This window comes from Coregonus clupeaformis, chromosome 7, assembly GCF_020615455.1.
Source record: "Coregonus clupeaformis isolate EN_2021a chromosome 7, ASM2061545v1, whole genome shotgun sequence".
In the NCBI taxonomy this organism is placed as follows: Eukaryota; Metazoa; Chordata; class Actinopteri; order Salmoniformes; family Salmonidae; genus Coregonus; species Coregonus clupeaformis.
The window spans coordinates 12,341,838-12,471,232 of NC_059198.1; the positions used below are offsets into that span (position 1 = coordinate 12,341,838).

General features: G+C 42.4%; 1 protein-coding gene across 1 annotated transcript; it reads right to left on the bottom strand.

Annotated features, from left to right (window-relative positions):
* Positions 1 to 7,398: 7,398 nt before the first annotated feature.
* myo3a (myosin IIIA) lies at positions 7,399 to 101,406 on the bottom strand. Its single transcript, XM_041880303.1, has 37 exons — positions 101,303 to 101,406; positions 96,341 to 96,524; positions 90,396 to 90,530; positions 80,291 to 80,395; positions 80,053 to 80,152; positions 73,804 to 73,880; positions 72,227 to 72,372; positions 65,028 to 65,093; positions 64,537 to 64,692; positions 63,601 to 63,642; positions 58,686 to 58,785; positions 57,283 to 57,399; positions 55,992 to 56,096; positions 55,781 to 55,864; positions 55,415 to 55,617; positions 54,383 to 54,481; positions 54,145 to 54,259; positions 52,743 to 52,869; positions 51,600 to 51,810; positions 51,272 to 51,419; positions 44,855 to 45,008; positions 44,237 to 44,325; positions 43,905 to 44,034; positions 42,766 to 42,860; positions 42,461 to 42,505; positions 38,987 to 39,070; positions 36,960 to 37,165; positions 36,704 to 36,815; positions 36,426 to 36,588; positions 36,180 to 36,269; positions 35,943 to 36,066; positions 34,193 to 35,411; positions 33,940 to 34,084; positions 25,773 to 25,864; positions 18,620 to 18,660; positions 8,354 to 8,728; positions 7,399 to 7,948 (listed from the first exon to the last, which is right to left on the bottom strand). Coding segments are annotated over exons 1-37 (5,604 nt in total). The 5' UTR covers positions 101,305 to 101,406; the 3' UTR covers positions 7,399 to 7,830.
* Between the last annotated feature and the right edge of the window lie 27,989 nt (positions 101,407 to 129,395).

Below are 129,395 nucleotides of genomic sequence, written 5' to 3' on the forward strand. Positions count from 1 at the left end.
TCTGAAACTCGTCAGTCTATTCTTGTTCTGAGAAATGAAGGCTATTCCATGCGAGAAATTGCCAAGAAACTAAAGATCTTGTACAACACTGTGTACTACTCCCTTCACAGAACAGCGCAAACTGGCTCTAACCAGAATAGAAAGAGGCGTGGGAGGCCCCGGTGCACAACTGAGCAAGAGGACAAATACATTAGAATGTCTAGTTTGAGAAACAGACGCCTCACTGGTCCTCAACTGGCAGCTTTATTAAATAGTACCCGCAAAACACCAGTCTCAACGTCAACAGTGAAGAGGCGACTCTGGGATACTGACCTAGGCAGAGTGCTATTTCATAGTTTTGATGTCTTCACTATTATTCTACAATGTAGAATAATAGTGAAAAAAAATCAGAAAAACCCTTGAATGAGTAGGTGTGTCCAAACTTTTGACTGGTACTGTATATATTTGTTTTTTATTAATATTTTTTTGTAATTCAGATTTTTCAGGGGGTGCTGCAGAATCCTCAGCACCCCTACTTCCCGCGGCTATGCACAGGCCTACAACAACAACAACAAAAAATAGCTATGAGTTCTTCTGGGGAAATAGGGCTGTGTTTTGTTTTGGGGCAGACTACATTCTGTTGGATGCTATCATCTATCATTTGTGCTGCTAGTGTGACCGCTGAGAACACATCACAACCCTATGGGCTTTTCTGCTTTAAATGTCACGCTTAAAGGTTATGGGTTCACTCTAAAAAAAAGAAATGCTAAGTCAATGTAAGGGAAATACATAAGAAAGATGAATAACACTGCAGTTCCATGGTTTTCAGTTACATAAGTGGTAATATATGGTAATTTATTTGGACAATTTATTCAACAGCATTCAAATTATTCCCACATTATTCAACGTGAGTATTGAGCATGGAAAGTAGAGTGTGTAAAGTCAAAACAATGTAGGCCTAATTCCCTGTTTTGAGCCCCACCTGAGCCCCACCTGAGCCCAACCTGTTTTGAGCCCCACCGTTTTGCATGTTATTTTGGCATTGATACGTGTCACATATCAGTTTGCAAACAATGTAAAATAAAACCACATAAAAACATGGTCTCTTATTTGCTTTCTTGAGTACGGCATCTTCAAAATGCAGGTGTTTCAGCCTAGCTCAGTGCTTTCGGTGGTGGTGGGTCAGCCTTTAGGGCTTTCTCAGGGACAACAATTCCATAATGGTGAGCAATAGCGAAAATATCTGTTTTCCGAAACCTCACCAAACTATCAACAGAGGGCGCTTCAATGAACTTGGAGATGGCTGAGGCAGCCATCTTGTATACAGCAGCCTCCTGAATACACACAAACTAAACAAGTCACCCAAACTCACAACCTACCATCACACCTCAATCACATTTCAGAGAGCTCAGTGCAGCAGGGTCCGGTGGGTTTAATGAAATCCCGGACGAGCCCCCATTATGTTACACACGCCTCTCGGAAGAGGGAACGTAACACCCTGCTACAACTCAACTCTCTGTGGTGTGAAAGAGGTATGGGACTGTAGGTGTGAGTAAGGATGACAAAAGGCAGAGAATACCGTTAACAGGGAATTTATTCCTTCGCACGGTAAGTTTGGGGAAAAGGGGCTGGACGGAACCAAAGCAAAGAAAGTAAATATCAAAGCCACCTCTCCTACCTTACCTGCCTACCCACTACTTACTTAACTAGCACCACCTGGTGCACTAACCAAAATACAAGGGATGGTCCGCCCAGGTCTTTCCTAGTGTGCATAGACAGTCAACTTCTACGGGTAATGTATGCCCGCAGGCCTCTTGCCTAAGCACTCCCTAGGTGCCTTCCCCTTCCCCCCTTGGGAACAAATGAAACAAAAATAGCACAAACTGGTTCAACAACAAAACCTGAGAAAAAAACTAACTCAGGACATTAAAGAAACTCTGAGCCACAAACTAACACAAAACATTACAATTGGTTCTCAGAGCAACAACAACACAGTACATACCAAACTCTTAGCATACAACCAACATGCTGTAACTCTCAGCAATTCTGGTTCCCCTTTTCGGAGCAACTGGGGCTTATATAGCTTCAGGAGGAGTTGGTAAATTGGAGACAGCTGCGTCCTGACGAGGGCGCGGTGTCAGCTCTCCAATCATCAATGTTTTTCAACTCAATCAGCTGCTTGTTGGGGAATTTCAGGAACCCATTTCCTGAAATACCTACATGAAAATACACAAACCACAACATAGAAACTGGGGAACGTAACAGTAATGTTCTCTAGTTGTGCCGTGATTGGCTCACTGTTCTGTCACTCATGGGGACACTACGTCACCGCAAAATCTACAGGGAGAGCTAGAAAGTTCAAGCCCCTTGGGTGCTGCCATAGATTTACATTAGAAGTGCCCAACCAAGAAGGCTCAAGGTCATTGGCCACAGATAAAATGATGTGAAATCACGTTATATCCACCGTAGCTTTGATTGGACTGATCATGTCAACATCATATTTTCAAAATCTTAGCTATCAAGTTAGACAAGCAGTCATCATCATGAATCAAGTCGACAATCTACTGGCAAACCCTTTTCAATCCTTGTCATATGAAGAGAAATTATAGATAAAACGGAAATCGCAAATTCAACAATGAGTGGTTTGGAAGGAATCAGTGGCTAACTGCAAGCGTTGCAAAGCAATCACTAGCCAGTCGGTGGAGAGGGTTTGTGGTCCAAGTCTGGGTTTAAGGGTCTCTTTTCCAAGCTTAAGAGGATAAACATTCCCATGCAACACCATGGGCCAGAAAAGGTTGAATACATTGGCCATACTGTCAATCCAGCATGACTTCTGCCACGTTCAAAACAACTGGGAACTGGGAACTGGGAAATCTCAGACTTCAGTGAGTTCAAGACAACTGGGAACTCAGAATAAAACAAGCTCCGAATGGGAAAATACGTTTTGAACGGTCATCCAACTCGGAATTCTAAGTCAGAAACTCAGGCCGCTTTCTAGAGCTCCGACCTGAAGATCACTGACGTCATGATTCAATATTGTTTTTTTCTGAGTTCCCAGTTGTCTTGAAAGCACCATACATCCAGAGAACACCAGACTTTGATGACAAAGTTTGATAACACAATTTGCCCACAAGAAGGACCGCCGCGCCACCTTCCTGTTCAAGTGAGCACAGAACAACAAGGTGAGTCCATAAATGTCTTGTATGCTGCTGCATACATTATGTAAAATGCCAGGGAAATATGTATACTGTAGCTAAGAAAGTAATACTAAGTGTATGTTGTGTAGTAAGCTGTTAGTAGCCCATGTGCCTCACCCTAATAATTTGTTCCCCCTCATTACTAGGCCTATTGTTTTGACTTGGTGGTGCACATGTAGCCTATAGCCTGTTTTAGAGAAATGTCATCATCGAATATTGTAAGAGCTTTCATTGTCTGCTTATATGCCCCCTTTATTTATCCTACGGTTCTGACTTGGTGTACAGGGAGAATACTGTATGAACGGCCCATGTTCTAAATTCTGTCGCTGTACATTTCAAAAGTGCTGAACAAATAGTTATAATGACTATGTCCATCTTAGATCGCTCATTAATGTCTTAATCAAAATTACAGATTGCCTCTTGTCCGTTCATGTAGAAACAAGTCAGCCATATCAGCTGTGTTTTTAAAAAAAAGGCAGTAAATGAGGCTGAATGCACTGTTTTGCTGCCAGACAAGGCTCCGCTGATAGCCAGGTGTGGCGGTGGTAAGGATTCACTCCATTGTGCTGAAAAGAAAGCTCTGCTGTTGGGACAGCTTTATGTAGGCCCTAACAGTTTGTGGGCACCGTTTGTCAATGTATTGTTTAGTGTCGTGTAGAGGCTTTGCTGTTAGGAGTTTGCCCCACCAAGACACCTTATGGCGCAACAAACATGCATACACCATGTGTAAAAGAATAATAAAGTCTAAACATTTTGAATTACCCATAATCCTCTAAAAACAGAGCCATGTGGCAAGATAGGATTAAAACCAATGAGTTCAATATCTCATATTTCTCTGTCTTTGGTTATCCTCATAAAATATCTGACATTTTAAGCAACATATTAAGTTGGATTTATTCTTACATTTTTGGGTAAAATGAAATTAACAAATCATTGAAATGACTTGCATTCATTTTTTATTAAGTATATGTTTTGTTTTCTTTGTCAATTTCAATTCACCCCAGAATCTTTTTTTTTTTACAGTGTGGCTGTGTAGTTGAGTGTGTAAAATTTCAATGAAATGTACCATCTTACTGCCCCAGAATTTGGGGGTTCAATTCTTACTTCTGCCTGTCTCACTTTCACTCATTCTCTGTCTCCTCCTGTTTCTAGTCTAAATAAAGCATTGAAAAAAGGTACATTCCACAAAAAATATTCTCCACAGGCCCTTATCATCAATCAATATTTAGGCTATAAATCATTTGCATTTCTTAACTCTTTTGATTGTATGAGAGACAGTTAGCCAAAAATAATTTTGATGCTGCCTTTTACATGCACTGAAACCCCCAAAACTGTTTTCACAACACCCTCTTAAAGACACCAATATTCAGATTAAAGAACCACTTTGGGTGTTTCAGAGTACTTATAGTCTGTTTTAAAACACTTTCTGTGTATCATAACACTTACATTGGGTTCTTAACACTTACATTCAACCCCCCTCCAAACACCAGATCTCAGGTAAGGTGCACTACTTTTTTGAGTCTTTCTATGTCCATGCAGTTAAACTAATTAATTATTGGAATCAAATATAATTTGACCCCAACTTTAACAATTAGTTTGTTTATACCAACTGTCCTGAAGAGCAGGACAAAAACCCAAACCAACATTCTTTCCATGTCAGGGCAAGCTGTCAACATCCCCAAAGGCTCTCTTAATTAATAAACGGTTAGAGCCACATGGAAGGTAAGCTGAATGATGGGGCTTGGCAGATGGACAGTTACTCTTAAAGACAAAAAACTATGGACAGGAAATGCAGAAAGTGACTGATAGTTTATCAGTAACTACAGCAGCCTATCTGCTCTTGTCACACCAAGGAGAGCAATGACATATTTACTTTGATCTCAAATCTGTGATTTAAGAAAACACGGCACACACGATTTGATAAATGATAAATGATGTATTTTAAAAGACCCAAATATATAGACAGCCACTTAATTAAAGTTAAACAAGATAAAGTACTAACCCTGGTTGGTATCAACTGTAATAACACACATTGCAATTGAAAAACAGATCATTGTAACCTTAAACCATGCAGTTATTGCATTGACAACCAATATTACATTACATTTGGTCTGGTGTTACTACATACACTATGGTCTAGTAGTCAATTTGTGTATTCAAATGAGCTTAGACCTTTTACCTGTATTGTTTCTGTATATTTACACTTCACAACAGTAATAAAATGTTGTATTGACAATTCAAGCAGCAAATAAGCATTCATATCAACATACTGTACATCACAAACCATACAGTGGTAGTACCCATGCAGTGAATTGCAGGAAAGTAAGCTGCCTACAGCCAATGATGACCACGAACCCAGTTTGATCACCCACTGTGCATCACCATAAATTACATAGGACCACATTTTGGTTCCAACTTTATATTAATTGACATCAATAGTAACAACCCTATTTTACATTGATCACAATACAATGAAAAATATCCTAGAGTTAGAGCCTTCATGGCTTGCACCATATACCACTCCATTTTTTAAAACATTCAATTCCTTTCATATACATTTTGAATGATAAAGAACACATTATCAGCTCACACTAAGAAGCGAATTACCAGCATTGTTTAAAAGTAGATACAACATACAGTGGGGAAAAAAAGTATTTAGTCAGCCACCAATTGTGCAAGTTCTCCCACTTAAAAAGATGAGAGAGGCCTGTAATTTTCATCATAGGTACACGTCAACTATGACAGACAAAATGAGAAAAAAATTCCAGAAAATCACATTGTAGGATTTTTAATGAATTTATTTGCAAATTATGGTGGAAAATAAGTATTTGGTCACCTACAAACAAGCAAGTTTTCTGGCTCTCACAGACCTGTAACTTCTTCTTTAAGAGGCTCCTCTGTCCTCCACTCGTTACCTGTATTAATGGCACCTGTTTGAACTTGTTATCAGTATAAAAGACACCTGTCCACAACCTCAAACAGTCACACTCCAAACTCCACTATGGCCAAGACCAAAGAGCTGTCAAAGGACACCAGAAACAACATTGTAGACCTGCACCAGGCTGGGAAGACTGAATCTGCAATAGGTAAGCAGCTTGGTTTGAAGAAATCAACTGTGGGAGCAATTATTAGGAAATGGAAGACATACAAAACCACTGATAATCTCCCTCGATCTGGGGCTCCACGCAAGATCTCACCCCGTGGGGTCAAAATGATCACAAGAACGGTGAGGAAAAATCCCAGAACCACACGGGGGGACCTAGTGAATGACCTGCAGAGAGCTGGGACCAAAGTAACAAAGCATACCATCAGTAACACACTACGCCGCCAGGGACTCAAATCCTGCAGTGCTAGACGTGTCCCCCTGCTTAAGCCAGTACATGTCCAGGCCCGTCTGAAGTTTGCTAGAGTGCATTTGGATGATCCAGAAGAGGATTGGGAGAATGTCATATGGTCAGATGAAACCAAAATATAACTTTTTGGTAAAAACTCAACTCGTCGTGTTTGGAGGACAAAGAATGCTGAGTTGCATCCAAATAACACCATGCCTACTGTGAAGCATGGGGGTGGAAACATCATGCTTTGGGGCTGTTTTTTCTGCAAAGGGACCAGGACGACTGATCCGTGTAAAGGAAAGAATGAATGGGGCCATGTATCGTGAGAGTTTGAGTGAAAACCTCCTTCCATCAGCAAGGGCATTGAAGATGAAACGTGGCTGGGTCTTTCAGCATGACAATGATCCCAAACACACTGCCCGGGCAACGAAGGAGTGGCTTCGTAAGAAGCATTTCAAGGTCCTGGAGTGGCCTAGCCAGTCTCCAGATCTCAACCCCATAGAAAATCTTTGGAGGGAGTTGAAAGTCCGTATTGCCCAGCGACAGCCCCAAAACATCACTGCTCTAGAGGAGATCTGCATGGAGGAATGGGCCAAAATACCAGCAACAGTGTGTGAAAACCTTGTGAAGACTTACAGAAAACGTTTGACCTGTGTCATTGCCAACAAAGGGTATATAACAAAGTATTGAGCAACTTTTGTTATTGACCAAATACTTATTTTCCACCATAATTTGCAAATAAATTCATAAAAAATCCTACAATGTGATTTTCTGGATTTCTTTTCTCAATTTGTCTGTCATAGTTGACGTGTACCTATGATGAAAATTACAGGCCTATCTCATCTTTATAAGTGGGAGAACTTGCACAATTGGTGGCTGACTAAATACTTTTTTCCCCCACTGTATCTGCTTCTTAGATACAACATATCTGCTTCTGACAAAATCTATACCAGAAAAAGTATTTACAGACTGACAAAGTTTTCGTGACGCCATCTGCTATGTATAGGCCCCAAACTCAACCTGGTAACTACAGGGAAGTGGCTTGACTAACACCTTCATAACAATGCCATAAGCAAAACATACCAGCTGTCATGACATTTTATGAAAACCAATGTTAGTTTATAACAACTGACACTTTCATAGAACGCAACTCATTAGACATTCAAATAGGGTTTGTCAGATGTTAACAAAAGTCAACAGTCATGAACTATCATGTCGCATTACGACAGATGTTATGGCATGCTTCTGGCAGTGTCACATACAAGGAGGTATTATGCCAATTTGCTTTAAATTGAGTATGCCATTGTGAAGGGCACTGCTCAGTCTCTGTACTGTTTGATGAGCCTTCTTCTCTGGGAGGTCTTCCTCAGGAGTTTTCTGTAGTCATAAGGGTTGTCGTCCTGGCCCTCTGCAGAGGGCAGTCTGGGAATGGAGTGCCTGTCAACACAGCAGCACAGGAGATAAAGTGAGACAGGGCCAGGGAGGAAATGAACAGAGGACAAAACAGAGAAAGAGGGAAAGAGAAAGAGAGATGCAATACAGTGAAAGATGAGTAGAGGGATGAAGATGGAATGATAGATGGTAATAGTTAAGAAAAGACCAAGGTTCATGGTGGAATATTGAGGATTTGTTTATTTTCTCTCTACAGTCACATTTATCAGAGCGTGTCTTAACAGAATAAAGCTTGACTTTTTTATTTTATCATAATGCTTCATCACAGACTTTCATAATATGGACATACAGTATCAGTGTCTTGTGTCTGTGTATTCCCACGTATTCCCACGCGTATTCACAATAGATATGTGAGTGTATGCATTTGTCTGTAGTGAATGGATTACACACCTTTTATCTGCTGGCTCGGAGACTGCCCTCTCTCTAGACTGTCTCCTGTCTGGAATTTGTATTTTGATCTGTGGACTTCTCTCTGCAGCTGCAGTCTGTCTTTGGTCGGTAGACTGCCTCCTGTCGGAGGCTGCAGACTGTCTTGTTGTCTGTGGACTTCTGTCTGCAGCTGTAGACTGCCTCCTGTCAGAAGACTGCCTCCTCGCAGAAGACTGTCTCCTCTCTATAGAGCGCCTCTGTTCGATAGACTGCCTCCTCTCGAGAGATGCTCGTCTGGTGAGGGAGGTGCGTCTGTCTCCGGCTATGGCGCCGGTGGACTTACTGGTGGGGAGGCCCTGGTAGTACTGGTCATCTACGTCCAGCAGCTTCCCAGGACTGGAGCACAGACAGGAGAAGGCAGTTATGGTCAGTCACTTACTATAGGACAATAAGTCAAAGTGGACATTTCCTATGCCATTACTTTTTCAAAACTTCAGTTTGGAATGATAACTTGGCTTTCCGAATATGGCATTGTATCATGGTGAGGAAATATACTGCACCATACTGATTGTCTAGACATAATAACAGAGAGAATGAAGAATACATTTGCTTGGCCATTGATTGGCATTGAGGAAGTACCTCCAGCGAGCCATGCTATTCTCCCGATGGCTACAGTAGCCTAAACAGAGTATATTATTTCATAGCAGGCTGAGCATGAATATGAACTCCATTACTCCATTACCTCATTACACCAGCCTTGTGATGAGCTAGCTGGAGCTGTGCATAACGTGAATTTAGGACCTTTAGTTTTACAGCCGAGGCGGAGGGGCCTTCCTAGTTCCTGATTAATTACTGCCTCCCCTCCTCCTCTATTGACAGACTCAAATGGAAATTTCCCCTCTGTGGGTTTTTATATCCCCCCTCTTCTTCCGGGCTTATTGGCTGAGTTATGTAATAGAAACAGTAATCTATGTCGCAGGCAGAGGCAGGCAGACGGGCAAGCCTCAATGCCTACGGACTCTCTAACTAACAGGATTCTGCCACTATTATATCATTCAGTTAGACCGGCCACACAATGGATGCTATTCAATCAAAACCGCAGAACGGGTTTCCGGGTTAAAACTAAAAAGGTGTTCCTCTAGCACTGAAAGTTGAGTTTTAGTTGGGTTTGCATTTTCATTAACACAGTAAACAAGTTTTATTGTTGAAATCGAATGCTTATTCTCACAGCGCAAGGGGAATCATTTGTGTGTCATTCTCTGGAGACCTGATTACCAGTTTTAATTTAATACAGTGAGGGAAAAAAGTATTTGATCCCCTGCTGATTTTGTATGTTTGCCCACTGACAAAGAAATGATCAGTCTATCATTTTAATGGTAGGTTTATTTGAACAGTGAGAGACAGAATAACAACAACAAAAATCCAGAAAAATGCATGTCAAAAATGTTATAAATTGATTTGCATTTTAATGAGGGAAATAACTATTTGACCCCCTCTCAATCAGAAAGATTTCTGGCTCACAGGTGTCTTTTATACAGGTAACGAGCTGAGATTAGGAGCACACTCTTAAAGGGAGTGCTCCTAATCTCAGTTTGTTACCTGTATAAAAGACACCTGTCCACAGAAGCAATCAATCAATCAGATTCCAAACTCTCCACCATGGCCAAGACCAAAGAGCTCTCCAAGGATGTCAGGGACAAGATTGTAGACCTACACACGGCTGGAATGGGCTACAAGACCATCGCCAAGCAGCTTGGTGAGAAGGTGACAACAGTTGGTGCGATTATTCGCAAATGGAAGAAACACAAAATAACTGTCAATCTCCCCTCGGCCTGGGGCTCCATGCAAGATCTCACCTCGTGGAGTTGCAATGATCATGAGAACGGTGAGGAATCAGCCCAGAACTACACGGGAGGATCTTGTCAATGATCTCAAGGCAGCTGGGACCATAGTCACCAAGAAAACAATTGGTAACACACTACGCCGTGAAGGACTGAAATCCTGCAGCACCCGCAAGGTCCCCCTGCTCAAGAAAGCACATATACAGGCCTGTCTGAAGTTTGCCAATGAACATCTGAATGATTCAGAGGAGAACTGGGTGAAAGTGTTGTGGTCAGATGAGACCAAAATCGAGCTCTTTGGCATCAACTCAACTTGCCGTGTTTGGAGGAGGAGGAATGCTGCCTATGACCCCAAGAACACCATCCCCACCGTCAAACATGGAGGTGGAAACATTATGCTTGGGGGGTGTTTTTCTGCTAAGGGGACAACTTCACCGCATCAAAGGGACGATGGCCGGGGCCATGTACCGTAAAATCTTGGGTGAGAACCTCCTTCCCTCAGCCAGGGCATTGAAAATGGGTCGTGGATGGGTATTCCAGCATGACAATGACCCAAAACACACGGCCAAGGCAACAAAGGAGTGGCTCAAGAAGAAGCACATTAAGGTCCTGGAGTAGCCTAGCCAGTCTCCAGACCTTAATCCCATAGAAAATCTGTGGAGGGAGTTGAAGGTTCGAGTTGTCAAACGTCAGCCTCGAAACCTTAATGACTTGGAGAAGATCTGCAAAGAGGAGTGGGACAAAATCCCTCCTGAGATGTGTGCAAACCTGGTGGCCAACTACAAGAAACGTCTGACCTCTGTGATTGCCAACAAGGGTTTTGCTACCAAGTACTAAGTCATGTTTTGCAGACGGGTCAAATACTTATTTCCCTCATTAAAATGCAAATCAATTTATACAATTTTTGACATGCATTTTTCTTGATTTTTTTGTTGTTATTCTGTCTCTCGCTGTTCAAATAAACCTACCATTAAAATTATAGACTGCTCATGTCTTTGTCAGTGGGCAGTGGGCAAACATACAAAATTAGCAGGGGATCAAATACTTTTTTCCCTCACTGTAGGACCTGTGTCTCAGGAGCCAAATGGGGTTTAGTGAACCTGAATGGGGTTTACTTTGCGGTGGGATAGGGCTTATCTCTCTCACTCTTTCCATATCCCTCCATCATTACCAGCCCAATCATTCTAAATCAGGCTTGGTGTCTCTTTCTCTCTCTCTCTCTCTCACACATTCTTCTGTTCATTGGTTATCCCCTTCTCTGTGAACCTCTCTCCTTTCCTTTCTGCTTTTCTACAGTGCCTTCAGAAAGTATTCACACCCCTTGACTTTTTCCATATTTTGTTGTGTTACAGCCTGAATTACAAATGGATTAAATTGAGATTTTTTTGTCACTGGCCTACACACAATACCCCATAATGTCAAAGTGGAATTATGTTTTTCAATTTTCTTACCAATAAAAAAAAGCTAAAATGTCTTGAGTCAATAAGTATTCAACCCCTTTGATATGGCAAGCCTAAATATGTACTTAGTAAGTTACATAATAAGTTGCATGGACTCACTCTGTGTGCATTAATAGTGTTTAACATGATTTTTGAATGACTACCTGTCACGCCCTGGCTCTGGGGACTCTTGTATGTTGAGCCAGGGTGTTAGTTTCTTTGTGTAGTGTCTATGTTTCGTTTTCTATGTTCTGTTCTAGGTTATGTGTTTCTATGTTGGCCGGGGTGGTTCTCAATCAGAGGCAACGTGAATCAGCTGTTGCTTGTTGTCTCTGATTGGGTACCATACTTAGGCAGCCTGTTGTGCACTTGTGTTTTGTGGGATCTTGTTCCGTGTAGGTTTGTGTATGACCGAGGACTTCACGTTTCGTTTTGTTGTTTTGTTATTTGTATCGTGTTGCTAAGTACACTATTAAAGAGATGTACGCATATCACGCTGCGCCTTGGTCCACTCATTATGACGAACGTGACACTACCTCATCTCTGTACCCCACACACACAATAATCTGTAAGGTCCCTCAGTCGAGCAGTGAATTTTAAACACAGACTCAACCACAAAGACCAGGGAGGTTTTCCAATGCCTCGCAAAGAAGGGCATCTATTGGTAGATTGTTAAAAAAACAAACAAAAAAACGACATCATATATCCCTTTCAGCATGGTGAAGTTATTTATTACACTTTGGATGGTGTATCAATCTACCCAGTCACTAGAAAGATACAGGCGTCGTTCCTAGCTTTGCACTTGGCTAGCTAACAGTAGCTGCTAGGGGTAAGTCATAACCTACACTTTTTTTGTTTTTTACATATTGATAGCCCGAGTCGCTCAAGGAATTCGGGACATGGGTGACTAGTTAACGTTAGTTTGGCTCTCTCTGTGTGTTCGTGCCGTGAAAGGAGGGGTTCTTCTTTGTCTGAAAGCAATGGCTAGCTAGTTTGCTAACTATTCTAGCTAACTAACTGGCTGAATAAGTTGACGACGGACTCGCTCAAGCTGTCGGGACTAACCCACAACGTTAGACACGGACACGAACGATCTGCTTGTGTGTTGATACACTGGTGGTTGTTGTGGCTGAGTATTGGCGCTAAACCCTGCTGCTGGAGACCGGCATGCTAGCTGGCTGTGGCGTCTTATGACGAGGTGCCCGGACGTTTTTCACGGAATAATACTGCACCTAGTTAGCTAGCTGAATAAACTAGGTTAGTCTATTCCTAGAAAACATTGAACCGCTGTAGTTTACAACAATTATAGTTTCTGAGGTGGAAGTTGGGAGAGTTATATTTGGGAGTTGTGGTGAGGGAGGCCCCGCTCTCTCCTTTCCCAGATGTTTAGTTCATTTTATTCCGATCTCCTCTGCATTATTGTAGCCATCTGCTGCAGCCTGTCAACTATGCCTCTGCCTATCCCTGTTCTCTCCTCTCCGCACAGGCTACACAAACGCCTCACACCGCGTGGCTGCTGCCTCTCTAACCTGGTGGTCCCTGCACGCACGACCCACGTGGAGTTCCAGGTCTCAGGCAGCCTCTGGAACTGCCGTTCTGCTGCCAACAAGGCAGACTTCATCCCAGCCTATGCTACCCTCCAGTCCCTCGACTTCTTGGCGCTGACGGAAACATGGATTACCACTGAAAACACTGCTACTCCTGCTGCTCTCTCCTCGTCTGACCATGTGTTCTCGCATACCCCGAGAGCATCTGGTCAGCGGGGTGGTGGCACAGGAATCCTCATCTCTCCCAAGTGGACATTCTCAATTTTCCCCTGACCCATCTGTCTATCTCCTCATTTGAATTCCATGCTGTCACAGTCACTAGCCCATTTAAGCTTAATATCCTTGTCATCTATCGCCCTCCAGGTTCCCTTGGAGAGTTCATCAATGAGCTTGACGCCTTGATAAGTTCCTTTCCTGAGGATGGCTCACCCCTCACAGTTCTGGGGGATTTCAACCTCCCTACGTCTACATTTGACTCATTTCTCTCTGCCTCCTTCTTTCCACTCCTCTCCTCTTTTGACCTCACCCTCTCACCGTCCCCCCTACTCACAAGGCAGGCAATACGCTTGACCTCATCTTTACTAGATGCTGTTCTTCTACTAATCTCACTGCAACTCCCCTCCAAGTCTCCGACCACTACTTTGTATCCTTTTCTCTCTCCCTCTCCTCCAACACTACTCACTCTGCCCCTACACAGATGGTAATGCGCCGTCGCAACCTTCGCTCTCTCTCTCCCGCTACTCTCTCCTCTTCCATCCTATCATCTCTTCCCTCTGCTCAATCCTTCTCCCTCCAATCTCCTGATTTTGCCTCCTCAACCCTCCTCTCCTCCCTTTCTGCATCCTTTGACTCTCTATGTCCCCTATCCTCCCGGCCGGCTCGGTCCTCCCCTCCAGCTCCGTGGCTTGATGACTCATTGCGAGCTCACAGAACAGAGCTCCGGGCAGCTGAGCGGAAATGGAAGAAAACTAGACTCCCTGCAGACCTGGCATCTTTTCACTCCCTCCTCTCTACATTCTCTTTCTCAGTTTCTGCTGCTAAAGCCACTTTCTACCACTCTAAATTGCAAGCCTCTGCCTCTAACCCTAGGAAGCTCTTTGCCACCTTCTCCTCCCTGCTGAATCCTCCTCCTCCTCCCCCCCTCCTCCCTCTCTGTGGATGACTTTGTCAACCATTTTGAAAAGAAGGTTGACGACATCCAATCCTCGTTTGTTAAGTCAAATGACACTGCTGGTCCTGCTCACACTGCCCTACCCTATGCTTTGACTTCTTTCTCCCCTCTCTCTCCAGATAAAATCTTGCGACTTGTGACGGCAGGCCGCCCAACAACCTGCCCGCTTGACCCTATCCCCTCCTCTCTTCTCCAGACCATCTCCGGTGACCTTCTCCCTTACCTCACCTCGCTGATCAACTCCTCCTTGACCGCTGGCTATGTCCCTTCCGTCTTCAAGAGAGCGAGAGTTGCACCCCTTCTCAAAAAACCAACACTCGATCCCTCCGATTTCAACAACTACAGACCAGTATCCCTTCTTTCTTTTCTCTCCAAAACTATTGAGCGTGCCGTCTTTAGCCAACTCTCTTGCTATCTCTCTCAGAATGACCTTCTTGATCCAAACCAGTCAGGTTTCAAGACTGGTCATTCAACTGAGACTGCTCTTCTCTGTGTCACAGAGGCTCTCCGCACTGCTAAAGCTAACTCTCTCTCCTCTGCTCTTGTCCTTCTAGACCTGTCTGCTGCCTTTGATACTGTGAACCATCAGATCCTCCTCTCCACCCTCTCCGAGCTGGGCATCTCCGGCGCGGCTCACTCTTGGATTGCGTCCTACCTGACCGGTCGCTCCTAACAAGTGGCGTGGCGAGAAGCTGTCTCCGCACCACGTGCTCTCACCACTGGTGTCCCCCAGGGCTCAGTTCTAGGCCCGCTCCTATTCTCGCTATACACCAAGTCACTTGGCTCTGTCATATCCTCACATGGCCTCTCCTATCATTGCTACGCTGACGACACACAACTAATCTTCTCCTTTCCCCCTTCTGATAACCAGGTGGCGAATCGCATCTCTGCATGTCTGGCAGACATATCAGTATGGATGACGGATCACCACCTCAAGCTGAACCTCGGCAAGATGGAGCTGCTCTTCCTCCCGGGGAAGGACTGCCCGTTCCATGATCTCGCCATCACGGTTGACAACTCCGTTGTGTCCTCCTCCCAGAGTGCGAAGAGCCTTGGCGTGACCCTGGACAACACCCTGTCGTTCTCCGCTAACATCAAGGCGGTGACCCGATCCTGTAGGTTCATGCTCTACAACATTCGGAGAGTACGACCCTGCCTTACACAGGAAGGGGCACAGGTCCTAATCCAGGCACTTGTCATCTCCCGTCTGGATTACTGCAACTCGCTGTTGGCTGGGCTCCCTGCCTGTGCCATTAAACCCTTACAACTCATCCAGAATGCCGCAGCCCGTCTGGTGTTCAACCTTCCCAAGTTCTCTCACGTCACCCCGCTCCTCCGCACACTCCACTGGCTTCCAGTTGAAGCTCGCATCTGCTACAAGACCATGGTGCTTGCCTACGGAGCTGTGAGGGGAACGGCACCTCCGTACCTTCAGGCTCTGATCAGTCCCTACACCCAAACGAGGGCACTGCGTTCATCCACCTCTGGCCTGCTGGCTCCCCTACCTCTGCGGAAGCATAGTTCCCGCTCAGCCCAGTCAAAACTGTTCGCTGCTCTGGCACCCCAATGGTGGAACAAGCTCCCTCACGACGCCAGGACAGCGGAGTCACTCACCACCTTCCGGAGACATTTGAAACCCCACCTCTTTAAGGAATACCTGGGATAGGATAAAGTAATCCTTCTACTTTTTCCACATTTTGTTACGCTACAGCCTTATTCTAAAATAGATTAAATAAAACATGGTCCTCATCAATCTACACACAATGCCCTGTAATGACAAAGCAAAACCAGTTTTTTTATTTTATTTTGGCACATTTATTTAAAAACAAAACCTGAAATATCTCATTTACATAAGTATTCAGACCCTTTACTCAGTACTTTGTTGAAGCACCTTTGGCAGTGTTTACTGCCTCAAGTCTTTTTGGGTATGATGCTAGTCCGCTCCACCGGGGTCCAGTCCAGCTCCGGTCAGCAGCTCCACTCCGGAGCCAGAGCAGTCCGCTCCACCGGTGCCCAGTCCAGCTCCGGTCAGCGGCTCCAGTCCAGACCCAGACGTCAGCCCCTCTCCAGGTTCGGGGTCTCCCACACCAGGGTCCAGACAGGGCTTGGTACATCGTGGGAGGAAGGAGAGGGGAAGCAGCACACGAGGTCCAGACCAGACCAGGGGTGCAACGGGGAGGCTGAGAGAATGTGGTCGTCACACCTGGACCCTACCCTGTTATGTCAGGTTTGTGCGGTCGGAGTCCGCACCTTTGGGGGGGGTACTGTCACGCCCTGACTTATGGGACTCTAGTATGTTGAGTCAGGGTGTGGAATTCTATGTTGTATTTTCTATGTTCTCATTCTAGGTTGTGTATTTCTATGTTGGCCGGGTGTGATTCCCAATCAGAGGCAGATGTCGCTCGTTGTCTCTGATTGGGGATCATACTTAGGCAGCCTGTTTGCTATCATTAGTTGTGGGATCTTGTTCCGTGTAGAGGCTTTTATTGTGTTTAGCCTGAGGACTTCACGTTACGTTGTTTTGTTCGTGTGTTTATCGTTATAATAAACATGTATGCATTTCACGCTGCGCCTTGGTCTGACCCGTCCTTCAACGTACGTGACAACAATGGTGGAGGCCACTGTGTTCTTGGTGACCTTCAATGCTGCAGACACTTTTTGGTACCCTTCCCCAGATCTGTGCCTCGACACAATCCTGTCTTGGAGCTCTCCGGACAATTCCTTCCACCTCATGGCTTGGTTTTTGCTCTGACACGCACTGTCAACTGTGGGACCTTATATAGACAGGTGTGTGCCTTTCCAGATCATGTCCAATCCATTGAGTTTACCACAGGTGGACTCCTGTCAAGTTGTAGAAATATCTCAAGGATGATCACTGGAAACAGGATGCACCTGAGCTCAATTTCGAGTCTCATAGCAAAGGGTCTGAATACTTACGTAAATAATGTATTTCTATTTTAAATTTTTTATAAATGTGCAAACATTTTTGTCATTATGGGATATTGTGTGTAGATTGAGGAGGAAGAAAATTAATTGAATCAATTTTAGAATAAGGCTGTAACGTAGCAAAATGTGGAAAAAGTCAAGGGGTCTAAATACTTTCCGAATGCACTGTACCTGAAAATCTATGGCAAGACCTGAAAATGGTTGTCTAACAATGATCAACAACCAATTTGACGGAGCTTGGAAGAATTTTGAAAATAATAATGGGCAAATGTTGCACATTGCACAGTCTTAGAGACGTATCCAGAAAGACTCACAGCTGTAATCACTGCCAAAGGGGCTTCTACAAAGTATTGACTCATGGATTTAATCAATTTTGAACTCAGGCTGTAACACAACAAAATGTGGAATAAGTCAAGGGGCATGAATACTTACTGAAGGCACTGTATCTATTTCATTTCATTTTTCACTGTGCTGTTTCACCACTGCTTTTCCTCATTGACACAAACCACCTCTCTCTATCCCTCTCTCCCCTCCTTTTTTACTCCCTCTCTCCACTTTGTCCCTCTCCCTCTCCCCCTCTCTTTCTCAGCTGTCAGCCACAGTTGGAGGTGCTATCTTTCCTCCTGACCTTCTCGTTCTTAATGATGCATGTAAACTGCTCCTGTCCATCGCTGGCTTTATTTATCTGCTAACAAATGATTACCCTTGATGTGTAGAGTCTCGTCGTCGTACAGCCCAGTGTGTGTGTGTGTGTGTGTGTGTGTGTGTGTCCAGATTCCTGTGATAAAGTACCATGCCCCTTCCTTGTTCATCCAGACCTATCTGTCTATCTGCCAGCCTAGGGGAACCTCTATCAGCACCTATCTGGGTGCTACACTCACCACACACAGATTCACATCAAACAAAAAACTGAAATGAAGCAAACAAGGCTCAAATGGTCTGTCTATCATATATTTGGCAAAATATTAGGTTTATTGTAGATCCTAAATAATTTATCACTGCATCTTTCACAAAATACTCAACAAACACACAATAGAAATACTGATGTTACTATGAGTGCATTATATTGGACTTTGTCCACATGGCACTTGTCATATAGTTAGATTTCATTAAGTAAAACCACTGTATAAGGAGGATGAAGGATGAGGCCAATTAAGTCCATTGTAAATGTGTAAGGCTACAGGCCGTTAAGTTTGGACCCACACCCTGGCCTTACAGTTGGCACTGTCCCATATTCATTACTCACAAGCAGAGTGCCAAGCTGCAGATCTAACCTCTTAAAGGCCTGCCAGTAGCTGCCAGTGGCTCGTTAAAACTGGGTGAATGATGAGCTGTTGACTTACCCTTGTTTCCGTGGCCTGCGTTTGTCATCCTGGACAGACCTCTGAATGGGAAAGACACAGGAAGTAGTGTTACATGGAAATAAACTAGGATTCAAATCTGCGAATACGTTTAGCTTTATAGCCTACTTATAAGGCGTCTATCCTTCTATATGGCCTTCAAGACTATGTAAAAACCTATAACTTAAAGCCTACAGTGATTGGTTCTCAAAGTCGAATGTTGGTAAGTGATTAGTGTGACGACCCTCCCACTCTGTCTGCCGTATTCTCTCTTTGCTCTTGTTTCCTTATTAGGATGCCGGTGGGCGGAGTTGGGGGGGTCGTCAGCTACATGGGAAACACCTGGGCCGGGTGTGTCCCAGGATAAATGGACCTCTTCCACATTCATTGGGAAGACTCTCTCCAGGCAGATACTTTGATCTTGGTTGTGATATTTTGAGGCTTTTTTGGGTTGTTTGCTTTGGCACTTTTCAACACTTTTCCATATTACATTTATGCATGCAAACACTCACGTACACTACTGATTACTGATTACACACACCATTGTTATTTGATTTAGTTTACTTTAATTAATAAATATATACTTTGAGTACTCCTTGTCTCCACGTGTCTCCCTTTTGTTACTGAACTTGAGCCGGTTCGTGACAAGTGGGGGCTCGTCCGGGATTTTGAACTGGTTGTGTTTGGGAGAACGTGGAGTTAATGTCCAATTCTGTAGGGTTTTTCTTTGTAAATTTTGTTAGTTTGTTTGAGTTTGATAGGCCAGTATTGGTTGCCTTTGGGTTTTGTACTGCGTTGGAGAGAGTACATTGGTTAGTTTCCAGTCCCTGCCCAGCCTGGAAACTCTTGCTCTACTCGCTGTTGGGACATCGGTCTGAGGTGAGTACAATCGGCTGTGTACCTCAGTGGGAGATTGGGTAGGGTAGTGACATTTGCTACCCGGAGCTATAGCTTTTTCCCCTGATAGGCTTAGTGACGTGTTTTGTTTTGGGATACGTTGGGCATGGTTAAATGTTTGTTATTTTTGTGTGGTGTCAGTGGACTGAGCAGTTGTCTCGGGGGCACATCCGTGGCTTGGGGAAATCTACCAGCGTGCTGGGGGGTTTAATTCCTTGCCAGCGGGCTACAGTGCGTAATTACCCACCGCAAATCTGCACGAAGACTAGGGTTGAGTTATTGTAGGTTTTGGGGAAGCTCCATGTCCCAGCTCTTTTCTGTGGTGCTCGGTGTGATTGTATTTCTCTTGTGTCTGGTGTGCTCAGCAGAGGGGTTGAGCAAGATTATTATGATCTATATATATTTAAAAAAATTTTCCCTGATTATGGCGTCTAATGTAGACGAGTTCATTCGCTTTCCATCAGAAGAACTGTTAGAATTATGTACTAAAGAACAGCTGTTGAAGGTTGCTGAACACTACAAGGTTGAAATTAGTGATAAACGTCTAAAAAATTCTATTAGGTTAATATTGAAGGCCAATTTGATGGAGAGTGGTATTCTGGATGTTACCACTGGGGCAGCCTCTGCTGAGGACACGTTGTCTCCCCGATATGTTACAATGACCGTTCCATCGGTTAGTCATAGTAGTCTTCTTTTTGAACAGCAGAAAGAACTGCTTCTGTTACAGCTAGGGCATGATCGTGTAAAATATGAAAGGGAATTGGAATTTAAACAGGATATGGAGCGTGCTAAAATCAAGCTGCAACAAGAGCGACTAGAGTTGGTTAGGGAAGGAAAGCTCTCAGGGGGAGAGTTTGCTCTGGGAAGGTGACCCAGAGTTACCTAGGGGTCGTTCCTCTTTTGGTCGTAATCCAGAGACATTTGATGTTGTAGGGAATTTACGGTTGTTGCCCCAGTTTAATGAAAAGGACCCGGAGACATTCTTTTCGTTGTTTGAGCGTGTTGCTGACGCTAGGAGTTGGCCTGATTCTGATCGCACTTTGATGTTGCAGTGTGTGCTGACTGGTAAAGCGCAAGAAGCATATTCAGCTCTTAGCGTAGCAGACAGTGTTAGTTATGAGAAGGTTAAAACGGCTGTGTTACAGAGTTACGAATTGGTCCCTGAGGCTTACCGCCAACGATTTAGAACTTTAAAAAGGGATGATCAGCAGACTCATGTTGAGTTTGCGCGAATATTATCTTCACAGTTCAATCGCTGGTGTTCTGCCTCTGCAGTTATGACTTTCCAAGGGCTGTGTGATCTGATTATGTTAGAACAATTTAAGGACACAATCCCTGATCAATAGCGACGTACATTAACGAACGAAAAATAAAGACTGTTGCTGAAGCTGCGGTTTTGGCAGATGAATATGTGTTGACTCACAAAAATGTTTTTGCAGAACCCCGTATTCGGAGTGAGTGGGGGCGTTCGCAGAGATTTGGGCCTCGCTCGCCGAGATACTTCGGTTCCCGGGCAGAGTTTCATTCAAATAGGGTTGAGCCTGATACCCGTGGTAAAACTGACGTTGGTCAAGAGTGTCACTACTGTCAAGAATTAGGTCATTGGAAAAATGAATGTCCGATTCTTAGATCTAGGGGTAAATTCAGTACAGGTGCTTATGGTAAATCGAGGCCTGCAGCGTTAGCCGCGCCTGTTCCACATCAGTTCACTCATGACGCATTGTCTCCTGCCCGGAGCCAGGTGAAGGGTTATATTGATCCCGACTATTTACCTTTCGTTACGGAGGGTTTTGTGTCTATGGTAGGAAGTAAGAACCTAGTGCCAGTAAAGATCCTAAGAGACACAGGTGCCTCTGAATCATTTGTGTTGGAGTCTGTGTTACCCTTCTCTGCGGAGACTGATTCGGGGAATAGTGTTCTAATCAGGGGAATAGGTTTGAACACTCTGTCAGTTCCATTGCATAAACTGATGTTGGATTGTGGACTGGTGAAAGGTGAGGTTGTTGTGGGGGTGCGTCCTTCATTGCCTATTGAGGGTATTGACGTGATCCTTGGAAATAACTTGGCTGGGGAGCGTGTGTGGCCTATCGTGTCTCCATCTTTAGTGGTTTCCACTAAGCCGTCAATTGTAGGGATTCCTGATGAGAGTGCGCAAGATTTCCCAGAGGTGTTTTCTGCGTGTGCAGTGACGCGTTCTATGATCCATGACGACCTGGTCACGGAGCTGGCTAACGAGAATACCATAAAGAAGTCTGTTACTGTTTTCCCTGTTATCCCGTTATCTGTATCCCGCTCCGATTTAATCGAGGCGCAACGGACTGACCCTACATTAGAAGAGTTGCGGGACCAAATTGTGTCTGTGGAACAGTTGGGAGATGTCGCACAGGGCTATTTTCTCCAAGAGGAGGTCCTGATGAGAAAGTGGATGTCTCATGGTAGTTGTTTTCTGGGGGAGGCGATTAGTCAGGTTGTGGTACCAGTTAAGCTTCGTGAGTTGGTGCTGACAACTTCTCACAATGACGTTGCTGGGCATATGGGTGTGAGAAAAACCTACAATCGCATATTACGAATTTTTTTGGCCAAGATTAAAGAGGGATGTTTCTGATTTCATCAAAACTTGTCACACCTGTCAATTAACTGGTAAACCTAATCAAGCTATTAAGCCGGTACCACTGTTCCCTATTCCTGTACTCAGTAACCCTTTTGAGTATCTGATTATTGACTGTGTTGGTCCTCTGCCTCGTTCCAGAAAGGGTAGTAATTATTTGTTGACTGTGATGTGTCAGACCACTAGGTTTCCTGCTGCCTATCCTCTCAGGTCTATCACGACTAAGTCTGTGTTAAAAGCTTTGACTCAGTTTTTCTCACTGTTTGGAATCCCTAAGGTCATTCAAAGTGATCAAGGATCTAATTTCACCTCTAATCTCTTTGGACAGGTTCTCCAACAACTCCATATTAAACACAACTTGGCTAGCGCTTATCATGCCCAAAGTCAAGGAGCACTGGAACGTTTCCATCAAACGCTTAAGTCTTTGTTGAGATCTTATTGTACTGAGATGGATAAGGATTGGGAGGAGGGGGTTGCCTTGGTTACTGTTAGCTGCTAGGGAGGTTTCACAGGAGAGCACAGGTTTTAGCCCAAATGACCTAGTGTTTGGACATAAGGTGCGTGGGCTTTTATCTGTTCTCCAGGATGACTGGAAGTCTCCCGAGCCTCCTCAGTCCCTGTTATCATATGTGTGTGATTTTCGGCGACGCTTGTATGCCGCTGGTGAAATGGCTAAAGAGAAGCTATCATCTTCACAGGACAGGATGAAGAGCATATATGATCGGCGAGCTGAGCCTCGTCACTTTAGTCCAGGTGATCAGGTTCTGGCTCTGCTGCCAATTGTTGGTTCTCCTTTTCAAGCCAAGTTTCAAGGTCCATATACAGTGGTGCGCCAGGACACTGAGCAAAATTATCTAGTTGCCACTCCAGAACGGAGGAAAGCACATCAACTGTGCCATATAAATTTGTTAAAACCCTATTATGCACGTTCCTCTGAGACTGAACAGGGGGAGTCTACAGAGGACGGTAAGGCTGTTCTTTTGGCTGATACTGTTTATTCCCTGGATTCTGGTCATGCTAGGTCTGTGCAGGAGCAGGAAGATGTTTCTGGTCCCGACGATTGCATACTGCAGGGTAGATTGAAGAATTCAGAGACACTGGAGATTTTAGATAGTCTTCTTACTCATCTACCTGTTGATGGGCGGAAAGAGATGGTGGGTCTGATTCGGAGATTTCCAGGGTTGTTTTCTGATACACCAACACGTACAAACTTAATAGAACATGATATTGACATTGGAGATGCTGACCCCATTCGTCAACGGTTCTATAGAGTTTCTTCAGAGAAACTGCGTTGTCTGGATGCTGAGGTCAGGTACATGCTGGAGAGTAAAATAGCAGAGCCTTCTTTCTCCAGTTGGGCTTCTCCCTGTATCTTGGTCAGTAAATCGGATGGAACAAACAGATTTTGTACGGACTACCGTAAGGTAAACGATGTCACTAAGCCGGATTCATTTCCTCTTCCTCGGATGGAGGACTGCGTTGATCAAGTCGGCGCAGCTAAGTTTGTGAGCAAATTTGACCTGTTAAAGGGCTATTGGCAGGTGCCACTGACGAGTAGGGCACGTGAAATCTCTGCCTTTATTACACCATTTGGTCTGTACTCGTATTCGGTTATGAGTTTCGGGCTGCGTAATGCGCCTGCAACTTTTCAGCGACTTATGAACAGGGTTGTCTCTGGTCTGGCCGGGTGCGCTGTTTATCTGGACGATGTAGTGATATATGCAGATACTTGGGAGGAACATCTGTCCCGTATTCAAGCCTTGTTCGAACGTCTGGCTGCGGGTCGTCTCACGATAAATTTGGCTAAATGTGAGTTTGCTCAGGCGACTGTGACATACCTTGGAAAGGTGGTTGGGCAGGGTGAAGTGCGTCCTGTTCGGGCTAAAGTGGTAGCTATTGATGCTTTTCCACTACCAACTACTAAAAAGGAACTGATGCGTTTCTTGGGAATGATTGGGTATTATCGTGGTTTTTGTAGGAACTTCTCTACTGTGGTCGCTCCCTTGACAGATTTGCTGAAAGCTAAGGCTGTGTACGTATGGTCTTCTCATTGTCAACAGGCTTTCGAAGATGCAAAGAGGTTGCTTACTTCAACTCCGGTACTGGCTGCTCCTCGTGTGGATTTGTCATTTACCTTGCAGGTGGATGCTAGTCATGTGGGGGGCGGGTGCAGTGTTGCTGCAAGCAGATGTGGCTGGGGTTGAGAGGCCTGTTAGTTTCTTTTCCAAAAAAGTTTAACCATTATCAGTTGAACTATTCTGTCATTGAAAAAGAAGCATTAGCACTTATATGGGCGCTACAACACTTTGAAGTGTATGTTGGGTCGGGTGTAGTACCTATTGTGGTTTACACCGACCATAACCCTCTCACATTTTTGAGGTCCATGAGGTGTCCTAATCAGAGGATAATGAGATGGTGTTTATTTTTACAATCTTTCCATCTAGATGTGCGGCACATCCGGGGGACTGATAACGTGATTGCTGATGCGCTCTCTCGTGCGCCCTGTTCATGAATATTGATGTGACCGACCAGTGTTTGATTTTGTCATGTTCTATCTTTCCTGTTTGTCCCCTCCTAGTCTTGTGTTTTTCTTTCCTCTTAAAGGTTGCTTCCTGGGTAAAGGTTGCTGAGGTCTGGAGAGGAGGATGATGGGTGGGGCAAGTGGAGGGGTGAACATGTACAACTTGTCGGTTTGGGACGCAGGGGCTGGTACGTTGGGCCGGGGGTCCTTGTTGGTCCCCGGTCTTATGGGGGGGGGTGTGACGACCCTCCCACTCTGTCTGCCGTATTCTCTCTTTGCTCTTGTTTCCTTATTAGGATGCCGGTGGGCGGAGTTGGGGGGGTCGTCAGCTACATGGGAAACACCTGGGCCGGGTGTGTCCCAGGATAAATGGACCTCTTCCACATTCATTGGGAAGACTCTCTCCAGGCAGATACTTTGATCTTGGTTGTGATATTTTTGAGGCTTTTTTGGGTTGTTTGCTTTGGCACTTTTCAACACTTTTCCATATTACATTTATGCATGCAAACACTCACGTACACTACTGATTACTGATTACACACACCATTGTTATTTGATTTAGTTTACTTTAATTAATAAATATATACTTTGAGTACTCCTTGTCTCCACGTGTCTCCCTTTTGTTACGAACTTGAGCCGGTTCGTGACATTAGTCCCGTAATCAATCGATCTGTTGGTTGACTAACAATTAAGATCAGCTAGCTTGAGATCAGCTGAAGCTGAAGGAACGAGGTTGGAAACAAACCTGCAGGGACTCTCCAGCACCTACTTTGCGCCTTTCTAGTGCATACTGAAATGATTAGACAGAAATATTTCAACAATATAACACATGCTGGAGTGCATCAAGGCTTCATAGCACACCCAATACGATTCAAGTTGAATCTATACCAGTTGAGAGACTTTCCTGCCTTCTATCGGAGCACTTGAAGTTGTCATGGACAGACCTTTGCAAAACTACATTAATTAAAAACTTAAATGTTGGAAAACTTCTAACAACTTAACAAGGATCGTTACATTCCCTTTGAAATGGCCACATCAATAATGTAGTGCGAATGCCAATATATAAAAATGCAATTACTACAGTGCTGTAAAGGTGACAGAGAATGGCTCACTGACAGAGTCAGACTCACATGGATGAGGTTGTAGTATGTAGAGTCCTCAGGGGTGTTGAGCGTCTTTGGCTGTTGGGTTCTGCGAGGCGTCCGACACACTTTCAGATCGACTGAAACATCACAACAACAAAAAGACCCACATCAGCTATAATGCTTTGATGGTCAAGTAGCTAGAGAAAGTAGACATAGGTGTATTGTTATGCAGGTTTTTCATTTATATCTACAGTATTTATCAAATGTGTACTCAACAAATCCCTGGTTAATCATTTTTAAAAGAGTGCTATGTAATAAACAGAGACATTTTGGGTGTTTATGTTTTTTTACACAGGAACGGAGTGAAAACTGCTTTTCCATATTATGCTTGAGAAAATGGCTGCCAAAAGACTACCATGAGGAGGCGATTGACCCCCTGAGGGCAGCGAGAGCGCACAATGACTCCCCTGCTGGATAACTCTAATCCACTTCACACTATTCTGCACAACAGGGTTTCTCTAATGTTCAACCACTGCCTTTAAACATAGCTTCCAAGAGGACAATAAGTGCATCGATGATGTCGTCCCCACAGTGACCGTACGTACATACCCCAACCAGAAGCCATGGATTACAGGCAACATCTGCACTGAGCTAAAGGGTAGAGCTGCCGCTTTCAAGGAGCGGGACTCTAACCCGGACGCTTATAAGAAATCCCGCTATGCCCTCCGACGAACCATCAAACAGGCAAAGAGTCAATACAGGACTAAGATTGAATCGTACTACACCGGCTCTGACGCTCATCGGATGTGGCTGGGCTTGAAAACTATTACAGACTACAAAGGGAAGCACAGCCGCAAACTGCCCAGTGACACAAGCCTACCAGACAAGCTAAACCACTTTTATGCTCGCTTCGAGGCAAGCAACACTGAAGCATGCATGAGAGCACCAGCTGTTTCCGGATGACTATGTGATCACGCTCTCCGTAGCCGATGTGAGTAAGACTTTTAAGCAGGTCAACATTCACAAGGCCGCAGGGCCAAACGGATTACCAGAACGTGTACTCTGAGCATGTGCTGACCAACTGGCAAGTGTCTTCACCGACATTTTCAACATGTCCCTGACTGAGTCTGTAATATTTTTTAATTTTTAATTTATTTTATTTTTTCACCTTTATTTAACCAGGTAAGCCAGTTGAGAACAAGTTCTGGCCAAGATAAAGCAAAGCAGTGCGATAAAAACAACAACCCAGAGTTACATATGGGGTAAAACAAAACATAAAGTCAAAAATACTGTCACGATCGTCTTGAGAAGAAGCGGGCCAAGGCGCAGCGTGATATGCGTACATATTTATTTCACACAACGAACAAAACAACAAACGATACGAAACGTGAAGTCCTACGGTTACACAAACCAAACGGAACAAGATACTACATTAAACAAATGCCAAACGGCTACCTAAGTATGGCTCCCAATCAGAGACAACGAGCTACAGCCGTCTCTGATTGGGAACCACCCTGGCCAACATAGAAATACCAAACTAGAAGCAACACAACCTAGAACACAAAAACATAAAAACTAACACCCTGGCTCAACATATGAGACTCCCCAGAGCCAGGGCGTGACAGTACCCCCCCCCAAAGGCGCGGACTCCAACCGCGCCAACCAAACACAACAGGGGAGGGACCGGGTGGGCACTCCGCCTCGGCGGCGGATCCGGTTCCGGGCATGACCCCCACTCCCTCTCTAACCCCCCAAAGCGCCCCTGGTCCGGTCTGGCCCTGCTGGCCGGAGCTGGACTGAATACTGGTGGAGCGGATTGCTCTAGCTCCGGAGTGGAGCAGCTGACCGGTGCCGGACCAGGCACCGGTGGAACAGGCACGGGCTGTGCCGGACAGACGACGCGCACCACTGGCTTGGTGCGAGGGGCAGGAACAGGCCGAACCAGGCTGGCGACGCGCACCACTGGTTTGGTGCGAGGGGCAGGAACAGGCCGGACCGGGCTGGCGACGCGCACCACAGGCTTGGTGCGAGGGACAGGAACAGGCCGGACCGGGCTGGCGACGCGCACCACAGGCTCGGTGCGAGAGACAGGAACAGGCCGGACCGTACTGGGGACACACGCCACTGGCCCTACGCGGGGATCATGAACGGGCCGGACCGGACTGGCAACACACCCCAGTACCTCTCGCCGTGCCTCTACATTCTCCTTCCCCCTGGTGTCCAGTAACTCCCGTAACCTGGCGGCCTCCTCTGCCAACCCTCTGAACCACTCTATCCCGTACTCCTGCTGCCCCGTCGTCCACGGCGTGAGCCCCCCCCTAAAAATTTTCTGGGCTTGTCTCTCCCCCGTGGACCAGGCCTCCATGGTTCTCGCCCAACTCTCACTCCACTGCTCCCAATTCCAACCTCTCTCCTCATCACGCTGCTTGACCCAGTCGTGGTGGTATCTTCTGTCAGGAGCTGATGTAGATGTGGTGTAGGAGTCAGGCGCAGGACACAGAGGCTTAGTCCAACAGACTTTACTTGTCATAACGTGACAAAATACAAAATACGGGCCTCGAACAAACAGAGGCGAGCGATTTCGCAAACTGTGCGTAAAAACACCAAAACAAATAAACAGAGCAGAAACTCGCAGCACCTACGGACAATAACACACAACACAAGACTAACCAAACGAGAAACTTATAGGAGACATAATCAACCAAACAGGAAACAGGTGTACACAATCAGACAAAACCAAACAGAAATCGAAAACATCAAACGGTGATAGCTAGTACTCCGGGGACGACGACCGCCGAAGCCTGCCCGAACAAGGAGGAGGAGCAGCCTCGGCCGAAACCGTGACAAATACAACACAAAATATATATACAGTGTGTGCAAATGTAGCAAGTTATGGTGGTAAGGCAATAAGTAGGCTATAGTGCAAAATAATTACAATTAGTATTAACACTGGAATGATAGATGTGCAAGAGATGATGTGCAAATAGAGATACTGGGGTGCAAATGAGCAAAATAAATAAGAATATAGGGATGAGGTAGTTGGGTGGGCTAATTTCAGATGGGCTGTGTACAGGTGCAGTGATCGGTAAGGTGCTCTGACAACTGATGCTTAAAGTTAGTGAGGGATATAAGAGTCTCCAGCTTCAGAGATTTTTGCAATTTGTTCCAGTCATTGGCAGCAGAGAACTGGAAGGAATGGTGGCCAAAGGAGGTGTTGGCTTTGGGGATGACCAGTGAGATATACCTGCTGGAGCGCATACTACGGGTGGGTGTTGCTATGGTGACCAATGAGCTAAGATAAGGAGGGGATTTGCCTAGCAATGATTTATAGATGGCCTGGAGCCAGTGGGTTTGGCGACGAATGTGTAGTGAGGACCAGCCAACAAGAGCGTACAGGTCACAGTGGTGGGTAGTATATGGGGCTTTGGAGACAAAACGGATGGCACTGTGATAGACTACATCCAATTTACTGAGTAGAGTGTTGGAGGCTATTTTGTAAATGACATCGCCGAAGTCAAGGATCGGTAGGATAGTCAGTTTTACGAGGGCATGTTTGGCAGCATGAGTGAAGGAGGCTTTGTTGCGAAATAGGAAACCGATTCTAGATTTAACTTTGGATTGGAAATTCTTAATGTGAGTCTGGAAGGAGAGTTTACAGTCTAACCAGACACATAGGTATTTGTAGTTGTCCACATACTCTAGGTCAGACCCGTCGAGAGTAGTGATTCTAGTCGGGTGGGCGGGTGCCAGCAGCAATCGATTGAAGAGCATACCAACATGTTTCAAGCAGACCACCATAGTCCCCGTGCCCAAGGACACTAAGATAACCTGCCTAAATGACTACCGACCCGTAGCACAGACATCTGTAGCCATGAAGGGCTTTGAAAGGCTGGTCATGGCTCACATCAACACCATTATCCCAGAAACCCTAGACCCACTCCAATTTGCATACCGCCCCAACAGATCCACAGATGATGCAATCTCTATTGCACTCCACACTGCCCTTTCCCACCTGGACAAGAGGAACACCTACGTGAGAATGTTATTCATTGACTACAGCTCAGCATTCAACACATACATTTTAGTCATTTAGCAGACGCTCTTATCCAGAGCAACGTACAGTTAGTGAATGCATATGTAATTTTTTTTTCATACTGGCCCCCCGTGGGAAACGAACCCACATCCCTGCCGGCCAAACCCTCCCCTACCTTGGACGACGCTGGACCAATTGTGCGCCGCCCATGGGTCTCCCGGTTGCGGCCGGCTGCGACAGAGCCTGGACTCGAACCAGGATCTCTAGTGGCACAGCTAGCACTGCGATGCAGTGCCTTAGACCACTGCGCCACTCGGGAGTCACTGTGCCCTCAAATACCATAGTGCCCTCAAAGCTCATCACTAAGCTAAGGATCCTGGGACTAAATGCCTCCCTCTGCAACTGGATCCTGGACTTCCTGACGGGCTGCCCCCAGGTGGTAAGGGTAGGTAACAACACATCTGCCATGCTGATCCTCAACACGGGGGCCCCTCAGGGGTGCGTGCTCAGTCCCCTCCTGTACTCCCTGTTCACCCATGACTGCATGGCCAGGCACGACTCCAACACCATTAAGTTTGCTGACGACACAACAGTGGTAGGCCTGATCACCGACAACGATGAGACAGCCTATAGGGAGGAGGTCAGAGACCTGGCCGTGTGGTGCCAGGATAACAACCTCTCCCTCAACGTGACCAAGACAAAGGAGATGATTGTGGACTACAGGAAAAAAAAGAGGACTGAGCACATCCCCATTCTCATTGACGGGGCTGTAGTGGAACAGGTTGAGAGCTTCAAGTTCCTTGGTGTCCACATCACCAACAAACTATCATGGTCCAAACACAACAAGACAGTCGTGAAGAGGGCACGACAAAGCATATTCCCCCTCAGGAGACTGAAAAGATTTGGTATGGGTCCTCAGATCCTCAAAAAGTTCTACAGCTGCACCATCGAGAGCATCCTGACTGGTTGCATCACTGCCTGGTATGGCAACTGCTCGGCCTCCGACCGCAAGGCACTACAGAGGGTAGTGCGTACGGCCCAGTACATCACTTCCTGCCATCCAGGACCTCTATACCAGGCGGTGTCAGAGGAAGGCCCACAAAATTGTCAAAGACTCTAGCCACCCTAGTCATAGACTGTTCTCTCTGCTACCGCACGGCAAGCGGTACCGGAGCGCCAAGTCTAGGTCCAAAAGGCTTCTCAACAGCTTCTACCCCCAAGCCATAAGACTCCTGAACAGCTAATCATGGCTACCCTGACTATTTGCACTGCCCCCCCACCCCCACCCCATCTTTTTACGCTGCTGCTACTCTGTTAATTATTTATGCATAGTCACTTTAACTCTACCCACATGTACATATTACCTCAACTACCTCAACTAGCCGGTGCCCCCGCACATTGACTCTGCACCGGTACCCCCCTGTATATAGCCTCCCTACTGTTCTTTTATTTTACTTCTGCTCTTTTTTTCTCAACACTTTTTTGTTGTTGTTGTTTTTTTTAATTTTTATTAAGAAATAAATGCATTGTTGGTTATGGGCTGTAAGTAAGCATTTCACGGTAATGTCTACACCTGTTGTATTCGGCGCATGTGGCAAATACAATTTTATTTTATTTTATTTTATTTTACAAACGTTGCTACAATTGTAACAATACCAGAAGAGAATATTACCTGGAAATAATGTTGAAATGGAAGGGCGTTTTAAAAATGGTGGCTTCAGGTGATTCTATTCTACCAAAGACTTAAAGAGTTTGTAACTTTTACTGTTGAAAATCGTTATCCTAAGTATAAATACAATAAAGTACACACATTAAAGGGTAAAAAATACATTTTGAGCAAAATGGACCACCTATTGAGATGGATCTTTTGTTAAGTAAATCAGGTGATAAATGAGCTGAAAAGGAGACTGGAGTAGTACGTTTTAAGAATTTTAGGCATTTTACAAGCTTAAATGTCCCCAAAAATCTTAAGCCTACATTATGCAGTTAAGCTAACCTCATGGGCTTTGGTTGCTATGTAGCCTACTGTCTTATAACTTGAGGCTGATATTTGGCCTACAGAGCTGTATGGAAACTTGCCTTAGGCTGTTATATTTGACCCTGTTTTTCTAATGACTTACTGGAGAGGCTGTATGACTGGGCGTATGATTACTGGAGAGGCTATCGGGTGTGAACAGGCCATCAGGCTGACCCCCTGACCCTTTAGAATTTTCCTACAGAGATCGATCAGATATTCCTATCCCTGCCAGATAGTGTTCCATCACAGGAGGATGGTGGCACCTTCATTGGGGAGCACGGGCTCATGGTAATGGCTGTAGTGGAATAAGTGCAATGGTATCAATTACATCAAACACATGGTTTCCAGGTGCCATTCCATGTGCTCCGTTACAGAGATTATTATGAGCTGTGCTCCCCTCAGCAGCCTCCACTGTGTCCCATATTATGGTGACCTATAGCTCTCAGTAATGTATTGAATGTAATATGTGTATGTGTGCATATGGATACAGTATGTAAGGTAAAGGCTGTATTTCATGCATGGTTTGTCATAGTTTTTCATATTATTGAACCTGTCTATTTAAAGGTCGTCAGTGATTCTGTATTGCTCAAAGGAGAAAAGCTCATTTGAAATCCCCATATTAATGGTTGTTGTAATTGCCACAGCAGTGCCTTATGAAACGTGATTAGCATTTAATGACCTTTTCCATGAAGTGAAATATGATTGGCATTCTAAGAAATGTCCCCAAATGTCTTTCTGCATATAAAAAAATTAGGATTTTAATTGAAATGTAGAAAGGTATGAGGACAGCTTATTATTGGACCAAATCAATGAAGACATTTTGGAGGAGAAAATGTCTCTGGAAATAACACTTGAAATTAATTATGCTCCTCAGGCAATGTGTTGCTCTTAAGAACACCTTGTAAAGGGCACCTACCAGGCATCCCAAGTCTTTGAGATTGCAGTTTGGATTTTGTTGTTGTGGTGAGTTGTTATTGTACTAATATAGTGTATATCTCACATTCAGAAAATGCATATTTGATACAAGGTTACCAATTGTGTTCTAGGCTTGCCTCTCTCACAATCCAATATGAGAAAGTCATGACACTAACCAATAAAAACAAATCATGGGTGACACAATAATGATATTTCTTCCGGACACCTGGTAAACTTATGATGATAATAACATTTCAGCTGCCAGATGGATTTGACACACCAAGCACTGAGATGCTGAACTTTCACTCTGCCAGCTCCCTTGCTCATGATTTCAAAGCAATTACACATATCACCGGTGGGAATCAAATACATTTTTTGATGACGCATCGTGTCGAGAACCGCTTTCCGGTTTTGGCACTTGACATCCCCAGGTTTTTCAGATACAATCGAGCCTGAATGAGAGAGAAAATAGAACTTTGTCTGCTGATTAAATTATCAGCTACTGCGAAGCGGAGACATAACAAAAGATGTGCCTTCTTTTTCACCATCTTGTTTCGCTCCTGAGGCAGGGATGACTGAGGATAGGCTGAAAATAGCTCATGAAATAGGTGAATGAGATCACAAAAAGGAGAAATTACACAAGACATTAAAAGAACACCATAATGTCTGTGTACTGTACATATTGAGAAAGCTGCTTCGGAAAATTCAAATACTTGAAAGGTGTTTGAGAACACATACCACATATTGTGTAGTCTATAGGGCCAAACTGACACTCAAAGAAACACTAAAGCCTTAAGTTAATTGAAGATGGGTGGCATGTGCCTGGTCATAAGGTCTCTTTACAACCCAAGAAGGAGTTGGTTATGGAGGTAAAGACTATTTGCAGGTGCACTCAGTCTTATTTCAATGAGTGTCAGTGAACTCTATTCAGCTCTCTGTCTGTGAGGGATAGTCTTGGAGCTGTTTGACCAAGTAGACGAGCCAGGAGCCCACTGGAAAGATGGATAGACCAGAAAAGAAGGATTCGATTGCTTCTTCAGAATGGTAATTATACTCAATACTGCCTGAGTGACTCGGGATCACACATAGTACTTCCAGTTGGTTTTTGTATAAAACCAGTCTACAGTATTTTTATTGACTTCTTTTCAAATGTATTTAATTTCATCCATGTCTGTACTCAACAGTACATTTGTCGTTTCTTTGCTATGTGCAATGTCTTGTGGTTTTCACACAAGTCAGACACTTACCTGATTGCTGATGGTTGACAGCAAAGCCATTGACTGCCTGCCCTTTGACAAACATGCTGTTATTGGCTGGGTTTATCTGGTGGGCCAGGATGATCTCGTTCAGCTTCTGCTGGAGGCTCATGTAGTTCTGGGAAGACTTAGTGACCTGTTGTATAGACAATGGACAAATGATACATATAATCAAATAGTTGGGGGTTCAGAACCCCAAGAAAAGCCGTTGGCAGACACATCAAGTGGGTTAGTACTAGATTACCTCTTTAGAAAAGACCTCCAGTTCCTCCGTATCTCTCTGGGCTGTGGCCTTGGTGGCCTTCAGGTTCTTCCTGTCCTTGTAGCCCCTGAACTGGCTCTGGATCTTCACCGCTGCCTGCTCCTCGTCATACCTATCCCCTCCCTGAGACTCTGTCTCCTCTATGCGAACCAGCTCTACATCGGTGAGGTCCACAACCCTGTCCTCAACATTCAACCCTTCCTCCTGTTCCTCAACCATGGGTTCCTCCTTGCTCCTTTTGACCCGTTCTCTCTCCTCCTTGAATTTCTTTCTATCCCGGTGTCCTCTGAAATTGCTCTGCAGAACGGTGGCAGCTTTTTCCTCGTCTGGCTCGGTCTGGCTTGCGGTGGACGGCTCTGGTTGGGGTTCTAGCGTTGGCTCCTGTGTCTGGACAAGTTCTCGTTTGGGTTGTTCTTTGGCCTCTTTCGTCTTCTTTTTCTTGGGGATTTTTCCTTCCTCCTGCAGGCGTTTGCGCTCCTTGTGGCCACGGAAGTTACTTTGGATGACCGTAGCTGCCTTGGCCTCATCTACTTCTTCCTTCTCTTCCACACCTGCAGACACGGCCACTTCCTCTGGAACCTTTGACCTTCCTTCTGGTTTTGACATACCTTCTACCTTTGTGGTCTCGTCTTCAGTTGGGCTCATCACTCTCTGTTTCCTTGCTGGGATCTTGCCTTCTTCAACCAGCCTCTTCCTCTCTTTGTGGCCCCTGAAGTTGCTCTGGAGAACTGTAGCTGCCTTAGCTTCCTGTTCTGGGTTAACCTCCTCCCCTTCTGCGGGCTCTGTATTCTGTTGCTCGTCAACTTCTGTGTCTTCCTCGTCCACCAGCTCTTCACCCACTTCCGTTAGCTCATCGTCGTCGTCCTCTTCCGCCTTGGCCGTGTCTTCATCCTCTTCCTCCTCCTCCGCTACTTCGGTCAACCCTTCCTCCTTTTCTTCTTCCACTGCAACCTCTTTCATGTCCTCCTGCTCCTCCTCTTCGTCCTCCTCCATAATAGCAGGCTCCACCTCTACAGGCGAGGGTGACCTTAATCTCAACTCGTCTCCAGACAGTGTCTTGTGGCGCTCCCTGAGTTTCTTTCTCTCCTTGTAGCCTCTGTAGTTACTCTGAAGGACCACAGCGGATTTGGCCATCTCTTCCTCCTCCAGTTTGGCAGCTTCGATCCTCTCTTTCTCTATCCTGTCTTTTTCAATGGCCTCCCTAAAGAGAATACAGTTGATTTTGCTCTGAACAGAATCAAACTCAGTGTAAAATGTTTATGATCTGGAACAACTATGGGGGTATACTCTATATATATGTTTATATGAAGAGTAGCTCCTGCCATGTCAGCAGCTAATGTGGATCCTAATAAATAGTAAAATACTAATTATAAACTGGGTGGTTCGAGCCCTGAATGTTTATTGGCTGAAAGCAGTGGTATATCAGAACGTATACCACAAGTATGACAAAACATGTATTTTTACTGCTCTAATTACGTTGGTAACCAGTTTATAATAGCAATAAGTCACCTCGGGGGTTTGTGGTATATGGCCAATATACCATGGCTAAGGGCTGTGTCCAGGCACTCCACGTTGCGTCGTACATAAGAACAGCCCTTATTGCTTAAATATACAATTTCTACTCAATAAAACATTAACTTCACAATGTTTAAAAAGTTCTAGATCTACTTTCCTACATTTTACTATGACTATATTTTTTGCGTAGTGCAGATCCATCTATGGTTGTCCTTACCTTTTCTTTTTGAAACTCTTCCTCTCCCTGTGTCCTCTATAATGTGCCTGAATCTTAGCTGCAGCTTTATTTTTTTCTTCCATCAACTCCTTGTACTTCTTCTTGGCGAGGTAACCTCGGCAAACTGCAGAAGAGGATGGTACAAGTTCAAACTACACTAAACGTACTATGTATCCTCTGAACATGAACAAACCGATCTTAGAAAACAATGATGAAGTGGCATAATGGTCTCCTCACCAGCCTGTAACTGGATGATGAAGGTCTCAAACTTGGCTTTGCTTAATTTATCATCAGCACATCTCCTCCGTACTTGATGTCCTCTGTACGCTGGTGGACGATATATTAGAGACAAATCATTAACATACAGATATCAACTATTGTTTATGATAATAAAGAACTTAAAGGTCTTTGCACACGTTTAAAAGGAACCGGGACAGTTTTGGTTCCACTATGGTGGTAAGGTCAAAGTGACCATGTACTGACCTGATTGTATGGCCACAGCGCTCTGTGCTCTCTTCTCCAGTATTTTGCGGTAGTGTTTGGCCCCCAGCCAGCCCCGGACGTAGGCCTGGACCAGAACGATGCGGTCTGTGGTCTGCCTCACCATCAGGTTTAGGGTCTCCACATGGTAGTACTTCAGAAACACCTGAGAGACACCACATGGAAACACAATCAAAGGATGTAGACTCAGTCATACTCTCCATGAGATTTGTCTAGTCATTTACATTTTACTCCAAAATACTCCATGAATGTGACCTTACTTTAGTTTTGCCCAGGACCCAATTTTCCAGTTTGGCTTTTTCCAATATAGCTGCACAAGTCTCTGGGCTTGCATCCGGCTCCTTGTGCGCACGGAAAGCCAGTATGTAGTACCTGCAACAACCAATACTAGACTTACCAAACCATTTCGGCACACTATTAGCCTAAAAACCTCAAAAGGAGTTTTCCATTCTTCTTGTCATTCATAAGCAATAAGTGGGAGCCTATGGAGTCTTTTCTATGATTAGGATCACCAACCTCTTGACGAAGTTGGTGTAGAGGATGCGGTGAGAGTAGCCCTGTCGGCGGATCTTAGCTGTCTCCAGGACGCCAGTGTAGCGCAGCTGCACCAGCACCTTCTCCCTGTCAAACTTACTGGCCTGCCGGTCATTGTTGGGCTTGATGCAACGCACAAAGTGGGGCTGTCCCGCTACCATCTTGGACAGCAGGTCCATTAGGGAATACTGGTGAATGAAGAGGCAGGAAGTGAGTAGTTTACCTTAAGCATCCACTTAAAACTAGTGTCCAGGTAAAGACCTGAATAAGACCAAAATGCCTATTCTTGAATTCCTGTATGAGAAGACATATTTAGTTGCTTTCTTTTCATTAGTTGCTTTCTTTTCTTATGTAAACCAGTATATATTCTGATTGTCCAGGGGTACTGGTACAACTCCAAGGAGATAAATACAGTTGAAGTCGGAAGTTTACATAAACTTAGAACCCTCCACAAATTTCTTGTTAACCAACTATAGTTTTGGCAAGTCATTTTTCCAACAATTGTTTACAGACAGATTATTTCACTTATAATTCACTGTATCACAATTCCAGTGTGTCAGAAGTTTACATACACTAAGTTGACTTTGCCTTTAAACAGCTTGGAAAATTCCACAAAATTATTTCATGGCTTTAGAAGCTTCTGATAGGCTAATTGACATCATTTGAGTCAATTGGAGGTGAACCTGTGGATGTATTTCAAGGCCTACCTTCAAACTCAGTGCCTCTTTGCTTGACAACATTGGAAAATCAAAATAAATCAGCCAAGACCTCAGAATTTTTTTTGTAGACCTCCACAAGTCTGGTTCATCCTTGGGAGCAATTTTTCCAAAGTGCAAATCAATCCCAGAACAACAGCAAAGGACCTTGTGAAGATGCTGGAGGAAACGGGTACAAAAGTATCTATATCCACAGTAAAACGAGTCCTATATCAACATAACCGGAAAGGCCGCTCAGCAAGGAAGAAGCCACTGCTCCAAAACCGCCATAAAAAAGACAGATTACGGTTTGCAACTGCACATGGGGACAAAGATCGTACTTTTTGGAGAAATGTCCTCTGGTCTGATGAAACAAAAATAGAACTGTTTGGCCATAATGACCATCGTTATGTTTGGAGGAAAAAGGGGGTTGCTTGCAAGCCGAAGAACACCATCCCAACCGTGAAGCACGGGGTGGCAGCATCATGCTGTGGGGGTGCTTTGCTGCAGGAGGGACTGGTGCACTTCACAAAATAGATGGCATCGTGAGGAAGGAAAATTATGTGGATATATTGTAGCAACATCTCAAGACATCAGTCAGGAAGTTAAAGCTTGGTCGCAAATGGGTCTTCCAAATGGACAATGACCCCAAGCATACTTCCAATGTTGTGGCAAAATTGCTTAAGGACAACAAAGTCAAGGTATTGGAGTGGCCATCACAAAGCCCTGACCTCAATCCTATAGAACATTTGTGGGCAGAACTGAAAAAGCGTGTGCGAGCAAGGAGGCCTGCAAACCTGACTCAGTTACACCATCTCTGTCAGGAGGAATGGGCCAAAATTCACCCTACTTATTGTGGGAAGCTTGTAGAAGGCTACCCGAAACGTTTGACCCAAGTTAAACAATTTAAAGGCAATGCTACCAAATACTAATTGAGTGTATGTCAACTTCTGACCCACTGGGAATGTGATGAAAGAAATAAAAGCTGAAAGAAATAATTCTCTCTACTATTATTCTGACATTTCACATTCTTAAAATAAAGTGGTGATCCTAACTGACCTAAGACAGGGAATTTTTACTAGGATTAAATGTCAGGAATTGTGAAAAACTGAGTTTAAATGTATTTGGCTAAGGTGTATGTAAACTTCCGACTTCAACTGTAGGTACACATTACATGTCACAGTATGCAAATGTGCTGTACTACAAGTCAGTTTATCAACAGAGCTGTACTACCAGTCAGAGCTATACTACCAGGGTTGGGGGATAATCTATCCACTCAGTAATGTAGGAAGTGATAAAGTGAGACTTTCTTACTCTGAAGTAGGAGGCTACTGTCTGTGTTCTCATGTTGGTGGACTCTCTAGGATGATGGGTGGTCTCTCCAGTTACAGTATCACCCTGGACACACAAAACAGTGAGTTTATCAAGATTATTCACCACAGGTTCATGGTAGGTGTATTTGTTGAGTTATATCAATTAATATTGGAAAACATAGTATTATATGTATTATACAGTGCCTTCGGGAAGTTTTCAGACCCCTTGACTTTTTCCACATTTAGTTAAGTTACAGCCTTATTCTAAAATTGATAAAATAAAAAATTTCCTCAGCAATCTACACACAATACCCCATAATGACATAGCAAAAACAGGTTTTTAGAAATTATAGCAAATGTATAAAAAAAATTAAACAGAAATACCTTATTTACATAAGTATTCAGACACTTTGCTATGAGACTCGATATTGAGCTGTCTATGTAAGGTCCAACAGTTGACAGTGTATGTCAGAACAAAAACCAAGCCATGAGGTCGAAGGAATTGTTTGTAGAGCTCCGAGACAGGATTGTGTCGAGACACAGATCTGGGGAAGGGTACCAAAACATTTCTGCAGCATTGAAGGTCCCCAAGAACACAGTGGCCTCCATCATTCTTAAATGGAAGAAGTTTGGAACCACCAAGACTCTTCCTAGAGCTGGCTGCACGGCCAAACTGAGCAATCGGGGGAGATGGGTCTTGGTCAGGGAGATGACCAAGAACCCGATGGTCACTCTGACAGAGCTACAGAGTTCCTCTGTGGAGATGGGAGAACCTTCCAGAAGGACAACCATTTCTGCAGCACTCCACCAATCAGGCCTTTATGGTAGAGTGGCCAGACGGAAGCCACTCCTCAGTAAAAGATACATGACAGCTCGCTTGGAGTTTGCCAAAAGGCACCTAAAGGACTCTCAGACCATGAGAAACAAGATTCTCTGGTGTGATGAAACCAAGACTGAACTCTTTGGCCTGAATGCCAAGTGTCATGTCTGGAGGAAATATGGCACCATCCCTACGGTGAAGCATGGTGGTGGCAGCATCATGCAGTGGGGAGGTTTTTCAGTGGCAGGGACTGGGACAGGATCGAGGCAAAGATGAACCGAACTAAGTACAGAGAGCTCCTTGATGAAAACCTGCTCCAGAGCACTCAGCATCTCAGACTGGGGCGAAGGTACACTTTCCAACAGGACAATGACCCTAAGCACACAGCCAAGACAATGCAGGAGTGGCTTCGGGAAAAGTCTCTGAATGTCCTTGAGTGGCCTAGCCTGAGCCCGGACTTGAACTCGATCGAACATCTCTGAAGAAACCTGAAAATAGCTGTGCAGCAACGCTCCCCATCCAACCTGACAGAGCTTGAGAGGATCTGCAGAGAAGAATGGGAGAAACTCCCCAAATACAGGTGTGCCAAGCTTGTAGTGTCATACCCAAGAAGACTCAAGGCTGTAATCGCTGCCAAAGTTGCTTCAACAAAGTACTGAGTAAAGGGTCTGATACTTATGTAAATGTAATATTTCCATTAAAAAAAATTATAATCTAAAAAACAGTTTTTGCTTTGTCATTATGGGGTATTGTGTGTAGATGAATAAAGAAAAAAAATACAATTTCATCAATTTTAGAATAAGGCTGTAACCTAACAAAATGTGGAAAAAGTCAAGGGGTCTGAATACTTTCCGAAGGCACTGTAAAATACTATAGGCCAGTTTTCCGGACACAGATTAAGCTCAGTCTTGGACTTAAAAGCCATGTCATTGGAGATTCTCCACTGAGAATGATTTTAAAACCAAGGCTTAATCTCAGTCCGTGAAACTGGCCCTAAAAGATGTTGTAGAATATTATTTTTAATTTTTTATTGACTGAACGGTACGAGTATAAGATCATTATGGATTGGAAGTTATTCATCAATGTGTAATTAATATGAAAAGCAATGATGGGTTAGATGAGGGCTCTGAACCCCAAAATAGGCAGGTTTATACTGTCCTGTAAATAACAGCCTGAATTGGATATCAACATTCAGAAGCCTTATCTGTGTATCATATTTTCTCATGAAATGTCTCTCATTTTTGTTGTTGTGTGAAAAGCACAAAATTTTGAAAATCACCAATCACCGTTTGAATATGTACTGTGTGATCGAGAGGCAAGAAAGGCGTGTGTTTTTTTTCTGGGGTGAGCGTTAATTTCCGAGAAGAAGGCTGCAAGAGATGCATAAAGAGGAAGCGTAAACAAACACGAGCCAAGTTAGGAATCAAGTCTGCATAATGAAAATTTGTTTTAAATGTTTAATGCTGAGTATTGACTTCAGAGGTACCAAATTAGACGTTTGTGACAAAGGACAGTGACCACTTGATCATAAGGGGATGTATGTGTTAAGTCAGTTTGTTTCAAATTTCATTGCGAGTTATGGCAAGCATTATGAAGATTTTACCACAGAGAAACCAGCTATTTTCCTGCTTATGATCATTGGTGAAACTGCCATTTAAAAAAAATTATGACACTTGAAAATCAGTGGGACTTTTCTCATTCCATACAATGCCTTCTGAGAATCTCAGACAATGTTCTCATTTGCAGAGTAATAAGGAGAGTGCAGATACAAAATGCAAATATATGCTTATCTGGGACACAGCCAAATATGAACCTTGAAACATTGCACATGCAAGAAAATAATTGCAGCAAGGTTGAGTCACATTGCTCACTACAAAGCAACAGCACTGACAAAACATACCTTTACACCATGAGCCTAAAACATTGCTAAAATGACACTCAATCTCATGACTAGCGGAGGAGTCTTTGATGTGCTTTCTTGTGCTTTCTTAGGCAGAAATGTAAAATATGCAGATGAATGGAAATACATTCATGTACTCATCAAAGACAGTTAATTGCCAGGTTTAGCCTCTGCCAATGGCCCTCAGGTATACAAATTGGTTTGACAAAGTGGGAATTGTGACCTTCCCCTAACTATCAGATTAGTGTGGTGTGCTAGAAAGTAAAGGGTTGTGCCCTTTTTGTGGGTAAGATAAGTTCTAGGGGTAACTTTAGGTTGTCATGCAGAAATACAACAAACAACTTTAAGTTGATCATGTTATGACTTCAACCTCTTACGAGTGCGTGAAGGGCACTTCCTCAAAACTAGTCAATATCATGAGGCATGGTGTCATAAACAGAAATAACCCCATTAAACCTAGGTAAATGAGAAAATATAAAAATTACCAGTAGTATGCACATGAAAGCCTCTCCTTTAACATCTAATCAGACAATCAATTCACTCTGAGGTTCTAATGAAAATCGAAAAGACTGCTTTTGCACCCACACTCATAGATTCTCACTCTCATCTATTGAAAGGGAAATACGAAAGGATGGGAATTGGACGAGCCATGAACAAAAACAAATGTAAAACGACTAGTCTTATTATTTCCTAGGGGTGGGTAGATGGTTTGCCATACAACATAGATACAACATAGACAGAGAGATTGCCATTACCTCACCAAGTGACATGCTAGAACTGAATAACTTAAGCACTCCCATCTTTACGAGGAAAACGCAGAGAGAGAGACAGGGGAGACAGAGAGAGAGAGAGAGAGAGAGAGAAAGTCAGAGAGGACACAAAAGGTTAGTTTGTCTGAAAGAGAAAGTGAGACTGAAAAATGTTTTGACATGGAATTACAAGTAGGACAGTTAACGTTACTGGATTGGAAAAGGGAAGCAAGAAAGTAAATGCGACAGAACTATAAACTTTGTTTGAGGGTGTATAAAGGAAAATAAGTTAGAAAATCTTATACCCGTACCTTGGCAAAGTTCATGGTGCGTTGAGGGTGTGCTGGGGTGCGAGGCATGCTCATGAGTGTGTTCATCCCTTTACCCTTAGTGTGGGCCAAGTTGCCTAGAGGATAGAGAGATAGAGGGAGAGAAGTTTATAACAAAAGGACAAGCTACACCACAGTTTCAAAGAGGAAAGAGTTAGTGAGATAGCTGGCAATCAGCGCCTTCATGGAAAAACAAAATGGCAGTAGTTAGACATGCAAGTGCACATTTATATTTAATATAACCAAATCAAGTTGTACTAAAATGGAAGAAGGTGGAGGGAATATGTGGGGGAAAAAAATTAACAAGCTTGACCCCATAGAGCAAGTTACTCTAAAGAGGGAAAATACTAAGTTAGCAAGAGAAGGCAATCTGAAAATCAACATTAGTGATGCAACATCTGCCGTGCAAATTCATCAACAAACATATCCAGAATTTCCATGTCACTTGATAATGTCAAGTGTATAGCTACAGGCCGATGCTATTTCAATAGCACACAGCTATAGAGAAGTGGACTCGCTCTTTGTAGCATGCTAGCATGTCATCGTGTTAGCTTTCATGAGGTCAGTGGGAATGACAGTACAAAGGGGGAGGAGAGGTTGCCGTAGCTCAATAAAATATATTAAAGAGTGATTATGGGATTGCTGATTGGATTTGGGCTCAGAAGGGCCGCGTCCTCTGCCTATGAAGGGTACTCACGCTGCAAGGACCAGCTTTTCACAACAAAAGCCCGGCCTCCAATAACAATAGGCCGCACTGTAAAAAGTGACATGGACCGGTTTTCTTTGGTTCTTTGGCATTTAGCATTTCGATTTCGACAAATAAACACATTTGTTTACAGCGGCATTAATTTATGATAAATATTGAGGTTGTTACGATATGATATTTGAATAATCACCACAAGGCAAGTCTAGAGTTAAGTCGCTCTGGATAAGAGCGTCTGCTAAATGATGAAAATGTAAATGTAAATGTAGAGAGTCAGATGGGAAAAATAAATAAATGCCTTGCTTGACAAGAAAACTGTACATTTGAGAGACTACCTCAATTATGGCATACAAAGTGAAAACATAGGTTAGTTGATTGTGCTAAGAGACAGTGTTGTTATTAGGCCATGTGTGTTTACCTGTTTTGGTGAGAGGGTGGGTGACCAGTTTGCGAATCAGCTGATTTTCTGACGACCTCAGCAGAAGAACAATATCTGCCGGCAGTGTATCTCTGTTCTTAGAGAGGAAGCCTGCAGCATTGTAGATCACCTAAACATGATCAACAGAGGGGGTAAGAAGACCTGTATGCACAAACATGGTTTTACAGCAAACTCAGCTTATTACACCTGCTACTGTTATTCACATTTAGGGTTGGGGTGCCCATTTCCTGTCTTTTTAAATTATTATCGCCAAATGCTAAATATTTGACCTAAAACATGTATTTGATGTATTAGACAGGAGGCCTTATAACCTTCCCAGCATAGTGATGAATTCCAAAGCCAAGGTCCACCCTCTTCGGTCTCCAAAAGTTTTTGGATTTCAGGTTGTCTTCAAACTTTTCTACAATGGACAAAGTTCACACAGGTTAATTTACTAGCAGTCCAAGCTGGCTTGCTAAGCATGTAAACATAATTGAATGACAGAATAAGCAAAAATGCATCCACATAACATACTTGCAAGGTTGCTAATTATTTAAATAGCAATGTTTAAACTACCTTTAGGTCCTCTTAAATTAACCTTTTGAATTATTCATGACTTGAGTGGATGAGTGGCTTAGCTAATTGGATAAAACTGGTGTACACTTCGTAATAATAATAATAATAATTTATTGGACTTATATAGCGCTTTTCTAGACACCCAAAGCGCTTTACGTAGTAATGGAGGGAGCTCACCTCATCCACCACCAATGTGTAGCAGTGACTTGGGTAATGCACGACAACCAATTTCTGCCAGAACACCTATTGGATGGCCATGATGGAAATAGGGCCAAGTTGGGCATTTAACCAGGACACCAATCACTGCCCTGAGGCATTGGGATTAGATCTTAGTAGCTACACAAAGACTGAGTGAGGACTGTGTGGGGACTTGCCTACGAGGGTCTGGTCGGTGGCTTGGGGAAAGCGGCTCTCCTCGTCCAGCAGTGACAGCATACCCATGGGCTTCTGCAGGAACAGGTCCAGGAGAGGACGGTTGTCCTCATACTCAATCACCCTGGCGTCCACATCCTCATTCAGGTACTCATCCTATAGGAGATGGTAAGGGACAGAAAGGTTTAAATTGGAACGGTGAAGCTGGTTTTGAATTAAACCATAACCATATCTGACAGATAACATCACCCTGGGTAGGTTTAGTTTAGTTCTTCATGTTTGGCTCACCTGATAAAGTCTAGGCCCAACTATGAGTCAGCAACATCACAGAACATACAGTATATGTATCTCTAGAGGTGAAGCACAAAATGAAAATACAATGTCAAAGCTTTTAGGTAGAGCTGGGACGACAAACCGAAAATTAGCGACACTGACCATACCGATCACTTATCGCAGGTATTTTGCTGATATCGTTCATTATGATAAGTAGCCTATACTAGAGAAATGTGAAGCTTAAATGAAATAAGTTTGCTAATATGGGGGATTGTTAATGGGACAATTGATGGCTACAACCATCAAACTACTAGTAGTAGTTTAAAGGATAATAAAAAATGGTGGTGCACATTAATTTCTATTGATCGTTATGGCATCAATTCAGGCAATGTATCGCAATATGGATTTTTGTCCATATTGCCCTGCTCTACTTTTATGTACCCATGTTCACAGACACGCTCACGCAAACACACAAGGCATCTAATATCTGGAACAGAACACAGCATTAGCCTCAGGTAAAGTCATTCTAAATTTCTCAGGACAGTAGGACAATGCTGCTGAAATAACAGCCTGAGGAAACAAAACAAAGCATTCCAGAAAAACAGAGGGACATAGAAAAGCATCAGAAGAGCTTGTTCCTCAGGCTTTGCTCTTTATTGTTCGCCTGATAAAAACAAGTAAATATCCTTGCTCTCTTCAGGAAGGATGTAGTCTATCAAAAGCCTGATGTTACAATATCGGGATGATCGTTAGGAAGAGATACACATTGTTTTACAGATTGCTTACTGTGCAGAATTTAGTCAGGATATTCTAGGCAAATATATTGTACACTTAGCACTGTAGAAAAAGCCTTGCGTTCTGTACATACAGTATATATGTATGTATATATATATATATATATATATATATATATATATATATACAGTTGATGTCGTAAGTTTACATACACCTTAGCCAAATACATTTAAACTCAGTTTTTCACGTTTAATCCTAGTAAAAATTCCCTGTCTTAGGTCAGTTAGGATCACCACTTTATTTTAAGAATGTGAAATGTCAGAATAATAGTAGAGAGAATGATTTATTTCAGCTTTTATTTCTTTCATCACATTCCCAGTGGGTCAGAAGTTTACATACAGTGGGGAAAAAAAGTATTTAGTCAGCCACCAATTGTGCAAGTTCTCCAACTTAAAAAGATGAGAGAGGCCTGTAATTTTCATCATAGGTACACGTCAACTATGACAGACAAAATGAGGGGAAAAAATCCAGAAAATCACATTGTAGGATTTTTAATGAATTTATTTGCAAATTATGGTGGAAAATAAGTATTTGGTCAATAACAAAAGTTTCTCAATACTTTGTTATATACCCTTTGTTGGCAATGACACAGGTCAAACGTTTTCTGTAAGTATTCACAAGGTTTTCACACACTGTTGCTGGTATTTTGGCCCATTCCTCCATGCAGATCTCCTCTAGAGCAGTGATGTTTTGGGGCTGTCGCTGGGCAACACGGACTTTCAACTCCCTCCAAAGATTTTCTATGGGGTTGAGATCTGGAGACTGGCTAGGCCACTCCAGGACCTTGAAATGCTTCTTACGAAGCCACTCCTTCGTTGCCCGGGCGGTGTGTTTGGGATCATTGTCATGCTGAAAGACCCAGCCACGTTTAATCTTCAATGCCCTTGCTGATGGAAGGAGGTTTTCACTCAAAATCTCATGATACATGGCCCCATTCATTCTTTCCTTTACACGGATCAGTCGTCCTGGTCCCTTTGCAGAAAAACAGCCCCAAAGCATGATGTTCCCACCCCCATGCTTCACAGTAGGTATGGTGTTCTTTGGATGCAACTCAGCATTCTTTGTCCTCCAAACACGACGAGTTGAGTTTTTACCAAAAAGTTATATTTTGGTTTCATCTGACCATATGACATTCTCCCAATCCTCTTCTGGATCATCCAAATGCACTCTAGCAAACATCAGACGGGCATGGACATGTACTGGCTTAAGCAGGGGGACACGTCTGGCACTGCAGGATTTGAGTCCCTGGCGGCGTAGTGTGTTACTGATGGTAGGCTTTGTTACTTTGGTCCCAGCTGTCTGCAGGTCATTCACTAGGTCCCCCGTGTGGTTCTGGGATTTTTGCTCACCGTTCTTGTGATCATTTTGACCCCACAGGGAGAGATCTTGCGTGGAGCCCCAGATCGAGGGAGATTATCAGTGGTCTTGTATGTCTTCCATTTCCTAATAATTGCTCCCACAGTTGATTTCTTCAAACCAAGCTGCTTACCTATTGCAGATTCAGTCTTCCCAGCCTGGTGCAGGTCTACAATTTTGTTTCTGGTGTCCTTTGACAGCTCTTTGGTCTTGGCCATAGTGGAGTTTGGAGTGTGACTGTTTGAGGTTGTGGACAGGTGTCTTTTATACTGATAACAAGTTCAAACAGGTGCCATTAATACAGGTAACGAGTGGAGGACAGAGGAGCCTCTTAAAGAAGAAGTTACAGGTCTGTGAGAGCCAGAAATCTTCCTTGTTTGTAGGTGACCAAATACTTATTTTCCACCATAATTAGCAAATAAATTCATAATGTGATTTTCTGGAGAAAAAAAATCTCACTTTGTCTGTCATAGTTGACGTGTACCTATGATGAAAACTACAGGCCTCTCTCATCTTTTTAAGTGGGAGAACTTGCACAATTGGTGGCTGACTAAATACTTTTTTTCCCCACTGTACACTCAATTAGTATTTGGTAGCATTGCCTTTAAATTGTTTAACTTGGGTCAAACGTTTCGGGTAGCCTTCCACAAGCTTCCCACAATAAGTTGGGTGAATTTTGGCCCATTCCTCCTGACAGAGCTGGTGTAACTGAGTCAGGTTTGCAGGACTCCTTGCTCACACACGCTTTTTCAGTTCAGCCCACAAATGTTCTATAGGATTGAGGTCAGGGCTTTGTGATGGCCACTCCAATACCTTGACTTTGTTGTCCTTAAGCCATTTTGCCACAACTTTGGAAGTATGCTTGGGGTCATTGTCCATTTGGAAGACCTATTTGCGACCAAGCTTTAACTTCCTGACTGATGTCTTGAGATGTTGCTTCAATATATCCACATAGTTTTCCTTCCTCATGATGCCATCTATTTTGTGAAGTGCACCAGTCCCTCCTGCAGGAAAGCACCCCCACAGCATGATGCTGCCACCCCCGTGCTTCATGGTTGGGATGATGTTCTCCGGATTGCAAGCTACCCCCCTTTTCCTCCAAACATAACGATGGTCATTATGGCCAAACAGTTCTATTTTTGTTTCATCAGACCAGAGGACATTTCTCCAAAAAGTACGATCTTGTCCCCATGTGCAGTTGCAAACCGTAGTCTGGCTTTTTTATGGCGGTTTTGGAGCAGTGGCTTCTTGCTTGCTGAGCGGCCTTTCAGGTTATGTCGATATAGGACTTGTTTTACTGTGGATATAGATACTTTTGTACCTCTTTCCTCCAGCATCTTCACAAGGTCCTTTGCTGTTGTTCTGGGATTGATTTGCACTTTTCGCACCAAAGTACGTTAATCTCTAGGAGACAGAACTTGTCTCCTTCTTGAGCGGTATGACGGCTGTGTGGTCCCATGGTGTTTATACTTGCGTACTATTGTTTGTACAGATGAATGTGGTACCTTCAGGCATTTGGAAATTGTTCCCAAGGATGAACCAGACTTGTGGAGGGCTACAATTTCTTTTCTGAGGTCTTGGCTGATTTCTTTTGATTTTCCCATGATGTCAAGCAAAGAGGCACTGAGTTTGAAGGTAGGCCTTGAAATACATCCACAGGTACACCTCCAATTGACTCAAATTATGTCAATTAGCCTTTCAGAAGCTTCTAAAGCCATGAAATCATTTTCTGGAATTTTCCAAGCTGTTTAAAAGTACAGTCAACTTAGTGTATGTAAACTTCTGACCCCCTGGAATTGTGATACAGTGAATTATAAGAAAAATAATCTGTCTGTAAACAATTGTTGGAAAAATTACTTGTGTCATGCACAAAGTAGATGTCCTAACCGACTTGCCAAAACTATAGTTTGTTAACAAGAAATTGATGGAGTGGTTGAAAAACGAGTTTTAATGACTCCAAACTAAGTGTATGTAAACTTCCAACTTCAACTGTATATACAGTCGTGGTCAAAAGTTTTGAGAATGACACAAGTATTGGTCTTCACAAAGTTCGCTGCTTTAGTGTTATGAGATATTTTTGTCAGATGTTACTATGGTATACTGAAGTATAATTACAAGCATTCCATAAGTGTCAAAGGCTTTTATTGACAAGTACATTAAGTTTATGCAAAGAGTCAATATTTGCAGTGTTGACCCTTCTTTTTCAAGACCTCTGCAATCCGCCCTGGCATGCTGTCAATTAACTTCTGGGCCACATCCTGACTGATGGCAGCCCATTCTTGCATTATCAATGCTTGGAGTTTGTCAGAATTTGTGGGTTTTTGTTTGTCCACCCGCCTCTTGAGGATCGACCACAAGTTCTCAATGGGATTAAGGTCTGGGGAGTTTCCTGGACATGGACCCAAAATGTCGATGTTTTGTTCCCCGAGCCACTTAGTTATCACTTTTGCCTTATGGCAAGGTGTTCCATCATGCTGGAAAAGGCATTGGTCGTCACCAAACTGTTCTTGGATGGTTGGGAGAAGTTGCTCTCGGAGGATGTGTTGGTACCATTCTTTATTCATGGCTGTGTTCTTAGGCAAAATTGTGAGTGAGCCCACTCCCTTGGCTGAGAAGCAACCCCACACATGAATGGTCTCAGGATGCTTTACTGTTGGCATGACACAGGACTGATGGTAGCGCTCACCTTGTCTTTTCCGGACAAGGTGTTTTCCGGGTACCCCAAACAATCGGAAAGGGGATTCATCAGAGAAAATGACTTTACCCCAGTCCTCAGCAGTCCAATCCCTGTACCTTTTGCAGAATATCAGTCTGTCCCTGATCTTTTTCCTGGAGAGAAGTGGCTTCTTTGCTGCCCTTCTTGACACCAGGCCATCCTCCAAAAGTCTTCGCCTCACTATGCGTGCAGATGCACTCACACCTGCCTGCTGCCATTCATGAGCAAGCTCTGCACTGGTGGTGCCCCGATCCCGCAGCTGAATCAACTTTAGGAGACGGTCCTGGTGCTTGCTGGACTTTCTTGGGCGCCCTGACGCCGTCTTCACAACAATTGAACCGCTCTCCTTGAAGTTGTTGATGATCCGATAAATGGTTGATTTAGGTGCAATCTTACTAGCAGCAATATCCTTGCCTGTGAAGCCCTTTTTGTGCAAAGCAATGATGACAGCACGTGTTTCCTTGCAGGTAACCATGGTTAACAGAGGAAGAACTATGATTTCAAGCACCACCCTCCTTTTAAAGCTTCCAGTCTGTTATTCTAACTCAATCAGCATGACAGAGTGATCTCCAGCCTTGTCCTCGTCAACACTCTCACCTGTGTTAACGAGAGAATCACTGACATGATGGCAGCTGGTCCTTTTGTGGCAGGGCTGAAATGCAGTGGAAATGTTTTTGGGGGATTAAGTTCATTTTCATTGCAAAGAGGGACTTTGCAATTAATTGCAATTCTTCTGATCACTCTTCATGACGTTTTGGAGTATATGCAAATTGCCATCATCAAAACTGAGGCAGCAGACTTTGTGAAAATTAGTATTCGTGTCATTCTCAAAACTTTTGACCACGACTGTATATATCCGGGCCTTATGCCAGACTTTGCCCTGGTGTGAGTTTAAGTCCTACAACTGTCTTTAACTCCTAATTGACCCTCCTTTGCAATGATTTATGGAACCTCTCTATGGGGTTAGACTAAAGCATTTAACATGAGCAAACCATTCTCTGCCCCGAGGCAAAAGCGCACCCCAGAGATGACAGCTAGGGAATCGTCAACCCTTTCCCCATCGTAAATACAAACGGAAGGATATTTCACCCTCATGCACTCTGTTAAAGAGCCAGGTGACAAACGATGACGCGTTATCACCATTTAGATGTAAATTAAGTCATATCCAAGGTGAAAAGTGCTTTGAAATGCTTCCCTGGAGGCATAGGCACACTCAAATGAGTATTCATACTATTTCAGAGAGAGACGGCTATTTTAGCGACAAGGAGGAATGGGCTACCTGCTCCCAGGCGAATATGTGTTGGTTGAAGTAGAACTGGATCTGTTCGTTGGCAATGTTGATGCAGAGCTGCTCAAATGAGTTCCTCTTGAAGTTCTCAAAGCCAAAGATGTCCAGGATGCCAATGTTCAGGCCCTTGTCATCCTCTCTGTCAGGGGAGATCAGAAATGATTAGGTATTAAGGAAGAGCATTAGAGACTATGAGGTGGAGAGAGAAAGATCAGGAAGGTTTATAATGATGACAGTCATTATGATTAGCATCTACTAGTGAGGTTTATGTTTATTTTCAGGGTATCCTCTACACACACATACACACATGCTCTCTTACCCTAGGTGTGTGTCGGGTCTGAGCAGGGTGTTGATGCGGTTGACGATCCAGCTGAAGAGCCTGCCGTACAGGGCCTTGCCCATGGCGTCCCTCACCTCCGTGGCCTTCTCCACCGTGTTGGGCCTGACGATGGTCTCGCCCCGGGCTACTACGCAGTGGGACGTCAGGGCCTCGTGGAGCTCGTCTGGACGGATACACAGCAGCGACGCCGCTGTGGGGAGAAACCCAGGGATGGAAAGAATGTATAGATACTGGATGTTGTCACCATAGAAGCGGTCCTGCAGTAGTGAGGTTTGCATGTAGATTTGCAGAGACAACACAGAAAACATGCATATAAACATGGATATAGACATGTAGTATGGGTAGACATGCAGCAGGGAGGACATTGTTGGGACGATATACTGTATGTGTACATAAACATGATGAAAATGTAGATTTACACATTCAGAGAGATATCCTGTACATGTACTTTACACATAACAGACATAGTAGAAAATAATAAGTCCTTTAAGAAGACATGCAGATATCCCACATGCACGCATCAGCAAAACAAAACCATACATGACACACCACATAAACAACAACACAAATCTCAACACACACACAGACATAAATACAGCCATCCTGACATAGACACACACATTCATATTTATCAAAACGAGATAACATTTCTTCAAACTGCAGCTGGTAAAATAAGATAACTGGCTCTCACACCATGATACAGATGCAAGACTACACTCTTAGAAAAAAGGGTTCCAAAAGGGTTCTTCGGCTGTCCCCATAGGAGAACCCTTTTGGGTTTCATGTAGAACCCTCTCTGGAAAGGTTTTTACATGGAACCCAAAAGGGTTCTACCTGGAACCAAAACAGTTCTACCTGGAACCAAAAAGGGTTCTTCAAAGGGTTATCCTATGGGGATAAATTAAAATAATCAAACACAACTAAGTCCCCATGTCAGGCGTATCAAGCCTGAATGTAAAGGAAATGCATGTAAACAGGCTTGAGATACTGTAGTGCTTTATATCTCCACTGTTCACGCTAGGTTGGCCTCTCTGGAGAGGTAACAGGCATTAGGGGGAAAGAGGTGAGAGTCATGTTAGCTTTACATCACACCAGGGGCTGAACTGTGCGTCTGTGTCTCACCATTCTCCAGAACTGCTATGTTGGAGATGTTGCTTTTGTCGGTTTGGTGCTCTGAGGCCACAGAGGCAAACTCAATGTCGCCTGAGTTTAGGATAGCAGCCAGAGTGCTGTACACACTGCCCAGCTCCTAAGGGTTCAAAATGTATGGTTAAACTTGACCTTATTGTTCAGAATATAGCACATTCATAATTTGATACAAAGTCATGGAATACTCATTTGTAGATTTCATCTGATGGTTTTTTCATAGATTCAGTGGTTCTATTGGAACTACTTAGTTAATAGCATTGGGTCTTGGTAGCCTACAGCCGGACAGAATTCCTACATCATACAAAGTCTGTTTGATGGCTTTGGCATCACTGTCACATGCCAAGTCCTAATGTCACTATACTCAGACTGACATCACTGACAAGCTCATAATAACTCTGCTCTCTCTTGATGGGGAGCTGCTATCCAAAAGCTTGCAAGGTTAAAAGCTAGTATGGTTTTGAACACCTCTCCTCCATGTGACCTACTTGTTGTGTGTATGTACTGACATGCATGTGTAACTGATAGATGCACACACACACACACACACACACACACACACACACACACACACACACACACACACACACACACGCACACACACTTCATGTTAATGTTTTTAAATGTAAGTAAATTGTAAAGTATTTTGTCTGTAATGTCTTTTCGTTATGTGTCGGACCACAGTAAGACTAGCTATCGCCATTGGTGTCGGCTAATGGGGATCCTAATAAATCAAATCAAATCAAATCAAAATCAATTTAATCCCAATCAGAGATGCACTTTAGATGCACCCTGTCTTTATGTGCAAGGTAGACAGGAGAATGGGAGGTAGCTGTACTAGCAGAGTGGTTAGTGATTATAGTGATTATACTGTATGTACCATAAGTACTATTGACTTGAGGACCCCAGAGGCAATCAGTTATTTATGGCACTTCCTTGGGCTTCATCAGTGTCCATGTTGCTAATTGCAAACTGAACCAAGCATCATGCCATGGTCCACACTGACTCATATGACAGCTAAGAACAACACTGGAAATCAATGTCTTGACTATTCAACCAGGAACTGCTTCATGGTAATTGCACATTTCACATAGGCTATTGCACATTAATTACTTTTTTCCTTTGAATTCATCATTTATTATAATTTCCCCTTTTCACAACCAAGGGAATAAAATAGGAGCCATTTGTGACGAAACATACATACATTTTTTTTAAATAAAGCATCATAACATGGCAAAGACACTCTCCACATAGAGAGCAACCTAGTAAAATATTCTCCAGGCTTTAACTGAGAACGGTTATGTGTGTAACCTTGGGACAGGAGGTTTTATTTGCTTTAGGAATCAGTAATGAACCCAATGTCCTGTAGTGTATGTACCTCCAGGGTAAAGCCGATGACTTTGAAACACTGTTCCACCGCGTCAAACTGCTCCTTGTAGAAGGTGTTGTTCACTATGTCAGGGCCCAATTTAATGTGCTCGTTGAACAGATACCTGGGACAGAAGAAAGAAAAATGAACCACAAATAAGGTCATGATTGGGGGGTTAAGGCAGCAGAGTAGGTTATTAGGAAATGATAGTGTTAAGAGAGATAGGAAGGTTAATTGTGGGACCTACTTTGGGGTTTTGCTGTCTGATAGCTTGTAGTGGGCAAGTTTCTTCCTCTCGGCTAAACCAGCGTAGACGTAGTAGAATATGTGGAAGTTCTTCTCACCTCTGTAAGGACAGTCACAGGACAGGAATATGTCATCACATTAATATGTTTGATGATTGAAACACAAAGAATATTAATCACATCCAAGTCTGTCAGCTATGATTGCCTAGGATTACCAGAAGCCTATTTACAATCTCATAAAAAGCCAAAGATACAGTAAGATGTACTCTGAAACACATAATTGGCAAGCAACCAAGCTAATCTAGACTGCTGTGTTAAGTCAATTGTGATAGACTGTCATCAGTTTTAAAGCTATTTGTCATGCAATACTTATCACACCCGATTATAGGCTTCATGAGGGTTACATTTATACCACTTATTTATAATATAATTTTATTTCCCCCACATATATTTTTCCATTCCAGAAGAAAATCGACTTTTGGCACCAAAGACAATATAACCCCAGGAGAGAATTGGCACTTTGAATCTAGGCAGTAGGCACAGAGTTAACTGACAGACAACATTACTCTCAGAGAGTGCACCGATCCTTCACCCTTAGTCTGAATTTATCTCCCAAGAGCAAAAAGTCACCCTTTGAAGCCCCAATGAGGAGACATCGAGACCTAGAATCTTTGATCAAACAGGAAATAAGCTATCCCCTCTCACTCGACCCTCTGCACTCCCTGGCCATGGGATAATACAACAGGAGGAATAAACTGCAGTGGGAAGGCAGTTCCACCAGCTTCAGAGGGACAGAGAAAAACATCTCCCAATTATCCCTTGCCCTGCTTGACCAGAGGCTGCTAAGAAATTATAGAAGTAATGACTTTTGAGCAAATAGATGGACACACATATTAATTGGCCATTGGCCACAATCTGAATGTTGTTGTCATATGAAAGTCACAAGAATGCCTTATACATATTACATGAAGGCTATGTGCAAGTCAGATGAGGGCCATATGAATGCCTTAGTAAAGCTGTCTGAGAGGTTTTACGTGGCCTGATGGATGACGCGGGATTTCTCCAGGAGGTATTCAGAGATTTGCGCTCCGACAACGGTCCCCCCACAGGTAAACTTCATCTCCAGGTATTTCCCGAAGCGGCTGGAGTTGTCGTTGATGGCGGTGCACGCGTTCCCAAAAGCCTCCACCAAGTTATTGACCAATAGGATCTTCTCTTGGAGTGATCGATTATTGGCCTGCAAAGATATGGACGATCAGCATAAAACATATAATTTTAAGTGATGAGTAACAATAAAAACATGATCTGCAATGTTGTGCTGTAACAGGCAAAGTATCATGTTTGCTATCACAAGTGAACATGAAGTGCTGTAATTACATTCTAGTAATTTTTTATCTCACCTTTCCAAGCACTGTGAGCTGCTGGACCAATAGATGGGCGCTCTCTGTCTTTCCTGCACCGCTCTCTCCACTGATGATAATGCACTGCACAGAAACAACCAATCACCAGTTACTATGGTATTCTGATCTACTGACATGTTGCTATGCTTATACAGCACATACAGAATGTACTGTATCATTCATACATTATAGTTGAAATGGACTCGTGTACCTGGTCTGCGTTGTATGACACCATGGACTGGTAGGCTATGTCAGCGACAGCAAAGATGTGTGGCGGGTTGGCAGTGCGTTTAGCTCCTATGTACATCTTTGTGTACTGTGCAAGGAAAAGGATAAGGCACATGTAAGGGGATTTCATTTGAATTTGATACCAACAAGTAAGCTTGCTACACTATGTGCAGCTAATATGGGCTAAATCAAAATAAAACAACTTTCTAGCTGCCTTCTAGTATAGCAAAAAGAGAAAGAGATTAAAGACACGCTCCGGAACTTTGGCGAATAATATGTATTTTTTAAACCTTCCTCTTTGGGCTGGATGTGTAATTCATACATGCATAATCTATGAGCAGAATTACGGTTTTACATCAATTAGCCACAAAATCCCTAGTTTGAAAGTGACTGTTTTTCTGGAGGCTGTGCCATTTTCCCCCAGGTGGGCCAGCCCCCTAGCAATTCGAGTTCAACCAATGAGCTTCAGCCCCTCGCCAATTGAGTGACTGTTAGCAAGAGGCATATCATGCACACACAGCAGAGTGAGAGTGAGCCATTTACTTTATGTTCGTATTCCTTTTCTAATTTCTAATTGTTGTTGCATTGCTGAGAAGGAACCTGCAAGTAAGCATTTCGTTGGACGGTGTATACCATATGTATCCCATACATACGACTAATAAAACTTGAAACTTGAGAGCAATGACGTGGTACCACTTTTGGCTCGTGAGCACTACTTTCAGAACTATTTTCAGAACTACTGGCTAGAAAGTACACAAAAGTACCGGAGAATCTCTTTAAGCAATTTTCAAAAATGTGTTTATTCCCATTACAGTGCAAGATACACACTCATCAGTGCAGGTGCTACTATTCTAAGTAATGACTAGTTTAATTATGTACAACATGCCACATTGGACAATATAACTTAACAGTAGTATCATGGCATTTGGTCTTGAAGGGTTCAATTACAAAAACATCAGCAGTTCCACTACAAAATAATACTTTTTCCAGAACTGCATACACTCTAAAAAGAGAGGTTGTCAAGAAACCTTGTGATAAATGGAAAAGTGTGGCCAGTGAAGAGTGGAAGAGAGAGCGAGATAGAGAGAGAGAGAGCGAGTGAGAGACACAGCGGGAGTGTGGAAGTGAAACAGAGGAGAGAGGAAGTGGGGCACTGAGGCCCTAATGAGATATGGTCGGGTACATTCAGTAGTGTGTGTTTGACCAAATTAACACACACGCTCGCAGGAACACACACAAACAAACACACATCACACACACACACATACACACACCTGTGGGCTATACAGCTCCATCTTGTGAAATGGGTTAACTGCGATGAGGATGTCTCCAACGTAGGTATAGATCTGGTCCTTGGCGTAGCGCCTCTGAAGCTGCTCTGTGACTGAATTCTGGGAAGAGATCAAACATGCACATTCAATATTGTGACATTCAAAGGTATTAATTGATGTGAGATGAGACGTCAATACAGTATTTCAGTATCGTTTGATGAGGGCCTAGGTTTAGTGCAATGATTACTGAGGAAACATTGCAGTAAGATTAACACTTATTAGGATTGCTTACAGTATGTTGGTAAATTGGCGATATATCTGTCAGCATAAATAAGCAATATGCAACATAACATAAATGTACACTGTCGTTGTTTACATGAATATGAGCATTCTGGACTCAGTTCCATTTATCATCTCCGCCTTGATTTCATTAGGCGTTGTGCTCAGAACATACATTCTGTTTCCACCCCCTCCCTCGGCCCAGACTAGGATATAAACAAAACCAGCCATGTAGAAGAATGGGCGAAAATATCCCGAGGCGACTGAGCAATTTGTATGTTTCAATATGTCAATGGAGCACTCAGTTTGATAAATCACCCTAAATGTGTTTGGTACAAATATTGCTATTTTGCTTCTATGTTCCCATTCATTTAATACCGGTGCAGAGACTAGAGAGGAGTAATTCTGAGAGGAAACCCTCTCCTAACCTAAACTGTGGGTGGTTATCAATAACCTACACTCTTAGGAAAAAAGGTGCTATCTAGAACCTAAAGGGGTTATTTGGCTGTCCCCATAGGATAACCCTTTGAAGAACCCTTTTTGGTTCCAGGTAGAACCCTTTCCACAGAAACCCCAAAATAACCCAAAAGGGTTCTATCTGGAACCAAAAATAGTTATACCTGGAACCAAAAAGGGTTCTCCTATGGGGACAGCCGAATAACCATTTTGGAACCTTTTTTTCCAAGAGTGTAGGTCATGTATGGCAGCGTTGATGAGGATGGGGGCAACAAAAAATCTGAACTCATCATGAGGGGCTGCAGTGGCTCATGGATCTGTGTACCCACATCCATACCCACACATGCAGTCAGAGCCGGCCCTAGCCTTTTGGGGGCCCTAAGCTAAAAAATTAAAGTTGCTTCCGTTTTTGGAAATGTATCCGTGGGCCTACAAAAAAGGAAGTCGGCCGCCAGTTGCCCATCCCCGACCTAGGTTATTAATACCATATGAGAATAAAATATAACCACCTTGACACTGATTAACACAAAGCCGATTCTGTTTTTGTGTGGATCTGAAAGGATTGAATAGATTTTAGCAATATGGCTAACAATTCCACCTATTGGCTAAGGGGAAGCTATTACCATTTTGATAATACATATCCAATATCTTCAGCCAATTTAATCCCCTACCTCATCAAGTACTTCCAGGGTGACAAGGTCATCCACTTCGTCGTGTGTGGGGCTTGATGACATCATTTGACCACCTTTCTTTGTGTGGATGCGCTCATGCCTACAACACAGAATGCAAATATAAAGTCTAAAGCAACTAGTTGCATCTAAACAACTAACTTAGAACTACAACATAGCTAAGTGATTGCAGTAGATGAATCCAGCATTTATCAATGGCTTCACATAACATTCCTCTATTATGTTGTTTTATTGACACCTTCTTCTCCTTTTACTTTCTATCTACTTAAATTAAACAAATCTCCCCCATCCACACACTCCCACATTAAAAAATACTACAGTTTACTATAAAATACTACAGTACTTACAATAGAATTCTGTAGTAAACTGTGGTATACTGTAGAATACTAAACTACATACTTTAGTATCCTTCGATCATGTGTAGTACTTACTATATCATTTTGTAGTATACTGTAGAATACTATAGTAAATACTACAGTATACTACAGTCTGCAAAAACACTACAGTCCGCAAAAACAATACCGTTTTTTAAACTATAGTAATATTACAGTATTTCATTTGCATATACCCTGCCGATTCCCATTTGTACCACCAATAAGTGAGAAACCTATACTACATGCCAATATAGACCATATATTGTGTTCCATACAGATTATAGAAAAGAGCAGAAGCGCTGAACTATCCGTTCAGACCCCAGTCCTACATACCTAGAGTTATGGATTTTTTTTGGTATTTCTCCAGTACAGTACCAGTCAAAAGTTTGGACACACCTACTCATTCAAGTTTTTTTTTCTTTCTTTACTATTTTCTACATTGTATAATAATAGTGAAGACATCAAAACTATGAAATAACACATATGGAATCATGAGGTAACCAAAAAAGTGTTAAACAAACATTTGAGATTCTTCAAAGTAGCCACCCTTTGCCTGGATGACAGCTTTGCAAACTCTTGAAATTCTCTCAAACAGCTTCACCTGGAATGCTTTTCCAACAGTCTTGAAGGAGTTCCCACATATACTGAGCACTTGTTGGCTGCTTTTCCTTCACTCTGCGGTCCAACTCATCCCAAACCATCTCAATTGGGTTGAGGTAAAGGGTGATTGTGGATGCCAGGTCATCTCATGCAGCACTCCATCACTCTCCTTCTTGGTCAAATAGCCCTTACACAGCCTGGAAGTGTGTTGGGTCATTGTCCTGTTGAAAAACAAATGATAGTCCCACTAAGTGCAAACCAGATGGGATGGCGTATCGCTGCAGAATGCTGTGGTAGCCATGCTGGTTAAGTGTGCCTTGAATTGTAAATAAATCACAGACAGTGTCACCAGCAAAGCACCCCCACACCATCACACCTCCTCCTCCATGCTTCACGGTGGGAACCACACATGCGGAGATCATCCGTTCACCTACTCTGCGTCTCACAAAGACACGGCGGTTGGAACCAAGAATCTCAAATTTGGACTCATATTTCCACTGGTCTAATGTCCATTGCTCTTGTTTCTTGGCCCAAGCAAGTCTCTTCTTCTTATTGGTGTCCTTTCGTAGTGGTTTCTTTGCAGCAATTCGACCATGAAGGCCTGATTCACGCAGCCTCCTCTGAACAGTTGATGTTGAAATGTGTCTGTTACTTGAACTCTGTGAAGCATTTATTTGGGCTACAATTTCTGAGGCTGGTAACTCTAATGAACTTATACTCTGCAGCAGAGGTAACTCTGGGTCTTCCTTTCCTGTGGCGGTCCTCATGAGAGCCAGTTTCATCACAGCGCTTGATGGTTTTTGCGACTGCACTTGAAGAAACGTTCAAAGTTCTTGACATTTTCCACATTGACTGACCTTCATGTCTTAAAGTAATGATGGACTGTCGTTTCTCTTTGCTTATTTGAGCTTTTCTTGACATAATATGGACTTGGTCTTTTACCAAATAGGGCTATCTTCTGTATACCCCCTACCTTGTCACAACACAACTGATTGGCTCAAACGCATTAAGAAGGAAAGAAATTCCACAAATTAACGTTTAACAAGGCACAGCTGTTAATTGAAATGTATTCCAGGTGACTACCTCATAAAGCTGGTTGAGAGAATGCCAAGAGTGTGCAAAGCTGTCATCAAGGCAAAGGGTGGCTACTTTGAAGAATCTCAAATCTAAAATATGTTTTGATTTGTTTAACACTTTTTTGGTTACTAAATGATACCATACAGTTGAAGTCAGAAGTTTACATACACTTAGGTTGGAGTCATTAAAACTAGTTTTTCAACCACTCTACAAATTTCTTGATAAACAAACTATAGTTTTGGCAAGTCAGTTAGGACATCTACTTTGTGCATGACAGAAGTAATTTATCCAACAATTGTTTACAGACAGATTATTTCACTTATAATTCACTTTATCACAATTCCAGTGGCTCAGAAGTTTACATACACTAAGTTGACTGTGCCTTTAAACAGCTTGGAAAATTCTAGAAAATTATGTCATGGCTTTAGAAGCTTCTGACATCATTTGAGTCAATTGGAGGTGTATCTGTGGATGTATTTCAAGGCCAGCCTTCAAACTCAGTGCCTCTTTGCTTGACATCATGGGAAAATCAAAAGAAATCAGCCAAGACCTCCACAAGTCTGGTTCATCCTTGGGAGCAATTTCCAAACGCCTGAAGGTACCATGTTCATCTGTACAAACAATAGTACGCAAGTATAAACACCATGGGACCACGCAGCCGTCATACCGCTCAGGAAGGAGACGCGTTCTGTCTCCTAGAGATGAATGTACTTTGGTGCGTAAAGTGCAAATCAATCCCAAAACAACAGCAAAGGACCTTGTGAAGATGCTGGAGGAAACAGGTACAAAAGTATCTATATCCACAGTAAAAACATGTCTTATATCGACATAACCTGAAAGGCCGCTCAGCAAGCAAGAAGCCACTGCTCCAAAACCGCCATAAAAAAGCCAGACTACGGTTTGCAACTGCACATGGGGACAAAGATCATACTTTTTGGAGAAATGTCCTCTGGTCTGATGAAACAAAAATAGAACTGTTTGGCCATAATGACCATCGTTATGTTTGGAGGAAAAGTGGGTGGCTTGCAAGCCGAAAAACACCATCCCAACCGTGAAACACGGGGGTGGCAGCATCATGCTGTGGGGGTGCTTTGCTGCAGGAGGGACTGGTGCACTTCACAAAATAGATGGCATCACGAGGAAGGAAAATTATGTGGATATATTGAAGCAACATCTCAAGACATCAGTCAGGAAGTTAAAGCTTGGTCGCAAATGGGTCTTCCAAATGAACAATGACCCCAAGCATACTTCCAAAGTTGTGGCAAAATAGCTTAAGGACAACAAAGTCAAGGTATTGGAGTGGCCATCACAAAGCCCTGACCTCAATCCTATAGAAAATGTGTGGGCAGAAATGAAAAAGCGTGTGCGAGCAAGGAGGCCTACAAACCTGACTCAGTTACACCAGCTCTGTCAGGAGGAATGTGCCAAAATTCACCCTACTTATTGTGGGAAGCTTGTGGAAGGCTACCCGAAAGAGTTGACCCAAGTTAAACAATTTAAAGGCAATGCTACCAAATACGAATTGAGTGTATGTAAACTTCTGACCCACTGGGAATGTGATGAAATAAATAAAATATGAAATAAATCATTCTCTCTACTATTATTCTGACATTTCACATTCTTAAAATACAGTGGTGATCCTAACTAACCTAAGACAGATAATTTTATACTAGGATTAAATGTCAGGAATTGTGAAAAACTGAGTTTAAATGTATTTGGCTAAGGTGTATGTAAACTTCCGACTTCAACTGTATGTGTCATTTCATAGTTTTGATGTCTTCACTATTATTCTACAATGTAGAAAATAGTAAAAATAAAGAAAAACCCTGGAATGAGTAGGTGTGTCCAAACCTTTGACTGGTACTGTATACTACAATTTGTTTTACTATAGTAATACTACAGTATTTATACTATAGTATTTTTCCATGTGGGCTGATCAATCTAGATCGAATCACTCTAGATCAGGGGTCTCCAACCCTGTTACAGGAGAGCTAAACTGTAAACAGTAAACTACCATCCTGTAGGTTTTCATTCCAACCCAGTTTTAACTAACCTGATTCAGCTTATCAACCAGCTAATTATTAGAATCAATCAGGTGCTCTAGATTAGGGTTGGTGCAAAAACCTACAGGACGTTTGCTCTCCAATAACAGGGTAGGAGAGCCCTGGTCTAGATCTATGCACGCTGTGCTTCTACAGAAGCTTTTTACCACCGATGAGCACCTCTCTTGAGTGCGACTCCAAACAAGCGTTTACCTCCCCAGGTGGATAAAGGTTGAGGCTGACCACAACAGAGCTTGACCAACTCTTAAACAAACAAATTGTTGGTCCCCACTGATCTTATTGTTATTGTGTCTAACTGGCTAGTAGCTCCTTTTCCTGTTTTTTCCTTCCTTGCCTTGAGTGGTGGCACGACATGTCTTAATCCACGCTGTTTGACTCTACTGGCTGATTGTGCTTCACCTGATTGTAAAATGGCCGCTTCCGCTGTGACAATGTCATTTTTCCCCTATTTGATTGGTCATACATTGTTTGATTTGTTAAAACATGGGTATAGGTTACAAAACTACAGTCAAAGTTAGACATGAAACAGAAGACAGAGGAACGAACAACACATCTACACCCAAAAGGGTCTAGACTGACTAAAACACATCATGGAACACAAGGATGCCAGTGTCATCCTTAGATGTCGACAACAATCATCTAGACACAGCACAATGACTTGATTTCAGAAAAGTGCTGGGTAGTGGGTAGGCTACAAACTACAGTCTACAGTTAGGGCTTTGATTAGACATAATACGTGGGCAGGTAACTAGCTACCCCTACAAGTGCATTCATATCCCCTACCTGTCGTTACTGTCTGTGCTTCTGTCTGTCTTTCCATGATGGCTTAAATGACAGAAATAACATTACAGTTCATAAGCAGGATATGATATGCAGTTGCAGTGATTGAACTTGATATCTGGGCTTCAGGGGCCCAACATTTGACACAAAATCTGACTCATAACTTCTCCTCCTTCAGTCACTGCTGAAACCTTGAGCCTGAAGGTGACACAATATCCAGCTGATGCGCAATTTGGATTACTGTCTACATCCAAGTTAAGATGATGCCTATTTCCTCCAATGGCAGACAGTTGTGCAACCAGTAGGAACGTAATATAACGTAATGCAACTTCAAGTACTGTGTGGAGTAGATGAAGCTTGAGTTTGAAAGTTAAGATTAAACAAATCCACTACATGTCGACATTGGATCGCGGCATGGGTCCCTTTTGTAGATAACAAGTGACATGACTGTACTATAACATGTAAAACATGCAAGGTTATATAAGAATATTTATAAACTAGGTGGTTCGAGCCCTGAATGCTGATTGGCTGACAGCCATGGTATATCAGACCGTATACCACGGGTATGACAAAACATTTATTTTTACTGCTCTAATTACATTGGTAACCAGTTTATAATAGCAATAAGGAACCTCGGGGGTTTGTGGTATACGGCCAATATACTACGGCTAAGGACTGTATCCAGGCCTACAAACAGCCCTTAGCCGTGGTATATTGGTCATACACCACACACCCTCGTGCCTTATTGCTTAAATATACATGACCAACAGGGAGATGTTATGAAATACATTATGACATTCATATGGAAGGAGTTTCTAGAATGCACCATATGTAATGCAAAGGTCAATTGGATCCTGAATACATAGTGCTATGTGGTGCCTTTGTAGCCTTTATCCTTCTGCCATTGGCTAACAGAGGTCATCTGCATCATGACAGTACCTTGTCTTCCCAGTGGTTCCTATCTGCTGGTTGAGGTCTATGAGTTCCATTAGCTGTTTCTGCAGGATCCTCTCTCGACCTACAATCTGTCTGATGAACACATGTTGGAGCAGGTCTAGAACGTTAGGCCTCAGCTCAAAGTCCTTGATCAGACATCTGTGGGTGAGACAGTTAGACAGGGAGAATGTTACTGATGCTCTGGGCCATGCAATCAGCAAGTGAACATTATAATATTCAGATTCATGCTTCTATTTTAGGGGGTGAATGGTTTATGAAGAGCAAATCTGAAGAGGATAATAAACCAATTATGTTCGCCTGTAAATGAGAGGGAAGGTTTACACGTTTGTACACTGTAATTAGCAACAACACACACACGCACACACATACACACACACACAGACACACACACACACACACACACACACGCACACACACACACACACACACACACACAAACAGACACACACACACCCAGCTCCCCTTATACTCACTTGCAGATGAAGTCGTTAAAGTGGTCCGACCACAGCTCAGGCTGGTACAGGGTAGGTGGAGGGTTTCTGTACGGGGAAATAATCAAAAGATAAGATAAAATGTGAATTACACAGACTGGGAGGAGAACAGAGGCTAAGGCTGGGAGCAGGATAATGGAATGAAATCTTAACACTGTGCTTTATTTCAGATACCAAGAGACATCTCAATGTTAAGCTACAGACTCACATACAGTGGGGAGAACAAGTATTTGATACACTGCCGATTTTGCAGGTTTTCCTACTTACAAAGCATGTAGAGTGTAATTTTTATCATAGGTACACTTCAACTGTGAGAGACAGAATCTAAAACAAAAATCCAGAAAATCACATTATATGATTTTTAAGTAATTAATTTGCATTTTATTGTATGACATAAGTATTTGATACATCAGAAAAGCAGAACTTAATATTTGGTACAGAAACCTTTGTTTGCAATTACAGAGATCATAAGTTTCCTGTAGGTCTTGACCAGGTTTGCACACACTGCAGCAGGGATTTTGGCCCACTCCTCCATACAGACCTTCTCCAGATCCTTCAGGTTTCGGGGCTGTCGCTGGGCAATACAGACATTCAGCTCCCTCCAAAGATTTTCTATTGGGTTCAGGTCTGGAGACTGGCTAGGCCACTCCAGGACCTTGAGATGCTTCTTACAGAGCCACTCTTTAGTTGCCCTGGCTGTGTGTTTCGGGTCGTTGTCATGCTGGAAGACCCAGCCACGACCCATCTTCAATGCTCTTACTGAGGGAAGGAGGTTGTTGGCCAAGATCTCGCGATACATGGCCCCATCCATCCTCCCCTCAATACGGTGCAGTCGTCCTGTCCCCTTTGCAAAAAAGCATCCCCAAAGAATGATGTTTCCACCTCCATGCTTCACGGTTGGGATGGTGTTCTTGGGGTTGTACTCATCCTTCTTCTTCCTCCAAACACGGCGAGTGGAGTTTAGACGAAAGAAATCTCTATTTTTGTCTCATCAGACCACATGACCTTCTCCCATTCCTCCTCTGGATCATCCAGATGGTCATTGGCAAACTTCAGACGGGCCTGGACATGCGCTGGCTTGAGCAGGGGGACCTTGTGTGCGCTGCAGGATTTTAATCCATGACGGCGTAGTGTGTTACTAATGGTTTTCTTTGAGACTGTGGTCCCAGCTCTCTTCAGGTCATTGACCAGGTCCTGCCGTGTAGTTCTGGGCTGATCCCTCACCTTCCTCATGATCATTGATGCCCCACAAGGTGAGATCTTGCATGGAGCCCCAGACCGAGGGTGATTGACCGTCATCTTGAATTTCTTCCATTTTCTAATAATTGCGCCAACAGTTGTTGCCTTCTCACCAAGCTGCTTGCCTATTGTCCTGTAGCCCATCCCAGCCTTGTGCAGGTCTACAATTGTATCCCTGATGTCCTTACACAGCTCTCTGGTCTTGAGGTTGGAGTCTGTTTGATTGAGTGTGTGGACAGGTGTCTTTTATACAGGTAACGAGTTCAAACAGGTGCAGTTAATACAGGTAATGAGTGGAGAACAGGAGGGCTTCTTAAAGAAAAACTAACAGGTCTGTGAGAGCCGGAATTCTTACTGGTTGGTAGGTGATCAAATACTTATGTCATGCAATAAAATGCAAATTAATTACTTAAAAATCATACAATGTGATTTACTGGATTTTAGATTCCATCTCTCACAGTTGAAGTGTACCTATGATAAAAATTACAGACCTCTACATGCTTTGTAAGTAGGAAAACCTGCAAAATCGGCAGTGTATCAAATACTTGTTCTCCCCACTGTAGGTAAACTTTAAGTCCGCTTACACTACCTTTCAAAAGTTTGGGGTCACTTAGAAATGTGCTTGTTTTCGAAAGAAAAGCAATTTTTTTGTCCATTAAAATAACATCAAATTGATCAGAAATACAGTGTAGACATTGTTAATGTTGTAAATGGCTATTGTAACTGGAAACGGCTGATTTTTATGGAATATCTACATAGGCGTGCAGAGGCCCATTATCAGCAACCATCAGTCCTGTGTTCCAATGGCATGTTGTGTTTGCTAATCCAAGTTTATCATTTTAAAAGGCTAATTGATCATTAGAAAACCCTTTTGCAATTATGTTAGCACAGCTGAAAACTGTTGTGCTGATGAAAGAAGCAATAAAACTGGCCTTCTTGAGACTAGTTGAGTATCTGGAGCATCAGCAATTGTGGGTTCGATTACAGGCTCAAAATGGGCAGAAACAAATAACTTTCTTCTGAAACTCGTCAGTCTATTCTTGTTCTGAGAAATTAATGATATTCCATGCGAGAAATTGCCAAGAAACTGAAGATCTCGTACAACGCTGTGTACTACTCCCTTCACAGAACAGCGCAAACTGGCTCTAACCAGAGTAGAAAGAGGAGTGGGAGGCCCCGGTGCACAACAAGAGGGCAAATACATTAGAGTGTCTAGTTTGAGAAACAGACACGTCACAGGTCCTCAACTGGAAGCTTCATTAAATAGTACCCGCAAAACACCAGTCTCAACGTCAATAGTGAAGAGGCGAAACCGGGATGCTGACCTTCTAGGCAGAGTTGCAAAGAAAAAGCCATATCTCAGACTGCCCATCTTAATCTTTTCTTTTTATTTGCCAGTCTGATATATGGCTTTTTCTTTGATGGTTGCTGATAATGGGCCTCTTTACTCCTATGTAGATATTCCATTAATATCAGTTTCCAGCTACAATAGCCATTTACAACATTAACAATGTCTACACTGTATTTCTGATCAAATTGATGCTCTTTTAATGGACAAAAAATTGGCTTTTCTTTCAAAAAACAATAACACTTCTAAGTGACCCCAAACTTTTGAACGGTAGTGTAGATCTCAGTATTTTGGTGAAAAACACCAACACATTATTTCTAACCTAAACAACACTAAGTTGTACTTGCAGAATGCTGGCATAAACTTGTCATGAGACCATCAAAATTATGACAGGTGTTATGCCAATCTGACATAACACAGTTATAAGACAGTTAGATGACAACATTATATCCATTATGCAGACTTGCTACTCCAATCTCAAAGTAGCCATCATGAATACAAAAAAGTGGTCCTTTAACAAGCAAATCCAGCCAAACACTGTAGTTAGCCCCCCAACCCTGACAAGACAAGACCTCGCCCACTGAGGAACAATAGCGCTAATTTGCTATAATTCCCTGTCCTGTTTAAAGTGGCTCTTTACGAGAGGGTGCTTGGCACAGGTTGTAAGAGTTGATATTGACTCGCTAACGCAGCGGGGCCTTTTCACGTCCACAATGACAGCGATTCATTGCTGTAATGGGAGGTCATACATCTCCTGGTTATCACACTTAGTTCACACCCCATTTAGACAGAGTGTGTGTCAGACATTTAAATGGACTCTGTTCCGCCGACGCTCCCACTATTAAAATGAATTCTTATCTGGAAGACTAACAGGTCTGGAGAAGCTGTGGGGAGGGGAGAGTCAAACATCTGCTATCTAGACCTGGATACTGGAGTTGAATGTGGAATCAAGGAGCTGAGAGGAAACAAGGACACATAGGGATATACTGGTGAGAGACTAAATGGCTTTGACTATTGTAAAAGGACGCAGCCATCAATAATACTGAGTCAAGATAATAGCAGGGGTCAAACAAGCTCATCATAGCTAATACAATTCTCATGCAACTAATTAATCTGTGTTTCTAGTACAACCTACTCTATGTGTTTAAAATGAGTTATTCCGGAAACATTTTGACCATTCCTATACACTCCTGTATCTTTCTACTCCTCCTCCACAGGCTGTGGGTTGTAAAAGGGTTCTTTGCGGAGGTATGGGGTTTTACCAAGAACTGTTTTGATCTGAAGAACCCTTTCTGGAAGACAAGGGTTCTTTGTAAGGCAAAGGGTTCTACCTAGAACCTTTAACATCCTAAGAACCGCTTTTGGAAGAAAGGGTTCTTTGATGATTCTTTAGTAGGCAAGAAGGACTCTTTGGAAGGCAAGAATGGTTCTACATAGAACCATATATCATATTTCCCAGCATGCTCTATTGCAGGGTGATTTTTAGAATTGTTTGTTTTAATATCTGTGTTTTTGCATGTACATTGATTTATTGATACATTTTATGCTACACCAAGAAAAATAGCATACATTTTTCTAAACTAATCCAATCCGTTAGTAGTTGGACTTATTGCACCCGTTACTGAGATGGTTGTTCCAGATGGTTGTTCCAGTTAAGATGATTGATTGAGGTATTCTCAGTATTCAAGCTTCCCTAAAAAAATTCAACTTGTTGGATATCCTAACTCTGGTTGGATTCCAATAGTAATTAAACATCACTTTGCAAGCCAGCATAATGTGACTTGCAGGCCTGATGTGGCCTGTAAACCAGGAGTTTCCTAACACCACTGTGTTAGGGTATAACTAGGCCCATAGGGGAACCCTTTTTGATGCTAGGTAAAACCCTTCAAAGGGTTTTACCTAGCATCAAAAAGGGTTCCCCTATGGGGACAAACCGAATAACCCTACATGGTTCTACTTAGCACCTTTTTTTCTAAGAGTGTAACTTTGACCCTTCCTTCACCTAAATGTATGTATTTTGGACATACTGTATGCCGGGACATATTTTGCATGTGTATCTTTGCCTTCCTGTGTAGTGTGTATTTTTGACTTGACCTGGGGCCTGTTCCCTTCCCTTATCTGGCTGGGTGAGTGCTAGGCAGTGCCAGGCCAGGGAACGTGTTGGCTGAACTGCTCTCTCCAGGATCAAACCGGGATAATCCTGAACACAGGTTCCCTAGCCATAATCCAGCGGAGGAACAGCTTCCGGACATCTTGGGTGATGTCATCATGGCCATTAAATGGGGACAGCACTTCAAGCCTAAACACAACGTGTGCCTTCGCTGGTCAGTAGTGTGTGAGTAAGAGAATGAAATGAATCACTGTTGAACTCAAGACCCATTTGAATGCATTAGTGAAAATGCATTTACAAACCTCCTCAATGAAATGTGTTTGATTGCTTGTATACTGGCATGTCTGCTGGCATGACAGGACAGTGTTGGATGTAGAGTGTTGGCAAAACAAAGATGGATTTCCAAATACTTAATGGATAAGGGAATTATGTCAAATAAAAATATAAACGTTTTGGCCACACAAAAGTGGCCAAACATTATTATTATTTTTTGAAAGAGAGAAAACCATCATCCCACTGAATCTATTGCATTTTGTCAATTTAACATGGTTTCTCAATGGAGATCCAACTGAATAAATCCTTGCCAGCATGGTGAAAGAGGAGTGTGAGGGAAGTGTGTAGAGAGAGCCTGCAGCTCTTGTAACAGCAGTCACAAAGATTCAGAGAAAGCTGTGTGATGATGACTGCTCTGGAGCAAAAAACCCCAAGCAAAGAGTACATCAACAACAGAGGGGATAGCTGAGAGAATGGTATTTATGTGTGTGTGTTTAGACAGAGAGGGACAGAATGAGAAAGAGAGAGAGACAAAGAGAGAGAGACAAAGACACAGAGAGAGAGAGAGAGAGAGAGAGAGAGAGAGAGAGAGAGAGAGAGAGAGAGAGAGAGAGAGAGAGAGAGAGAGAGAGAGGTGAAAGAAAGAAGGGGAAATAAGCTACTCTTTAGTCTTTTGGTGTGTTTACAATTGTTCCAGACTAGTGAGGTGTGTGTGTATGCCTGTGTGTGTAGTTGCACACAGTGGTGGGGTGGAGATGGACAAAGTGTTGTGGCGTCAAGATGACAGCGGTGATGAGCGCTTATGCAGCCGCCTCAGAACCTGAAGACCAACGACAGTAATCAGTAACCATTCACCTCCAACACACAGTGTGGGCAGAGGAGAAAAATATTATATCGATCCTATTTATCCACAGAAAGAGGAGGATCACAGAAAATAGCAGAGAGAGGTGGTACGTCTAAGCTGCTCTAATCCAAAAGAAAGCTATCTTTTCATTTTGCCTTGTGACAGATCCTAGCCCCACAGACAGTTGCACGGAAGGGCAATTCATCTCGCTGGCTACAGAACTGTAGAGTGCAAATGGTTTTGTAAATTGCAATAAACGACCTGCACTGCCCTGCTTTGACGTTCTTTTCTACCAAGTGAAAAGCGCAGTAATGGAAATATGATTGCCGCATAAGATATAGGTTAGGCGTACATAAAACCTAGTTGTGATGATTGTGTTGTTATGTTGTGTATAAAGGGCCCTCACAGTGTTCTACAGGAGCACCATCGAGAGCATACTGTCAGGCTGCATCACAGCCTGGTACGGCAACTCCACCGCCGCGGACCGCAAGGCACTACAGAGGGTGGTACGCTCAGCCGAATGCACCATTGGGTGCACACTGCCTGCCCTCCAGGACACCTACAACACCAGGTGTTGCAGGAAGGCCATGAAAGATCATCAGGGACCTCAGCCTCCTGAGCCACGGCCTGTTCTCCCCGTTTTCATCACTCAAATGCGGGCAGTACACAAGCATTATGGCTAAAACTAAGACTGGCCAATAGCTTCTACCCCCAGACCATCAGGCTGCTGAATAGCTACTACTAGTCCGCTACCTGCTCCCCCTGTCACCCCCAGACTTTCTACCCCCCTCAACAGACATCTACCCTGCCCCCACCCCAAAGGACATTTATCATGCTGAATAGACACTCTCCTGAGTGGCGCAGTGGTCTAAGGCACTGCATCGCAGTGCTAACTGTGCCACTAGAGATCCTGGTTCGAATCCAGGCTCTGTCGCAACCGGCCGCGACCGGGAGACTCATGGGCGGCGCACAATTGGCCCAGCGTTGTCCAGGGTAGGGGAGGGAATAGCCGGCAGGGATGTAACTCAGTTGATAGAGCATGGTGTTTGCAACGCCAGGGTTGTGGGTTCGATTCCCACGGGGGGCCAGTATAAAAAAATCGCTCTGGATAAGAGCGTCTGCTAAATGACTAAAAATGTAAAATGTAGACACCACAGCTGCCATCTGTGTAGCAGTTAGATTGCTAGGCTGATGTTAGTTGTTGCAATAACGTCTTGTTGTCTGATATCTAACAACAGATGTTAGCTCCCATAGCTAACGCCTAGCCTTTAGCGCAGTGAGAACACTTCCTTCTCTATTGGATATCTTGCACTGATGACCCCACTTCGATCCCCAGATGGTTAAATGTGCAGAAATAGGAGCCCGACCTGGGGATTTTGAAGAGAGCTCTCATTGGATGGAGGTCGGAGAGGGGCGGGTCTCCATCTCCCAGCTCTATGGCAGTAATGCCCAGGGACCAGACGTCACAGCGAGCGTCATACGTGGAGTCCAACTGCTGCTCACAAGCTATCACCTGTAGACAGAGACACACACATTAAGATTAGCAGCAGGAAAATACAGTCTGTGTTTCTAGTAGTTTCTAAGGAGAATATTATTGAGAGTGTTTTGGGAGATACGGGCACACCTTTATCAACAACTGCTGCAGGCTTCTACAGGGAATATGGTACAGGTAGGACACGCACACACACACACACACACACACACACACACACACACACACACACACACACACACACACACACACACTCACACAAACACAAACAGACCATCATCAAGAGTGCATGCACCACACACACACCCACACACACGCACACACACGCATACTCACACACAAACAAACCGCCATCAACAATATCCTTAGGCCAACATGGCATCCCCTTTACAAAATAGATCTCCCCATAGGAGACACATATGGTACGTACACAGACAGAGCATCGATACACACAGTTAAATCCACACCCAGACACCTCAATCACCTGCAGGGAAACAACAGTAATCATTCCCAAGGTACATACTTTAGTAGTGTACTCAAAAAAATGCATAATATTGTCCAAACATATCAATTACAACATCATTAAGACACCTTTATCAACAAGGGTCCCAAAAATAAATATTCTGAATGACAAAACGTCACATGAACATAATGAAGTACACATTAACGTGCAGAATGCACACCATAACACAGTAAACACGCACAAACATAGACAAAGAGTTGTGTCATGAACATGTCACAACTCACATGAATAACAAGAAACCCCAAGCAATACGGGATCCTCATCTCAACAGTCATGAAGAATATTCAACATTTACAACAACAAGGTGAGCCAAGCTGATACATTAGAATCCATCTTGCCTTACCCTCAACTAAAATCCACTTAATTCGAGGTACTCTTATCTTTTTCCAACAAAGCACAGTAGGTACCATCTAACCCTTCATAAAATACTTCCAAAACTGGCAGAGAAACCTTACGATAGCCTATCCACTACTAAAGTCTGCCGCGCTCCTCTCTCGGTTTTCGTTCGGTGCTCTGTACATATATTTTTTTAAAGTCCCTTTTTACTCAAATGGTCAACCTGAAAGGACATCCACCTCCGATTCTAATGTCATGTCATTAGCTATACTCTATGTAAACGGTATGTAAAATGCCATTTCTCTGCATGAGTTAATACCAAATAGATTTGCAAAGTGGATGTAAAAGTCATGTAAAAAATAAGAAGGCTGTTCTAACCAGGTCATCTTTAGCATCATGCTGCAGTGTGAGCTAGCCAAGCACTAATGTCTTGTGACAGACAAAAACATTGAGTAGCTGGTCAGAGGCCAATGCTCAGGCGAGATTTGGTTCTTATTCTACTTATCAAGGTCAACAAAAGTCTGTATTCTTTCTACAGGTCCAATGTTGGATGCTGTGTAAGAGTCTAGTGAGGTAAAGGGAATGAGGCCTACCTCTGGGGCCATCCAGAAAGGTGTTCCCACTGAGGTGTTCCTACGGAGACGAGTGTTCGTCAACTGGGCCGAAACACCTGCACAAAGACACAAGGACAACATAGCTCAATTAGATAGGAACCACAGTATGAACGGCTGTATACATTGGGACATCACAGTTCAGTTACATAGGACATCTATAGACACTGAGGAGCATTAAAACAATATAATGATTTTTTCATCTCATGTCCATCAGACAGAAACCAGAGCAGGTGGTTCCGATTATGAGCTGTCATAGGGTGAAATAGTGAAGTGCTATTCATATTCCAGCTGGGATGGATTAAGTAAATGATATTCCAAACCCACTCTGTAAACCATGATGGTGTGGTCACTGGTGACATTGAACAAAAACAGACATGTGCACAAACGCATGCACACACACACACACACACACACACACACACACACACACACACACACACACACACACACACACACACACACACACACACACACACACACACACACACACACACACACACACACACACACACACATACTAGCAGTTACACACACACACACACACACACACATATAGCCTCATATATAGCCTACACACACGCCAAGTTGTGATGGCTCTCAAGCAAATGATGGATTGCTTTGCATTACAAATACCCAAGGCGATTTATCAGGGCATTTGACTAGAGATCCATCATGAACAAACCTCAGAATGACTATATTTGCACTACACAATACTGACTGACCCATTCAAATCATGACATGATTTAATTGGAATTATTTGGTAAGTGTTCACATTATCTTCTGTTCGTTTTGAAAGGAGACTGTATACATTTCAAACAGCTATGTCTATGGTGGATATTTAACTAAGAATTATTATAAAGGTCAGGTTTAGTCATTCTGAATAGGACCCTGTGTCTGCTCTGCACTGTAGCCATAATGATTTGCAGAAGGCTGCTTTCTTTTCCTACCCCCACAGTTGTGAGGATAGGAAGATGTTACACACATGATGTGTGTGTAACACTCATGTGTTAATGTCAAAATGTCTGGACAATCAACGCCAGGCCGAGCCACAGTCGTGACTCCAGACTCCAGTCCAGACGAATCAGTGTGAAGCTGCAGTAGATGGTAGAGGAGCAGCTTGAACTGAATCCACTGATGAGCACTAGGTTATGAACAGAATGCAGCAAGACTACTATGGACTGAGAGAGAAGCTGTGCTTCAACAAATAGCTATGTGGTTACTATGTGCTTATATGTTTAAACAGACAACTGGAGAATTCCAAAGTATTTACAATATATGACGTGTTGCTAGCATAGATTAATATACAGTATACACTCCATCTGAGTAAACAAATCACAAATTTGTTAAACAATGTTAATGTTTGTTTTATCTATGCTGTATTTAATTATAGTAAATATTCATGAACTAGAGTATAAAATTGTGTTATTTGTAAAGAGTGTGTGGGGGATATCTCTCTGAGGACTTCCTTGTTGAATGGGTTAAACGGAATACTGGATGGAATGAATAGCAAGAAGAAGGAATGCAGTAAGCAGCATGAATAGCAAGAAGAAGGAATGCAGTAAGCAGCAGATTCTCAACGGTGCTGTAGCAAACATCAAAAGGGATTAGGCTTATATGCAGGAGGGGATATATACAGGGCTGACACACTGTGCTGCTCGGTGCACTTCTCACAAACCTGCACCTGCGCATGCACACACATTCATGCATGCACACACACAAACGATGCATGCACAACTCATACATGTTACCAGCAGAAAAATGTGCACAGATATTCAGTACACAGACACATTTTAGTCATTTATCAGATGCTCTTATCCAGAGCGACTTGGATTAAGTGCATTGCTCAAGGGCACATTGACAGATTTTTCACCTAGTCAGCTCGGGGATTCAATCAGCAACCTTTTGGTTACTGGCCCAACGCTCTTACCTGTTCTGCTACCTGCTTACACACAAGTAAGCAGCAACACACACACACACACACACACACACACACACACACACACACACACACACACACACACACACACACACACACACACACACACACACACACACACACACACACACAATCAAACACACATACGTTCACACATATGAACCAGTATTTAACAATTTCATTATGTGTGATGAAATGGTTATGAGGCCCTCACATGTATGCACAAAGACGCCCCTATAAAAAGTCCCCGTGGCCATTCTGTTTCTACTACATTACCCAGAGGCAGGGCCTGGCAGGACACCCTTAATAATCATCAGAGAGATAACACTGTCAATTAGCATATTCATTAAGAAACTGAAAAGATGGCCTCCATCCATCTTTTTCTTCTCTTTTTCAGGGCTTATTTTTTCTCGGGGTGGTGATGAGTCACTGCAGGGGTTTTATCTTTTCAGCTGCTTAGTGTAGCGTAGGATCGTGCCGACCCCCCACATGAAAAACTATTATCCTCTGTGTGACGCAGGAGACATGTGTGGAGCAAGTATCCCTTCTTTCTTCCTCTCTCTCTCTCTCTCTCTCTCTCTCTCTCTCTCGCTCTGTACACCCTCTCTCCTAGCCACCTATGTCCGGCCCCCTATACCACCACTGTCTTCCTATTTTGTAGTTCTGGGCCGTCTGTCTCTCTGTAGCTCCACGTCTCAATTTCTATATTTCCCAGCTGACTACGGGGCCTTTCTCTTATCAAAATCAGTTACCAGGATTCAGGAGAGAAACGAAATACAGTTTTTCCTGCACAGCATGAAAGCCTATTTGAATAAATTTGCAGTTGAGTGTCTTTTAGTTTTCACCGTGGGTGAGATAACATGGGTCGCTAACCCCAACAAGAGTAGACTACATTAATTCAATGGAGGAGGATTGGGTGATTCTCACTATAATGACAGCACATTTGAAGCTAAATGGAGAAACATAACAAACTCTTCTCTGTTCCTATGATAATCCTCTTTTTTTTTATCATAGCAAAACATATTTAGGCGGCAAGTAGCCTAGTGGTTAAGAGCGTTTGGTCAGCAATCAAAATGTCACTGTTCGAATCCCCGAGCTGACTAGGTGAAAAATCTGTCGATGTGCCCTTGAGCAAGTTGCTCTGGATAAGAGCGTCTGCTAAAAATGTTTATTTCTGATGGGGTGCTTATCAAAATAAAAGGATGCTTGATCAAATGAATCTGACCATGGGATACTCAGACAGCCTCAAACACTCCTAGTTGTTTCTGGGTCACCTCCTAACTCTGTATTAATATTGTAGAGTGTAGCACTAGTATTTGTATGGTGGACTTACAGAGTCCCAACCTAAATCAGATCATACAGAAGAGTCATTTGAAAGGGAGGGGTACAGTGTGTTTCCTGGAGTGCAGGTTTGATTGAATTCTGCCCTCATTTGAATTCAGACACAGTATTCACTCGGAATGTGGTGAGTGACATATTAAACAACAGAGTGGAAGGAGCACATTGTGTGTCTAAATGACAGCTTCTCTTTAACAATGCCATAGCCTTTCTATAGTCTACCATGACTTTACTATCCTGACCAGACAATGCTTTTCTTCTGACTCTGATTTTGATGGAGCCAGGGGAACTTTGAAGCATGAGTCATCACTATCTCCCGCTCTCTTTCTCTCTGTGGGGTCATGAGTCATCACTACCTCCCTCTCTCTTTCTCTCTGTGGGGTCATGAGTCATCACTATCGCCCTATCTCTTTCTCTCTGTGGGGTCATGAGTCATCACTATCGCGCTCTCTCTTTCTCTCTGTGGGGTCATGAGTCATCACTACCTCCCTCTCTCTTTCTCTCTGTGGGGTCATGAGTCATCACTACCTCTCTCTCTCTTTCTCTCTGTGGGGTCATGAGTCATCACTATCGCCCTATCTCTTTTTCTCTGTGGGGTCATGAGTCATCACTATCTCCCTCTCTCTTTCCCTCTGTGGGGTCATGGGTCATCACTATCGCCCTATCTCTTTCTCTCTGCGGGGTCATGAGTCATCACTATCTCCCTTTCTCTTTCTCTCTGTGGGGTCATGAGTCATCACTACCTACCTCTCTCTTTCTCTCTGTGGGGTCATGAGTCATCACTACCTCCCTCTCTCTTTCTCTCTGTGGGGTCATGAGTCATCACTACCTCTCTCTCTCTTTCTCTCTGTGGGGTCATGAGTCATCACTATCTCCCTCTCTCTTTCCCTCTGTGGGTCATGAGTCATCACTACCTCCCTCTCTCTTTCTCTCTGTGGGGTCATGAGTCATCACTACCTCCCTCTCTCTTTCTCTCTGTGGGGTCATGAGTCATCACTACCTCTCTCTCTCTTTCTCTCTGTGGGGTCATGAGTCATCACTATCTCCCTCTCTCTTTCTCTCTGTGGGGTCATGAGTCATCACTAGCTCCCTCTCTCTTTCTCTCTGTGGGGTCATGAGTCATCACTACCTCCCTCTCTCTTTCTCTCTGTGGGGTCATGAGTCATCACTATCGCCCTATCTCTTTCTCTCTGTGGGGTCATGAGTCATCACTATCGCGCTCTCTCTTTCTCTCTGTGGGGTCATGAGTTATCACTATCTCCCTCTCTCTTTCTCTCTGTGGGGTCATGAGTCATCACTAGCTCCCTCTCTCTTTCTCTCTGTGGGGTCATGAGTCATCACTACCTCCCTCTCTCTTTCTCTCTGTGGGGTCATGAGTCATCACTATCGCCCTATCTCTTTCTCTCTGTGGGGTCATGAGTCATCACTATCGCGCTCTCTCTTTCTCTCTGTGGGGTCATGAGTTATCACTACCTCCCTCTCTCTTTCTCTCTGTGGGGTCATGAGTCATCACTACCTCTCTCTCTCTTTCTCTCTGTGGGGTCATGAGTCATCACTATCGCCCTATCTCTTTTTCTCTGTGGGGTCATGAGTCATCACTATCTCCCTCTCTCTTTCCCTCTGTGGGGTCATGAGTCATCACTATCGCCCTATCTCTTTCTCTCTGCGGGGTCATGAGTCATCACTATCTCCCTTTCTCTTTCTCTCTGTGGGGTCATGAGTCATCACTACCTACCTCTCTCTTTCTCTCTGTGGGGTCATGAGTCATCACTACCTCCCTCTCTCTTTCTCTCTGTGGGGTCATGAGTCATCACTACCTCCCTCTCTCTTTCTCTCTGTGGGGTCATGAGTCATCACTATCTCCCTCTCTCTTTCCCTCTGTGGGGTCATGAGTCATCACTACCTCCCTCTCTCTTTCTATCTGTGGGGTCATGAGTCATCACTATCTCCCTCTCTCTTTCCCTCTGTGGGGTCTGCTCCTCCTATCTGCTCATTCCATATGTCCGGGTTCACACTCCTCCTCCTCCCCCTCTTCCTACCCTTGTGAATGCCAAGCTTCCCCGTTATCTATCCGCTACCCAAGATTCCCCCAAAGTAATTAGCGTCTTTACATTGCCTCTGCACTGGGGCTGATACGGACTGAAGCCGGGGTGGCGGCCATCTTACTGAGGGCTTGGTCGAGCACGGCGAGTCATGAGAGTGTCACTTGAGAGTAGCTTATAGCTAAAGTGGAGCCTAGCCAGAACTAAATACCTTGTTAATGGAAGTGTTAAACAGAGGAGCCGCAACAAAGAGCGCAAATGGGCGAAGTGTGCTATTTGTGACATTTCTATGGAGCCAACAAATATTCACAAGACATATTACTCATTGGTTTAAGTGAAGGAAGAGAGCGAGGCAGCGACATGCGCAGGTTGATGCTTTTAAGAGAAGCCTCGCTTAACAGGCTGAATAAAGAGGAGATTCAGCTGTAATGGAAAGAGGCATGCTGCTTTTCAGGCCTCTAAAGGAGCTTTGCTGAGTCACTGCTGGAAATGGCCTGAATCATTTCACGTTATTCAGACTCTGGCTAGTGCACAGGGAGCTTAATTTGGTTAAGAAAAACACGAAACAAATCAGTGCTGCATTGCTAACACAGAGAGAATAACAACAGTGTCCTCTGCAGTGAGGCCAAATGCAGGAGATGCTGCGTCTAATGGAAATGTATTTGGTGCTACCCACCTACCACCTCCCCACCACCGGGTAAATGTATTCCACCCTGGATAAGAAAATAAATGTCAGCCAATTAAGGTGGCAAACAATTTGGGGTAATGGATTTGATCCATCGGCAGTATCACAGACACACAGGCACACATAGACCAGTGACAAATTAACACAATACACTGAGCCATACAGACACAGACACACACAAATGCACACGCACACACACACACAAACACACAGATCACAGAGCATACCAAAGTCCACCAGCTTCACCCCTCCTTGTGTGGTCAGTAGGATGTTGTTGCCTTTGACATCCCGGTGGATGGTCTTGTTGATGTGCAGATGATGGAGACCCTGTAACAGTAGAGATAGTAGTAATATAGTAAGTCATTGGAAAGAGGGCCATTCAATTCATAATTGGGAAAAGTCATTTCAGTCCTTCTCTCTCGCTCTCTGTCACAAGTCCATCCACCATTCAAAGAGCACTCTTACCGTGAGGGCCTCGTGTATGATGTAGGCAATGATCGCCTCATCCATTCTGTCTCCTCTCTTCAGCATGCCTTTGGCCAGGTCTGTCACCGAACCTCCATTGCAGAGCTACAGGCACATAAGAAAGACAGAAGACAATGACTTTCCTTTGCTAAACCGTAGCGTGAGTCAGCATATTCTGGCCAAAGCTGAGACAATGAGCATAAATCTAGATATGCCACATCTAGATGTGCATACTGTATCTTCGCATTGTGTAACACCCTTCTGATAAAAGTGGATAAAGAAATGACAGTGTCAATGAAGATTTCAGAGGGAATCTTCAAAGCTCTGAAGACCATGGTAGTGATAGTTGATTCTTTTGTTCAATCTCTCGACGCTTATCTTTTCGAAACAGCTTAGGGGGAGGTAGGAATCGTGCCTATAGAAAAAATGCAGATTCTCCTAAGAGGGGTATAATCGGCTTTGTGATGACTAAACTGTAATTATTAAAGATGTGCGAATCGAGGTCCTCGAATCGAGCACCTCCGCCTACTTTGGAGACTATTTCTGTCAAGACGAAAACCCATGGAAAGTGTTTGAAAGTATACATTTGGCAGACAGCTTTACTGAGCAGCATTTCAAGGGAAAACAAACTTGAGTCATTTGATTTGTTTTGATTACCAAATAATCAGAACCCATTTTACACTACAAAAAAAATAATTAAACCTAAGCTTGATTACACAACAAATCTCTCTTGTATGAAGAACTGTAACTTTCTGCATATTACATAAGGTTGCTATGTTACAGTGTGTGTAGTATAATCTATCTCCATAAAGTGAGATGTGGCTCTATTATCAATGTCAATGCCTGCCTGAAAATCACAGAAAATTGCCCTATGTGTTGCCAAGGCAACAATAATACCCCATTATTTTGGGCCGTTGTCAACTGACCTCCAGATAAAGAGAAAACGCCCTTGAGTGTCTACTGAGATGTGGAGGAAACAGAGTGCCACATAACATGACAATCTAAGTAGCTGTGTCTAAGTACTTTCTAGAATGATACAAAGACATCTCATCTGCATCTGCGGGAAGCTTGAATCAAGCAATAAATATTTTGTCTATGCACTCTCATGAATGGCACTTGTTTTGCCTGCATTTTCATGAGGAATTGCATGCATAAAAGCATTTTGCATTCTGAAAGGGACATTTCTATTTGTCTAATTATGCGTAGAACACTTATACTCCTATAATCAGAGACATCTCTGTCTCACTTGTGAATTGAAAGGATAATGAGGGAAGAACACTCAGTGGTTACGGAGAATTAGAAGCACCCTCCTGTGGAGGACAACCTAAAAATGTTTCACAATCATTCTCAGAGTGAGTCACAAAACACAAAATGTAATCGTCAATGTAATCATGTCATAAGAGGGATTTCATCTACTATGATGGAATTGTAACAAGTTATAGAGAGTTTATACAGTTTTAGTGATATTTGTTTCCATGATCATTCACACATCACGGATATGCAAGCAAAACATTTTTTTCAATACTCAATTTCCAAAATATATGAGGATGGCAAATGGATCGGGGAAAATTGCAGTAACACAACCATGTTTTTATAGATAGCTTCTCTGTTTGTGACTTTGTAATGAGTTCCCAAAAAGACGGAGCCATTTTGTGATCTCATTACCATTCTGCCCACATGGCCCAAAGCCATTGTGCAGTGTGTTTCTGCCCTCATGTTTCTCTGCCAGTTACATGCATTAATTGAGCTAACCACAGGGAGTTGTAAATTGCCTGTTCCACTTAGCCTACAATTTACAATACACAGTGTGCACTTTTTAAATGGGAGAAAGGAAATGGTTGGAATATACAGTCATGACCGTAGTTATTGGCACCCTTAATAAAGATGAGCAACAAAAAAAACGGTATAAAATAAATAATACAAATACTGACGTATATTGTATGCTCTAAAATTACATTAGAAAATTATATTACTTTCTAAAAATAAAATTACTCAGAGAAAAATATTTGCTTAACAAAAAATTATTGGTTTTCAACCACTGGTATGCATGGCCAAAGAGCCCCAAAACATTTGTCATCAAAAGAAGGATGCATAATATAGAAAAGAACCCCATACCTACTGTAAAATATGGTGGTGGATCTTTGATGATACAGGGCTATTTTGCTTCCACTGGTCATGGGGCCCTTGTTAAGGTCAATGACATCATGAACTGTACCTGGACATTTTAGCCAAAAACCTGTAGATGGAAATACTGTTGATTTGATGTGCTTAAATTCTCCTATTTTCTTATGTTTCCTTCAACACTTAGATATGGACGTCATGACGTGTGATGACGGCAGACAAGATATGTGGCAGCCAGGTTGTGTAGTGTTAGGGAAGTCAGATGGATGTCAAGCGTCCCCTGTAGCTCAGTTGGTAGAGCATGGCACTTGCAACGCCAGGGTTCTGGGTTCGTTTCCCACGGGGGGCAGTATGAAAATGTATGCACTCACTAACTGTAAGTCGCTCTGGATAAGAGCGTCTGCTAAATGACTAAAATGTAAAAGATGTGAGAGCTTCACACAGACCCCTAGAGGGCTGAACATGGGCCAACTGCTTTGCCCTTGCAAGGACTAAACCGTGGTATGTTGTCTCTGTCTGTCTGTCCTGATGATATGGAAAAACATTGTTAAATAGACACTCAGTCAAAACCCCAGTATTCCAGAAACTGTAACAGTAAGACTTCACTTCACTTCCTGCAAGCCTCGGCTATTTCCTATCAGCCTTTGCAGACAGACTGCAGTCAAGCAGAGAGTATCAGAAGCCTCTGCCGACAGGAGTGTCTCAGAGAGTCGGCTGAGCCTGACGTCAGAGTCCACATCACTGCCGAGATCACCTGTCATCATTAAATTACACAGGGCAAGGCAGACCGATCCATTTTAATGAGCTAGCTAGGCTCCAGTGCCATAGCATTAGCCAAGCGAAACATTAGCGCTCTCTCTCCCAGCCGCACTGTTTGGTCTTCTAGAGTCCCGCATTTAACGCTAACATTAATTATTTTGGACATGTTGAAAGAGGCAGTCGCACCCGCTGGCTGACTGAAGACGATGTGTTAAATTTAACACTTTGTTACATTGTGTTTTATTTGGGATTACCTAGATTTAGCATATTAGCTTATTACGTTCTTGCATTTGAGTCACTTCAAGTCATGTTGCCAACTACTGTTACAGGTACACATCCAGGAATAGTTCATTCCATCAATACTCACATTTGGCCCTAAACCAGAACCCATCAAATCAGATAGAACTAGCTCTGTCAGACCTTCTGTCAACATGGGTCAAATATCCCCAGAATTCAGACAAGCCTACATGAAGAACATACACTTTAATGTCAGATATTGGCTTCATTTTGAAACCTCACGGTTATCGCCCCTGAGAGACTGTGGGCACATTATTACAGTCAGCTTTGGACAAGACATCAACATAACTCCTCACATGTTGGATGGAAATGACTTGAGACTTAGGGGCTAATACTGCTAGCTGCCATCACCGGCTCCATCCCTCTACCTTCTAAGAGACTAGCTGTTGGCTTTAAAAGTCTTAGCCTGCTATTTATACCCACAATAAAAATGGAGGGATGGTATGAAATACACTAACTAGTCACCACAAACACAAAGTCATAAACCCCAACTATTTCTACAATTTATCTTCTTAAAATCGGATTCTAAACCTAACCTTAACCCTAACCTTAACCACACTGCTAACCTTATGCCTAACTCTAACCTTAAAAGCCATTTTGACTTTGTGGCTGTGGTAACTAGTGGAAACCCATTGACGATAGCTAACTAGTGGTAGGGATGTGAGGCTTTCTGAGCTCCATACTGGGTCATCATCATTGGTATACTGGGTCCTGTCAATCATTAGCTAAGAGCTGTCACTGGGTACTGTGAGTCATCACATGATGATCCCGCCTATAGGATATGTGGACCTTAACCAATTACCATAATGCAACAAGACAGCTTCAAAAGAAATGCATATTGTGAATCACCATAGTTCTTCTTTGTCAGCTCAAAGGTTTGGCCAGTAAGCCCGAAACAGAACAGGATATGATCCAATACAGATCAGGTGCTGCTTTTGTCATGTAAATTAATTTAATGTATCAAAGACCATAAAAAAAAAAAGAAGAAAAAAAAAAGATGATGATGATGATGATGAGACAAATATGTATGCCCCCCCATACCCACCCCTTTTGATTGGGCATTCCATTTTAAGCTTGGAGATGTTTCCTCTAGGTGCAGCTAGTTATATTGATCAGTATAATGGTGTAGATCTCTGTTTACTGCAGCACAAAGAGATGTGAGCAGCAAAACACGTCTCCATAAAATGACACAAAGATTTCTTGTAAGAACAGCTACGCAAGTTTTTTTTCCAACATGTACATATCTCATGTTTTCGTTTGTTAGCTTTAAACTTGTGACAAAAAGGAAGCTTTATCGTTGTGTGTGTATGTGTGTGTGTGAGTGAGTGAGTGCATGGTGTGCGTGTTTGGTCCTCTCCTGGGATAAACGTTCTCTGGCCAAGGTCTCTGATTTCTGACTGTGTTTAATGAAAAGCCCTAACAAACAAAGCCATTATAAACCTCATTGTTCATTAATGACGGCCAGGGTTGGAGACAACTTGGAGTCGGGGAGAACAAGGACAGTGTTTTTAAGGGAGTAAAATGGAGGCTTGAAGACAACAGAGCTGGAAGACAAATAGTGTGTTTAAAAAATAAAATAAAACATGATTAGATGCATGCTATTAACACCTTATATGAAATGATTTCACAACTTAAAGCGTAGAACAGAGCACTGGATTGCTGTTAAAATGAAGGTATTGGGTACACAGGGGCAGAGTGGTCCAGGGTTTGAAGCAGCAGCACACCATGATTGATATATGTGAGTAAAAAAGCAGAGTACCGGGCTATTTAAACGTCAGACTACGGATCCATCTTCTCAGCTCATTTCACCGACGGAATAATTATCTAGCCCTATCATAGGGATCGCTGTCTCAATATTTATGCCTCCTGGTGTATAATGAACGCAGTCTCCCCCCTGTTAGTTTATCTGCATTAAACATGCCATCGCTGCAATGATCCTTCATCATTATGGTGGGATGGTGGTCATAGAATGAATGGTTGCAGTGTGCTGCAATACTTATCATGCCAACGTGCTTAACGGTAATAGTTTCGTTGTTTTGGCTCATTTTCATTGGTTTGAAAATAAATCTATACAATATGTAGCCAGACCTATTCATTTACAGATCCCATTCCGATTCATGACGTAACAATGTCAACAAAGCTGACGACAACTGGCGTAACACTGTGATGATGACACTAGCTTACCTACATAAGGGTTTGCGTTACAGTTTAACTCTGGTGTTATCAGCTCAGAGGTTATCCTTTGAGCTTTGATACTGAATGACATGGCTACAAGTATTTTTACACCGGCTTACCTTTACTCATGTCATCCAAAAGCACACACTGTAAGTGTAAGACAGGGTGGCATTAGGCACCGTATCTCTGTGAGGAATAGGAACCTCGACATACTGTAGCAACTCAGTGAGGGGAAACAGTAGTAGTCAGGCATAGGTATAGCTAGCCCTGCACACATGCAGCTAGTTTGCTGTCATTCCAGCTTCAGATTGAAGTGATTGTGTTAGCTGTGTAGTTGGCTAGCTCCTCTGAATAGTGTCCTGGCGAGAGAGCAAATGTTCTATGCCAGGCAAAATCGCACATCATTGTTATGGATGTATCTAAATTAATGTCACTAGAAAACAGCTTGAACAAACACAAATGTAGCTACTTTGCTGTTATTCTGGCACCACTGTTTGATGTGACTGTGTTAGCCAAAGTTGGCTAGGTAGCAAGCAAGGGATAAGAATGTTGCTAGCCATCATGGCAATGGAACATTTATAACGAAGGTCCATAGATTGAGAACAAAAATACTTCACGACTGGGTCTCGTCACTTGCAACATAACCGATAGAATGAATGACCAGCCGGCTTGAGTAGCAACCCAAGATTTGTGTCAGGACTATATCTCATGGAAGGATTAAATAGTATGAATAAATTAATCTAAATAAAGTTTTTAATGAAAATATGTCAATCATTATTTGAATATGTTGGTAACACATTGTATAAAAGTGATAATGCCTTGACTTTGTCTCGGGCCTAACAACACCTGTGCCAAAATATCCTCCAAACACCGGCTTCTCAGGCAGTATCACTTAATTAACAATGTTTTATGTGCTGTTAGTGAGGAGAAGACTAATGTCCACTGATTAGAATAAAAATCATAAATACAACATGGGCACAGAATAGACTGCAATATCAATTTATGACTAATACGATGCTGGAAAAGCTATTAGTACCACAAAGATAATAATACAAAATGTAACATTAGGCTGACGTTATAGAGGTTGTTTGCTTAATGTATAATAAGGGACTGAAACACTGCTGTGTGTTTTCAAAGATAGGAGGCCATTGAAGTTGAATTAAAGTTTCTCCTAACTAAACTCCTAATTATGTTAGGTCATGGCTTTTTCATCATAAAGTACCAAGTAAATTTAAAAAGCAATGTGGAATATTATCTTGAGAATCAATAGCACAGTTCCTTGGGTTTACCATTCAACCATGAGAACCAAAAATATCAAGGTATACCATTTAGGTCGACAATATTCCCAATTAGAGAATCAAATTGGTTCCTTTATTGGTATCTTTGAAGTTTTGATAGGGTTGAGGTGTCAGACCTTCAATGGACTCAGATTGGGAGCAAGAGATGAAAGCTCCCTCATCTCCCAACATCCGCTATCTATCATAAAGGAGTCCACTAGAGAGACTGAGTTATAAGCACCAGTGCAGAGCCCAATGAGGAAGCAACAAAGTGAAGGATGCAATTTGTGCAGATCGTCGTCATAATGAGCAGTGTGGCGTGAGGAGAGGGGATCCTCTGATCCACAATGAAACATGGAAAATTGCAGTTCAGAAGGAAGGACCGTAACCATGGTGATTGCATCCTCTATCACCCATCCTCACCCCTTTGTATCTTCCCCTTTCCCTTTGTATACACACACTCTCATACAAACACTCGTACACACACAGATGCACGCACACACACACACACACATACACAGACACGCAGGCATGCACACACACAAACACACACACATACACACTATGTCCAGTAACGCGACTGTCAGGCAGTGATTTCAGCCCTGTGGATTAGTCCGTCAGATTTGGGCTGCTGGCTTGAGGTTTTTGCGTGTGGAAAGAGTTTGCATACAGATATGCAAAACACAGTGGAGATAGAGCAAACAAAGTAGCAAAGCTGGCTGAACTCCCCCAAACACTGGCTTTGCTTTTCTAACTCGTGGTAATTGTGTTCCACTGAAATACCTCAGGGAGCCCTAGCGAGGACTTAAAACAAAGGCACAATTGGTACATATCAACACTGGCCTTGTGACAGAATAGGATTTATTCAAACTAAGACTGCGGTCCTTGATTGGTATGCTTTGAAAGTCTGAATGTTGTGGTAACATTGTATTCAGAGTATGCATATGCTGATTATGCTAACAGAAAACCCCTGTCCTCCTGCTGGTAACATTATTGGATTGAAGTACGACTTTCATTCAGAGAGGAGCCTGACATCTAAAGTCAGACAGGTGATTAAACGACCCTTCCACCGAGAAGGAAACTGAGGAGAGCCAGGCAGAAACATAAACTGGCAATGTGAAAACGATCTACTGGGCTAGCATTACACAGAGAGGGGATAGATGATAATGTTCAAGCCCTCTGAGCATGGATAACAGAAATGTGTGAGCTTTGTTCAAGCTTGGCTACTTTACCTTAGATTACAGACTTGTAAAAGAGGCTACGGGTAATGGAAACAGTCTAAAGCATCACACAGAAGACAGTGGCATGGAGGACAACATCAGTTAAGTTAAATAACCTTCCCTGAGGCACAGCAGAGAGGTTGCTTGTCCTGCATTCTGTGATAGGGGCTCACAAACAAATGCTGGGTACACACAAACACAAACGTGCACACACAATCACGTGCACATTCACATTCACACTCACAGAACTCAAACACGCACACACACACACTTACACTGGCAAACACTGTTTGGTAACATATCCTACACCTATGCCTACATACAAAGATATTATGCTATTACACACAAACAAACACACAACTGGAATCTGAACATCTAACACAGACAGCAGGTGTGACTTTTGGCGCTGTGAGCTTTCCCACCAGAGCCTCTTGGGCAAGCTGACCATTATTACCAGCCATTCATATTATATTTGAAACAATCTCTCTCGATCTTCACAGCTCCTGAGTGGCGCAGTGGTCTAAGGCTCTGTCGCAGCCGGCCGCGACCGGGAGACTCATGGGCGGCGCACAATTGGCCCAGAGTCGTCCAGGGTAGGGGAGGGAATGGCCGGCAGGGATGTAGCTCAGTTGATAGAGCATGGCGTTTGCAACGCCAGGGTTGTGGGTTCGATTCCCATGGGGGGCCAGTATAAAAAAAATAATAACAAAAACATGTATTCACTAACTGTAAGTCGCTCTGGATAAGAGCGTCTGCTAAATGACAAAAATGTAAAAATGTTTTTCAGACAGCACAAAGCTCAGCTAGTGGTGCGTCAGACCTCGCTAACACTTTCCTCAGACGCAGGTTGACCTCCATTACACGTGTATTTGGGCTGTTCAAAGGGCTTCTGTGGGAAATTAAATATGAAGAATGCAGAGCTACGAGCCACACTGCCTCTCTCAATCATAACAACAACAAGGCCCCCTTGAATTTTTCTCTCAAATACCACCATTTTCAAATTGAGTCATGAAATTCACAGTCAGTACGTTCAGATGGATCAGGTTGTTTTTCATTGTATGAATAAAAAGCAGCCAGGCAAAAGTCTCCGACTTCACTGCAGTTATTCTTCCTCTTGAGCCAGCCAAATACTGTGCTTGACTTGACATGTTGAAATTAGGAAATCCTTTTTAATAGAGGCATTACACTGTACTTACAGTAGAACAATAAGTAACATTGACAAGTTTACTGGACTGCTGACATTGTGCCTTTGTATTCCCCTAAAAACTCACTACTAAACTGTAACAACAAATGCTTAAGTTTGAACAATATTTATACATGTTGATCTTTTAATGTTCATGTTTATGTGCATTGTATAAAAGGGTCACCTGGGGATACTTGCTATAATCTTAACGCACATTGCTCAGCTAAATCTTTTACCTGAGGTTGAGTCTTAATCACACCATTATTGAACATGGGCTTCCAATGATGGGGCTTCTACAGAAGGTAACCCCAACTCAGTTCTTCCAGAGCAGTTATGCTTTCTGGTTTTCATCCATACCTTTCAATCAACAACTCTGGTCAATAAACTGTATTAATTGATCATTCAAACCATTGACTTGAGAAGAACAGCAAATACTGTGGCCCTTGACGGCCAGCATTCATGACACCTATACCCTTTTAACACTACTAAGCCGAGCTGAGCTAAACTGGTTACGAATCCACCATAAGTTGCTTGAACTGTGCTGGAAAGGACAATGTGAAAACAAAATACCTGAGCCAGACAATATGTTGGCGTTTGCAGGGTAGTATGAAAAGGGTATTAAACGTATATTTGCAGTTGTGACAACAGCCCCTGGACACCCAAAATAGACTGCGCTCAGCCAGACAAGAGCTAAATCAGGAGTCCACGCTGATTCGTGGAGACGGAGACGGACCAGGTAATATAAATCCCCCCTCTGCTTCTCTCAGCACGGCACAGGTTGAGCCAATGATACCAGAGCCCATATGGCCTTCTATGGGAAAGCTGTACGTCCAGACCTCCTGCTGGGGCTTATACTGTTACATAATACCTTGTCCCCACCTTCACCACTGTGCTGTCTACTGCGTATAGAGCCGACTAGCTGAAAAAATCTGTCATTGACCAAGGCACTTAACCCTAATTGCTCCTGTAAGACGCTCTGGATAAGAGCGTCTTCTAAATGACTAAAATGTCAATGTAAATAGTTAGCCATTCTGTCCACATTGATGTACAGCAAAAAACATTGTAGGCTTTACCTCAAGAACTAGCCACAACTGGTCCCCGTTTTTGACATCCTTCTGGTAGTACATCCCAAAGAATTTGACCACATTGGAGTGGTCAGAGAGAGCCTTGAGGATATTGTATTCTGCTTCAATCTCCTCATCGATATCCTGGAAAACAATAACCAACATGGGTCAACATTCTAAAATGACAGAAGATTTGCCATGAATCCTCAATTACCTATCTGTAACAATTTGGCGTTCTGCAGCCAAATGTGATGATAAATTGTTTTGTCATGTTCTGTATTGAATCATATGCCAAATCACAATACATGCTCGCATCACAAAGAGGAATTAAACAGTCATAACGGAGCCAACAGCTTTAAGGGGAGTGGTTACTAAAGTGTAATCTCAATGCTTACGAATCAGATCATTTTTAATGAGTGATATTGTACATGTACTGTGTGTGGGGGTCAATGTTAGCAACCAACTTGAGATTCCAATGTGACTGCATGCAGGTGTTCTCTGCAGGAACCAATCAACCGATTGATTAAAATGATGCTCCTCTCAGAGAACGGTCTATAGATAATTATTCTTCGATAATGAAAAACAGTAACAAACTCTCTACAGACTAATGAGACAGTTATTAAGATGATGCTAGAATTTAATGGATAAAAATAACTGTTCATTACGCTTTCACTTAATAGTGCCATTTTCTATTTTACCTGGAAAAGCGAATGAACAAAACAAGAGTTGCATAATCTAATTAAACCTTGTCCACGTATAGCTTTGAGTATCTTCTTTTGAAAGAAACCATTGTTAGGAATTGTAAACACTTCATGTTTAAAGTCAAGTGCTTACTGAGCTCCAGGGCCAATAATAAAAACCTATTACAGTCAAGTAGCTATTGTAGTTGATATTTTGTTCTTTCATCTCAACATAGCAATGTGCTGTTTGTGTCATATTTTTCAGCATCTCACCAGATTTCATTTCTCAAAACCGAGTGAGAGGAAGAAAATGTTAGTTCAATTTTATAGCCATTGCAACCACGTTAATTTCAAACGTGTTTTTTCTCTAGATCAGTAATAAAAAATATGTTTTGTGAATGGACAATGAAACATTTCCCTCTTTCATGTAATTGTAGGGCCTTGAAAGGACATTCTAGGTGAATCTACAGATGATGCTTAGTGAATAAAAATTGCAGTGTGTGCCGAGACCCGAGAGCCAGACTTTGTGTTGTTAACAAAATAAAGGGAGGCTGATATTAAGCTTTACAGAGAGAGAGAGATGGAGATAGATAAAATATATAAATTGATAAAGAGAAAGAAAGAGAAATAACAATTTTAATGAGGAGGTTGGGGAAGTCTGCAGTGGAGACAGAAGACTGACCGAGAGAGAGAGACATAGTCTCCTGAGTGGCGCAGTGGTCTAAGGCGCTGCATCGCAGTGCTAACTGTGCCACTAGAGATCCTGGTTCGAATCCAGGCTCTGTCGCAGCCGGCCGCGACCGGGAGACTCATGGGCGGCGCACAATTGACCCAGCGTCGTCCAGGGTAGGGGAGGGAATGGCTGGCAGGGATGTAGCTCAGTTGATAGAACATGGCGTTTGCAACGCCAGGGTTGTGGGTTCGATTCCCACAGGGGGCCAGTATAAAAAAATATGTATTCACTAACTGTAAGTTGCTCTGGATAAGAGCATCTGCTAAATGACTAAAATGTAAAATGATAGAGAATAGGAAATAAAGAAAGAGAGAAAAGATGGAGTGTGACCAAAGAGAAGACGGAGCCTCAGAGGAGAGCAGAAGCCAGTGAGATAGACCCGGCCCTTACAAAAAAAACAAGACAATTGCATTTTCACATTTGAAATGTCTGTTTTCACATGTTGAGCTTAAATTTCACATGAAACCATATTTTCACATGTATTAAATTTAGAGTTCACATGTTAACACCACCTTTTCTCATGTGAGGAGAATAACATGTTTTCACCTCACGTGAATTGCAGTTTCACATGTGAAATTGCATGTTCACGTGAAAAACAATCACATGTGAAAATCACATTTGCAGTTTCAAATGTAAGAAAACTCTTAATATGAAAATCTCACTTTCACATCTGGAATTGCAAGTTCACATCTGAAAAAAATTCACATGTGAAAATCGAAGTTTCACATGTGGAATTGCAAGTTCACATATGGGGGTGAAATAATGTTATTCTCCTCACATGTGAAAAGGTAGTGTTAACATATTGCAGTAGCAATGTTTCCTACCTGAGTATAACAATTCAAGTGCGTAAAAAAGTATGATTTCTTATTCCTGAGCCATCCACTCCATTTTTATTGTAGTCCTCCATGGTGTTGCATTGATATGCAGTACATGTATACTATGCGCTACCACAAGGGAGAGGCATTTGTAGTGTTTCTTATTCGTACGTTGGTACGTGACCATTGGAAGAAGTCCAGTGAAAAGAACAGCGAAGCTAGCTCTCCATATCTAGCGCTTTTTATCCTGTTTTCAAGTTTGTACGCATGGATACATTTTCTAAATCTAGAGATTACCTGTTTAACTAAACTGTGTTGAGTTTTCTGGTCTTTTTGATGTATAATTTAATTGTTTTGACCGAGTGAAAAACAAGTGCGATTTTCCGATTTTCATGAGTGTAGCCAAGCTAAGAAGCTAGCTAGCTAGTCTACTTTTGTATGCAAGTCAATGAGAACAAGATGGCGTTTCTGAGGATTTTTTATTTCCGTTATAAATGTTTTGGCTCTTAGATAGTGGGGAGAACAAGTATTTGATACACTGCCGATTTTGCAGGTTTTCCTACTCACAAAGCATGTAGAGGTCTGTAATTTTTATCATAGATACACTTCAACTTTGAGAGACGGAATCTAAAACAAAAATCCAGAAAATCACATTGTATGATTTTTAAGTAATTAATTTGCATTTTATTGCATGACATACGTATTTGATCACCTACCAACCAGTAAGAATTCCGGCTCTCACGGACCTGTTAGTTTTTCTTTAATAATAATATGCCATTTAGCAGACGCTTTTATCCAAAGCGACTTACAGTCATGTGTGCATACATTTTTACGTATGGGTGGTCCCGGGGATCGAACCCACTACCCTGGCATTACAAGCGCCATGCTCTACCAATTGAGCTACAGAGAAGCCCTCCTGTTCTCCACTCATTACCTGTGTTAACTGTACCTGTATGAACTTGTTACCTGTATAAAAGACACCTGTCCACACACTCAATCAAACAGACTCCAACCTCTCCACAATGGCCAAGACCAGAGAGCTGTGTAAGGACATCAGGGATAAAATTGTAGACCTGCACAAGGCTGGGATGGGCTACAGGACAATAGGCAAGCAGCTTGGTGAGAAGGGAACAACTGTTGGCGCAATTATTAGAAAATGGAAGAAGTTCAAGATGACGGTCAATCACCCTCGGTCTGGGGCTCCATGCAAGATCTCACCTTGTGGGGCATCAATGATCATGAGGAAGGTGAGGGATCAGCCCAGAACTATAATAATAATAATAAGCCATTTAGCAGACGCTTTTATCCAAAGCGACTTACATTCATGTGCATACATTTTTACATATGGGTGGTCCCGGGGATCGAACCCACTACCCTGGCATTACAAGCGCCATGCTCTACCAATTGAGCTACAGAGGAAAACTACACGGCAGGACCTGGTCAATGACCTGAAGAGAGCTGGGACCACAGTCTCAAAGAAAACCATTAGTAACACACTACGCCATCATGGATTAAAATCCTGCAGCGCACGCAAGGTCCCCCTGCTCAAGCCAGCGCATGTCCAGGCCCGTCTGAAGTTTGCCAATGACCATCTGGATAATCAAGAGGAGGAATGGGAGAAGGTCAGGTGATCGGATGAGACAAAAATAGAGCTTTTTGGTCTAAACTCCACTCGCCGTGTTTGGAGGAAGAAGAAGGATGAGTACAACCCCAAGAACACCATCCCAACCATGAAGCATGGAGGTGGAAACATCATTCTTTGGGTATGCTTTTCTGCAAAGGGGACAGGACGACTGCACCATATTGAGGGGAGGATGGATGGGGCCATGTATCGCGAGATCTTGGCCAACAACCTCCTTCCCTCAGTAAGAGCATTGAAGATGGGTCGTGGCTTGGTCTTCCAGCATGACAACGACCCGAAACACACAGCCAGGGCAACGAAGGAGTGGCTCCGTAAGAAGCATCTCAAGGTCCTGGAGTGGCCTAGCCAGTCTCCAGACCTGAACCCAATAGAAAATCTTTGGAGGGAGCTGAAAGTCCGTATTGCCCAGCGACAGCCCCGAAACCTGAAGGATCTGGAGAAGGTCTGTATGAAGGAGTGGGCCAAAATCCCTGCTGCAGTGTGTGCAAACCTGGTCAAGACCTACAGGAAACGTATGATCTCTGTAATTGCAAACAAAGGTTTCTGTACCAAATATTAAGTTCTGCTTTTCTGATGTATCAAATACTTATGTCATGCAATAAAATGCAAATTAATTACTTAAAAATCATACAATGTGATTTTCTGGATTTTTGTTTTAGATTCCGTCTCTCACAGTTGAAGTGTACCTATGATAAAAATTACAGATCTCTACATGCTTTGTAAGTAGGAAAACCTGCAAAATCGGCAGTGTATCAAATACTTGTTCTCCCCACTGTATATATATATATTTTTACAAACAAGGGCTCATATTGAGTGTATTTACATGTGTACATATGAACCACGCTAATTATATGTATTTTAGAATGTAACTTTTTATGAAATTTGTATATAACGGTTGCATGCTAATTGCTAACCGCTAGCTAGCTATTTTTGTTAGCTTCTGTTATTGTTAGCTGTCCATTGGTTTTTGTTACATTTAATACACAGGCTTAAAAGGGATTTTAATGTATCTGAAATTGTGTGAATGTGTTTGCTATTGGAATGGATGTAAAAATATAATTTTCTACAAAGAGTTTATTTTTAATTAGGGCTGTCAGAGTTAATCAGGCACAATTTTTTAAAATTGTGATTAATCACATGGTCTGAAAGCATTCAAAATACATGATCTATACAGTACAGCTTAAAACAACAATGCGATGTCAAAACAAATTTACCTTGAGGTTAAAGAAAGTGAGCTTTATCAATTTACCTGATTTTGCTAACTGTTACTTTGGACAAAATCAAGACGTCAATATTCTTTATATAAAAAAGCTTAAACGACAGCTCTATCTGAGCAAATTCAGAATTTGTTATTAATCGTAATTAATCACAGCAAAACTTGCGATTAACTAATTTACATGTTTTGTCATTTGACAGCCCTATTGAACAGTCAATATTCTGAGATTGAGAGAAATTGATAATAACTATACATTGGAAGTGAAACCCAGTGTTGGCCCTCTTGGTCTAATAGTCAAGACATTGGCTTCTCCTGTGGGAGACACAGGTTCCAATACCGCCGGTTACAAAAGCACACATGTGAAACTTAGAATAGCACATGTGAAATGTTGAGAAACCATGTGTCTGAGTCATGTGAAAAATCTATGTGAAACTTCACACGTGTCCGAAAATGTGTCATTCATTCTCCTCACATGTGACATTTTTCTAATGTGTGAAAAATAAACGGGAAATTCCATGTGAAACTTCACATGTCCGAAAACCACGTGCCTGACTAATTTGTCATTTCTATTCATCATGGATGGTAGCCAAGGGCCTGAAGCTCCCTGAAACTCCCCACATGACAGGTCTGGGGCTACAGGTAATGTGATGTGTCCTCACTGTGGCTCCCCAGGACCATAAACATACCAAAGGCTACTACCGGCCAGTCACACTAATATATAGTAACCACAACATCTGCATGGCATGAAAGGACATTCCCAGTATTGGCCGGCTTTAAATACCAAACCACAACATGCTCATTTCAAAAGCATGCACCTCAACATGCAGACACAAATACTTCAGAACCTAAGTAAGGAAACATCACTCACATGGATGGGGTCCAGTATCTTGACAGCCGCTTTGCTGCCATCGATCTTGTTGAGCACTTTGTAGACTTTGCCATAAGTCCCTTTCCCGATGGTCTCGATGATCTCCCAGGTATCTGTCGGATCAGGAAAGGTGTCGAAGATAATCGATTTCCCTGATTGTGGAAACATCTTCATGAGAGATCTCCTGGGAAAGAGAGGGGGAAAGGAAGAACATGGCCAATGTGAATTAAAATGTCTTGTTAAAGCCCCAACTAGCTCCACTCCAATGTTCAAAGCGCAAGGCCTGTGCACGCTGTGTATTGGAGTTAATCAAGTATCCTTGAGTAATGTTCTCAGGACATTATGAACAACCCTTACAATTACAATAATAATAATAACACTGCGGAAGTTACAAATCAAATCAAATCAAATCACATTTTATTTGTCACATACACGTGTTTAGCAGATGTTATTGCGGGTGTAACGAAATGCTTGTGCTTCTAGCTCCAACAGTGCAGTAATATCTAACAAGTAATATCTAACAATTTCACAACATATACCGAATACACACAAATCTAAGTAAGGAATGGAATTTAAGAATATATACATATATGGACAAGCAATGACAGAGCGGCATGGACTAAGATACAATATAATATTATAGAATACAGTATATACATATGAGATGAGTAGTGCAAGATATATAAACATTATTAAAGTGACTAGTATTCAATTTCTTAAAGACGCCAGTGATTTCAATTGGCAGCAGCAGCCTCTAATGTGCTAGCGATGGCTATTTAACAGTCTGATGGCCTTGAGATAGAAGCTGTTTTTCATTCTCTCGGTCCCAGCTTTGATGCACCTGTACTGACCTCGCCTTCTGGATGAGAGCGGGGTGAACAGGCAGTGGCTCGGGTGGTTGATATCCTTGATGATCTTTTTGGCCTTCCAGTGACATCGGGTACTGTAGGTGTCCTGGGCAGGTAGTTTTCCCCCGGTAATGCGTTCGGCAGACCACACCACCCTCTGGAGAGCCCTGTGGTTGCGAGCGGTGCAGTTGCCGTACCAGGCGGTGATACAGCCCGACAGGATGCTCTCAATTGTGCAGTTTTGAGGGTTTTAGGTGCCAAGCCAAATTTCTTCAGCCTCCTGAGGTTGAAGAGGCTCTGTTGCGCCTTCTTCACCACACTGTCTGCGTGGGTGGACCATTTCAGTTTGTCAGTGATGTGTACGCCAAGGAACTTGAAGCTTTCCACCTTCTCCACTGCGGTCCCGTCAATGTGGATAGGGGGGTGCACCCTCTGCTGTGAACAGGGAGTACAGGAGGGGGCTGAGCACGCACCCTTGTGGGGCCCCCAGTGTTGAAAATCAGCGAAGTGGAGATGTTGTTTCCTACCTTCACCACCTGGGGGCAGCCCGTCAGGAAGTCCAGGACCCAGTTGCACAGGGCGGGGTTCAGACCCAGGGCCTCGAGCTTAATGATGAGCTTGGAGGGTACTATGGTGTTGAATACTGAGCTATAGTCAATGAACAGCATTTTTATATAGGTATTCCTCTTGTCCAGATGGGATAGGGCAGTGTGATGGCGATTGCATCGTCTGTGGATCTATTGGGGCGGTAAGCAAATTTAAGTGGGTCTAGGGTGACAGGTAAGGTAGAGGTGATATGATCCTTGACTAGTCTCTCAAAGCACTTCATGATGACAGAGGTGAGTGCTACGGGGCGATAGTCATTTAGTTTAGTTACCTTTGCTTTCTTGGGTACAGGAACAATGGTGGCCATCTTGAAGCATGTGGGGACAGCAGACTGGGAAAGGGAGAGATTGAATATGTCCATAAACACACCATCCAGCTGGTCTGCGCATGCTCTGAGGATGCGGCTAGGGATGCCGTCTCGCATGAATGGAAGCATGCAACCATGGTAACCACAATTGGAGGGAAATATGTAGAACTGCCAAGACTGGAGCAATATTGCTTCTTTGCAGAGATGTGAATCATTTGATTTGATGTGCCAAGAAGGTAGCCCTTTTGTTTGTTTGATGTTATAGTCATTAACGGACTGAAAAGACCCGAAATACAGCCAATGTTTTAGGTTTATTTATTCACACCGAAGAAAATAAGTGAAAGACCAAACAGTACAGATAAAAAAACAGGTAAAAACGGTATGCATGTGAGGTTGGAAGCCCAAAAGGGCTAAAATTGCTCAATCAGTTAAACAAAGCATATTAATTATAATTGTACATGATATACAAGAAAAAACATGTTTGATTATGTGTGTGTGTGTGTGTGTGTGTGTGTGTGTGTGTGTGTGTGTGTGTGTGTGTGTGTGTGTGTGTGTGTGTGTGTGTGTGTGTGTGTGTGTGTGTGTGTGTGTGTGAATGTGTGTGAGTGTGAGAGTTAGGCTACATGGAGGGGATTATTGGGTAGTTTGGTTCATCAGGCTGACCCCCAGTCTTCGCTTGAAGTTATTGAGGGATGATGATGTTTTAGCAATGTGAGTATAAGAATTCCAGAGTATGGTACCTCTGTATCTGATAGAGAATTGACTATGTGAGGTGTAGCAGTGGGGAGGGTGAAGGTTATCGCAGTGTCTTGCGTTATATAGATGGATTTCAGAATTAACCTGGAAGAATCCATTGAAGGATTTAGGTCAATTGTCTGGGAGGTATGAGTATTTGTAGATGAAAGTGCATAATTGGTGTGCATTAATGTCGTAAATTGTATGGTGAGTAATTTGTGTAGGTAGGAGGCATATGTACTGGCCCAGACAATATTCCAGTAAATTAAGCTAGAGTATAGAGTTAGGAAGCAAGCCTGATGAACCAAACCACTATTTGTTAGTAAAATATATTTTGATGGATATCCGAAGTAGGTGAGTAAATTTGTTCTTATACTTTTTGTAATTTGCAGAATTCAGGGGAGAAGGATTTGTGAGAAACTTTTTATACAACTTGTTTTTTTTAACTGAGGATATTTTGAGACCGGTTGTAAACCAAGGTTTCCAGAACCCTTCTGCTGCTCTCTTATGTGGTTTAACTAAGGGAAAGCAGTGGTGAAATACAGAATGGAAAGATGTGAGAAAAGTTTGGTAAGCAGACTCCATATCAGCCTGATTATAAACACTTTCCATGAAATATCATCAATCAACATCTTAAAGCACTCACAATTACTTTTGTTAAATATTCTACATTTAATGCTACTAATCATTCCCATCTGTTGAAATTTGAATCTGAATCAACACAATCATTATATTTATAATTTGTCTCATTACTATCTAATGGGTTAAAGACAGTTATCAAGGTTGATATCCTGTCCAACTAAGAGAGATACAGAGTTGGAATCATCCAGAGAGTGGAACGGAAACATAGAAGTGCATGCCTCACATGTCCAATACAACCATACATTTGTGTTAGTTTTATCAACAGGGGTGCATGTCCTATGGAATGCACCTTGACACAGTCCACATAACACCACTGAAGACTTCAGAGGGTTATGACATTTAGAGCAATGTGTGTTTTTGGGCAGGAGGTTAGGTGAAACACATGAACAAACTAGAGTAAATATGTGTGTGTATGTGTAGGTGTGTATGCGTGTGTGAGTGGGAATGAGCCCTACCCCTTGGACATTGAAAACACTAGACGCACCAGTACTGAACAAATGACTGCCCTGTTAGCGTGGGCCGAGAACTCAGGCTGAAGTTTCTCTGGGTCCATTACGCGATCAAAGGCTTCCAAAACAAAACCTAATGGATGATCCCTCTAACATCAGAGACAACAATGGGATAGAACAGGAAGGCCTAAATAAGCCTACTGTCTTGATGTAAGGTAAAATACCAAAGGGTGAGTGTATCATTCCACCTGGAAGAAGGACTCTCAGTACTTTGATGGTGTACTTTGATGGTAGCCACTGGCCAGCAATGTTCAACCAATTGTCTTATACTGTATTAGTGAATAGATGGACGTACTACAGTTTGCGTATCTGAAAAGGCAACTAGACATAATAGGAAATCTCTAAAAGACCAACAACAACAAACATTTTGGGAATATAATGACCACTACAAAGCGCTTACTAGTACAGCGCATTCGGAAAGTATTCAGACCCCTTGACTTTTTCCACATTTTGTTACGTTACAGCCTTATTCTAAAATTGATTAAATTGTTTTTTTTCCTCATCAATCTACACACAATACGCCATGAAGACAAAGCAAAAACAGGTTTTTCAATTTTTTTGCAAATGTATTAAAAATAAAGAACGGAAATATCACATTTACATAAGTATTCAGACCCAATTTTAGAATAAGGCTGTAACGTAACAAAATATGGAAAAAGGGAAGGGGTCTGAATACATTCCGAATGCACTGTATCTCAGCCTAATTAGGCTATAAAGACACAGCTCAAGTTAAAGGCCTATAGGTACGTGCATCCTGTCAACTCCTCCAGTCACTAACTATGTGGAGATTGCATCCCACTGTGAGTTTCCTTAACTTGGATGTTTGAAAAATAAAGTAAAGTTTGTATTCTGACCCACATTCTGCAAACTCACACAGGGGTGTATGTTCCCATTTCCAAAAGCATCCGGAATCGAGAGTCAAAGCAGGGATATCAGTCCCTATCTCTAGAGCAGAGGACACATCACATTACCTGCAGCCCCAGTTGGTCTTCCATCTCCTGAATGGGGGCTTTACACTGCATGACCTACAATCACAGGAAGATAATGGGGGCAAGATAGCCCTCCCCCATCCCAGAAAACAAATGATAGTAACCAAATAAAAAGATCCAACCAACACTCAAAGAGCCATGTCTGCATGTAAAATGTGGTTTAGAAACAAACCAAACAGGCAGTAAGTTACAGCTGACAACCACACACAGTACACCTCCATGGGGCCAGATCAGTCAGGCCAAGGTTATCCCCTGATCAAACTCACACAACTTTGTCTATCTAATCCACAACAACACCAAAACCAACAACAGAAAAAAAAACTTACATAGTTTTGTCATTGTGCCTGGGGACATATTTGGAGGAGAATTAATCCATTTTCGGTGAATTCGGTTAGCTTCGAGGGAGTGAGAGAGGGAAAGCAACTATGAGTGTAAACAGCAGAGGAGGAGCTAACCAGCGCTAATCTCGCTAGCAATCCCCTCGCTCCTTCCATTGGAAACAATCTCTAAGTAGTAGGAGATATGTCAGGATTAAGAGGAATTAGCCAGTTGCACCATGAGCCTTTCCCCATATAGATGCCCATTCATACACAAAGCAAAGCTGATTAGCGCAACCTAAAAATATGGTGCTTGCTAAAGACACAGTGCCATCCATTTCTCTTCTTGGTGGTCTTGTACAGAATTGACTACTGAGCATTGTATTAACTCTATTGCATGTAATCCCTGTTATCCATGTACAGTGTTTTGTTAGGATAACATAAATATACTGAACAAAAATATAAACGCAACATGCAACAATTTCAACGATTTTACTGAGTTACAGTTCATATAAGGAAATCAGTCAATTGAAATAAATAAATTAGGCCCTAATCTATGCATTTCACATGACTGAGCAGGGGCGCAGCTATGGGTGGGCCTGGGAGGGCATAGGCCCACCCACTTGGGAGCCAGGCCCAGCCAATCAGAATGAGTTTTTCCCCACAAAATAACTTTATTACAGACAGAAATACTCCTCAATTTCATCAGCTGTCTGGGTGGCTGGTCTCAGACGGATGTGGAGGTCCTGGACTGGCGTGGTTACACGTAATCTGCGGTTGTGAGGTCGGTTGGACGTACTGCCAAATTATCTAAAACTACGTTGGAGACGGTTTATGGTAGAGAAATGAACATTCAATTCTCTGGCAACAGCTCTGGTGGACATTCCTGCAGTCAGCGTGCCAATTGCATGCTCCCTCAAAACTTGAGACATACGTGGCATTGTGTTGTGTGACGAAACTGCACATTTTAGAGTGGCCTTTTATTGTCCCCAGCACAAGGTGCACCTGTGTAATGATCATGATGTTTAATCAGCTTCTTAATATGCCACACCTGTCAGGTGGATGGATTATTTTGGCAAAGGAGAAATTCTCACTAAAAGGGATGTAAACAAATTTGTGGCCAAAATTTGAGAGAAATACTTTACATGTTGTGTATATATTTTTGATCAGTACTGAACAAAAATATAAACACAACATGTAAAGTGTAGTTCCCATGTTTCATGACCTGTTGAACCACTACACATAAACTCTGTATTTCATATATTCAGGGCAACATTTTCTTCGCGCAAAATAATTGTGCAAAGTGCTAAAACTACTCTAAACCTCATTGAAATCTCACAGTGTGAGTTAATTTGTAACTTTTCTTCAACAATATGCATTATAAAGGAAGCAAGTATTTAAATAGAGTTGAGTAAACTTAGCAATGCATAAATAGTCACAGCTTTATAGTGCACATAATTGAAGAAAAGTTTCAATTTAATGCCAGATTCTAATGAGATTTATGGTATTTTTTGCACTTTGCACAATGCTTTTGCAGTCTGAAAATGTCTCTTGTTTAAATGTTTGTGTTAAAAATGAACATGAATAAATCAGTTTAAAAAAGTTTAAGGTTTGTGACTAAACCTGATTACATACATTATCCTACAGGGACATTTATCAGCAATTACCTATGCAGAGCAATTAGGCTTCTATACAGGCGTTCAAGTCTGCCATAATAGAGCTGCTTGTTAGTGTAATGTACAGGGCCTAAGTAACCCACAGAAATTGTAAATAATGTATTACAACTCTATACGTGATGACATATTGTAACATAGAAGACATGGGTGAGATCTAAGAATTGGCTGGCTCACCCTAACACTAACACATGCTGTGGGGCCTTAACCCTAGGAGGAGATTCTGACTGTGTGTGGTGTGTGTGTGTGTGTGTGTGTGTGTGTGTGTGTGTGTGTGTGTGTGTGTGTGTGTATGTGAGTGTGTGTGTGCCTGCTTGCTCAGACTGAAGTGTTTAGGTAGAAGGATTAGCTGCTAGGAGCAGAGAAACTCAATAATGAAGAAGAGAAAAGAGTGTGTACTACCTCTATATGCCATACCTTGAGTTTCGATCTAACTTTCTGCACCAATTCGAATTGACAAGACCCATAATACAAATAAACGGCTACAAATGTGACGCACTGGTCAACCTGATTTGTGTTTCAGTAAGACACAAGTTTGGCTGGTTGAGGCCCTTAAGAGAAACAGGAGACCCTATCTGATCGCCACAAGGGGTAATGAGACCTGGTTAATCTGTGTCTGATGAGTGGGTTAAAGTTTCGTCTTAACCTTGGCATTGGAAGGCATGCCAGGATAAACTTTCTCATTTGGGTATATCAAAGTCAACTTGTCTTGGCCATTACAGTCTCCCTGATTGTCTGTATTTACATTATTAGTCATTTATAGGGAAGCATGTGCTTTAATATTTAAAGTGTAAACCAAATGTAAGAGTATATTTTATTGCTCTCCTGTTGATAAGCCTTCACGGAATCCAGCACAAAAATCCACATAGAATATTACCTGCTAGCATGCTCTGATCTAACATTTGGTTGTTAATGACACACCTCAGATATGTATTTCCATAAATATATTACATTTTCAACCATTGCTACTGTCATTATGTTTTCACACAGATAAAGGAGTAAAGTAAACTGCTCTTAAGAGTGACCCACTTCACAATAGACTTATAGATATATTATTGTAACAATGACCTGTAGCTCCAGAGTTTTACAGAAACAAGCCTGTTGACAACTACCATCACATGTAAAAAGTTAATACAACATAAAGATTCACTGACCTTTGAGAGGGAAGAAGCCTTGTTCTACCCAAAGACACACCATGCTCACATGCAGTCACTCCCAATGACTTGCAAATAAGACAAGCTCCAACTACACAAACACTCTTCTTTGCATGCATTGACAATAAACTTCAGTGTGCACATCTCAAAAGGCCAAAGACTGAGACCTACTGTGCAGTCCATTTCAAATGATTCTCATAACCATCAAAAGCATCAGTTTAACAGCCAGACCTGAAATCAAATTATAATTTCAATATACTTACTGCTCTGAGAGTGCGTCTACATGTTTGAGTATCAATCCTTGATATCAGTGTTAATCAGCAAGAGCGGTCTGTAGTCACTCACGGCTGGGCTCAACTTCTTCAACAATCTATTATTCATCCAGAATAAGTAACACTATATTGCAGAGTATGTTAAAGTTATCACGCTCTGACAATCAGTTTAATGGTCCTTCCTATGGAGGCATTGGGAAGTCCGATAGATGAATCCATAAATGAGACTAGAGATGGCATCTTCAAAACAGGCTTCAGCATGGGCACCCAGAAGTCCTAGTCAGGTGAGACGGGCATGACTTCATCAAAGTCTCCTCAGAATCACTTGATGGTGGTATCGGCTTACAATGCACTGGTGTTTTGTTTAGCCTGGCAGGAGTGGAGTTCAGATATAGCAAGGATGTAGGTTAAACTGAAGCTTGAGAACTTGGATGTAAGACTATTTTTGTGACTTATTTTGACCAATTGAAAAATAACATTTGGTTACCACAGTCATAAATTTAAAAAGCATATTCAGACAAAACAAATCATGTCAATATGTCATGATCTATTCTTGTCACATTGTAAGCAGTAGCATGTAACACAGGGCTCCAGACTGTAACCATTTAGTCGCATTTAGCGACCTTAGACTTGGCTTTGCGAGTAAAAAAATGTTCTACCTGGTCACCTCAATCAAAACGTCCACATTTTGGGGCAGTTAAAACCATGAATTTGTTAAACAATAAAGTACATTATCCTCATGATTCCTGTAATAAAAGTGTCTGCCCTGCCACTGTGCCTGCCTGTTTCGTTGGGGCGGGCTGCTGTAAAAACACAACTTTGGAAGCAACTAGTTGTCCATATTAAAGAGAGGAGGGTCTAAGCTTTCGGTAGGTATACTTTGTATTTCTCACCGATCGTTATTGAGGTCAAAGCACACTGTTTTACAATCAAGATATCTGATATGGCTTTGAAATAAGGAGCTTGCGAAATTGCACATCGGCCATTGCGAGTGCACTAGGCCTCATTACAAGTTTCTTTTTAGGACATTTACTCTTAGATTAATATATGGCTACTAGCAGTAGGTGTTATATTTAGAGTTAGCAATCTAGCTAATGTGTTTTGAGTTTACACTTCCTCAGGTGGTGAATTAGAACAAATTGAATTAGGCCTGTATATAATATTAGTGCACATAAAGAAGGCAAATTCATCTCTTTTTAATAAAAAAATCAGAAAATTCTGGAGCCCTATTTTGATAGTAAAATAGAAACAAAATAGGTCACACTTATTTGGATAGTCCCATATAGATGATCTACAGATGGTCATACTATCAACAAAGTAACTGTTGATAAGCAAATGCTTGCTAGGGTTACGGTTAGGTTTAGGTTAAGAATAAGGGTTAGGCTAAGGGTAAAGGTTAGGGCTAGGGTAAGTGTTCAGTTTAGGGTTAGGATAAGGGTTAAGGTTAGGGCTAGGGTTATGGTTAGAGGATAGTTAGTTGAAATGTTGTTGACAGTTATTGAACATCTACTGAACATCTACAAACCATCTACTTGAAACTATCCAAATAAAGTGTTACCTAAAAATAGCCTAATAGTCAACCCAAAACTCATGACAATCACTGGATTAGGTTGCATATCAAAATATCATGCATTCCTGCATGGACATGTTAGATGTAACAACGTATTTATTGAATACCATATCAGTGGTCTATTACACTTCTTAATAAAACATTGTGAATTACTTTCTAAATACTTTCTAAGATGCTGACTGAAATTGATTATATTGTTTGATGCTGTGCCCACATTTTTTTGGGGGGTGCCACCAAATCAAGGGCTGGTGTCACCAACTGAAAAAGTTAGTGCCACCAGAGCCACCAGGAGAAAATGTTAGTCTGGAGCCCTGCAGTCAATGTAATTTTCTGCAACCATGTTCGTTGTCATAAACTAACATCAGTTGTTATGACTGGTTACGACACTGTGCTTGTAATTTATTGATTGTGCTCATACTGACAAGAACAGCTTGCTGTAGAAATGGAACTGGTAATGGCTGATGCAGGGGAACAGATGGGACCCTGAATGTTTTCTCTACAGAGCTTGTGACCGACAGACTCACGGGCATTTATCCATCATAGAAACACAATATGATATTGCTTTGATGCCCACTCCATCTGTGTTTTTCTTTCTGCAACTTTTCTACTCTATTTCGATCCTTGAGCCAAGATTTTGGGGAAAGAACTTCCATTGTCATCTTAATCCTTGTCTTCGGTTACAATGGTCGTAGTAAAAGGTAATGAAGCCTAAAATTAGGTATTGATTGTGAAGTTATCCCTTAGACTTTCTTATTTGATCACAACAAGGTGTACAACTGTTAACCCTATCAGTCCTGAGACCCCAGCAAAAAATGGGCTTTTCATTTATCTGACTTTCATTTATCTGCATGTCCAGCCCTTATATTTAGCCTCAAAATGAAGTGTTTTACTATTTTCTTTTCAGGACAACTAGCGCTACAAGTAGAACACAATTTGACACTACTGACGTTTTTGTTAAAAAACCTGGTCCCGGGCCCCTTCGGGATCCACCCTTGTCTCACAAACACCGCTCTAGCTCGGCCCCTATTAATCACACAGACTACTGGTTGGTACCAACGGGTGCAGAAGAAATAGATTCATCCAATGGTACAGAAGTTTGTAGCTCAAACACACAATGTTTAAAAGGGTTTAGAAGTCCAAAATGTGCATGTATCACAGTGGGACTGTAGGAGTTAATAGATTTTTAAAGCCCCCATGCAGTCTTTTTAATTGCGTTAAATCATCACTGTATGTTTAATAAATCACTGTGTATTTATTTCATGAAAATAACTGAAAATATATTATTAATCATTTATTTCCCTGAGCCTCCTTTTGCCATTGGATTGCTCAGTCTAATTGTGTGGGCGTGTTGATACCAATTTTCATATATTTACATACACAGCCCTGATTGGCGGATAGGATTCTAGACTCTAGAGCCTACCCCACTTACCCCTTCAGAGTAGGAGGATACATATGCAAATAAAATATTACTGTTTTTTTGGTCAGAATAATCAGATCAGATTGTGATCCTTTTTTCCCAAACAGCTCTTACACAAAAAGGGCATTACCATCATTTCCACAAAAATTTCAGAGTGTTATTTTGACCTCAAACTGTGGAAATATAATATTATGTTTTAAAGCAGGAAAATCACGTTTTTGACTGCACTGCCCCTTTAAGGAAAGTTACAGAGATTTGGGATTTTATTCCAACTGGGTTTAAATACACACTTATACGTCTGGGGTTGTGATTTGGTCATCTTAATATGAAATCAATAAAATATATGCCTGAATGAACCATCCACTGTCTGTATTGCTTTACTGTATAGTTTATGTGCAACACTGAGCTACTGGCATTAAGGTTATTCTATCCAATCAATAACCACCAATGGCATTTTACACTAACGTGTCCACCTACTGTCAGCCCAACATAAAATTCTACTGTACTGGACTTCTAGAGTAAAACCAGTATTATCTATGTAATCCAATCACTTTAATAGGCTTGTACTGGGTGTCCAGTTGACTCAATCTCTGAGTTATGCCTTGTCATACGCCAATCAGTCCTACTCATCTTCCACACCCAAAGCTGCTCTATAGAATGTTGTGTAATGGAGTCTCGTGTTTTATGTGTGTGCGTGGTCATGATTGGTTCCACCTGATGGGACAGTACAATAGCTAAAGGTCTCCAGAAAGTTGCAATATTAATGACAGCTCTGTTTTCACCGCCATTATTAAGAGGATACTGTGGTGCTCCTCCCCTCCCTTCCCTTCTCTTGCCTCTGGATTAGGGTTACAAAGTGGAGAAAGGAAGCAGTGCGTTCGTCCACTTAACCGCTCAGCATGTATGTCATACAAAAACTATACATCAACTGGATAAGGCAAGGATCTCATTCCTCACAGAGCACCGAGGAGGAATTAGACATAAAAGCACATCCATCATTGGACTGGGAGTACCATAGTCTATCAACAATAATGAATTTGAAGCCATTGATGTCTTCGTCAATGAGGAGTAGGACTGTGAATCAGAATGTCACTTCCGCCCACTAATCCCACACACTCGGTCTAGAAGCGACCTAGTTTGATCAACATCTCGTCTTAAGCGGCGCTCCCTCAACCAGATCCTCCAGGCTTGGGTTACTGGCCGCAAAACCTGGGTCATTTCCTGCTCCGTTGGTTAACAAATGGCTCTTGGATGCAGAATGGAGAGAGACACTCGTAGCCATAATGACCTTGTGATTAGTGTGGGCACAGGTCCAGCCCGCTGGGTGGACAAACCTCTAAGTCTTATTGTCGGACTGATCTAAGGTCAGACTGATTAACCCCTCACAACATTAAGGAAATATGCGAGAAAACTGCCCCTTCTGGCCCTGACTCAGTATAATTAGCCCTCTTTCATCAAATCCATTTGGACAATAACATGACATGTTTTAACCATCATTTTGGGATGGAGAGTTTTGACTGAACAACGCTACCCATTATTGGCAAATGATGATAATATTAGGGTCAGTGCTAACAGGGATCCTTAGGACGTCCCTACCCTACCCTAAACCCTAACCTTAACCCCTACCCTTACCCTAAACCTTACATAACCCTAACCCTAACCATTTTAAATGTAAACATCAATGGGGTAGGGACGTCCCAAGGATCCCGGATAGCACGGATCATAATATTAGCAATGTTGTCACAAAATGTATCGTGCTTATCCAAGGCATCAAAAAGAACATACCGCTATGTCAAAGGCCCTAAAAGTGAGCTGAAGCCACAAACTACTTGACACTAATGGCGGCCCACTTTCATTGAGACCAAACTACTAGAGTGACATCTTACATAAGATGCAAGTAAGCTTGATTCCCTGACAGGTAACCTAGAAACGTATCTCTCTCCGTGTAATTGGCAGCTTCTTTTTGCACACTGATGGAATTATTAGACACAATGCAATGAAGAATGACTTGTCACCAGGAAACTGTCAGAGAATGTTAAGATGATAATATAGAACATGAATGATGGCCAATAATTGAACAATGTCCCTTGCATAAATCACTCTGGTGTGTTGAATCGTTTGATTACTGTGGCTTTCAGTCACCTAGTTTTTCCATCTTTACTTTGATCAAAATTGAAAGTATGACATGTCATGCTTCTCTTTTGATCAAAGACAGTATTCAGAAAGGGAAATGAATGATAGAATGTTATGCATAATCGAGATTTGATGGAACACCAGGTAAACATTACATATGATTCTTGCCGTTTCCATGAGAAAGTATGAAATCCATTGTGTTAAATTATAATTTCCATCTCTGAGTGTTGCTAAGTATATCAATGATTCCAATCGTTGAAAGAAACATCCTCCTTGCTCCAGTAGCGTGTTTCATTACACTCACCCAGCAGATAATACAGTGCTATGAAAAAGTATTTGCCCCCTTTCTAATTTTCTCTACTTTTGCATATTTGTGATACTGAATGTTATCAGATCTTCAACCAAAACCTAATATTAGATAAAGGGAACATAAGTGAACAAATAACACAACAATTACATATTTATTTCATTTATTTCATAAACAAAGTTATGCAACACCCAATTCCCCTGTGTGAAAAAGTAATTGCCCCCTTACACTCAATAACTGGTTGTGCCACCTTTAGCTGCAATGACTCCAACCAAATGCTTCCTGTAGTTGTTGATCAGTCTCTCATGTCGCTGTGGAGGAATTTTGGTCCACTCTTCCATGCAGAACTGCTTTAACTCAGTGACGTGTGGGTTTTCAAGCATGAACTGCTCGTTTCAAGTTCTGCCACAACATCTCAATTGGGATTACATCGGAACTTATTGCCCCCTGTGTCACCCATTTAATCAACATCTCTACAGATACTATACGAAACACGCTAGAGTAATCCCTATCCACAAGAAGGGCAGCAAAACAGACAAGGGCAACTATAGACCTGTATCTGTTTTGAGTGTGCTGTCTAAAGTGCTGTCTAAAGTAATTTATTAACAGATAGAGGAAAATACTAGCAAGAATAATATTTTATACAAACTACAGTCTGGTTTTTAAAAATCCCACTCCACTCACACGTCTATTGTTTTTAACTGACTTTATCAGGAAAGAAGATGACCTGGGACATTTCTGTGGAATGGTAATGCTGGATCTGCAGAAGGCATGTTACACGGTTGATCATAGTATCATGCTCTACAAGTTAAAAGTCCTTGGTTTTAACAGCAGGGCCATGGCCATTGAGGTAGAGACCAAATGGTGGATGTTAATGGACAAAAACACTCTAGTGCAAAAGGATTAGCTGTGGGGTCCCACAGGGGAGCATCCTTGGCCCACTTCTCTTCCTACAATATGAAATCAGCCTGCTCTCATAATTAGTTTTTGCGTGCGAATGACTATGCTCTACTGGTGTCCCGTAAGAACAAAGCCTCAGTAGAAGATATCCTTAGTGCAGAGTTATCCAATATCAGTAAATGGCTTTCAGATAACAAACTTTCTCTGCATCTTGGAAAAACAGAAACCATCTTATTTGGTTCAAGAGTAAAGCTTGCAAGGTCCCCTGGTTTTAATGTCAAAGTAGGCAACTCAGCTTACACCAAAAACCTCAGTCAGCTACCTTGGGTGTGAATTGGATAGGTACCTGACTGGTGAGACTATGGCCCTAAAGGTTTTAACAAAAATAAAGCAAAATAATATATTCCTAGCTCGGACCTCAAAATATCTTGATAGTGACACCCTAAAGACTCTGGCAGGTGCGCTAGTTCAGTGTCACTTTGATTAAACTCCCCCCTCGTACTCATCTGGAGGTCGAGCATTTTAATCAGCTAGGCTGGCTATCTGTAGAGAAAAGTGTAATATTAATTCAACTTAGTCTGGTCCATAGAATTATTACTGACTCAGCCCCCAGGTACCTATCGAACAATTTTACTTATATTAGAGATGTCCACCAATACAACACCAGAGCCAGAGACTCTGATATTGCCTGTTTTAAAATTAAGAGTCTATCTGATAAGAACACGTTTTTATATACCAGCGCTGTTGAGTGAAACAAACTACCACAGCAACTCAAAGCCATGCAGATCATAACTTCATTTAAAAAGAATGTAAAAAGCTGGCTAATCAGACAATATGATTATTTTTTTGTATCTGTATGTAATGCTCAAGGCTATGACAATGTCGTCCTGTCCTTTGTTTAGTTATGTGTTATATGTGTAACCAACGTATGGCTAGTAAGCTAGCTCTACTGTGTAGCCTAGGACTACTATGTTTATGTTTGTTCATTTTTTAACCATTTATTTAAGCGGACCACAATGAAAATACATTTTTTGTGGCATCGATGCATTATCCACAGGTGTGGTTGTATTGTGTTATAAATTGTCAAACAAATCTATCTATCTATCTATCTATACCCCTGACCTCTTTGGGGCAATTCCAGTTTGAATGTGATGACCTACCAATCAACCTTCAAAGCCAAGCAGCAAACCCATTTACTGCAACTTGACGAGAACGCTATATAAAAGCACACTCTGTCTGTGCCACTACTGAAGTAATTGGTGGAACACCTGCATTAACCTATCCAATCATGTCTAATCAGTGATCACCTACACTGAGAAAACCTGTTGCACTTGTCTACACTGTATTTCTGTTCAATTTGATGTTATTTTAATGGGCAAAAATATTGCTTTTCTTTCGAAAACAAGGACATTTCTAAGTGACCCCAAACTTTTGAACGGTAGTGTATATACAGCTGTGGAAAAATTAAGAGACCACTGCACATTTTTCTTAAATCAGCATCTCTACATGTATGACAGCCATTCCATTCCAGTGTCTGTTGAATTCCAACACAGGCACACCTCATTCTACTGAATTAGGTACTGATTAGGTGATCACCTGAACCAAATCTTATTTAATGAGGAAAAGTATAAAAACCACTGCTGTGGTCATCACTATCCTCTTGCAATAGGACCAGCTGGATGGTAAAAACAGTCTAATAGTACTTCAAAAGTAATATTAATCAAAAAATACAGTGGGGGAAAAAAGTATTTAGTCAGCCACCAATTGTGCAAGTTCTCCCACTTAAAAAGATGAGAGAGGCCTGTAATTTTCATCATAGGTACACGTCAACTATGACAGACAAAATTAGAAAAAAAATTCCAGAAAATCACATTGTAGGATTTTTAATGAATTTATTGGCATATGATGGTGGAAAATAAGTATTTGGTCAATAACAAAAGTTTCTCAATACTTTGTTATATACCCTTTGTTGGCAATGACACAGGTCAAACGTTTTCTGTAAGTCTTCACAAGGTTTTCACACACTGTTGCTGGTATTTTGGCCCATTCCTCCATGCAGATCTCCTCTAGAGCAGTGATGTTTTGGGGCTGTCGCTGGGCAACACAGACTTTCAACTCCCTCCAAAGATTTTCTATGGGGTTGAGATCTGGAGACTGGCTAGGCCACTCCAGGACCTTGAAATGCTTCTTACGAAGCCACTCCTTCGTTGCCCGGGCGGTGTGTTTGGGATCATTGTCATGCTGAAAGACCCAGCCACGTTTCATCTTCAATGCCCTTGCTGATGGAAGGAGGGTTTCACTCAAAATCTCACGATACATGGCCCCATTCATTCTTTCCTTTACACGGATCAGTCGTCCTGGTCCCTTTGCAGAAAAACAGCCCCAAAGCATGATGTTTCCAACCCCATGCTTCACAGTAGGTATGGTGTTCTTTGGATGCAACTCAGCATTCTTTGTCCTCCAAACATGACGAGTTGAGTTTTTACCAAAAAGTTATATTTTGGTTTCATCTGACCATATGACATTCTCCCAATCCTCTTCTGGATCATCCAAATGCACTTCAGACGGGCCTGGACATGTACTGGCTTAAGCAGGGGGACACGTCTCGCACTGCAGGATTTGAGTCCCTGGCGGCGTAGTGTGTTACTGATGGTTGGCTTTGTTACTTTGGTCCCAGCTCTCAGCAGGTCATTCACTAGGTCCCCCCGTGTGGTTCTGGGATTTTTGCTCACCGTTCTTGTGATCATTTTGACCCCACGGGGTGAGATCTTGCATGGAGCCCCAGATCGAGGGGAGATTATCAGTGGTCTTGTATGTCTTCCATTTCCTAATAATTGCTCCCACAGTTGATTTCTTCAAACCAAGCTGCTTACCTGTTGCAGATTCAGTCTTCCCAGCCTGGTGCAGGTCTACAATTTTGTTTCTGGTGTCCTTTGACAGCTCTTTGGTCTTGGCCATTGTGAAGTTTGGAGTGTGACTGTTTGAGGTTGTGGACAGGTGTCTTTTATACTGATAACAAGTTCAAACAGGTGCCATTAATACAGGTAACGAGTGGAGGACAGAGGAGCCTCTTAAAGAAGAAGTTACAGGTCTGTGAGAGCCAGAAATCTTGCTTGTTTGTAGGTGACCAAATACTTATTTTCCACCATAATTTGCAAATAAATTCATTAAAAATCCTACAATGGGATTTTCTGGATTTTTTTTTCTCAATTTGTCTGTCATAGTTGACGTGTACCTATGATGAAAATTACAGGCCTCTCTCATCTTTTTAAGTGGGAGAACTTGCACAATTGGTGGCTGACTAAATACTTTTTTGCCCCACTGTAACTATTGACCATGCCAAAAGAGCTGAAAAGGAAAGTTTTGAGTGAGGAAAAGAAGGGTTCAATTCTGGCTTTTACTGGCAGAGGGATACAGTGAGCATCAGGTTGCTTCCATCCTTAAAATGTCAAAGACGGCGGTTCATAAGAACAAGGTCAAGCAGCAGACATTGGGGACAACAAAGCTACAGACCGGCAGAGGGCGAAAACGACTCTCTACTGACGGGGATGACTGCCAACTCATTCGAATGTCACTCAACAACTGTAGGATGACATCAAGTGACCTACAAAAAGAATGGCAAACGGCAGCTGGGGTGAAGTGCACGGCGAGTTCGAAATAGGCTCCTAGGGGCAGGGCTGAAGTCGTGCAAAGCTAGAAAAAAGCCCTTCATCAATGAGAAGCAAAGAAGAGCCAGGCTGAGGTTAGCAAAATACCATTAGGATTGGGCCATAGAGAACTGGAGTAAGGTCATCTTCTCTGATGAGTCCAATTTTCAGCTTTGCCCAACACCTGGTCGTCTAATGGTTAGACGGAGACCTGGAGAGGCCTACAAGCCACAGCGTCTCACACCCACTGTGAAATTTGGTGGAGGATCGGTGATGATCTGGGGGTGCTTCAGCAAGGCTGGAATTGGGCAGATTTGTCTTTGTGAAGGATGCATTAATCAAGCCACGTACAAGGTTGTCCTGGAAGAAAACTTGCTTCCTTTTGCTCTGACATTGTTCCCCAACTCTGAGGATTGGTTTTTCCAGCAGGACAATGCGCCATGCCACACAGCCAGGTCAATCAAGGTGTGGATGGAGGACCACCAGATCAAGACCCTGTCATGGCCAGCCCAATCTCCAAACCTGAACCCCATTGAAAACTTCTGGAATGTAATCAAGAGGAAGATAGATGGTCACAAGCCATCAAACAAAGCCGAGCTGCTTGAATTTTTGCGCCAGGAGTGGCATAAAGTCACCCAACATCAATGTGAAAGACTGGTGGAGAGCATGCCAAGACGCATGAAAGCTGTGATTGAAAATCAGGGTTATTCCACCAAATATTGATTTTTGAACTCTTACTAAGTTAAAACATTAGTATTGTGTTGTTTAAAAATGAACATGAACTTATTTTCTTTGCATTATTTAAGGTCTGACAACACTGCATCTTTTTTGTTATTTTGACCAGTTGTCATTTTCTGCAAATAAATGCTCTAAATGACAATATTTTATTTGGAATTTGGGAGAAATGTTGTCAGTAGTTTATAGAATAAAACAAAAAAAATATTTTTACCCAAACACATACCTATAAATAGTAAAACCAGAGAAACTGATAATTTTGCAGTGGTCTCTTAATTTTTTCCAGAGCTGTATATATATTTGAGTACAGTTACTTAAAGTGATTTTGTAGTCATTACTCAAACCGATAGAGTCAATATGACCCTGTAGGGGGTCCAGATTTGAGTTTTATCAGCTTGAACATTTTGAGTAAGCCACACGGCTAATATAATTGCCCAGTGTGCCTTGCCTTTTCGAGTAAATTGTAGCGTTACCACCCATGACTGTATTTATTAGTGACAGAGACATGGTTGTTGAATTCGTTCAGTGAGTTCCTAGGCGAATGTTAGCATTATGATTAAATTATTTATGACAATACATTACATATCTCATAATGCCTTATTTTGAGGCCTAGCTTTACCTTAATACAGTGGCCTGAAACTCCAGATTTCCAGAAATCTTCCAACTAGGATTTCTGGAAAACCTGGGAAATTTACCAGAATTTTGCAAGCCTACCTGCAACTCACATTATCATGGCTTGCAAAGTGATGTGTAATTCCTTTTGGAATCCAGCCAAAGTTAGGATATCCAACAGTTGGAATTTTTATTCACCAGCAACCTGCATTCATAATGACTGCCAGGGTAAGGAACAGTGTGAGGAGACTACCTAAGCCATTTAAACTGGAATAATTATTTCAGTAATGTGTGCAAAAAATATAACTAAATGATTGGATTAGTTTAGAAAAATGTATGTTATTTATCTTTGTGTAGCATAAGATTGATCAATCAATCAATTAATGTACATGCAAAAACACAGATATTGAAAACAATTCCAAAAAATCTACCTGCAGCAGAACATGCTGGGAAAAAAAGTTAATTTGTTATCATAACTTTAAAAATAGAGTTGATGTGACTTCTCATTTAGTTTTGAGTCAGTACCACAAACATTTAAAGTAATAATTACTTTTCATTGACTTACTAGAAGTATTTGAGTGGAAAATGCCTTGGGGTTTACAGTGTATGCATTTCAACGTTTGAACAAAGCCACAGTAATGGATGCTACTGAGATATGCTGGATTGTGGATGGCTGAATAGCTGGTGCTCGTCTGCATTGCATCAGAAGGTTGATTGAAATGAAGCCACTGATGAGGTCGTTGTGGCCATAGGTACGTGGTCTGAATGTCTGACTGCTCCAGTGTTGACATCACCGCCTGCCTGGCTATTATTGGAAAGCTATTGAGTCATGACTAACCCAGCTGTGGCAGATTGCAGAGATGAGCCACTTATGAATAGAGACGTGGCGTGTATTGGTGCACACTATACTCAACAACGTCGTTATAAGGCTAACATAGCCATGTCATATGAAGTTCATAGTGCAATTTATGATGGCCAGCCATACAATAATGCTGTGAAGCGTGAAAACTGTATGGGTAGAGATGAGGGCAGTGTTTAACCTCATTTAACCCTCATGTATCCGTATTTATGCTAATACAACTCATAATTACAAAACACTATTTATTTCCATAAAGTATTTTGCTATTAAGGCCTAGATTCAATCAGATCTAGTGTTAACCCACGCTAGCCGACACCCGCATAGCTGGTGTTTTGGTGGTGTTGGAGGTTTAATTGCATTAGAGCTGTCAACATTTTTACATTTTAGTCATTTAGCAGACGCTCTTATCCAGAGCGACTTACAGTTAGTGATTACATATTTTTTTTATACTGGCCCCCCGTGGGAAACGAACCCACAACCCTGGCGTTGCAAACGCCATGCTCTATCAACTGAGCTACATCCCTGCCGGCCATTCCCTCCCCTACCCTAGACGACGCTGGGCCAATTATGCACCGCCCATGAGTCTCCCGGTCGCGGCCGGCTGCGACAGAGCCTGGATTCGAACCAGGATCTCTAGTGGCACAGTTAGCACTGCGATGCAGTGCCTTAGACCACTGCGCCACTCAGGAGTTCTACGGCTGCTATTGTGTCAACGGCTGCTATTGTGGTCATTGTCACGAAGCCACACCCGCTGCACCCACGTTAGAAGTTCAGAACGAGAAAATGTATGCTATATAGAAATAATGATACTTAAATTGAAAATCATTAATAATAATCATTAACAAAATAATTAGGATTCATATCAGCCTAATTGAGGTATAGATTACATCACACATGCCAGTGTTCGGAATTGTAACATGGCTGGATGGGATTTCTACTAATGCGACTTGGTGCATCCAATGGCAATGTCCGCGATAGGTATAACGCCGGGTGCCGCTTGTGGATTTGACAGCTCTCGCAGTTCCACCAAAACAACAGCTATGAGGGTGTCGGCAAGCACGGATATGATTGAATCTAGTCCTAATTATTATAACTGTTATTGGTAGCCTGTATTATTGGTAGATTCACTTTCAAAACTGCAGTGTACTATGAGATAAGACAGGGAAGCACAGTATTTACCTAAATTTAGTTGGTTATATAAAGTTTGTTGGTTATATAATTATTGGCAAATGATGATAATATTAGCATCATTGTCACAAAATGTATTGTGCTTAACCAAGGCATTAAAAAAACATACCGCTATGCCAAAGGCCCTAAAAGTGAGCTGAAGCCACTAACTACTTGACACTAATGGCGGCCCACTTTCATTGAGACCAAACTACTAGTGTGACATCTTACGTAAGATGTAAATAAGCTTGATTCCCTGACAGGTAACCTAGAAACTGCTCCCTTTCTGTGTAATTGGCAGCTTATTTTCACCCACTGATGGAGCCTGTACTATAAGCTAAGATAGGGTGGAAGGTAGCCTTGCGGTTAAGAGCGTTGGGCCAATAACCGAAAGGTTGCTAGTTTGAATCCTTGAGCCAACTAGGTGAAAAATCTGTCGATGTGCCCTTGAACAAGGAACCTAACATTAGCCGTTCTGGATAAGAGCATCTGCTAAATGACTAAAATGTATTACAAGACAGGAAAGCACAGTATTTAGCTAGTTAATTCAGTATGTTTGTTATGGTTAATGAACTTAAAAGCCTTAAGGTAAAAATACAATTTAATATGGTGTAACGGGGAATGCACATCTTAAACATACACTGGAAAAAATATAAATGGAAAATGCCACAATTTGAAAGATTTTACTGAGTTACAGTTCATATAAGGAGGCGGATGAGAAACAAGCCTTTTGTGCGTATGGAACATTTATGGGATCTTTTATTTCAGGTCATGAAACATGGGACAAACACTTTACATGTTGCGTTTATATTTTTTCCAGTACTGATCAAAAATATATACACAAAATGTGAAGTGTTGATCCCATGTTTCATGACCTGAAATAAAAGATTCCTTAAATGTTCATACGCACAAAAAGCGTATTTCTCAAAAATGTTGTGCACAAATTTGTTTACATCCCTGTTAGTGAGCATTTCTCCTTTGTCAAGATAATCCATCCACCTGACAGGTGTGGCATATCAAGAAGCTTATTAAACAGCATGATCATTACACAGGTGCACCTTGTGCTGGGGACAATAAAAGGCCACTCTAAAATGTGCAGTTCTGTCACACAACACAATGCCACAGATGTCTCAAGTTTTGAGGGAGCGTGCAATTGGCATGCTGACTGCAGGAATGTCCACCAGAGCTGTTGCCAAATAATTGAATGTTAATTTCTTTACCATAGGCCGCCTCCAGCGTGTTTTAGAGAATTTGGCAGTATGTCCAACCGGCCTCACAACCGCAGACCACGTGTATGGCGTCATGAAAAATGTAATAATTTGTTTATACTATATTTAAAAAGCATATACAGTAAGTAATTTCAAGCCTTACTCATACACATTTGTTGAATAAGAAATACATAATATAAAATATTTGATATTTTTATATTTCTAATCATATTTGTACTGTGTACTTGAGGTTGTGTTTTCAAAAGTGACTACACCTCAGCAATTTATAGCTATTTTTACCAGAAAGGTGAGATTCTAACCTTTCTTGGAGTATGCAGCATTACTAGTTATTGTTTAGGGCCCTCTCATGATAAATAATTATTACGTAGATTACATTTTAGAATACATTTAATTACATTTAACTGGTTTTAAAAACCCTAAGAAGAAACATTATGTGATATGTCAGTTTGACAGAGATAGTCAAAACCATGAAATTAACCTTCATGACAATTTCCCCAATCTATAGTAGAACTGGTTTGCATGTGATGTTATTGAATCTCACCACATTTGATGTGGTTTGTTTGATGTCATTCAGGGCGCTGGTTTATTTTGTATTAATAGTCCTCTTTGATGAACAAATTGAATTCTCAATTAAAATCTCCATATTGACACGAAACAATAGTTTATCTTTTTTTTATGGCATTTTAATGACATTTGATCATAGGATATTTCTTTCCTGTTTAGCTCTGTAAGTGCCACTAATATTTTTGTGAATGTATAAGGCGAGAACAAAAAATTAACTGGGACAAAGCGTTAATAATCTTACATTGGACACAATGTAATACATGGAGTGTGTTTTGTAAAAAATATTGACAACAAACAAGGGAGGAAATTGGTTCATTTAGATTTGTATGTTCATATAACCACTGTCACTATCTTTGGTCCCTAAGACTGAAATGTTCTGTGGGTGTAAACAAACTCAATGCTGCTGAATCATTCAGTACATAAATCACATAATGTGGACTACAGATAAAGAACAGTCGTTTATATCCTCTGCCCACTCCTCTCTCATCCCACATAAACACAACTAGAGGTCTACTTGATGTGATAGTTAGTGGCCCTCAGAAAGTGTAATTCATCAAGAGAAAGGTTTGCCCTCCTCAGTTGCATAAAAGTTCTATAGACTTGCATTGCCCTCCCCTTGTGTGTGTATGTGTTTGTGTGAGAGTGTGTATGTGTGTGTGTGCTTTGGCCTGTAGAGTATCATATGCCGCATGCAGCAGTAAGCATTGTTGGTGTAAGGGTCTGCACCATAAATTAAGCTATTTTGGTAAATTTTTTACATTTGACATTTTAGTCATTTAGCAGATGCTCTTATCAAGAGCGACTTACAGGAGCAATTAGGGTTAAGTGCCTTGCTCAAGGGCACATCGACAGATTTTTCACCTAGTCGGCTCGCAATTACGCTTGACCTAGGACAACACTGTACATAATTGAAATTCCATGTTTTAGCATAGGATGTACCCTTATGGAAAAAGCACATGATTTCACATGTAAAATTGTATTTCTGTCACGATCGCTACATGATGAAGCGGACCAAGGCGCAGCGTGATAAGCGTACATTTTATATTTGTACTTACACGAACCAAAACAATAAACAAAATGATACGTGAAGTCCTAGGTTATACACAAAACCCTACGGAACAAGATCCCACAAAGTAACATGCCAACAGGCTGCCTAAGTATGGTCCCCAATCAGAGACGACGAGCTACAGCTGCCTCTGATTGGGAACCACCCTGGCCAACATAGATCAAAATGAACCAGAACCAAAAACATAGAAAACAAAACATAGAAAATACACACCCTGGCTCAACATTTAAGAGTCCCCAGAGCCAGGGCGTGACAATTTCACATGTGAAATTTAACGTGAAACCATGTGGTTTTGGAACTCTTTACATGTGATGATATTTCACATGTGGATTTCACATGTGATCACATAACTTTTAACATGTGAAATTATGTGGTTTTGGAACACTGCAAACTAAAATGAGTTGTTAGGATGTCCCCGGAACGTCAAAATAGTTTTCAACATACATATTTGACACACTTTGACAAACATGATTACATTGTGTATGTTTATACAGTAACTATTATTCAACATGTCCTCACCTGGGATTTGAACTCAGAACTTCTTGATTCATGGCATTCCGATTTTCATGATACGCCAACAGAACGGTGACACGGATAATATACAGTTGGCTGGGTTTTCCATGCATCGGCAGGACAGAACAGCTACGTCTGGTAAGACGTCTTTTTGTCAATAACAGCTGGTGCGCGATGTCTAATATTAAGGAAGTCTGGAGGAATTGCTCGCCTGAGGTAGAGTACCTCATGATAAGCTGTAGACCACACTATCTAACAAGAGAGTTTTCATCTATATTTTTCGTAGCAGTCTATTTACCACCACAAACCGACGTTGGCACTAAGACCGCACTCAATGAGCTGTATAAGGCCTTAAGCGAAAAAGAAAATGCTCATCCAGAAGCGGCTCTCCTAGTGGCCGGGGACTTTGCCAGGACGTGTACTCAGAGCATGCGCGGACCAACTGGCAAGTGTCTTCACTGACATTTTCAACCACCATAGTACCTGTGCCCAAGAAAGCGAAGGTAACCAGCCTAAATGACTACCGCCCATAGCACTCACGTCGGTAGCCATGAAGTGCTTTGAAAGGCTCACATCAACACCATCATCCCGGAAACCCTAGACCCACTCCAATTCGCATATCGCCCCAACAGATCCACAGATGACGCAATCTCAATCTCAATCGCACTCCACACTGCCCTTTCCCACCTGGACAAAAGGAACACCTATGTGAGAATGCTGTTCATTGACTACAGCTCAGCATTCAACACCATAGTGCCCACAATGCTCATCACTAAGGACCCTGGGACTAAACACCTCCCTCTGCAACTGGATCCTGGACTTCCTGACCGTCCGCCCCCAGGTGGTAAGGGTAGGCAACTATACATCTGCCACGTTGATCCTCAACACTGGGGCCCCTCAGGGGTGCATGCTTAGTCCCCTCCTGTACTCCCTGTTCACCCACGACTGCGTGGTCAAGCACGACTCCAACACCATCATTAAGTTTGCTGACGACACAACAGTGGTAGGCCTGATCACCGACAATGATGAGACAGCCTATAGGGAGGAGGTCAGAGACCTGGCAGTGTGGTGCCAGAACAACAACCTCTTTCCCCCTCAGGAGACTGAAAAGATTTGGCATGGGTCCCCAGATCCTCAAAAAGTTATACAGCTGCACCATTGAGAGCATCCTGACCGGTTGCATCACTGCCTGGTATGGCAACTGCTTGGCATCCGACCATAAGGCGCTACAGAGGGTAGTGCGTACAGCCCAGTACATCACTGGGGCCAAGCTTCCTGCCATCCAGGACCTATATACTAGGCAGTGTCAGAGGAAGGCCCAAAAAATTGTCAAAGACTCCAGTCACCCAAGTGATAGACTGTTCTCTCTGTTACCACACGGCAAGCAGTACTGGAGCGCCAAGTCTAGGTCCAAAAGGCTCCTTAACAGCTTCTACCCCCAGGCCATCCCCGTGGTCCTCTGTAGCTCAATTGGTAGAGCATGGCGCTTGTAACGCCAGGGTAGTGGGTTCGATCCCCGGGACCACCCATATGTAAATAATGTATGCGCAAAACTGTAAGTCGCTTTGGATAAAAGCGTCTGCTAAATGGCATATTATTATTATTATTATTATAAGACTGCTGAACAATTCATCAAATGGCCACCAGGATTTTTACTTTAGTTTATTTAGTAAATATTTTCTTAACTCTATTTTCTTAAAACTGCATTGTTGGTTAAGGGCTTGTAAGTAAGCATTTCACGGTAAGGTCTACGCCTGTTTTATTCGGCGCATGTGACAAAGAAAATTTGATTTGATTATAGTGCAAAAGCCTCCAACATACTCCACCGTACCCTAAAACACCTGCAATCTATCTGTGTTCCCCGGTAATATGACAGTTCTTATTGGCTACTAATGGCAACCAGAATTTCTTACATTTTTCCCCCCTTTTTCGTCCGTCATTTACTCCCTCAGAGAGAGATGGTCCAGGGGGCACGATCTGAACCCCCCTGTTGTCACGCAACCCAAAAGAGAATATGGTACAGAGCTGGCAGGGGCCAGGCCAGCATCTAACATAAAAAAAGAAAGAAAGAGCGGGTGACATATCGGATTTGTATTGTGTGTGTCTGGCAAGCGTACAGACGGGGGTGCGGCTCCCAAAAACTGTCACTCTGAATTATGTGCTCCCTGAGCGTTTTATTTTTTCCTCTCCTCAGACGTCCATTTGTGTCTCTACGTCACTCTATGACTGGCCAACAGGATGGATGGGGGAATGGAGGCATTCTCATTCTTTTGTACACCCCACTTTTCTATAATACAGTATGTTGCGTAGAATCATCTTCTCTCTGTCCCCTACTGCTGAGCATATTACTCTCGATCCTCCAGTTGCACAACCTCTCTAGCCTCTGAAACCGCTCTTTGTTTTTGCTTTCTGACTCACTGAATACTATGTTCAAACAGTGTTCATAGGATGCCACATGCATTCCGTATATTGGGGCAAAATACCACAAATATACTATTTTCAAACCTACCTCTTTATGCAGCCATCTCACATGAGGCACCTGTGCGGGTTTGAGGACACCTGGGGGTGTAAACAGGATGTACTGACCCTGAAAATAAAGGTGACTGTTTCTTTACATATTTTCTTTCTGTCCACGGAGACAGAGCAAGAGGTAAGGGTGGAGGGGCATTACACCAAGCCTTTCTAAAACAACAACAGACAAATCACATGAATCCTATCATAGGATGGTCTATCTGTAACACAGATTGTCAACTCATCCAATGAGCAATAATACACAAGGGGAGCTATGATGTGGTCACTATGTACAAGGCTTTAGCCAAGCTCTATTGCTGAAGGTTGTCTCTGAAAGCAGCCATCTTGTTTCTCCCAGGACAAAATTGCTCTCAGAGCGCATCATGACTCTCTGCCAGCACGATGGCCCTCCCCGCAGCTATATTGAAACTGCTGTCTGTGCCTGACGGTTCTCAGAGAGAGAAAGAAAGGGAGTGAGAGGGAGAGTGAGAGGCAGCCTGCTAAGGCCCCCTGCTCCCACAGAATACATTATGCCCTCCCCGCTGTTAAGCTGGTGAGACTATTACCCAGAAGCCCCTTGGAAGTTCTTATCAGTGACAGCCAGATGGAAAGCACATGAAAAATGTCAATACCTCTAGACTTGGTGGCAAAATTCAGCGGCTACAGATTTGCATCTGTTTCAATCAGCAAAATCAATTGTATTAATGACTATGTATTTGATCACTTTAATTTGTATACCGAGATGCTGGAAGGGGAGTGGTTTGGTAGCACCGATGTATGTGTGCGATTTAAATGCTAGCGCCTTAAAAGTGGGAGCCTTTTTCTTCTTTTTGAATTGTCCATTTGTAAGGTTTGTCTGTGTGTGAATGCCTTCCTCTGTGATAATGTCTTTGCGTCTTTCTAGGTTTGTCTTCGAGACACAAAGATAATTAAAGCTATAGGTACAATATGTTCCAAATGGAAACAGACACTGAATATCCCACATAAAACCCTTAAGACAGAATCTAATAGGCTGTGGTAGGGCTGTGCATCCAGGTATGTCTGCATGTGTCTGGCCAAATCAAATCAACAATGCATATTCTTCTGGATACAACAGTGCCCTCTAGTGCCATATTGATAAATAGTTGCCACATAGCCTAATCAGTTACTACAGCAACCCTGCAGTTCTCCAAGGGTGGTGTGCTCACTAGAGCGGATTGAGGATGGCCATGAATTAAAAAAGGGCAATGAGAATGTTGTGACCCTGACTGGAGAAGACTGATAAGGACGGTGACTAGTTGGATGGGTGCCACACTACCCTTGTCTTTATAACACCACATCAATAGGTTATGTTGCTCTACTGGCCTCTGATGTCATTTGCATACGGGCAAGGAAACGCTGGCTAGTACGCAGCCTCAGCCTCTACCTCGGCCTCATCACCAAGGGGGTAAATACCCATAATGCACCACTTGGTCCTTTTGTTTTGGATTGACGTCGCCATGGTGCTCTGACCCACTTTCAGCAGTAGGCAGGTTATTTTAAGATTTCACAATGGAGAGCTGCCCACAGGGCAAATAAAAGGTGGATTGCCTGGCCAATGACTTACAGACATGCAAAGCAGATGTCCATTTAAGGACGATCCTAATGAATAATAATGAATAATAATGAAAAGAATGTACAAATTCACTTGTACCCACACAGTCAAGATGTCTCATGGTTTGTGAAACATTCAGCATTTACATATCTCTAACAATTGCAATGAGTTATGACAAAACATGGACATGAGGACATCTGTTATACACAATGGTAAAAAATGTCAAACTCGAGTCCCCAAATTACCTCAAAGATGTGGTGCTTCATTGTTCCATCAGGTGGCTTTAAATTATAATTTCCAACCCACTGCTGACATGGAGATGAAATTACATGTCAGTTCAGCTCAGGGAGATACATCATAGGGGCAACGGTTGATCCTATGGGCAATTTGTCTACAAAGACATGGAGAGGTGACAGATCATCTTAGACATATAACAGATTATCAGCTTTGAAACCAACCCAGAGAAAATAGAAAACCAATGACAGTTACTCCATCAAAGGCTGGCTGGGTGGGACTAGAAGCATTTGCAGTGCTCCATTTCATCATTGCTTTACCAACTTATCATACCGAGGGCCATTTGATCTGTCAACATACTTGCTATCTTGCAAGAGTGATATTTTACTCTACATGACTGAACAGTTATCACATTTTCACGGTTTACACAAAAATATGGGAAACAAGAACAGCTGTACAGTCAGTGACATTCCCTTTCATATCGCAATTCCTTCAATTGCCTTCACTGTTGGAAATGTATTTATAACTACAACCAACATCCTGTCCATCCATAGTTTATCAGACTCTCACTTCTCTTTCATAGGTTATAATAGATCAGTGATGGCATTAACCTTCAGGAATCAATACCATAATGAGGGCCAACTCCTTTGAAAGTCCTAGGTGTCTGTAGCGGATTGCGTATAAGACAAAATACCACAAGCTTGGCCTTTTCATTTTCTTATTTTTCTTAAAGAGCATAAAAAACTCTTAAGAACATAACTGGAAATAAAAATACTGTATTATATTGCCAGTGGTATAAAGTACTTAAGTAAAAATACTTTAAAGTACTACTTAAGTAGTTATTTTTGGTATCTGTACTTTACTTTACTATTTCTATTTTTGACTACTTTTACTTTTACTTCACTACATTCCTAAAGAAAAGAATGTACTTTTCACTCCATACATTTTCCCTGACACCCAAAAGTACTTGTTACATTTTTAATGCTTAGCAGGAGAGGAAAATGGTCAAATTCACACACTTATCAAGAGAACATCCCTGGTCATCCCTACTACCTGATCTGGCAGATTCACTTAACACAAATGCTTTGTTTGTAAATTATGTCTGAGTGTTGGAGTGTGCCCCTGGCTATCTGTAAATTTAAAAAACAAGATAATCGTGCCGTCTGGTCTGCTTAATATAAGGAATTTGAAATGATTTATACTTTTACTTTTGATCCTTAAGTATATTTAAAACCAAATACTTTTAAACTTTTACTCAAGTAGTATTTTACTGGGTGACTTTCACTTTTACTTGAGTCCTTTTCTATTAACATATCTTTACTTTAACTCAAGTATGACAATTGGGTACTTTTCCAACACTGTATATTGCTGCAATGAGTCTCATCACAGTATTGAATACAGACTATTGAAAATCATATGTAATTAGAATAATCTTGAATTCCAACCCTATTTTGATGGTAACCATCGCAATAACCCCCTTAAAGCTAGAATCCTTAGTTGCTACATCTGTATTTGGACTTATAAATTAATTATATATACCTATTGATTCTTGAAGAATATATCTTATCAATGCCTCATGAGCTTAGTTAAACTGCTGTACCCTATCAGAACCCAAAATATAAGCTGGTTTTTCTCCAATGTTTGTAAACAATGTAAATGTAACCAAACAATGTGTATAGCCTCAAAACATGGTTAAAACTATCATTTTGATATCATGGATGGTCAGTCCTTGCATCCATAGCTCTGTCTATAAATGTGAGAGTGGTTACATTTCTCCAGGCCCATCCCTCAGCTTTTTACCAAAAGAGAGGTGGGGTGCCCGCTTTGTTATTGTTTCAACTAAGGATTCTAGCTTTAAATTAAAGGAACATGATTTACACACATCCCCATTATGTGTGCTTTTAATGTGCCATGAAATACTGAAAACCACTGAACATGTTTAAGTATCCAATTACAAGCCGCTTATTAACCACTGCTGCACAACATACTGTAATGAAACAGGGTTTTCATTGTTACTCAAGTTATCTGGCAGTAGAAGGCAGCAATGTTATTCAACTCTTTATTTACTAGAAAGCTCCACATCAATTGCTGAAGTGTAAACAGGTTATTTGCTCACATTTTTCTTAGAATCCTTCCGTCCTCCATTAGTGGCATACTGTATGTCTAATTCATTTACTAACAAGTAACTGGTAAATACCAAACTACAGGATATGTCATATGGCTGCAATTGTAACAAATCCAAACAATTGATCCCACAGCTACAGATCTCATAGAGGATAGTTAGAGGTCATTAACAGCTTCCCCTAGCATGTAAATGCTCTCTGTCTGTTACAAAACTGGACAAGAGGGATATAAACGTCGCACTCATCAGGCACATGGGCGCCAGACCGTGCCATTGCACCTGCCACATAATTTGAGTACCAAACAAACAACCACACGGCCACAAAGTGAAGTCCCAGCTGCACTCAGACCAATGTGAGTCAGAGAGTCAGCGAGAAGAGGGGGGATGCATCAGGCTCAATTAGGCCGACACCCATCACTGATCTCCTCCATTGCCCCCAGTCATTACTGCCACATCCACAGCTGCCACTCTTAAAGACCGGCAGGTGGACATGTTGTTTATTTGCCTTTTTCTGGTCAATTGACCAACACTTCCAAACACATCTACAACATGGTATAAACATGTAGACATCTACAACATGGTATAAATAGCTTGTCTTAAATTACTTTTTCTGTTGGTCTTGATTACAATCATATGCCAATACAATTGAGAAAAAGATCCATCTAAAATGTAGGATACATCCCATATTTGACTGGAGGAGGAAGCCATTTGTGAAATTTCTGTCCCTGAGGAGGTGAGGAGAGATGAGAGCTGGCAGAGCTGTATGCCTGCCCCTTCCCCAGTGCCTCCCACAATACCAGAATGCACCTGCCACCTCAGGTTACAGTGTGTGGGCGTTCTCTCGTGTTTGCTCCTGCCGGCGCGACTGAGACGCCTGGCTGACCACAGCAATACCGCTCCACCTCCTCCAGGCCCCTCATCCACAATCAGCTCTATTGTTAGTGAAGGAGGGAGAGATAGAGAAAGAAAGAGAGGTGAAAAGGAAGAGGGTTGGGTGAAAGGGCAAGAGAATAAACGGGCAAAATAAAAAGAATGCGAAAGAAACACAAGGCCTACAGACAGACAAAATGATCTCCAACCAAGAGACAGAGATAAAGGAAATTGGGACTGATACAACCGGGAAGGGAGGAGAGACAGCTAGTGAAACAGAGGTTGGGGTGGGTTAGGGCAGACAGAATGACAGACTGAGGGGGACGTGAGAGTGAGAGATAGGGAGGGCCAGCATGTGAATGAGAGTGACAGTGAGTCCCACGCAAAGATAAACAGCCCGGGTGCAGCCCTGTAATGGCTTTGCACTGGTCATTTGTCAGTCAGAGTGAAAAGCAAACAGCGGGGAAGGCAATGGCAACGCTATGCACTGCCACTTACTATTGCCCAAGGATGTCTAATAGCGAACAGCCCCATCTGTCCATGCAAGCATTGCAGATTCTTCTGGTCACAGGACAAACAAACAAAATGGCCCCCTCTTGAAGGAACTCTTCAAGACTCAGAAAAGCTTGAGTAAGCATGAAGTGCATAACTTATCCACAGGGTGAGAAAAAATATTAGTACACAAGTGAGCACATTTGATGGTACGGAAGGGGCTTGATATTGCACATGTGGAGGTAAAAATAAATAAACCCCACAGGTCTGAGTACTCTACTGTAGAACTCTAATGATTGGTCATGAGATCATGTTGATGTGATGTCACACATACAAGGAGGTACAGCCAAGAACGTTCATAACTGCATGAGAGTATTGCTAAATGCTTAATTTCTCAAACCATTCAAATAAGTAAAATATGTTTTGAAGAATCACAGTTTGAGAGATAGGTGAACAAACTTTATAGAAAAAGTGAATAGCCC

What these genes read in the sequence shown, in the direction of transcription:
- myo3a (XM_041880303.1), bottom strand. An exon ending in TTTAACGACTTCATCTGCAA is followed by an intron (nt 64,693 to 65,027) that starts GTGAGTATAAGG and finishes TCTCACCCACAG; the next exon opens with ATGTCTGATCAAGGACTTTG. An exon ending in CGCGTCATCCATCAGGCCAC is followed by an intron (nt 54,482 to 55,414) that starts GTAAAACCTCTC and finishes CTGTCCTTACAG; the next exon opens with AGGTGAGAAGAACTTCCACA.